Source organism: Lepidochelys kempii, chromosome 9 (genome assembly GCF_965140265.1).
Source record: "Lepidochelys kempii isolate rLepKem1 chromosome 9, rLepKem1.hap2, whole genome shotgun sequence".
NCBI classification, from domain to species: Eukaryota; Metazoa; Chordata; order Testudines; family Cheloniidae; genus Lepidochelys; species Lepidochelys kempii.
In genome coordinates, this window is record NC_133264.1 from 79795752 (window position 1) to 79927010 (window position 131259).

A 131259-nucleotide genomic window follows, 5' to 3' on the forward strand; every position below is an offset into this window, starting at 1 on the left:
TTTTCTGAACAGAGCTTCCCTAGGGCACACCCAGGTGAGAAACAGAAACAACCTTGTTTTCACTTTGTTTCCATCAGCACTACTGAGCGAGAGAGAGAACACAAGGAGCCCAGTTCACAAAGCTATTTAGGCACCTAACAATGTAGATATGCACCTAGTGGGATTCGTAAATGTTCCTGAGTTCAGTGCGTGAATCCCATTGACTTTCAGTTGGGTTTAGGTGCCTAACCTGCTTAGTTACTCTTCTAAAGCCCCGTCTCTCTGCATCTTTAGGTACCTAAATACCTTTGTAAACCTAGCCCTGGTTGTTTAAACAATGAGACCAGAAGAACGTGTGTGTGTGTGTGTGTGTGCACGCACACACTTGCTCGCTCTCTAAGACCCTGAGTCAAAGCCCCTTGAAATCAGTGGAAAGACTTTCATTTGACAGCAGTGGGCTGTGGCTCAGTCCCTCAGTCAGTCAGACAGACACTCCTACATAGTATTGCTCTGTGTATGTATTTCTGCCCACATGGACAATCAAAGAGATCCCTTCTAATGGCTAGGGAAATTAATAATTATCCCTGCGGTTATCCAAATGCTTCCTGTATGGTAGGTCTCTCTTTGTTGACACACATGTGCCCCAGCGGGCAGCTAGCAATACAGATTAATATGCCCATTCCAGCCTTCAGGCCACAGGCTGCCCTAAAGATGCCTGCAGGGTAATCTGGCACAACAAAAAATATTTCTTTTTCTGTTGCACATGTTAGCATCCAGCCCCCCCACCCCCTCATCTCAGTGCAGCTGGTCCAGCAGACTCACCTGAGAAAGATGTTTGTGGAGAAGAGCATTTGGTTCCTCCTGCCACAGAAGTTAATCCCAAATGTCTTCCATACACTAGAATAGTCCAGGGTGTCCCAGGAATCAGAATCTGCACTACTTGGAGGTGTATGTTTGGCCCCAACAACACCTTTACCTGACAGATTGCAGTGAGCAATAACTATCAAAAGAATTGGAATTTCAATCTATCAATATGGGAGAGAGGACATTTCCCAGATAGAGAAATGTCCTGGCTGTGGGACACAGACCCCATACTGTAAGCAGCCAGTGGAGATTCTCCACCAGCTCCCAGGGGAGGGGCTTGTGATTTTAGAGCTGTAGGATGTGAGTCCTTTTCCTGCTGTTGCTGTCAAGTATGAAGAAGCCCCAGTGTGCAGCACAGTGACAGAAATGGAATTGATAAGTCATTGGAGCAATGTCAACTGACACCAGCCAGGGATCTGGCCCAATGTGTTAAAACACAAATACTCTCCAAAAAGTGTCTCTGGCACAGACATACTGTCCCTTTAAGTAATTTAATATGTTCAGCATGTTCCTGTTTATCAAGCAGTGGGTGTATGGGTAGTTTAGTTATTTGTATTTAATGCCTAGGAGCCCGTCATGGACCAGAACCTGATTGTGCTAATCACTGTCCAAAAACAGTTCAATTTCCTCTTTTGGAGTAGGAATTTGGAAAATGTCCTGGCACGACAGGATGTCATCTGCCAGTACATGAATGGGTGTCGGGTTCATGAAAGATCTATGGGTTTTGCGGTTGTTTTTGTATGCAGTGTTTAAAAAAGACAGGGGTGAAGCATTTCCCGGGAATAGCTTTGAGAATCTCTGTAGCCTTCAACTCATTATAAACCACTCCTGCTTCCTTCTGCCCCCATCCCTGTTTCAGGACATAGACAGCGCAAAGAGGTGCTCACTTGCAGGAAGTGACAGTGATGCCATGGTTGTCTATTAAAACTATCTCCAGGCGACAATCAGCTTTGCCATGTGCGTTCTGTTTTCACGGCTTTCATACAGGTTTTGGCAGTTCAAACTTCGGGCCTGATTTTTATTCCATTCCTCCTGCCACTACTGCCACCCCAAAGTTCAGGAAGGAGCCGTAAACAATAGATTGAGGGAAGAGGGTTTCATTCCTTCTCATCTCAGGTGGGTGTTAATCCCCTGCAAAACGTATCAAACAAAACAGACAAAGAGGAGAGGAGGGTGGCAAGGTAAAGACATGTCTCAGTCTTGAGATTATGCTCCTTCTTCAATCCATCTGCACTCTTATACAGTATGCTTCAGGGGAGCAGGTATGAGATTGAGAGTCAGGAGAAGTGAATTCTATCCGCAGTCCTGTCACTGATCTGGTGTGTGATTTTGGGCGAACCACCCCACTTCTGGGTGCTTCTCTTTCCCTCACCACCCTCCTTCCTTGCCAATCTAGTCTGTAAGCTCTTGGGGGCAGGCACAGTCTCTCACTATGTGTTTGTACAGCAGCTAGTGCAATGGGGCCCCATTCTTGGTTGGGGCCTATAGGCACTGCTATCATCTAAATAATGACTTCTTCTGAATTGGCTGTCATTGGGACCAATATGGGGGAAATCAAATAGAACTCAAAGGAAACTAGCAATAGATCTTCTCTAGTTTCCAGGGAAGAGCTGTTTTGACACAACTGCCCTAGAACTGTTCAGAGAAAGTTGTAGTAAACACTGCTGGAAATGTCTTATAGCCACTAGCATCAGAAGCCATGCTTCCTAACAGTTTAGGAAAACAGTATGCACTGTGGGACTTTCTTTTCAGAGAGGAAAGTGAATTTACTTAAGAAAATATGTAGTATCACAATGATCTGAGAGCGTCAAAACGTAGGGATGGTGTGTCCCATCATGTGACCTGAAAGCGTCAGAATGTCAGGGTGATATGTGCTCCATCATAATGATCTGAGAACAACTTTCTGCAAAGTGGCTTTCATCCCAAAGTATATGCTTTTTAAAAGGACATTCTAGGTCAGATCCTCAGTGGTGTACATTGGTGTAGATCTAGTGACCTACATACACCGGCTGAGGATCCAGCCCTTGGTTGCCATTTGGTGGCCTACATGAAATGAGTTGGTGGGCTTGGAGCAGTTTACAGTCACCACAGTCGGTGCTCACTGCCTGCCTTGGACTTTTTGTTGAGAGTGACAAATGTTGTGTGCTCCATGGAGAGTGAACTCCTCACCCTCACAGATGGTCCCTCTAGGTCACAGAGGAGGTCGTTATCAGGGAGTCGTGGGTGACTGGGAGAAGCTTTTCTTGCTGCTGTCTGTGCTATACCTGCTTGGGGATAAAGAGAGAAGGAGTCTACCTTTCAATCTGCAGACCCCTGGCAAGGGAGAGACACCCTACCAACACCTCAATCTCTCACTATGCCATTCTCAGCATGTTTCATTCTCTGGAATGGCAGAAAAGTCCATGGTCCACAGTTGGAAATCAGAAGACTTGTTCTGTAGGGCAATCAATGGGGTGCCTCTCAGCAGGACTACATCCACTCAACATGTCGTCGTAAGAAATGAACGGGAGATGGGTGGGGCTTACAATGATTGTATGGACAATCAAAGGAAATTCCTCTTTCTTTGCATATGCTCCAGAGGGAGGGAGGGGTACATATGTGTGAGAGTAGGAGATGGGTGTGTGTGTCTGTGCGAAAGACAGGGGGGTTGTGTGCAGGAGACACGTATGTGTTTTTGTGAAAGGGGAGGATGGGAGAAGATCATGGGAAAGGGTAAGAGAGGGAGGGGGTAGATATGCTGACTAATGGGATACCCAATCCCCATGTTGTGTCTTCTAGCTGAGAGCTTTTGGGTTACAACATTATTTATCAGTTAACAGTGCATGTGAATTTGGCATCATCCTCTGAAGCAGAAAAATCATTTTGATCCAGGCAAGGGAGGGTGACAGAGTTCAGCCAGTACCGACTTTCCCTTCAAACAAATAAACATTGCATCTTTGGAAAGCTCTCTGCAGACAGCAGAGCTATAGAGCTGCTGTTGTGCCTGATGGTTTGAGGAGTGTTAGAAGAAAATAAAAATATAAATCTGCCAACTGGTATCTCTCTCTTTAATGTAAAAGGTTTTATCAAATTCATTCACAGTTTCCTATTTATCATGGAGAAAACAATGTTTCCTGCATCATCCTAGCATGACACTGGCCATTCTTTTCCATATTACTTTAACCATTTGTGGTTTTGTGCTTCTCTCCCTCTGATTTTCAAAGAAGATGAGTTGAATCAGAAATGAGCCCAAGGTGCACAGTTTGGACTCAGATCTACACTTCCCCAAAGCTTTCAGGGTGTTGAAAACTGGGCTTTTGGACTGGATCCATCTCTAAATCAGGCTCTTTCTCACCATGCTTCAAGTGTGGTATAAAAATGTTAGTAGGCAGAATCTAGAGAGAAACCTCAAGCCTGATGTGAGTTATTCATATCCTGTAGAGGGGAAATCAGTTCCCTGGTGACTTGTTACACTTTGTCCTAATAAAGTATTCCACTGATATTTTTTTCCATAGGGCTCCTCACCAGAATTTAGGTGGGCAACAGTGTCTTCCATTAATTTCAGTGATGTTGTGGGTGTTGAACCCTTCTAGAAATCACACTCCAGTGATATGACACACCAGCTTAGAAGACCCTGAATGTGATTTGTGTGCCCAGCTGTTATGATACTGGTTAGCAGAGGATTTTTTCTTCATTTGATGGAGTCTGATTGGCCTGGAGCAGGATCAAATAAGAGAAAAAATGTTAAAACAACATGTTCAAAGGTCTTGTACATTTTGCCTAAATGGTGATCTAATGGCAAAAGCGGCATCAGAGGTGTGTTGGACTTGGTTCAAACTCACAGAGCTGCCTCCAGCCAAAGATATTTTAAGTGGGCCAAAAATCTGAACATACATAACACACACCACGCATCGCAAATGGGTGCACAAACAGACATCACACACACTCTCCCGATGAAGATTGTGTCCAAATATATATTTGAATATTTTAGCGTTTGGAGCCATTTATTGTACAGTTCAGGAATGCTGACAAGGTGTGGGTTATGAACAACTCGTTCTCTATAAAATAATGTTAACTAGTTGACAAATTTTGGCATCTCAGCCTATAACATGCCATTCAATGCAGCTGCCTTGTGGGTGGGTTTGACCCACGTGGCCAGATCCCCTGCTGGAATACAACAGCATCAGTAGTGTAGTTGAGGGTAAACGCAGATAAACTGAGAGTACCCACTTCTGTGGGGATTATATAGGTTAGTTTATACACCTCTTTTTTTACCACTAAACTGTTGATCAGGGGTAGGCAACCTATGGCCCGCGTGCCAAAGGCGGCATGCGAGCTGATTTTCAGTGGCACTCACACTGCCCGGGTCCTGGCCACTGGTCCCGAGGGCTCCGCCCGCTGCCAGCCCCAGGTCCTGGCCACAGGTCCAGGGGGCTCTGCAGCCGGCCTCAGCTGTGGCCGACTGGCCCCAGCCTGGGGTAGTGAGGGGTGCAGACAGGGGCAAGAGGGGGCACAGCTCAGCACCCCCACCTTAAAAATTGTTCCAGCACCCCTGTGCTGGGATATTTTTAAGTCCTGATTTGCTGCTTACATCACAATCACACCACATGGAACAGCGCTCTGTGTTTGACATTGAGATTAGAAAGTACATGCTAGAACTGGAATCATAATTTTCTGACAGATTTCAAGATTTCCAGTGATTTGGCCCAATGCTTTCTTTTCTAATTAAACCTGAACAATTCAACGAAAGCGACTTGGGTTTGTCTGTATTTCAGTGGATGGGTGTTGAAGATTTCAAAATGCAGCTCATTCAGTGAAAAAGTTCACAATTGTGGGCATCAAAGTTTGGAGATCTGCGCAGTCCACTTGAAGCTACCGAGAGAGATCATGGGGCCTCTATTCTGACCTGCTGGACATCCCTGCCAGTGAAATTTAACTGTTTGTTTGAAGAAAATTGTGTTTGCAATGCTTTCAGCATTTGGATCCAACAGGTATTTTCACACATGAAATCTGTCCTCTGTCCCTCTTGGAGCTGGTTAACAACTGATCACTCAGAAGCCTGTGTGCAGCTTAAAATATCCAAATACGTGTCAGACATAGGAAAACTCAGCAAGGAAAAGCAAGGGCAAGGCTCACACTCAACTGATAAGATCTGCATTTTAATTTAATTTTAAATGAAGCTTCTTAAACATTTTAAAAAACCTTATTTACTTTACAGACAACAATAGTTTAGTTATATATTATAGACTTATAGACAGAGACCCTCTAAAAACGTTAAAATGTATTACTGGTACACGAAACCTTAAATTAGAGTGAATACATGAAGACTCGGCACATCACTTCTGAAGGCTGCCGACCCCTGCTGTTGATCATTACTTTCCACTTCTGTTACTCTGGGTCACATTCACCCTGCTGTAAGAAATCACAACTTCTCTAAACTCTGTAGTGTTACACCTTTGCTCATGGAAGAGCTGAGTTTGTCCCATTTTATTAATTGGAACTGCATCATTCCTTTTACACTAATTTTTCTCCATCTCTTATGGAGTAAATGAATACAATGACTGTGTTGCTTCAGGACCTTTGTAATAGGAGTAATTGCAGGGTTATAAAGGAGGAGTTCTGGGCAGGTGATGGAAAGAAATTTAATTTTTCATCCCTTCCTCTTAACATAAAAAAAAAATATGGGCATCCACAAATATCTTACATGTGGAGCTGCTGGGTTCAGCTCTCATTTATTGAGCATAAAACTAGTACAAGTAACTCCATTGACCCAGTGGAATTATTCCTGATTAAAGTGAGAGGAGAATCAGGATCTGAATTATTTTCTGTTATACCAGTTCACACTAGTAACTCCTTCTGTTCCCTCAGGTATCCAGAGCAACTCCATTTAAATCAATAGTTACACTTGATTTACACTGGTTTCACCAAAAGCAGAACCTGGCCCCAAGTAACTCACATGACGTTAGCCTGGATCCTGTAGCATTTACTATTACACGTGATTTTATTTTATTAAAAAATATCTGGTGTAATAGGATAATGTGTAATCTCAAATAAGAATCCCAGTATATCAGTGAAACCAGGTTTATGGATGCACTACATCACCAAAGCCGCTGAATCTGCCTGTGTCTGAAACAAACATGATTCACATTAAAAGCAGAGGCCCATGTGAAACAGACCTTCTGGTAAGGGTTGTTTATACACATATTGGCCCAAATTCTGACCTCGGTTACTCTATTACTGTCCCATTGATTTCAAAGGAGTTGTATAGAAGTAAATGGGGCTAGGATTTGACTCCCTGACTACAAACATGTAAACAAAACACAGTTTGTTCCCCTATATCATTTCCACTAGCCAAATTCAATCAGGTCAGCTGGGAAGGTTTTTGGGTCCAAGAGCAGCCTCAGCAGAGGGCTATGAGAAACCTGGGCACATGACTGGAGCTGGAACTTTGACTAATAGTGAACGATTTCTCCCACTTTTCAGGGCAGTCCCAGCAAGACTTTTATCTTGGGATGTTTGTGATTCGAGTAGGTGTCCCCAGAAGGAGGAATTATGGAGCTGAAGCTCTTACATTCAGGAAGGAGACTGCTAGGGCTTCCAGGAGGCATCCTGCTTCTCTTGTCCTAGAAGAGGAAGTGACTAGCCAGTCTGGTTAGTTATGTTAGGGCTTGTGTGCACTTGAGTTCTTCGTCTGTGTCACTGCAGAGACTGATTGCAGCTCTGACCTTGGTAACGTGACAGACAGCGCAGGCCTGCACTCATGCACACATCCTCTCCTGCCTGCCCCGCCCTTAGTGCAACAATGAGCTTTTCTTGGTTTGGGAAATAACTGTTTTTGTGCCAGCCAGTCCAGCTTGCAGATTTTCTTTCCCTGGTGGCAGTGGCTAATTCTGCCTGCTGTTCCTGAAGCACTTACCAGGCTGGTCTTGCTAAATGATAGTCAGTCAGCTGTTCACACAGGCAGGCAGCCAGATTGGATTAGAGTGAGCTGGAAGTGAGTGTAGACACTGACATGACAGATGAGTAAGACAGAACATCCCAACCAAGATGACAAGATCCAAAAGGCGAGAAAGCGTGAGTGTTATCTAACAAAATAAATGATACAAGAAAATCACAGCTCCCCTAGAATGCAGGTGTGCTGGGAATGCAAACTTCCTGCTTCCCAGCACAAAAGGTGTCACAAATCAGGGTTATGAATCATGTATTAATCACTCTTGTTTCATTAGAAACATGTCAAAGCCCTCACTGCAGAGTCATGGAAGAAGGAAGCTCTCCTGTGTCACACAGGATCTAGGAAGCCATCACTGCCACCAAATTGAACTGCCTGCCCTGTCTGTGTCAGTTGCTTTCGCATGCTGATGTACTTTTAGGCAAGGCCATTCTGATGCTGTCCACAGGGAAGGCCTGATATAGCATGAGGAAGGGAAGGGAAGTATTATGCTATTTTCAGCTTGTTTCACAACTAGATAAACATTTTCACATACAATTGCACTTTGAGGAGGAAGATGAGGTGGGGCTGGGGTCACAGGCCATCAGTACAACTTGAGACACCAGTTCTACTTTTCAAAGTAGCAGCCGTGTTAGTCTGTATTCGCAAAAAGAAAAGGAGTACTTGTGGCACCTTAGAGACTGAACAATTTATCTGAGCATAAGCTATTGTGAGCTACAGCTCACTTCATCGGATGCATTCTACTTTGTGTCCTGGCTTCTGCTGCTCTCCCATTCTGCTGCCATTTCATGCTTCTGTCTAAGCCACACTCCCTTTCTTTGGCCCACGCTTTGTGGCTCTTGTCCAACGTTCCCAGTATTGTATCCTCCAGACAATGTAGGGAAGCCCACAATAAATTCCTGAAGCTAGATATTTGTGCCCCAAATGGTGACTGCTCTTGAGTTCTGCCCACAGCCAGGTCAGAGACAAATAGACCACGAAATGAAATGGTTATTTTCTCCTTTAAGACATCTCAGACAGAAATGGCCTTTCCTGCTGATATTGTTGTTTAGTATTTATATTAGAGAGGCATCCACAGATCCCATTCAGGATGGGGGCCCTATTATGCCCTGTTGACAGGTTGAGGGGTATACTGTCCCCTCAAGGATACCTGTGGAAGTTGTGATCATAGAAGATGTGGTCCTGACCCCTGCTTTCAAACACCCCCAAACTTTGGGAAGTTGAAATCCAAACTCAGATCTTTATTTCACAGCCAACCCCACTCTCTGTAATGGCTGAACAAAATCCAAATACACCCAAACTTTGAGGTTCAAAATCCAGTAGAGAGTGGACCCATCTCTAACTGAACGTAAATGGGGGTAGATGTAGGAAAGGGTGAACCTAGAAAGATTCAGTGCTCAGCAGAATCCAGCATTGTGGATGATTAATGGAAACCTATTGAGCCTGCAAATTCAACCAGAAATATTGAGAGGCTGTCATGGCATTAGTTCTGGCCTATGCTGGCCAGAATCTGCAATTGCATGAAAATGACCAGCCAGGGGTTGGGGGATGTTCAGAGTCTCAGGAAAGTTTGATCCTAGAAATGGACAAAGGTTTGAAGGAAGAAAGGAATTCATGATTTTTTCTGACCCTTCATTCCTCCGAGCCACCTGCTCTTCAGAGCTGGCTGCTCATAGTCAGTCCCAGCGGGACCTGCCAAGAAAGCAGGTGAATCCCAAAGGCAGCCTTCTAAGCCACACCTGCTTCACATTTCTGGTGCACAATACATGAGCTAACTCATTTTCATGAACCTCGATCAATCCCTCCCAGGGTGCCCAAAGGATGCAGTTGTAACTTTTTCTTTCTCTTTATAAATGCTAAATTATTTATAGGAGGCAGCAGTGGGGAACTGCCAATGGGAACAGCCCTGGGCATATGGGCAGCATCCTGGTGTAGTAAAAGTACTCTCAAAAGCACCTACTTTCCTATCAATGGCCAGTCATTGAGACCCATCTGGAACCAATAAGGGCATGTGGGGGAGCCCTCAGGAGGCAGCAGCTGATAAGATGTTCGAACAGTCAAATAAAAATTGATGTGACTTTTTAGCTGCTGGCATGAGTTGGGGGTGCTCTAGAGGGGCACCTCATTAGCAGCTGGGGCTTGAGACACTCCAGCTGCCTTTGAAATGCCTCTGGTGACACTGGGGGGACAGACACCATTTGCATCCTTTGTTTCTGCCTGTGCCAGGCCCAGCAGTCAGGCCAGCGTGCCAGGAAGTGGAGCCATGGATCCAACCCCCCACCTGCTTCAGGAAGGCTAGAACAGCAGGTGGCATTGTGATTCCTTCCCAGCTGGGCTGTGAGTGCAGAAGGACCAGAATGGTTCCATGCACCCTCTCCCTTCACACTGTGCATCTTTGCAGGGCCAGACAGTATCTACTTATTGTTTGTAAAACCTACCTTCACCTTATCCGTGGGATGACAGCAATGTGGACAGCAAGTGCCCTGGCATTACACATGGTCTGAAGACAAAAGTCTGGGAGTAAGCACACTTTGGGTTCACTCATGTTTAGAAAAGTATGTGCTTGCTCTGGGAAAACATAGCAGTCACACACCTGATTTCCCTCTAATCATTTTGTTTATTAATTTATACGAACATGTTATACACACACAACCTTGGAGCAATTAACGTATGGCAGATAATGGTATAATATAATATAATATATAATATATGGTATAATATATCAGGATATATGTACGGTGGGAATATAGTCTTCCTCCATCCCATCTACCTCTCAGATTTAGGACCTGATTCCCCAGTTCCTTGCATCCTCATTCGCACCTGTGCCAAGTGGGTTGTAAAATGCAAGTATTTTGATCTGATGGCATTTTTACACTCACTTGGCACAGATGTAAATGATGACACAAGCTGGAAGGAACTGGGGAATCAGTCATTTAAGCTTTGGAACCTGGTCCAAATCCTTCTCATTTAATACTAATAACTAGCTCTTGTATAACATTTTTCATCAGTAAATCTCAAAGCACTTCACAAAGAAGATAAACATCATTATCCCCATTTTGCAGATGGGGAAATGTGGTGTTTAGATGTTGCTTGTAATTATTAGAATTGGGAGCACTGGCTGTAGGGAGTCAGAAAGGACAGGAAACAGGAAGCGGGGGAGGAGTTGAGAGGCTGGGAGAAAGCTAGAGAGGGTGCAGCAGCAGCTTGGTAAAGAGGTTTCCACTTTGAAAATAAAGTCCTGTTGAAGCTTGTTAGTACCTTGCCTAGTTGATACAACATTTTGGAGACGAGGATGGATCTTCTGCCTCTGAACCCACCTGCACCCTTTCTGCAAAGCCCAGGTGAGCCTCCAATTTCTTTTTCTACCTGGATCCATATGTTTGAGACTTATCTGCTTGCAACCAGTGCTACAGAGATTTCTGAAGTAAGAAAATGTGCTCTGTTAATCCACTGCCTTGGAGCAGAAGGGCAGCATATGTTTTACACTTTTCCCCTTGCAGATGATAAATATGAGACTGCACTCACTGCATTAAAGAATTTTTTTGTGCCAAAAGTGAATGTAGTAGCTAATCACTACAGATTTCGCCAGCCTGAGCAGAAACTATAATGCAGTATATTGCTTCCCTGAGGAGTCTGATTGTAATTTGGGAATTATGACTTTGGGAATATGGCAGATGAGATGATTAGAGACCAGCTCATTGAGAAAACAACCTGCTTCATGTAAGAGAACGCTTACTTCTAGAACCACAACTTACACTAGAAAAAGCAATAACCATTGCTACTCGGATTGAGTCAGCTACAGCTGAAGCCAAAATAATGAGCATGGATACAGGAGGCACAGTCCAGGCTGTGACTCCTTTGCAGAAAAGTTCACTACCACTGCAAACACACAATTGCAAGAGGAAAATTAATGAAAAACCACCGAATCAGCAAATTCAAAATACAGTAAAAGCATGCTTTTGCTGTGGATCTCCACAACACCTTGCAAGCTACACAGGATGTCTGGAAAAAGTAGCTCAGTGCAGTCATTGCAAAAAGATTGGACATTTTGCTAAAGTATGTCACAGTAGCCAGTTCAATCAACAGGTGCATGCAGTTACAATACCAGATGTTACTGTGCTGAGCGTGGACAAAATCACTACTGCTCATATTCCAGAACAGATAAAGTGCATGGTAAACGTTTCCGCCATACCCTCAGGCAAACCACACTCTATTCAGCTAATGGTGGACACTGCCTCAGCAGTATCTATACTACCTGATTCCATCTATCTGCATTACTTTAAAAACGTGCCTCTTACTGAACCCAAACTTCATTTGGTGTGCTATTTGAAAAAACATATTCCTGCCTGCCAGTAACAGTTACTTTTGGTGATTGCTGTTTAACTGCAGAGTTACACATTGTCCACAAAGGCACTCCTATCCTTGGCAGAGATTTATTGGCTGCTTTAAATCTCAGGGTAGTTAATCGACGAATTGATCTTCCTCAGCAAAACACTCTTGCGGTACACACACCAGTTTCAGTTGGAACCCAACACCAGGTTGAGGAGAAGCTCAGCTGTGCTTATGGGTTTCTGCATAAAGTTAAAATGCAGAATAATGTGATGCCTGTACAACAGAAATTACGGCGCTTACCGTTTTCAGTCAGGGAAGCTGTTTCAGAGGAACTTAGAAAACTTGTTCAAAAGGACATTATTGAAGAGATCGACTCCTTGGAATGGGTTTCACCTATAGTAGTGACGCAGAAGAAGGGTGGAGGCTTTCGCCTTTGTGTGGACTTAATGGAGCCAAATAAAGCTATTGTGATTGACAAGCATCCTCTTCCTCACATAGAAGAAGTATTTGCAGAACTCCATGGAGCAAAGATGTTTTTTACTCTTGATTTGCAGAGTGCATACCACCAGGTTATGTTGCATGAAGATAGCAGAGACCTCTCAGCATTTATTAGATATGAGGGATTATTTCATTTTAAACATGTTCCATACGGACTCGCATCTGCCCCAACTGCCCCTTTCAAAAAATGATGTCACTGATTCTGAAGAATGAACATGGAGTTCAGTGCTATCTGGATGATATTATTGTGTTTGGAAATACTTCTGAGGAGCATGACAATAACCTGCAGTCTGTACTAAACTGCATCAGCACAGCAGGCCTCCAGCTCAATAGGTCCAAATGCAAATTTAGACAAACTGAACTCTCCTTTCGGGGGCATACAATTTTACAGGCTGGACTAAAACCTGATCCAGATCATATCCTGGCAATTTCAAATGCTCCTCCTACAACAGATTTGCAAACCTTATGTTCCTTCTTGGGTCTTACCTCCTGCTATGCAAAATTCATTCCCAATTATGCTTCTGTCATTGAACCGTTACAGGAATTACTATGGAGAAGTTCAACCTTAGTGTGGACAAAGGATGCACAAGCTAGTTTCAAAACGGTGAAAGACTTGATTGTACATAGTTCATTACCTGCACTATTCAGTCCTGCATTGCCCACAATTGTAACTACTGTTGCTTCTGATTATGGACTTGGGGCTGTTCTCACACAACTGCATGAGGACAACACAGAGAGGACTGTTGCATTTGCTTCAAGGACACTAAGTAATGCTGAAAGAAAATATTCTACAGTCAAAAAAGAAGCACTTGTTTGTGTCTGGGCTACTGAAAAATGGATAACTTACCTGTGGGGCCGCACGTTCAAGTTGCGCACAGACCACAGCCCTTTGATGACATTGCTCACCACGAAAGGACTGGGAAGAGCAGGATACCGTATTGCTTGATGGTCTGCAAGACTACTATCTTTCAATTATGAACTGGAATATAAGCCTGGAAACCAAAATGTGGTCGCTGATTGCCTTTCTCGCCTGCCTTTGCCTACACCAGATGGTCCACCGGAGGATGAGGATGTAGTGGTTGTGCTTATTACAAGCACTCTCACTGCAGTTACAAGAGAACAATTTCAAGCTGCTTGTTCAGCGTGTCCAATTCAACAAAAACTATGGGAAATTCTGACAAAGAGATTGCCCAGTCACCCTAAAAACCTTGACCCAGTTTTGCTGCCTTATTTTAGAGTTTGGGCTGAACTTGCTTTGTTTGATGGCTGTGTGCTATGAGGTACACACCGGCTCCTTGTGCCAGAAGAATTACAATCAAAACTCATGCACCTGGCACATGATACTCATCAAGGAATTGTCTGAACCAAACAACGACTACAGGATCTGTATTGGTGGCCAGGATGGACTCTCAAACTGAAGTGCTCATCAAATCCTCTGTCACTTGCCAAATGCATGATAAGACAGCAGTGACATGTACCCCTCCATTACAGCCTGTTCCTCTTCCTGAATCTGCATGGGAAAAAGTGGCGATTGCTACATTGTAGGACCTTTTGGTACTGCTCCAATTGACTGCCATTATGCCATCACTTTAATAGACTATTTCAGCAAATGGCTTGAGGTAGCCTTTACATTGCAAATCTCTTCTGCTACAGTAATTAAGTTCCTCTCTTCAGTTTTTAGCAGGGAAGGTAACCCCAAAGAACTGGTTTCAGATAATGGTATTCAATTTACTTCCCTGGAGGTTGAAACTTTTCTAGCACAGAGGAACATTTTACACAGAAGGTCATCCCTATAGTACCCTCAAGCCAATGGGGAAATTGAACGGTTTAACAGAATTTTGATAGAGCGTTTGCAAACGGCGAAACTAGAAGGGCGATTGTGGATACCCTTCACTACTGATTTCTTGCAAGCATACTGGGCTACACGACGTGCCACAATGCAAAGATCACCCGCAGAGTTACTGCATAGGAAACAGATGAATACTAAACTGAACATTGCTGGATTGTTAAAGGCACGATCTGATGCCCCAAACGAAGATGATGTGAGAAAAACAGTTGAACAGAACCAAGCAAAGTCTAAGACTTTCACAGACAAGAGGCAGGGTACTAAGGAACCAAAGTTTGCATGTGGTTCCTTCGTTAGAATACGAAAACCTGGAATTTTATGCAAAGGGGACCATAAATTCACAGCTCCTCTTAAAATCATAGAGAAGAAGGGACCTTACACCTATCGACTTTCTGATGGGCGAGTATGGAATGCTTTTTATCTTGCACCTGCCTATGCACCAAGAGGAGATTATGCCAACACCCAGTCTGCATTGGATGACATCACCATAGTACCAACACAACAAGACATTGCACTGGAACCGGGGCTTGAGAAATGGCCTGTCAGACCCAGACGACCACCTGTCAGGACTAAAGACTATGTTATGTAGTATCTACAGTGTTTTCAGTGTAATATTTCTGCCAACAGTATAGTGTCTTGTTTCATATTTGTTCCTGTGGTTAGAAAGATGTTTATTTTAATTGGGGGAGTTTCTTAAGAGAGGAGGGAATGTGGTGTTTAGATGTTGCTTGTAATTATTAGAATTGGGAGCATTGGCTGTTGGGAGTCTGAAAGGACAGGAAACAGGAAGGAGGGGGAGGAGTTGAGAGGCTGGGAGAAAGCTAGAGAGGGTGCAGCAGCAGCTTGGTAAAGAGGTTTCCACTTTGAAAATAAAGTCCTGCTGAAGCTTGATAGTACCTTGCCTGGTTGATACAACAGGAAACCATTCACAAGGTTAGTGTCTGGAATACAGTGAACAGGGGCTGGCACATGATTAATCCCTTTGATTTTAGTGGGACAGGAACTACAGACATGCTTAAAGTTAAGCACATGTTTAAGTGCTTTGCTGAACTGGGGCCCAACCCAGCACTGAAGCTGCAGTTAATCACAAAAAGGCTGGAAATGCAAAAGTCAAGTTCCCCAAAGCCACACAAATTTGGCCACATAGTGCCCATGTAGTGTTTTTAATCCTGTTTGCCTGGTCAACAGTGTAGCTTATTATATTGGGGCTTGTCTATATGGGCATGTTAGTGCACAGTAAGCTATGGTCTGAATTTAAAGCACGCTAGCTCCTCCACACACTTAGATTAGTACATTGCCAAAGTGCATTAAGCTACTGTGCACAGAGGCATTTTTAGTGCAGAATAAGAGTGTTCATTTGGGGAGCTAGTGCAGAAAAGCTAGTGCACACCAACTACTGAGGCATATTCTGCCATGGAGACAAGCCCTTACATTGAACAGCATATGCATCTCAGACATAGTAAGGTGGTGGTTTTTGTTTTGCATTCTGATTTTTTTGGCCGTTGTTTGTTTTACATGTACAATTTGAATGCTGTAATCTTTGTTGATGGGTTGTTTGTATGGGGAGGGGGGAATAGGGGTTGCATTTAATACTGAAAATTCCCCCTCCCCACCTCCAGTGATGGCCAGAGACTATATGTGTAACCCTCTATGATGTTCCTTGGTATGATGACCAGAGAAGCAGTGAAGGAGGCTCTTGCTGTTTATGCATTAATTCTTTTTGTGTTTACCAGCCTGTCTGCAACAAGTACTGTGTGTGTTTAGCATCCTTCCCATTGGCTTCTGGAAGATGGGTTGTGCAATACACTCACCTGTCAATCACAGTATTCCAGCCTTCCCAGCTTTATATTATTCCCATACTGTACAGCAGAACAGCAGCCATATCCCCACTATCCTACATTTTGTTAGTTGGATCTGCCAGGATATGTATAAATTTCAAATTGTTTGATTTGTGCTGCACCTTCTTCCTGGCCCCATCATAGAGAGTGAAGCCTTCTGAATATCAACACAAGAACATGATTGCACATGTATGCTCTCAGACACACATATGCACATACCCCCATACACATGGCAAAATGCATGCATACATACATACCTGATGAGCTCACAGAAAACCTCTTCTATGGCAGCATGCTCATCTCTGTGACAATGTGGTTTGAGGTCACAGATCATGACTAAGAAAAATCAGTTACTGAAAACTGCATGGAAAATATGTAACTAGAATGTTGGTTCAGAGATTACAGACTCTGGCAAGAAAAACTGGCACAACACAGGCTCTTTAGAGTGAGGAAGGAAAGCACAGGGAATGTTTGCCATAGGAAAGATACTGCCTTGTGATGACTTTAGTGACCTTAAGAGATTTTAGACTCAGAGAAATCCCTATAGTCTTTGGCCTGAGTGCAGCTCTGCCTCAGAGAACAACCAGGCAAACAGGATGCTAGTATGTTCTGCTGGAGGAAACACGATATAAATCAAGTCGATTATACAATGCATATAGGATGTATTATTTCTGTAGCAGAAACCAACTGGACATTTAGCTAGAGAATCAGATTCAGCCACAATCACCAAGTCACTATATTCTATAAGCAGCATTGACCAGGAAGGATGCAGTGTTGTGAACCTCCAGGTGTCAAAAGATCAGATCCAGTGTATTGGATGAATTTAAGGCACAGGAAGATAGAGAAGTCTATCCCAGCTCAGGTCAATAGTCTGTCTAATCCAGTTTCCTGCCTCTAAGAGTAGCCTATTACTTTGGAGTTCAGGAACAGGCAAAAATCCCACATAGTGGAGCTAGCTAGTTGTGAAAATGAAGCTATCTAGTGGTGAAATCCCATAAATGGAGGGAAACATTGCTGTCTGACCCCTATGTATGCTCAGCTCACACCTGACTGGAACTTCTGGGCAGTAACAACACAATACAAACAGTAAATAATAATAATATTTGGCTCCTATCTTAGCCTGCAAATGGCAAATGCAATTATTAATCTTAAAGCCTTCCCCTACAGTATTTGACTCCTTGGCACAGCAGGGACCTTAGTGAAACTAGTCAAATTATCATTTGCATTGGTAAAATTGATTGAAATACATTCTTCATGCAGGCAAATAATGACTACACAACTTAATGTGTAATTATTTAATTTAATTTAAAAATTTAAATAAAAATTTAATTTTCCTGATATCTGCTGGGAGAGCAATACAGCGGTGCATAGACAATCCAGGAAGTTTTTGGAAAGCATAGGGGACAATTTCCTGGTGCAAGTGCTAGAGGAGCCAACTAGTGGGGGAGCTTTTCTTGACCTGCTGCTCACAAACCGGGTAGAATTAGTGGGGGAAGCAAAAGTGGATGGGAATCTGGGAGGCAGTGACCATGAGTTGGTTGAGTTCAGGATCCTGACGCAGGGAAGAAAGGTAAGCAGCAGGATACGGACCCTGGACTTCAGGAAAGCAGACTTTGACTCCCTCAGGGAACAGATGGCCAGGATCCCCTGGGGGACTAACTTGAAGGGGAAAGGAGTCCAGGAGAGCTGGCTGTATTTCAAGGAATCCCTGTTGAGGTTACAGGGACAAACCATCCCGATGAGTCGAAAGAATAGTAAATATGTCAGGCGACCAGCTTGGCTTAATGGTGAAATCCTAGCGGATCTTAAACATAAAAAAGAAGCTTACAAGAAGTGGAAGGTTGGACATATGACCAGGGAAGAATATAAAAATATTGCTCGGGCATGTAGGAATGAAATCAGGAGGGCCAAATCGCACCTGTAGCTGCAGCTAGCAAGAGATGTCAAGAGTAACAAGAAGGGTTTCTTCAGGTATGTTGGCAACAAGAAGAAAGCCAAGGAAAGTGTGGGCCCCTTACTGAATGAGGGAGGCAACCTAATGACAGAGGATGTGGAAAAAGCTAATGTACTCAATGCTTTTTTTGCCTCTGTCTTCACTAATAAGGTCAGCTCCCAGACTTCTGCGCTGGGCATCACAACATGAGGAAGAGATGGCCAGCCCTCTGTGGAGATAGAGGTGGTTAGGGACTATTTAGAAAAGCTGGACGTGCACAAATCCATGGGGCCGGACGAGTTGCATCCGAGAGTGCTGAAGGAATTGGCGGCTGTGATTGCAGAGCCATTGGCCATTATCTTTGAAAACTCGTGGCGAACGGGGGAAGTCCCGGATGACTGGAAAAAGGCTAATGTAGTGCCAATCTTTAAAAAAGGGAAGAAGGAGGATCCAGGGAACTACAGACCAGTCAGCCTCACCTCAGTCCCTGGAAAAATCATGGAGCAGGTCCTCAAAGAATCAATCCTGAAGCACTTGCATGAGAGGAAAGTGATCAGGAACAGCCAGCATGGATTCACCAAGGGAAGGTCATGCCTGACTAATCTAATCGCCTTTTATGATGAGATAACTGGTTCTGTGGATGAAGGGAAAGCAGTGGATGTATTGTTTCTTGACTTTAGCAAAGCTTTTGACACAGTCTCCCACAGTATTCTTCTCAGCAAGTTAAGGAAGTATGGGCTGGATGAATGCACTATAAGGTGGGAAGAAAGCTGGCTAGATTGTCGGGCTCAACGGGTAGTGATCAATGGCTCCATGTCTAGTTGGCAGCCGGTATCAAGTGGAGTGCCCCAAGGGTCGGTCCTGGGGCCGGTTTTGTTCAATATCTTCATAAATGATCTGGAGGATGGTGTGGATTGCACTCTCAGCAAATTTGCGGATGATACTGAACTGGGAGGAGTGGTAGATATGCTGGAGGGGAGGGATAGGATACAGAAGGACCTAGACAAATTGGAGGATTGGGCCAAAAGAAATCTGATGAGGTTCAATAAGGATAAGTGCAGGGTCCTGCACTTAGGATGGAAGAATCCAATGCACCGCTACAGACTAGGGACCGAATGGCTAGGCAGCAGTTCTGCGGAAAAGGACCTAGGGGTGACAGTGGACGAGAAGCTGGATATGAGTCAGCAGTGTGCCCTTGTTGCCAAGAAGGCCAATGGCATTTTGGGATGTATACGTAGGGGCATAGCGAGCAGATCGAGGGACGTGATCGTTCCCCTCTATTCGACATTGATGAGGCCTCATCTGGAGTACTGTGTCCAGTTTTGGGCCCCACACTACAAGAAGGATGTGGATAAATTGGAGAGAGTCCAGCGAAGGGCAACAAAAATGATTAGGGGTCTGGAACACATGACTTATGAGGAGAGGCTGAGGGAGCTGGGATTGTTTAGCCTTCAGAAGAGAAGAATGAGGGGGAATTTGATAGCTGCTTTCAACTACCTGAAAGGGGGTTCCAAAGAGGATGGCTCTAGACTGTTCTCAATGGTAGCAGATGACAGAACGAGGAGTAATGGTCTCAAGTTGCAGTGGGGGAGGTTTAGATTGGATATTAGGAAAAACTTTTTCACTAAGAGGGTGGTGAAACACTGGAATGCGTTACCTAGGGAGGTGGTAGAATCTCCTTCCTTAGAGGTTTTTAAGGTCAGGCTTGACAAAGCCCTGGCTGGGATGATTTAACTGGGAATTGGTCCTGCTTCGAGCAGGGGGTTGGACTAGATGACCTTCAGGGGTCCCTTCCAACCCTGATATTCTATGATTCTATGATTCTAATACATGTACCTGCCAAGCAACCCTCCTTTGTTCAGCATTAATCAGTCTGCCATTGAGTCACTCGTATCAAATAGAGGGCACGTCTATGCTGCAAACGCAACTGGGTCAAGAAGACCTGGTTACAACAGTGTTGTCACCATATCCCATTACAAAATCATTCTAACCTATAGAGTAAATGGGATCTCAGTTGTGTTCCGTAATCAAGGTAAATGTCCAAGGTTTTACCCTGGCTACAGAACATGGTTAGGTCCAATTTAGGTGACAACTCGCAACAGTGCTGTACCCAGTAGAGCGGAGAACTGTGTTGTAAGTAGGTCCTTTGGCTGACTGTATTTGTAGTATACCAAAGCCCTGAGGGTGGAAGCACATTAATATCAGCTGCCTTCAGTCTGACACTACGCTGTGTGTGTCTTTGGAACAGGCATTGTCGGACAATTTGTTTTAATGTCCTAATGAGAGAGAAAGTTAAACAATTTCTAAGTTATTTTTGTAGGACTCTGTAGAAACTTGTGTGGAGAGAGACAATTTGAATGAATTGGTTTTGAGCTTTCACGAACAGGCAGTTTCAACTGAGCACTGACATTTAATGCCCCTTTGAAAGAAACCAAGGGCCTGGAGACCATAGATGCTGTCAGGTTTCCAAGACTGAAATTCCTCCATGTAGTATCCAGGCTCGAAGCCAATATGGCTGGTCTGCAGCACTCATATCTTTAAAAAAATGTTTTTTAAGTGTTCATATTTCAGGTGAACACAGGATGAAAAAACATTGTGGAGTGATTCAGAAAGACAGGCAGATGATGGACTGCATCAACAAAGTCACGAGCAAAGACAATCCATGCAGAAATAACCTTCTTAAATTCCATGGCACCAGTTCTACTATGAAGCAACAGTGCCCCAGCCTTTGTACTCTAGCCCTTCACATGATTCATCTGTTTCCTTTCTTCATATTTGATTCTAAACACAGCTGCTTTGACACTATAAAAGAAACTTCTCTGAGAAAATGCTGTTCTATTTTTGAACCCTCTATGATGAGTATCATCAACCTGGACATGTAAAACCATCATTTTGTGAGCTTTTCTAGGAGGTGTTGTGTATCTTTGGGTGGATGTTTATGAGAACAAGCAGTCCAGGGAGCTGATACTCTCATTAGTCTGCAAGACAATGGTAAACCTGGTACTCCACCCCACATAAATTAATGTCAGGTAACATAGTAAAGAACTGAACTCCACAGGACTATTGGGGTGTAGTAAATACACTGTACCTTCATCTTTGGGGCCCAGATCCTCAAAGATATTTATGCGCTTAACTCCCATTGATTTCATACCTTTGAGGATCTGGGGCTTGATAATTAATGTAAAGGTTGCTGTCAAACTCTGACAGCTTGAACATAAGAATGGCCCTACTAGGTCAGACGTCCATCTAGCCCAGTATCCTGGCTGCCGACAGTGGCCAATGCCAGATGCCCCAGAGGGAATGAACAGAACAGGTAATCATCAAGTGATCCATCCCCTGTCGCTCATTCCCAGCTTTTGGCAAACAGAGGCTAGGGACACCATTCCTGCCCATCCTGGCTAATAGCCATTGATGGACCTATCCTCCATGAATTTATCTAGTTCTTTTTTGAATCCTGTTTGTGGTCTTGGCCTTTACAACATCATCTGGCAAGGAGTTCCACAGGTTGACTGTGATTGTGTGAAGAAATACTTCCTTTTATTTGTTTTAAATTTGCTGCCTATTAATATTAATCCCCTAATCATTTTTGCTGCCCTTTTCTGAACCTTTTCCAATTCCAATATATCTTTTTTGAGATGGGGCAACCACATCTGCACACAGTATTCAAGATGTGGGTGTGACATGGATTTATATACAGGCAACATGATATTTTCTGTTCTATTACCTATCTCTTTCTTAATTATTCCCAGCATTCTGTTCGCTTTTTTGACTGCCACTGCACATTGAGTGGGTGTTTTTAGAGAACTATCCACAGTGAATCCAAGATCTATTTCTTGAGTGCTAACAGCTAATTTAGACCCCATCATTTTATATGTATAATTGGGATTATGCTTTCCAATGTGCATTACTTTGCATTTATCAACATTAAATTTCATCTGCTATTTTGGTGCCCAGTCACCCAGTTTTGAGAGATCCGTTTGTAGCTCTCTGCAGTCTGCCTGAGTCTTAACTATCTGTAGTAGTTTTGTATCATCTGCAAATTTTGCCACCTCACTGTTTACCCCTTTTTCCAGATCCTTTATGAATATGTAGAACAGGACTGGTCCCAGAACAGACGCCTGGGGGACACCACTATTTACCTCTGTCAGTTCTGAAAACTGATCATTTATACCTACCCTCTGTTTCCTGTCTTCTAACCAATTACCAACCCATGAGAGGACCTTCCCTCTTACCCTGTGGCAGCTTACTTTGTGTAAGAGCCTTTGGTGAGGGACCTTGTCAAAGGCTTTCTGAAAATCTAAGTACACTATGTCCCCTGGATCCCCGTGGTCCACATGCTTGTTTGACCCCCTCAAAGAATTCTAGTAGATTGGTGAGGCATGATTTCCCTTTACTAAAACCATGTTGACTCTTCCTAACACATTATGTTCATCTATATGTCTGACAATATTGTTCTTTATTATAGTTTCAACCAGTTTGCCTGGTACTGAAGTCAGGCTTATAGGCCTGTAATTGCCTAGATCACCTCTGGAGCCTTTTTTAAAAATTGGCGTCACATTAGCTATCCTCCAGTCATCTGGTACAGAAGCTGATTTAAATGATAGCTAACAGACTACAGTTAGTAGTTCTGCAATTTCACATTTGAGTTCCTTCAGAACTCTTGGGTGAATGCCATCTGGTCCTGGTGACTTATTGCTGTTTAATTTATCAATTTGTTCCAAAACCTCCTCTAATGACACCTCAATCTGGGACAGCTCCTCAGAACTGTCAACTAAAAAGAATGGCTCAGGTTTGGGAATCTCCCTCACATCCTCAGCCGTGAAGACTGATGCAAAGAATTCATTTAGTTTCTCCGCAATGGCCTTAATGTCCTTGAGTGCTCCTTTAGCACCTCGATCGTCCAGTTGCCCCACTGATTGTTTATCAGTCTTCCTGCTTCTGATGTACTTAAATTCTTTATTGGTCTTCCTAACTGTATTTTTACTCTTCATTTGCCAGTGTTTATGCTCCTTTCTATTTTCCTCACTAGGATTTAACCCCCACTTTTTAAAGGATGCCTTTTTGCCTCTCACTGCTTTTTTACTTTGTTTAGCCACGGTGGCTCTATTTTGGTTCTCTTACTATGTTTTTTAATTTGGGGTATATATTTAAGTTGAGCCTCTCTTATGGTGTCTTTAAAAAGTTTCCATGCAGCTTGCAGAGATTTCACTTTTGGCACTGTACCCTTTAATTTCTGTTTAACTAACCTCCTCATTTTTGTGTCCTTCACCTTTCTGAAATTAAATGCTACAGTGTTGGGCCACTGTAGTGTTTTTCCTGCCACAGGGATATTAAATTTAATTAAATTATGGTCACTATTACCAAGAGGTCCAGCTATATTCAGATCTTGGACCAGATCCTGTGCTCCACTTAGGACTAAATCAAGAATTGCCTCTCCTCTGGTGGGTTTCAGGACCAGCTTCTCCAAGAAGCCGTCATTTAAGGTGTCAAGAAACTTTATCTCTGCATCCCGTCCTGAGGTGACGTGTACCCTGTCGGTATGTACCCAGCTTGAAGAACTTGATGTTAGAAAAAGAGCATTCTCTGACCATGAGGCTAGGAGATATGTAGCATTTTAGGAAGGAGATTTGAATTTTATCTGGAGAGTTCCTCTGGGAGTTGTAAAGTCACTTTATTCACAAAACTTGTTCCTATTATTAATTATTAATATTGTAGTAGTGCTCAGAGGTTGGACTGGAACCCCCAGGGCAAGAGATGATGAGGTAGGCCAAGGATAATATAGAAATGTACAACAGAAACAGAAGTGAAAGCTGTCAAAGTGACACGGCAGAAACTAAGGCTGCAGCAGGATATCAGCAAAGATGGAAGGCAGTGGTGAAGTCCCTGTGTTCTGCATGGAACAAAGAGGCATAAGAGAGAGAGAGGAGAGTGCCCAGAGGCCCCTATCAGGATTGGGGATCCATTGCACCAGGCACTTGCACAAACACACACAAAACCACAGGATGTCATGTACCTAGGTGTTAATCCATGTCATATCAATCAACTCTGTCATTGTCTTGGAACCTAAATGCATCTGTCCTGTTTTTCCTGTTTGCCTTATTGCAAACACTGCTAAGAACTTAATATTCATAAATATTGTCCAACAAATAACTATTAAAATTAGAGCTGGTTGAAATATGTTGATTGTATGTTGTTTTTTATTTTTAATTTTCCATTATTTTGGGGGGGAATGGGGTAGTTTTGCTTTGTCTGTCATGAAAAATTGAAACCAAAATCTGTGAAAAAATTGTTTTTCTGTTTTCACAAAACACTTGTTTGAAGGGTTTGGAGGATTTGCTGAAAAATTTTCAAGCAAAATGGAGATTTTCCATTAAAATAATTCCTTAAAGAAAAAGGTCCATTTTTGTTTAAAAAAAAAAAAGGTTTTGAACAAAACTGTCACCTAGCTCTAATGAAAACATGTCTTGCCATGAGACAGCCATCTTCATTCTACTATATGCAAAATAAGTAAAACCCCAGACCTGCAAACAGTTACTACTATGTGTAACTTTGCTCCCATGCAGGACTTAATGAGGCTACATATTGCGATACAAATATTTATGGTGATAACCAATGTTGCTAACTCTTGAGATTTTATTGCAAGTCTCATTATATTTGATATTGTTCTTAAGGCCTCAGTTCCCTGGGATAAAAAGGGGAACCTGATAACAGTCTTCAAATATGATAAGGGCTGTTATAAAGAGGACTGTGATCAATTGTTCTCCATGTCCACTGAAGGTAGGACAAGAAGAAATGGGCTTAATCTGCAGCAAGGGAGACAGGTTAGATTTCTAACTACAAGGGTAGTTAAGCTCTGGAATAGGCTTCCAAGGGAGGTTGTGGAATCCCCATCACTGGAGGTTTTTAAGAACAGGTTGGACAAACACCTGTCAGGGACGGTCTAGGTTTACTCGGTCCTGTCTCGGTGCAGGGTGCTGGACTAAATGAGGTCTTGCAGTTCCTTGCAGCCCTACAGTTTTATGATACTATGTTTATGTCTTTGCAGGTCAGCTTCCCGTTGGGAGCAGAAACAGGAGAGCATCAGAACCTCATTGTACCGCAAGTCTCAAAGAAAAAAAATTTTTTCGAAAAGGTGTCAGGAACAGGGCAGCCTTGAACCAGCCAGCCCTGTTCAACTAGCCCTGTCCTGCTACATTGTGCTGGGTGTTAAAAGGAAGGAAGTCCAGCAGTGGAGGTTGGCTGGAAGGGTGAGCTGAAGACTATGATGGACCAGAGGAGACCACACTGCCGGTGGAAGACTCTAGGTTTGTGAAGGTTCTGAGATTTTACAAGAGCCACCTCTACCGACTGCCAGTAACACACCTATCAACTTGAAACCTTCATGCCAACCTAGACTCAGCATCAGGAGCCATAATGAGATCAGAGATACAAATTACAGCAAAATATGTTTATGTGAGACTCTCAACTTCCATTTAAAAAGTAAGTTTCTAATTCCCATGGTTAGGAAGAAAAGCTTGAAAAACATGACCAGGGTGTACCAGAAGACAAATAAAAAGAACCCAAAATGTACTATGATTGAGTGGGGGGGAGGACCTGACCCATGATTTTTGAATGCTTGAGGTTGGCAAGGATTAAGGTTTTCATTTGGAAGATATCTGAGTATATTATAGTCCAGGTTCTAGTCTATTTTCAAACACAGGTTACTTTCAGTCTAGATCTAGAGGGTGTTTTATAGTATTGAAATCCCGCAAAGTGATGGAAGTGTGAAAGTATCCCAGGCTTGTTATTTGTTAACTTTGTAAGGTATTTTCTCAAGTGGCATCTTTAATCACTCAGAAGTGGACTTCCACACACAGGTGAGGTTTCCCTATAGTGCAAATGAAAGACTTTCTAAAGGAAACTTTGTATGAGATACAAACTTTTCAAAGTAAATAAATTTGGATCCAATTAGTTTTCATATCCGTTTCATAAAGAATTATTTGGGATAAATTCAATGGCCAGTGCTATACAGAAGGTCAGGCTAGATGATCACAATGGTCCCTTCTGTCCTTAGAATCTATGAAACTACTCTGCCTTGTCAGACAGGAGCTATAGACCTTAGAGACCACTTTAGAGAGCATTGGTGAAGGAGGTATGCAAGGAGTTTGGGCCAGTCTCAGATGGAACTGACATAACAACCTACATCCCCATGTTCATCCTTATAAAATGATTGTGTGGTATCCGATGCAAAGTTTGTTGTGCCGGGTGTCTTTGTAAGGCTCATGATGCACTGAGCATTGTTATTGTAGTAACGTAATGTTATAGGTTGTAATTTCATGTGTATAGCCATGAGGCTGAAAATGTGTCCTCATGGCTTAAAACAAGCCCAGGCAAAAACTCTCCAAGAGCAGAGGGGCAGTTCATACCTCATCAGGGCATGTATGGGACAAACCCAGCCCAGCCTCACAGGAACAAAGGACACTGGCCTAGGCTGCCACAAAGGATCTGTTGGACTCTCAAGTGAGTCATTCCCCTTCCTTTGGTCAGTTTGGGACTGTGATGAGGTAATGCTCACCTGACTCTGAAGGGGGGACAAAGCCAAGAGGGAAGAAAGAACATGATGATAAAAGGGAGAGACGTTTGCCATGCTCTTCCTCTCCCTTCCATCTCCATCTACAGACATCACCATCAAGCAACTGAAACTCTGATCATAGGGGAGAGCCTGGCTGAAGGGCAACCAGCCAGCCTGTGGTGAAAAGCATCTAAGTTTGTAAGGGCACTGAAAGTGTTAAGATCACCTTGGAGTGCTTTTTGCTTTTATTTCATTTGACCAAATCTGACTTGTTGTGCTTTGATTTTATAATAATTTAAAATCTATCTTTGTAGTTAATAATTCTGTTTGTTTATTCTGCCTGAAGCAGTGTGTTTGGTTTGAAGCATGTCAGAGACTCCCCTTGGGATAACAAGCCTGGTACATATCCATTTCTTTGTTAAACTGATGAACTCATATAAGTTTGCAGTGTCCAGCGGGCATAATGGGACATTGCAAGATGGAGGTTCCTAGGGTTGTGCCTGGGACCAGAGATATTGGCTAGTGTCATTCGGTTGCACAATCCAAGCAGTTTTCATGCCAGAAAAGCTATGTGTGAACAGCCCAGGAGTGGGGGCTCTCACAGCAGAGCAGGGTAAGGCTGGCTCCCAGTGTCAAGGATTGGAGTGACCTAGCGGATCACCGGTCCAGATAACACCAGGGGAACGTTACACCTTAGCTACATCTATGGGGCCAAGAAACTGTGTTGATGGGGGGACATTAGAAAACAAGGCTGGGATTTGAAAGTAGTGCCTAAGGATTCTAGCCTGCTACTGACTTTCAATGGGATTTGGGCACCTACCTCCCTTTGGGTCTTTTGACTAATAAATAATCAGTTCACGACAATGCCCATGAACACAATTGGTATTAACGGGCTTGCTTGTTGGCAGACTCCAAAAGAGGCCAAGGACTGAATAAACCAAGGTAACTGACTGACCCTCTCACATACAGAGATGGTCCTTCCACTCCAGGGTTCAGTCTCCAAGACTGTCTAGCTGGCACCTTTCACCAATGCAGAGTTTACTGGGCTTTTTAAAGAAAGGTGGGGAAAAGTGGTGAGTTACTCAAGTGACACAATGTTCCTGTCAAATATCCAATTGCAGAAAAGAGTAGATACCCAAAGGGAACAATACTGGCTTTGCCAGTGTGTCTTGGCATCCAAACAGGCTGGAAAGACATTGCTCTGGCAAAGACCAGGGCCGAGCCATAGCTTCCCAAAAATGTTTGCCTAATAAAAACAAGGAACAAAGCAATAGACGCCCATAGAGATCTGTCCAAAAGCAAGGATTTGCATTATTAAATGCCTCACCTTCCCATTAATCTGCTCTTTAAGATCCACTGTGTTTATCATTCATTGATTCTATCACTACGTGTTACAAACAAGACACATACCTATGCTTAGCCTCAAGGAGAGGGTCAGTGGATTGTAAATTCTCCATGAAAGGAACAGAAGAGTGGAAATTGGGTGTCTGCCATGGCAGGTTGCTTCAGATCCATGCAATGTGCTGCAATTATGGCTTTTATTGACATGGGGGAAGGAATTATGGAAATAGTCCCAGGGAGGAATGTATGTCATCACTGCATGGATTTATGCTCTCAAAAGAATTTCTGTAGCGCTCTCACCACAGAGTGTTTTATGGAATAAATGTGTGACCAACATGTGCGTCCATGCATATCTATTTATTTATTTATTTGCACAGTATAGTGGTAGAACCTAGAGGTTGCAATCAGGATTGAGGTTACATTGTGCTAGGTGCTGCACAAACTTAGAGGAAGATAGGGTACCTTCTCTCAAAATAGATTGCAAACTCTTTTTGGAGAACATTCAACAAACACATGTGATAAGCAGGGGTGGCTAGTTGTATGGGCCCGTGGTGCCTGGGCTCCAGCAATATTCAGGGTCCGGGAGCCCAGCTCCATCAATGTTTGGGACCAGGTCTCTCCCCCGGCCCCCCTAGTGCCCCCACACACCTCCCCCGAGTGTCCCCTGGCCCTCACTTGCTGCCCCTGTGCATCTCCCCCAGATCGTCCCTGCAACACCATGCTGCCTCCGCTCTGCTGGCTCCCAGCATCAACTGCCGACGCAGGGTCCTAGTGCTCCCCATCCACTAGTGCCAGGGCAGGCTGCCCTTACCCTGCCCTTCTGCCTCGGACCCTTCCCTTTTCCGGCGGGACCCTCCACCAGCACAGGGCCCCCCTGCCTGCAGTCACCGGTCCTGCCCCACGCTGGGCAAGGGGCAGCACCATCCCTCACCCCCAGTGAGGCTACAGTGAGGGGCAGCAGCAGGGGAGGAGGCGCACATGTGATGGCAGCCCCCCATCTCCAGTACCCACCACAGGGGAGGCAAGGGGGCTTCCTGGACCTGAGAGGGGCCCTAGAAGCACATGCAATGACAATGTTGCGGGGTGAGTGTGCTGCCGGGGGGGAAGAGGGGGGCCCCTCCCCCAGAGCTCACTGCTGCCGGTGGGGAGAGGGCTGGGGGGAGTCCTCCTCTCTGGCCCCAGCCCTGGGGCAGCCTGCTTTCACCCCAAACTCATCCCCAGCCCTGCCCCACCCCAGAGCCTGCACCCCCAGCCAGAGCCCTCACCCCCCTCACCTCAACCCTCTGCCATAGCCCTGAGCCCCCTTCTGCATCATGAACCCCTCATCCTCAGCCCCACCCCACAGCCCTCACCCCACACTGCAACCCTCTGCCCTAGCTCTGAGGCCCCTCCCACACCCCAAATCCCTCATCCCCAGCCACACCCCAAACCCCTCACCCCTGCACCCTCTTCCTCAGCACCCCCTCCCACCCCCAAACTCTCTCCCAGAGCCTGCACCCCTCACCCCCTCCTACATCCCCCCAGCCCAGAGCCTGCACCCAAACTCCCTCCCAGAGCCTGCACCCCTCACCCCCTCCTGCACCGCCACCCCCTGCCCCAGCCTGGAGTCTGCACCCCTGACCCAAACTCCCTCCCAGAGCCTGCACTCTGCACCCCTCCTGCACCCCAAACCCCTGTCCCAGCCCAGGGCTTGCACCCAGACCTCTTCCCCCCACCCAAACTCCCTCCCAGATCCTTAGGCAGGTGTGGGGCAGAGTTTGGGGGAGCAGGTTCTGGGCATCACCAAAATTTCTACAAACCTGCCACCCCTGCATGTGACAAGGTAAAGTGAACATAGTATTGGTGGTGAAGGGTACCAGGATAACAGCCCCAGAGACTGGAGTCTTCTACCCCAGAATGGCAACAGCATGGGCAGTAGCAGAGCAAGCTTCCCCCATGCCACCATGCTTCACCCCTGACCTGGAGGGGACACTTCTCAGAGTGGGGACATTGTTCATTGTCCTTGGCTCATTCAGTCCCTGGCCTCACAGTTGAGTCTGCTCAAAAAAGGTACCCGTTATTGCCTGTAGCGAGGCAGTTACCCCACTCTGGTGGAAAATGGTAGGCTGATTGGGGAAGCAGTCAAAGCTTGGGGCCATGTTCCAATCAGGCCACACCTGGCCCTGTTATAAGGGCTCAGGGAGGAGCTGCATCAATCTCTCTCTAGCCTTGGAGGGAGGAGGACCCAGCTGCCTAGGAGAAAAGGGTATCTGAGGCAGGGGCTCCAGCTCGGCAACTCCCCAGGCCTTGTTAAAGGCCCAAGGCAGGTACTGGGGCTAAAGAGGTATAGCCCAGGGATAGGCAGAGGCAGCTGGTCCAACCTCCTTGCCAATGATGAGGGCCTTTACAGACTGTGGTTTGCCCAAGTGAATGGGGGACTAGATGACAACTGGCAGGAGCCACAGAGGCAAGGTGGGTGTTGGGGGTTCCCCTGGGAGGGGAGACCCAGAGTGTGGGGTACTGCTGGGGGCAGATCCCCAGGGAAAGGGGTACTGGGTCTGGGAGGGACATGGAGGCCTGAGGCATGTGAGACACCGGCCAGCTGAGGGTGCTCTGAAACTGGAAAAGAGCTAATTCCCAGATGACCAGCAGGAGGTGCCGCACCAGTGAGTCTGCGGTCTGCTACATTGCTAACTCTGGGGTGATGCAGATAGCTGTCAGCTGGCTGCTAGACCAATTCCCAGATGCCCATTATCACAAATGGTACCCATTCTGGCTTTGTGAATTTTTATTTGGCAAAAACAGAGATTCTGCACTATGGGGCAAGAATTCGGTCAACAGCACAGTTTTGCCACTAATGTTTTAAAATGTGGGGTTTTGTCAAAGCAAGATATGTGCAGCTTCTGCTCTGGAACAATGGCAGATTTTACCCTGTGTGGAAATCTCCATATTCAATAGAGATTCTGCCTTTTCCCCAGTGAACTACCTTCCTGTTTTATTATTTATTTTTTATTTCCTTTGCCACATAGAGGAAAAATGTGAGGTGAAAACATGAAGGTTTGTTTGTCTCACGCGCTCAACCTTGAAACGTGACATTCCTCCTGGTTTCGTCAGTGGTGTGAATTTTTCCACTCTGCTTTCACATCTTGAGATTATCTGGAAAGAATACAGAATGGGAAATGCCTGGCTTATTTGCTAGGGGAAGGGTTTGCTGTTCTAATAAAGACCAGGTTGTTTCCTAATATCTGGAATGTGCAGAAGGATTCAGCAGGCGAAAAAGAAGCATTGCTTGAGCCTTCCCAAACCTCCTCAACTTTTGAGGGGTTTGCAAATCTTTCTGAGTTCATACAGGCCTGATCTGAAGCCAGGAGGAGTTTTTTCCATTTTCTTTGGTAGGCTTTGGATTAGGCCCTAAATAAAACAGAGGGCATAATTCAAACCATTGATTTTTCAAGGAAGATGGAATAACGAGCATGTATTTTTAAGTCACTGGAAGCCTGTGCTGTGTAATCAAGGAAACTTTCTGTGATCAAGGCAGTGCAGCATTTTGTTGTTGTTTTTTTTTAAAAAAAGCACGAAGCAGCCCAGAACTGCATTGTCAGAACCAGAATCTGACGTGTTGTGAATCAATAGCATTGAGTCCTCAAGGGGTTCTGTATTTAGCAAAGCAAGGACTCCTGTCCTTTATTTCAAGAATGAAGAATCCCCTTGTGATCTCAGACTCTGAGTTCAGGTTCCCTTTCTATGCTCACTTTGTGCAGCATTTTAGTTAAAGAGCAAGATTGCTGTTAGCAGTAAGTGCTTTCAGAAAGGAGCACTGTGTAGCGACTGTGAGTCAATGTCCTTATTTAGGCAGTGCAAGTAGGAGGAACTTAGCTGGATCCCCCTCAGCTGATCAGGAAAAGCAAGCAGGCAATGTTACTTGCTCCAGTCACTCGCTCCTGTGCTCTGGAGCTGGAAGCACCTAACGGAATTGAAGGATTATCTGACTGATACTCCAACAATTGGGACTTCTGAAATAGACCCAGTAACAACTTTTTTCCCCCTCCCCTTGGGATTTTTCCCTCTGAATGTGTCAATAGACCAACATGTGAGGTTGGGGAATAAGTCATGTACTCGGAAGAAGGACCAACACCCAGCCAGGAGGATGACTCCTCAACAGAAGGCTAATCTGCCCAAGGGACAGAGCGAAGAAGACCCAAGAGTGTGGCTGCAGGAGTGGGGGAAGGCAAGTACATGGCTGGCATGTTAAAGGGGAGATGAAAGCGCAGCTGAGATGTGTTAGGGGTTCCAGCATGTGCTTCGATTTGTCTGCAGAAACTGTGTTTCCATGCTAGGAACCAGTACGCAAACCCTTGGTCTTTTTCACATTCCTTTGACTCACTTCACTTTTTTTCTTTATTTGCTTAACTTTCCACCACTTCTGTTTACTAAGCCCATGTTTATTCCCACTTAGAATCTGTCTGAAAACTCTTGTCTTTTTTCCTGAGTGTCCACAAGTTGCAGTGCCTCCATCTAAGGTGTTGGGTATTATTTTGTCTCGCATGGTAGGTTTAACTTCTCACGCCATTCAGCTGGCCTGTAACCTGCCTGTCCTTCTATCCATTAGAAAGCTGCAATAGGAGGTCATACAAATATCTCCATACTCCATCTCACTGTTTACTAATAGTCAACAATGACTCTCCATCAGCCCCTGGGCTATATTGTAGCTAAAAATAAAAGATGTGAGGAGCAGGAAAGGAGCAGGTGCCGTTTCTGTTGGTGTCACATTGATCTAAGTAGTTTATTTCTATGCAAATGATGGCATGATATCATTTAATCTGTGCTATGTAATATAAATGATCCAGTATTTGGAGTCAGAGAGAAGTGTAGATCAACACTCTTTGAAATGCTTAACTCACCACTCTATGCTTTTCACTTGGGATTTTTGGTAAAGGTATTAGCCCTGGTCTCCTGATAACCCAAGGCAGATTTTTGGCTATTACAAACCCAAATCCTCACTGCAGGTTCACTTGGCTACAAATTTCTTCTTCTTTTCTGAAACTGTTCTGTGGTATCACCGTTTATTGTGAAACCACTGATGTATTCCACTCCAGAGGTGGTTGCATTTCAGTGGTGGGTGAAGTGTTTCCCATGTAAGTAATGTTTGGGATGTAAAGTACTAGATAAAATATCACATGACAATGTTTCAAATGCTGGTCAATTCAGCTCTCAACCTGCTATTTATGGATGAAGCTTCACGCCTATTGTGCTAAGCAGGACAGCTGCAGTGGGCCAAGGGGAGCTATTTGTGCTAGCAACTAGGAGTGGAGGGGACTGTTCTCTGCCATATCTCTTAACATTGGAAAAATAACAAATGTTTTTTGGGGTGGGTGGGAGAAATTTCAGCACAAAAAAAGTGGCTATTCCTAATTTAAACCTATTATGAACTCTGAGCTAAGAGAGGTATGTCGGAGCTCTGCAGCTGCCTGTTTGCAATGCAATCCTAGTGATAGCAATGTTTTCAATGGCCTGAGACTCGACAGCTTTGCAGAACTAAAAATGTTGTTGATCATTGCTGCACTGCCTCAGTATCCACACAGCATTGATGAGACCTCCAAAGTCCTGTTCCACTATGCACTAGGCTCTGGGCACAGAGAACCTACTGTCTCGTCTACACTTGTTATAAAGTGCTGGCGAGCAATCTGGAGGGGATATCGTCAGAACCAAAGTTCAACTTCTGGTCTCCTTTTCTCTGTGTCCAGGCCAGAACTGATCTTTTCTCCTACCCTTTCATATTGGGGCATCGCTACCTTTTCATCCTCCGTAGCAGCACCTTTCCTCTATTTTTCTGACCGCAAAGCCAACCAGCAGAGGCAAGTAGCAATGAATATTAATGGCTGTCTCCTTGCCCCTGGAATTTCAGGATTAGGGATGGGCAAATTGATTCAAACAAAATAACCTTCCAGAACTTTTGTTCAAAACTTGATCATTTTCTAAGATTGAAAGAACAGCTGGGTAAATTCTATAATGTCTTTATTCGTTTTAAAATAATGCATCCACATAATCTGGAATGTGGACAAGAAAAGTAATTAAACTATATTAAAAAAAAAAAAATAAAAGGCTTGGTCTGATACATCACCTCACAACACTGTGTCATGTAATGTTGGCCCCACATAATGTTTTTGTTGGCTTGCCTGGGTATATATTGCAGGCAGTGGCCCTGCAGATAATAAAAGATTCACTCAGCAAGACACTAAAGCAGTAAGGCATTTCACTAGAGATATGCACAGCTTCTCAAAAGAAGTATATCCTAACTAACAATACACATTTCTCCAAGATCTAATTGTCTATACAGTCAGTCAAATGGAACTTGAAAGAGTAATTGTAATAGCATCTTTTAGCGACTCCCAATAATTTACACACACTCCTTATAGAAGAAAAGAGAATCTATCACATTTGCTCTTAAAAAAGATTTTTAATTTGCTGAAATCAAGTTTTTCAGGGTATTACTATTTATCTTTGAGCTATGTTATTCAAATATTAATTACATAGCAAACATTTAGAAACAAAATCTGTTTGTAGAACATGGCCAGCATGGGCTGTATAATGACTGGCAGTGTCTTCTGGCTCCTCTGTGGATTCTAGCAACTAAATACAAGGGGTTGTCAAAGGCTTTGTAAAGTTCTTCTGGTGAACAAAATTGTACATGGCTTATCTTTTTCTTAGTTATTTTTGAGCATCTCTCTGTCGTCTGAGTTCCAGCTGGGACCACAACCAGAATAAGTATAGAAAACACCAGGTTCTCCTGAAATTTCCAATTCCATGAGGCTGGGGTCAATGTTTGAATGTGGAGTGCTTCTCCTATCTGCCCCTCTTCATTGATCCTTAGCTGCACAAGCTTTGGAAATGAGAGAGTTCTGGGAGTACCCTTGAACTGCGCACACATCTCCTGTGTGGTAACATGTTACACGGCTACCAGAACTTCAATGGATGTGATCCAAGAGCTTCTATTCTAAACAAACACTAGTCAGGCTATGTCTTCTGCTTAGGTATATCAGATGATGAACACATCAGCTTTCTTTTTTGGCTTTTTTTCTTTCTTTTTTTTAGCCACCAACCTGAAGACCTAGTGGACATTCACTCTAATTACCCAAGAGATGCTGAGTCCCCTTGTTCCTAATCTATGTAGGATTCTGCCTTATTTTTTAAAATGTGCTTTTTTTTTTTTTTTAAATTCACAGTAGCAAACTAGACCTGTTCCACCCCAGGCCCCTTAGGGGAAGCATTGGGTCTAGCCGCTGATTGTTGTGCTGTGTGTAGAATTGTTTGTTTCTATACAAACTGCATCCTTGGTATGAGAAATAAGGAAGGAAACTGTTTAGCTGATTTGCTGTTCTCAGACAACTATGCATGTTACAGCCACTCACACCTAGACAGCCACGAGACTGACATCAGAACACCTATATGACCTCCGCCTAGATTTCATCTGTACTGTCCTCTTCAGACACCTACATGATTCCAATTCACATGTACACTCCTAAACGTCTATGTCATCTGCACACACTCCTACATTCCACCAGTGAACTTACCCAGGCCAATATTACGCATTCCTTCATGGATACCTATGCTACCATTCCAGAAACCCACATGCTGATATTACACTACTAGATCTACATACACATTCAAATCTGTACACTTCAGTAGTTCAGTCAGAAACATCCACTCCTATTTACACCCATATTGTACTAGCACACACATTCACTCACTCCCGTGCTACCCTCACTTGCGATCATCACACCCACTGTGCACCAGTACTTATTCCAGAAGTACCATCTCCAAATGGCAATAGGATTGTGCCAGCCAGCCAGTGTTTGTCAGCTGGTATCATTCGCGTGGTTGGCAACTAAAATGTAGGCGTGGTCTTCCAGAGATGGTCCCTAAAGAATGGCCTGATCTGCACAACATTCATTGCCCAGGGACGAAAGTTGGAGTGTTATTCCTTGACTTTAGCAAAGCTTTTGACACTGTCTCCCACAGTATTCTTGCCAGCAAGTTAAAGTATGGGCTGGATGAATGGACTATAAGGTGGATAGAAAGCTGGCTAGATTGTCGGGCTCAACGGGTAGTGATCAATGGCTCCATGTCTAGTTGGCAGCCGGTATCAAGTGGAGTGCCCCAAGGGTCGGTCCTGGGGCTGGTTTTGTTCAATATCTTCATAAATGATCTGGAGGATGGTGTGGATTGCACCCTCAGTAAGTTTGCAGATGACACTAAACTGGGAGGAGAGGTAGATATGCTGGAGGGACGGGATAGGATACAGAGGGACCTAGATAAATTGGAGGATTGGGCCAAAAGAAATCTGAGGTTCAACAAGGACAAGTGCAGAGTGCTGCACTTAAGACGGAAGAACCCCATGCACCGCTACAGACTAGGGGCCGAATGGCTCGGCAGCAGTTCTGCAGAAAAGGACCTAGGGGTTACAGTGGATGAGAAGCTGGATATGAGTCAACAGTGTGCCCTTGTTGCCAAGAAGGCCAATGGCATTTTGGGATGTATAAGTAGGGGCATTGCCAGCAGATCGAGGGACGTGATCATTCCCCTCTATTCGATACTGGTGAGGCCTCCTCTGGAGTACTGTGTCCAGTTTTGGGCCCCACACTACAAGAAGGATGTGGAAAAATTGGAAAGAGTCCAGTGGAGGGCAACAAAAATGATTAGGGGACTGGAACACATGAGTTATGAGGAGAGGCTGAGGGAACTGGGGATGTTTAGTCTACGGACGAGAAGAATGAGGGGGAATTTGATAGCTGCTTTCAACTACCTGAAAGGGGGTTCCAAAGAAGATGGCTCTAGACTGTTCTCAGTGGTAGCAGCTGACAGAACAAGGAGTAATGGTCTCAAGTTGCAGTGGGGGAGATTTAGGTTGGATATTAGGAAAAACTTTTTCACTAGGAGGGTGGTGAAACACTGGAATGAGTTACCTAGGGAGGTGGTGGAATCTCCTTCGTTTAGAAGTTTTTTAAGGTCAGGCTTGACAAAGCCCTGGCTGGGATGATTTAATTGGGGATCGGTCCTGCTTTGAGCAGGGGGTTGGACTAGATGACCTCCTGAGGTCCCTTCCAACCGTGATGTTCTATGGTTTGCAGGTTGCCAAATCCCCCTCCTTCTGTGGGTGCCCTTGGTTAGATCTCTAACGTATACACGTTCTCAGGGGTACCCTCTTGTGCCATGGTGATCATCAACCCCATTTCACAGGCCCTGGCCTGTCATGTGTGTTTTAGCAGGAATATATATATGATCTTCCCCATCACTGCCAGGGGCCCAAATTTACCAGTAAATGTTTCAATCACTGGGATCAGAAAATGATGCTGTTGTTAATTTTAATGTTTCCCCTCTCACTGAGGTTGTCAGAGACTATATATGAAAGCGTTGAAGGAGGGGGAGCCACTCTCTCTCACCTCATTCTCTTCCCTTCTACACCTCCCATCCCCCACCCCATAGTAAACAAACAGGCTGTTCAGATAAGAAATGGAAAAGTGACTGAGAGAGTTTCCAAAACCCAGTGCCCATAATCCATCCCTCTGAAAACAGGCAGGGTGGGGTGTAGCCTATGGTGAGAGAGAATCTAAAGGAAAACAGGATGTTTTTGTGATAACTTATTTTTCATAATTCTCATTGAAATGTTTGCTTTGTTCTGTTTTTGGAGTTGCCTGTAGCCTTTATTGGAGACGTGACAAGCCAAAGAACTTTGTGGGGGGAGGGTGGTTATGTTGTGGGGAGATATGAGTAATTTAATGATTGCTAGGGTATCCCAGAATAATAGTCCCTCTCTATATGTCTGGTGCAAATGCACCTGGGATATTGTATTGAGGTTCTCAGTACTGAATACCAGACTGATTTTGACGAATTGCAAAGAATTCAGAGAAATGCAACAAAAACACTCGACGCTGGAGGGATTAATGTAAGTGTAGAGCTGTGTTGAACTCTGGGAGTAGTCAGTAAACTTCTTTGGGGTTTGTTCCCATCATTCTGGGGCCTTCTGCACCCGATAATGTGCCTAGCACTGTTCTCAGTTTCACCTGACTGTTTTCACAAGAATGCCCCTAGTGATTCAACAAAACAAACAGGAAAAGCAGAAGACAGAAAATAACATATGAAAAAAAGCAGAATCCTCTTCAAATAAAACATTTCTCAAAGTTTTCCATTGTCCGTTGGCAGTTCTTTAATGCTGCACAAGAAATAGAGACATAAGAATTGACAATAGCTTGCAGTCTGGTATCTCGAGCTGCTAACCTGAGTTGCTGAGTCTTCAATGCTATTTTAACTTGATTTAGATAACCTTAGTTAAGAACACACCTTTTTGTTGTAGCATAGACACACTTTGAGAGTGGCCAGTTGTGGGTGCTCTAGATTGGAAGAAGGTGTTACCTCCCGCTTCACAATGGCACTCTTTTACGCAAGTCCATCTTTTGGAACAAAATGTCTTCCTGACCTGAGCCTATTGAGAATTGGCCATACTTCTAGTACTTATCCTGCTGTAGTTTGTGTAATGGAAGGTGTTATTCCCATTCATCTAAATATGTAGGGAGTTTTGCCATTGACTTTGGGGCAAGATTTCATCCCTAATCTTTTCTTCGCCTTTACTAAAAGATGAGCTTCTGTAATAGCCTGCAGCAGTCACTTCCACAGGTTAGTTATTACAGTTTCTTGTAAGGTCTTTATCAAAAATCCATTGACATTCAAAATGGTCAATATCCCTTGGTGGTCCTTCGCCCCTTATTCTGTTATGTCTTTCGAAGAATTGTAATAGGGTAAGTAAGCAAAATTCACCCTTACGTTAGTTTGTAATGGAAGTTCCTTGGCATAAGGAATATCCATCCTCCATGAGTCAGGCACTGTATTTTCTTTTCTTGCTGACCTAAATGGGCCTCTGTTCCTTCCTTTGACTTCTGAGCTATATACGCTCTAATCTTTTTGTCCCTCTCTAATCTCTCCTTCTCCACCTCCGTGGGCAACTCCTCCTTCCCCTCATATGTTAGCTTTTCCCATTGTCTGTTCTCAGCCCTCTCACTGCTCTTTTATTCCCTGTTCCTTGCATGAATTAAAATAATACCTTTATGCTGATCACTCCCAAACTTCTGTCTCCACCCTGATCTTTTACCACTTGTTCAGTGATTTGTCTCCAACTGCCTCTCTTACAGTTCCACCCATCTCTTGGTGCCCTCTCAAAAATTAGCCCCCCAAAAAGGCACTTCTTTGGCCAAATCCTCTTGCTATTTACAATGGTGGTGTAAAATCCAAAGTATCTCCCCTGAAGATTATGGAGTTCAGATCCAGGTTTTGATTCTGGAATGTTGCTTTCAAAGTCTGGGGGTGCTTGAATGTTTCGTGAGCCTATCTCAAATTTTAAGAAGGTGTTGGAAGGTGGGTTTTACTTGGAAGTATTCAAGCTGTCCCCATTCCAGTTGGCAGGTGGGTGACTGATGCAAGAAGGGGACTTCTTTTCATGCTGCGTGCTTTGTACGGGTCACTGCTGATTAGCCTGTTTTTTCCACCAGCCAGTTCTGAGAGTGCCATTTAGCAAATCCAAAACTGTATAACACTAACGTGATGCTTACAAGGCATAAAGGGATTAATGTTCAACTCTAATGAAATCCAGATGCACACAGCTGCCTCTTCTCAAGCTCTCTTCCATTGCCAAGTTGCAAATGAAATGATTTAATTTAATGTAAATACACGGGACGCACCAGACTCAGAATAGTGATAATATCTACTACATACTTAAACCCACAAGGTACCAAGGCCATTGGGTTTCTTTTGACAGCTCATGCAGTAGGGAAGACTTAGTTGTCCACAAACCAACTCCATTTGCAAATAATTCATGTGTGAGATAAACCTCATGACCTTTTGCAAAGGGCCCTGATGCAATAGAGCTGGGGAAACCTAGCAGAGGAATAAAGTTGCTTTTATTAATCAAAGAAAGCTAATGTCTGTGTAATGAATTGGTGGGTCTCAGCCCAGTTCCTAATGGATAGTGGTCTACATCACTAAAACCACCAGTGCAAATAGCAGCAGATGGCCTCTTCGATGGTAGTCTCATCTGAGGATATGTCTACACTGCAATTAAAAACCCACGGCTGGCCCGTGCCAGCTGACTCACGCTTGCAGAGCTCAGGCTAAGGTACCTCTTAATTGCGGTGTAGACATTCAGGCTTGGGCTGGACCCCAGGTTCTAGGACCCTGTGAAATGTAAGAATCCCAGGGCTCAGGCTACAGCCCAAGCCCGAACATCTACACTGCAGTTAAACAGTCCCTTAGCCTCAGCAAGCCCAAGTCAGCTGACAAGGGCCAGTCACAGGTGACTCAGTGCAGTGTAGACATACCCTAAGAGACCAAAAATGCAATAGCTCATGCAGACAGAACTTCCTTCTCACCCCTAGGGGCTGAGCAAGGGAAGGCTGGTGCTGCAGCATTCTATCCCAGAGGTGGATGTATATTAGTGGAGGGGAATGAGATATCTGAAACCTTTGGGAAATGGGGATGGAGTTGAGGTATCATATCCTATTCCCAATGGAGCTGAAGTATTACTGCCTCACACAAAGTGTTTATTGTTGGCCTTTTCTCTCCCTTGCATGGTTAGAGTTTCCTTTTTCTCACCCCGCTCATGATGTACTGTAAAGTCTCAGCCCCTGCCCACCAGAGGAGAAAGGAATAAGCCTGACTCTCAAACTCAGATCATAGGCTCATAGAAAATTAGGGTTGGAAGATACCTCAGGAGGTCATCTAGTCCAACCCCCTGCTCAAAGCAGGACCAATTCCCAACTAAATCATCCCAGCCAGGGCTCCATCAAGCCTGACCTTAAAAACCTCTAAGGATGGAGATTCCATTACCTCCCTAGGTAACGCATTCCAGTGCTTCACCACCCTCCTAGTGAAATAGTTTTTACTAATATCCAACCTAGACCTCCCCCACTGCAACTTGAGACCATTACTCCTTGTTCTGTCCTCTGCCACCACTGAGAACAGCCAAGTTCCATCCTCTTTGGAACCCCCCTTCAGGTAGTTGAAGGCTGCTATCAAATCCCCCCCCCCCCACTCATCTCTTCTGCAGACTAAATAAGCCCAGTTCCCTCAGTCTCTCCTCAAAAATCAGGTGCCCTAGCCCCCTGACCATTTTTGTTGCCTTCTGCTGGACTCGCTCCAATTTGTCCACATACTTTCTGTAGTGGGGAACCCAAAACTAGACACAATACTCCAGATGGGGCCTCACCAGTGCTGAATAGAGGGGAATAATCACTTCCCTTGATCTGCTGGCAGTGCTCCTACTAATACAGCCCAGTATGCCATTAGTCTTCTTGGCAACAAGGGCACGCCGTTGACTCATATCCAGCTTCTCTTCCACTGTAATCCCCCAAGTCCTTTTCTGCAGAACTGCCACTTAGCCAATCAGTCCACAGCCTGTAGCAGAGCCTGGGATTCTTCCATCCTAAGTGCCCGACTCTTGGATGCATTGCATCCGGCCCCATGGACTTGTGCATGTCTAGCTTTTCTGAATAGTCCTTAACCTGTTCTTTCACCACTGAGGGCTGCTCACCTCTTCCCCACACTGTGCTGCCCAGTGCATCAGTCTGGGAGCTGACCTTGTCTGTGAAGACCAAGGCAAAAAAACATTGAGTACTTCAGCTTTTTCCACATCAATTGTCACTAGGTTGCCTCCCCCATTCAATAAGGGTCCCACACTTTCCCTGACCACCTTCTCGTTGCTATCATTCCTGCAGAAACCCTTCTTTTTACCCTTTATATCCCTTGCTAGCTGCAACTCCAATGGTGCTTTGGCCTTCCTGATTTCATCCCTGCATGCTCAAGCAATATTTTTATACTCCTCCCTCGTCAGCTATCCAAGTTTCCACTTCTTGTAAACTTTCTTTTTGTGTTTAAGCTCACCGAAGATTTCTCTGTTAAGCTAAGCTGGTCACCAACCATATTTGCTATTCTTTCTGCACATCGGGATGGTTTGTTCCTGCCCCCTCAATAAGGCTTCTTTAAAATACAGCCAGCTCTCCTGGATTCCTTTCCCCCCCCCCCCCATATTAGCCTCCCAGGGGATCCTGCCCATCAGCTCCTTGATCCTGCCCATCAGCTCAAAGTCTGCTTTTCTGAAGTCCAGAGTCCGTATTCTGTTGCTCTCCTTTCTTTCTTTTGTCAGGATCCTGAATTCAACCATCTCATCGTCACTACTGCCCAGGTTGCCACCCACTTCTAGTACCCCTACCAGTTCTTCCCTGTTTGTGAGCAGCAGGTCCAAGGAGCACAGCCCCTAGCTGGTTCCTCTACCACTTGCACCAGGAAGTTGTTCCCAACACTTTCCAAAAACTTCCTGGATTGTCTATATGGTATTGCTGTATTGCTCTCCCAGCAGATGTCAGGATGATTGAAGTCCTCCATGAGAAACAGGGCCTGTGATCTGGAAACTTCTGTTAGCTGTCCAAAGAAAGCCTTGTCTACCTCATCCTCCTGGTCTGGTGGCTTATAGCGGACGCCCACCACGACATCACCCTTGTTACACTCGCCTCTAAACTTAATCCAAAGACTCTCAACAGGCTTTTCTCCAGTTTCATACTGGAGCTCTGAGCAATCATACTGCTCAGTGGTCCCCTGTGTATAGAAGCATGAAACAATCCCACTTGCCCACCCAACTGTCCATACATTTGTATTTTTAATATGGAAGCAGTGGAGAGAATTGTGCTAGAAGAAAAAACAGTGTGTGGTGGTGGTGGTTGTTTTTTTATTTATTTTTTTTTAAAGGCACAAAGGCATGTGTTGCATTTTTCCATTCCTTGGGTTTGGTGGCTTCGCAACTCTTTCATTTGGCTAAATCTTGGTTCAGTGAAGAATTTATTTGCACTTTAGGAAAAAAAACTCTGTTCATAATTGACATTGGACTCATTGAATTTTTATGCATAGAAATCCAATAAGTTCCCTCCCATTATATATACATCTGACTTCACAGTAGGGGCTTCTATTCCAAAGTCCCAGCCTTCATTAAAAGGTTTAAAAGGCATTTTAAAGTCTGTATGCATTGGTTTCTCATGCAGGACTTCTTGGTTGTTGCTTTGGAATTGTTTAAGGGCATGTTCATTACTGGAAATCATCTAGGCCTGATGGTAAAAATAATATGTAAAAAATGAGACTTTCACAACTGGAGAAGCAAGAAACCGTATACGAAGAAAGAACATTCCCAAGTAACTGACACATGCCTCCAACCCTGAGGGAGGGAATGAGGAGATGAGAGTGGAGACACTGTACTGTCAAGAGAGTCTGTCCTAGTCTTTCTTGGGAAGACAAGTGACAAGGGAAAATAATGTTTAAAAAAAAAAAAAAAGACAGACTACCTGGAATCTTTTAAAAGAATATCTCCATATGAGGCACTCAGATACTCTAGTGATAGATGTGGCAGTAGAACCTCAGAAGACCAGAACAGAACCTTCCTTTGTAGCAGGAATGTAGCAAATATTAATATCTATAGATCAGAGATGAGCCTCCGTTTGGATAGGCTAAGAATTGCTCAAGGCTTGAACAAAAGCCTGTGGGAGCTTTATGCATGTTAGCTAAATATTATTTGAGTTCAAAAACGAATGTTTCACTTTTTTGGCTGTTTGTGGCCTTCTTAATTAGTGCTTGAGGAGAAACCAATGAACTCCCATTCCAGAGGCTTCTTTTGCTGTATACTGACCTGGCCAGAAACAGGAAGAATTGGGCTCTTCTAAGATGGTCTTTACTTATTGATTTCTTTGGTGCCTGCCAACTTGTGATTTGATTGTTTTGATGCACACTGGAAAGATGTGAAAAGCTTGGTCTTGTGCATCTCTTAGCCCAGTTACTCATGCAGACAGGGATGAGAAAAGCTTCTGAATTTCTGGGTGCTTCTTTGAACTGAAACTCAAACATTCTTGACCTGATCCTGTTGAAGTAAATGGCAAGACCCTGAAGGAGCAAGCACTAAGAGGGTCATTTGCCACCAGTATAAATATTCTAGAATGTATGCCACTGAATAAATTATACATACAAGAAAAACAAAAAATATGATCAAGTACTCAAGCTGCCTCTTCTTAGGAAAAGAGCTCCTTATTTTGTGCTTGTACAATGCTCTGATCCTAACTGGGGTCTCAAGGTTCTATCACAATCCACATAATAACAATTCAGTGTGCACAGCAATACATTGCCCTGATCAGTGCAAGGAAACTTTAGATACTTCCAGGTGCACTATAAACTGGTTGGTTCATGAGGGGTAAATGCATACAACAGAATGAAATATCCCAGTTAGATAGAAACATACAAACAAGGCTCTAAAAACAGGATCTAAAACCATTAAAGCTTAGGAATAAGGCTGCACTTGGCTACTTGTTAAAGAAAATAAACCGTTCTAAAACTTCACTTTATCTGTTAAGAGTCACCATGTCCAAAACTGGCCATTGTATCTTCCAGTCTGATCTTTTATTTTCTGTACAGGATGGTATTATATTCTGATGGGATGTCCCCAAGAATACAGACACACACCCAAGTGCTGAACTTTTAAATCTATAGAGAAAAGAGGAGGCTTGGATGTTTGCAGTGACAGAGGCTCCCCTAAATGATCACAGATTATTTCCATCACTACAGTGTCAATGGGCTGAGGCCTGAAAATATCATGAGTTTTGCTTCCCTTGTATGTCAGTTCTCTATTCCATCTGTTTCTGTTTGTGATGCCAGGTAATGAAGTGACTGCTATCTAGTACCATGGGGTCCTGGACCATGACAGGGACTCCTAAGCACTACTGCAATATAAATAATAATAATCTGTTCTTATTCTTCTGCTCAGACTATGGGATTCCATTCTAAAGAACTTCAACCTGTTTAGGTGCTGTTGCCAGTCACTAAGCTTGCAGGTCATTTACAATACTCATAGGACTATCCTGCAGCCTGCAGGGCAATTAAGGCTCCTGAATTTGTTTTAGGATCCTAATGTCAACAGTGCAACTCTGCAGCCTCATGATACAAATAGCACTACATCCTGATGCACCGTGAGGATGCTTGTATAGCAATGTTGCATTGCGAAGAACTAGCCTTGCAGCACGGAGTCTTCTGGGAGAAACCAGAGTTGTTTCTTAGGCTTCCAAAGCTTTCATACAATGAAGCTGTGTTTAGTAGCCACCAGCCCAGAACCAAACTTAGCCAAGTTTGAGGCAGTTTCGAACCATGACATTTGGATCAGGATCTGACCCTTCCCAAAGTTGCCCTGGGTGGAGTTCTCTCCAGAAGAAGGTCTGTTTGCTTGAGCTTTGCTTACATCAGCAACAGCTTTTGTCCTTTTGAGGGCATCATTTTTGCCATACTTTTTTGTGTTGTTCCAGGGATCCTGAGCATAACCCTTCAGGTATAAATAATTCATGGGACCTGAAGAGATGAAATGGAACAGAATAGTGTGGGTCAAACTATTCCCCAGTCACATCTCCTGGAAAACCCACTTGGCTGTTAGCAGATGAGTTTTGCCCCTCCCTGACCCACTGATATGGCACATTTTAAAATAAATTGGTAGGGTTCCATTTCTTGGAAGGAAATGAAGCTATTTTCAAAGCATGTCCTTCAGATGTGATTTAGCACCATCAGGCTCTGCTTATTTTAAGAAATGTTTGGATTTGGATTTTTTTCTTTTGGAGGAAAAAAAGTAAAGAAAAGCTATTAGTAAAATGCCAAGTGAAAAAGAGCTTGTGTAAAACAGCTCAAATAAATATATACAACCAACCTTCTTAGCTCTCAGTTCACCCTAAGCTGGCTCTTTCTCTGACGGGCCTTTTGTCCCCAAATAACATGCTGTGGCCACCCAGTGTTATTTATGCTTCCTCCTTTGACTAATTGGTCTAATTGTGACTCCAAGAAGAGGCTGAAGGGCTAAAGAAGCCTGATTGTTGTTCATAGGGAAAAGTGAATGCTTTACCATATGCCTCTGCTGGCAAAATCCATCCCAAGAACTAATAAAACGGCTGCTTTCCACTGGCACCTCCCTTCTGAGTATGGAATAGTTTTCCCTTTCAAAGTGAAATAACATGAAATACTAAAATGTCCTTACCTGACATGAAGTAATATGGCACAGCTAGGCTGGTCAGTTTTTAACTTGTGATATTAGCCAGTAAAGCACTCAAAATGTGATGGTGTTGTGACTGGAAGATTTTCAGAGCAACAATATGGGCGATAGTTACAGGATAGTCACATGAATTGGCTAGTATGGATATGAACCACAGCATTCTACTGGATGATTCAGAACTCTTAACTCTACGTCATAAGCCCTATACTGTTTGTTGTTAATGGAGATTCTCCTTCAGCTCAGGTGGCAAGGGTCTGTACTTTTGGAGCAGGATAATCTGAGTTCAATCCCTGATGCCAGGAATTTCTGAGTGGCCAAAGATTAGTTACAATATTGTATAAGATTAATCTTCTCTGACTGTCTGCGCCTATTCTCCCACTCACTCCTTACATTATTAGTGTGGTGTCTGTCTAGATTAGAATGTAAAGTCCTGGGGCAGGGACTGGGTCTCACTTGTGGTTGTTTACAATTAATAAGTTGTAATAATAATTATGGGGAATGTTTCTAGTGATTAGAGGAGCGGACTGGAGTGAGGAGACCTGTTTCTAGCTCTGTTACTGCTTCTTTGTGCTATCTTGTGTTAGTTACTTAAGACTTTTTGAGCCTTAGTTTCCCCATGTTTAAAGTGGGCACTCTAATGCCTGTCTACTGTATGTAACAAGGATGCTGTGAGACTTAGTTGATTCATGTTTGTAAAGTGCTTTAAGATCCTCAGATGGAAGATACTATAGAAAAGCAAAGCATTAATAAAAAGAAAAGGAGTACTTGTGGCACCTTAGAGACTAACAAATTTATTTGAACATAAGCTTTTGTGAGCTACAGCATGCATCCGATGAAGTGAGCTGTAGCTCACGAAAGCTTATGCTCAAATAAATTGGTTAGTCTCTAAAGTGCCACAAGTCCTCCTTTTCTTTTTGTGAATAGACTAACATGGCTGCTACTCTGAAACTTGTCAAAGCATTAGCGTATGTCTAGAGAAGATATAAAAAAAAAAAACCAATGGAATCTTTTCTGAGACTGGGCAGCATCCAACTTCTTGCAATGGTGGAAACTCAATCATGATCATATAGAGTTGTTGTTTGGGTGCTGGCCTACAAGTAGGCTAAGTACTAAAAGGGAACTCTAAAAACAAGTCATCTTTTTTCCAAGACGGCGTTTGCTTGTCTATTATAAAGCTGTCCTGTCCCTACTTACATACACACACACACACACACACACACATGCCCCTGGAACAGAGGTTATGGCCTTGTATAATACAAACACCCCAATGTGGCATTCATTCCTGGGACTGGAGTAGCTGAAGAAAGAAGAGAATCACAGTTGAATGCAAGTGGCAAGTCCTCCAGACAGTAAAATGTTGTTGTCCCTGAAATGAAAACCTGGCAGAGTAACACCACAAGTTTAGCCCATTTCATTTTCTCCTGGGTATTCTGAAAATTAGGATGAGGCCCACCCCGTGCTGTGGCATGGAATATCTGACATGGGGTCATGTTTGCCAGCAAAGTCCAGCACAGCACAGAAGCAGAGAGAGGAGAGTAGCAGAGGTTGCAGATAATAGAACCAGAGTTCTGGGCACCCAAAAAGGAAGAAGGAAACCGTTTTTCCCTCTTAGTTCATGAGTGAAAGTAGAGCACGACAAAGGTGCAGCCTGTGGCCAGACGTGCCCTATTGTCCCATGATTTCAGCTTCTGGTGTCAACAGCTTACAAGAGTTCAGAGTCAACAAGTCTGAACCTGAAATTTTCCCAGACTTATCCCTGAACCCAGGATCTCAATGTGATTCACAGCATTTAATTATCTGTGCCTCAGAGACCCTTATGAGTCAGGGAAGTACATTATTGGCCCCATTTTACAGATGGGGAAAGTGAGGCGATGTAAGTTGTCCATAGTCAGTAAAGGCTAGATTGTGCCATACAGGCAGACAGGGATAAATGGCAGTGCCACAGAGGGAGTACCAGAGATGTGGTGCCTGCACAGAGCAGAGTACTTTCCAGGGTGCTCCTGTGTGCAGGGGAGCACACAAATTCTACAGTTCTTTGAAGGATGCAGCATACCCTCCTCCACCAATGCATGGCGGGGGTGCTGCCTACTTTACAAGCTTTCAGGGGGCTGTGCTCCCAGTGAGAACATCACACGTCCCTGAGAGCAAGGGCTACAGTTTGGCTGATCCTGCCGCTAGCTTCTCAAAGAGAGGATTCTCTTTTTCCCTCCCCCCTCACTTGGCAGCCACATACGGTCTAGGTAGCGTAGAGGGGGGAGTAGAACCCAGGATCCTGATTCCCATCATCTGCCCTAACCAACAGAGGAGTCTGCCCCTTGGCCATCCTGCATGGAGGGGCAGACAGCCTCAGGGATGTGTGCATGGGAATGTAACACTCCAAAATATAAAGCATCCCCCGGCTACCTGGTTCCTTTGCTTTAGCACATGGAGGGCTGTATTGCATGAGCCTTACTCTTCTTCGCTTCAGTGGCATTACTTATGTGAGCCAGGACTCCTCAATGTATGGTCCTCCTGAGTATTACTGCTCAGGTACGTGAAGGAATTTCCCTGAGCTATTCACTGGCCTTAGTGAGGGTATATGTTTGGTCATAATAATGATTTCTAGATGCACAAACACCAAGTAACCACACCATCAAGCAGCAAAATCTGTCTGAAAAATAGAGGCACAGGCATGCACTGGCAGAAGAATGGAACTGAGCCACTCAAGTGCGACACTGGGAAGCATTGTGCCTCTGGGAGAGATGGTGCCTTCTGAAGGACCTCCCTGAGCAGGGGGTTTGCCTCCTGCCCCTCAACTCAGGAAGAGACAGTGTATGCTCCCTGTCTCTGTCTGTGCAAAAGGTGGGATGAGGTCAGGGTTCCACTTGCTCTTTGTCTCTACTTAACCCTTTTGGGAGGTGCTAGCCAGGACTGCAGTTGTGGCAGTCCCCCACTGGGTGGGGGGCAGAGGCTTGCAAGAGTAATCCCTTGTTTAAATTTCAAAATTCTAGGGGCCTGACTCTCCCCTGCCTTGTACCTTGTTCTGTCACCTCCACCTTTTCAGAGAGGAGGTAGAGCTGCATGTTGGCATTTTGCAAGCACTTCAGACATGTGCAAATGAAAGTTCAAGGTTCAAGATGGGAGAATCGGGCCCTGTTGATCTGCACCTGCAAGTGATTGTTGTCCCCAAAATGCACTCTCAGATATGTTCAGGAGCAATTTTGGAGGCTTTTTTGCCACTTTAACCTATGCTGCCTATACAAGCAAGGAACTGAAATGTCCTGGCAAAAGGGGCAACAGCTTTTGGCCATTGCTTGTTACTGAAGATCAACTTCACTTTCCTATCTGAGCATAAGTATCCTAGTAACTGCCAAAGCAGCAGTGTAATTCCAAACCCCTCTCTCTTTTATTGCCTTTACTTATCCTTACAAACCAGAAGAAGAATGTTCTGAGCTCTGGGGAAATTAAAGTTTCCCCTGAGAATCCACTCATTTCAGGTTGGCTCCTCAGCAGATGTAAATGGCCAAGGGCAATTGACTTCAATGGAGCTACATACCAGTTGACCTCAGCTCAGGATCTGGTCCCGTGTCCTTTGTTTTGTTTTGTGGAGTAGACCAGCCTGGGATTTAACTGCGAGGTGTGTTTTGAAATTTGTCACCTTTTACCTCCATTTTGACCCCTACCCAACTGTCAGTCACTCGCTTGGGAGCAAATATAGAAAGTTCGGGGGAGTTTTTCAGCCCCTCCACTTTGACCCAACATCTCCCCGCCCTGGGCACTGGGACCTCAGTGCAGCCTTCTCCATGATCAGTGGCATTTAGTGAGAGAATCCTGGAAGGATGTGAGCTGCATGCAAGCAGGCTGGTACAGGAAGCAGCTGTTGGTGTCAGGAACTGGTTCATACAAAACACATTTTCCCAGAGAGGCTGTTTCATTAAAATCTGCTCCTGGCTGGGCTCTGTCACCATACGGGTTACATTGACCTGTCTGTTGCTGACAAATGCAAGGAAATCAACTAACAATGCATCATAATGATCATCATCATCATGCTTGTGCTGAATATTGCTTCTTTCACCCGATAGGAGCCCAGGCAGGCATAGGGGAACTGATTTGGAGAAAACAGACACTCCTTTGTCCTGCTCCAGACCCAAACTCAAAACAAATCTATTTGAAGGATCACATTTGGATGAGAATTTGGGAGTCTTTTCTTCTTCTAATAGCAGCTCAGTAAGGAGAGCAAGACTGTGAAAACACTCCTCTTACACCACCAGAGGGACTCCTGGGGAACAGGAGTGAGGCATGTGGCAGTGTGTGTAGTTTGCGCTGCACTGCAGAAGCAGCTTTTCATTTGAATATCTGAGGGCTTGGAAAGGTGCTGGAACTGCTACCCCCATTTTACAGATAGGTGAGATGCCTTCCCAAAGGTCATGCAGTGAACCGTGGTAGTCAGGACTAGAATCAAGATTTCCTGGCTCCCATTCCCCCATGCTAACTATTATTCCATATACCCTATATTCCACACTGCACATAAATAGCAGGACTTCATTCTCCATGGTATTTAAGCCAGCACCTTTCCCCAGCCCTAAAGTCACTTTAAAAGGAAACTGATTAGACATAAGTCATCATAAAATGACCAGTCATTGTTTTCAAGGTGGTCTAATTCCAGATTTCCATTCACACAAAGCTTTCATCTCTTTCACTCTTTCTGTCTCTTGATTCTCTAAATAAAAGGCAAATGGAACATCTAAAAGCACTTTGCGAGACTGTCTGCCATTCACATAAACAGAAGAGAAGAGATCATGGAACAGATGGCAAAAGAGTCTCACGTCAAGAGACTTTTGTTGGAATGCTGCTGGTAACACAAAGTCGTCATTAACTGGAAGGGAAGCAGCAATTGATTTCATATGGATGGATCTGAGCCCAAGTTTTTGGTTTATTCTTCTTCTACTTTTACTTGATTCTTGAATAAAGCCCCTTCAGACATTTCATAATGATGTTATATCTGCACGGTGACTTTACAGTGTATAAATTAATCACGGAATCCATCAAAGTGATACAGCCACCTCTGGGGTGACAGTCATGAGTTAATTAACATTATTCCTCAGGTCTGGACAGAAAACACGCTCCAAGTGAAACTGCAGGGAACATTTTGGTAGGCAGAAAGCACTCAAGAAAAGGCCATTTGTGATACTAACATCATCCTTACTCTAATCCAAAGTGCTTTGTAATGTAATGTAATGATACGGAACCACCAGGACTTTGGTTTTGTGTTTCATCTGAAAGACAGCACCTCTGGCAGCAGGGTGCCTCCTAACTGGAGAGGCTGTAATATTTGTAATGGAATGCAAAACTACTCAGAGTTTACATTTCTTCACAAACTTAAAACTCAGAAAAACCTGCTTCGGTACATGAATTCTTTTGAGCAAAGTGGACCTATTTTCCTATTGAAAAATAGACCAGTTCAAACTGGCTTTGGCTTTGCTTCAGAGACATGGGGGAGAGTGAGCTTTGGCAGGTTTTCTTTGTAAACTGACTCACATCGCCTAAAATTTGGCAAAAAGTGAAATTTGAGGGGTGTGATATTCATGTGAAATATAAACTGTGAATTTGCACACCTCCACTGCTACCGTCTTGCTGTGACACTGGTTCTCTCTCTCTAGATATTTTGTATATATATCTATATACAATAAGCTTCTCCTCTCCAGAGTATCTGAGAACTGACTCAGAGAGAAGAGTGCCCCTTTCTCTAAAACCATTTATTGATTAACCAACACTGCTTCCTGTAGCACCTGGATTCACAAGTAGTGCCCAGGCCTGACTCTCCTTGGCTTGTTAGGCCTGGTGAGATCCCTTTGCAGTGAAGATGTGCAGGAAACCCCCAGATCCAAACATCCATGAACTCTAGAGAAGCTCAGGTCTGGAATCACATCTGAACTCTGAAGTTTGTATCATCTCTAGAAGTTGAGTAACATGTGGCAACTCCATGATGTCAGCACACAGTGCTTCTTTCCTGAAGGGCAGATGGAGAAAGTCCATGACCCAACCAGGAATGCGTTAATAAAGGCGCAGGCACATTGAGTGTGTCTTGCTTGACGTCCGTTCTGTCCATACAATGTCAGAAGGAAAATCAACCCTGCACTCAGCAGGTGTATTTTTCTTCTGCTCCATCCCAAGTTAGTGGTCTGGATAATAACACTTGAGCACAGAGGTCAATGGGATGGGGGGTAAAAAAAAAAAACACTCAGTTTGCACTGGCAGGCTGACTTGATATTGTAGGCCATACATGGGTTTGGAATGAGGGATATTCGACTCACAACTCTTGCCAGTGCCAAGAAATACACAGCTAAAATTGGCAGCTCTGGGATAAGTAATGTACAAACACAGCCCAGAGTGTTGCAAGTGTACAAGCACTTTGGAAGTATGTTGAGTAAACGTGAATCAGTTGCTATGGCAACAAAACAGCGGGAAGATCGTGCTGCCTCTCTGTGACAGCTTTCAAATTCAAGTGCTTGGTTAATTTGAACTGTGCTCACTTCAGTCTAGAACCGCTGCTCAGCATAACGTCAGATGATGCAGGAGAGAGTTTCCCTCCACCTCTTCAAATAATGATTGTGGAACAGAGCCAGAGATCTCACTGAGCCGGTTGGAACTCAATGGTGACAGTGGAGGTAGAACTTCAGAAGCATAGGCCTCTGCCAGTTGAGGTAAAGGAGAATGGCTGTTAGTTGTTAGCAGCATGGGGTCTGTGATATAACAATGCTGGTTCTATCCAGTAGAAGGCAATGATACACATGCACTTTAGCCCGTTCAGAACTAGCACTTCTGTTGTCACAGGAGTGCACTGTACATGAGAAGTCAGCAGATATGCAAATAGTTAATAGACAAGGTGCCAGTAGATGACACTGAAGGATACACAGCTTTGTTGCTGGCTTTTATAGAATCAATAAATATTCTTACTATTATGCATGCAGATGTCTTCTTGAGCCCAGCTCTTAACATCCATAGCACATCACCCAAGAAACTCAAAGTACACCTTTAACTAATGAATCCTCATCACATCTGTGTGAGGCCCCTGTCTGTTACTAAAGAAGGAAAGTGGCTTGACCAAAGCCACTCAGAATCAGAACCAGGATAAGGGCCCAGCAGTTCAGACTCATAGCCCTGCACTCTGCTGGGCCACAATGAAATAGCATACATGAGAACTAACCTCTGGAGAGGCAGTTGGGATAAAATAACTGACTTGTACCTTCACCCAAACGGATTCTGATGTGATAAAAGTGAGATTAACTTGTTTTGACTGGGCTAGATTTTAATTTATATGTTGCCTCTCAACTCTTCATTTCAACAGAAAGGCAGTAGCTCTGAGGTACCATGGGAGAGGCTGTTCTGTGGCGTTTCCAGCCCTGTTGCAGGCAGAGAATACTCGGAACTCTCCTTTATTCATCCAGAGATTTTAAAAAGGCCTGGGATTGTTCCAGGAGTTTCTTGTGAACTAGACACAAGTCTAAACCAAGATACTGGAGCTTTGACTGTTTCCTTAAATTTTAATTTAATTTGGAACACAGTGAAGGGAGGTTTCAGAGTAACAGCCGTTTTAGTCTGTCTTTGCAAAAAGAAAAGGAGTACTTGTGGCACCTTAGAGACTAACCAATTTATTTGAGCATGAGCTTTCGTGAGCTACAGCTCACTTCATCGGATGCATACCGTGGAAACTGCAGTAGACATTATATACACACATTATATACACATGGTCTCTGTGTGTATATAATGTCTACTGCAGTTTCCACGGTATGCATCCAATGAAGTGAGCTGTAGCTCACGAAAGCTCATGCTCAAATAAATTGGTTAGTCTCTAAGGTGCCATAAGTACTCCTTTTCTTTTAGTGAAGGGAGGGTAACTTTCCAGAGAGAAACTAGTCCATGTGCTGTATGAGGACTTTGGAACAACCAAAGCATAGACAGCCTCCTGAAGAGTCCAGCTCAGGTTTTATGTGACACCCAGTACATACAGGCACAGGACACTGTGGGAGTGGTTAGTCAGTTCTCTATAGCAGTGCTGTAGCCAAGTTGCATGCATTGAATAAAGCTGCTTGTCCTACACCTTATTACTGAAGCTTAGCATGCTTATGAGTTAGAACATGCCAAAGAGCCTTCATGTGTGCTGTATAATATCCTTGTTGTATAAGTAACACAAGTTATATAATAGCATTCTTGGGAAATAAAATGTTCACAGGGAAATGGCACTGCTGAGAGATCTGGGACTTGCTATTTTAAACCCTGAACCAGTGCCAAAATATCACTCCTGGTCTGAGTGAGCAATGAGTGGTTAATGATCCATGTCTGTACCACAAAAGGACTAGAAGTGAATGTTAGACACTACAGCTAATTGGAAAAGAGCAAGTACTTTTCAGATTTTTTTTTTCAGGTTTTTCAATGAAAAAACAATAACCAAACATTTTTCACAGATACCTCCGTAAAACAAACAAAAAATCTTTTTAATCCTCAAAATTTTATTGAAAATCAATTTTTTAATTTTTTTCACAATAAAAGGAAAATTTCATAGGAAATGAAATTTTTCATTTACAATACTAATATGAATTTTCATTGGGAAAAGAGTTTCAGCTGAACATCACAGGAAAGACCCTGGCAGCTCCCTGCAGCAGGGAAATGTGCTGGCACAGAGGAGGCAGGGGGCAGTCCTTTTGGGGTTTTGGGAGCTGGCGTTGGGTCAAGTCTCTGCCACTCAGAACTCTGGTCTCTATGGGCCTAGAACTGCTGCCTGACCCATGCACTAGCTCCCACAGCATTTCAAAGCCACCCTTAACCTTTGTGGGGAGGGGAGTTTATCAGCGATTCCCTGAGCTGCCCTGCTTGCCTCTCAGCTCCCAATTACTCGAAGCTTAAAACTGAAACTAAACTGAGTCTCTTTGTCTCCGAGTCAGGCTGTCCCCTCACACTGAGGCGCTGAGCAGCCCTGGCTCATCACTGGCCCAGCAAACTGCCTGCTATATCACCCCATGTAGAAGCCTCCGAATGGCCTCAGCAGGAGTTTCTAGTCCATTCTGCTCCTACTTGGACTCCAAGCATGCTGGTAAATGGGGTCAGAGGGCTCTGGTAGCCATTATGTTGTAGTCCATAGGGTAGGACCTCCTAGAAGTTCAGTCCAGAATTCCAGGAGTTAACAAACTCCGGATGAGGATTGCATAATGATCTCCAGAAACAAGCAGTGTCCAGAGCACTTTTTGTACATGGCAGTGCATCACTGGAAGAATATCCAAGGAGTTATGAGACTTATTTCCATGTCTGAAAGCCTCTTGAGGATTGCATTAGCAAAGCTGTCTTATAAACCACCGATGGTCAAAACATTACCCTAGGTATAGCCTGATGCACCTTAAAATGGGAAGCACAGCCTGGTGCTCTCTGGAAGGAGAGGAAAAGCTGAACAATTGTAGGTTTGTAGTATATTGCTCCTGAACAGTAATTTCTTTCCATCTACCAAGAAAGATAAGAGTCAAAGCATAAATATTTCTAAAGTTATGCCAGTTAGGTCCATGCCCTATGCCCCTGGCAAATTGCCCATTGTACTATCTTATTGCGACATTTGGGTAATGCTACTAGAAGCTGAACAGGTGATTGGCTAGGGCAGCAAAATAATTGGCTAGGGCAGCAAAACTCTGGTACAGGGTTGGGAGAGAGATTTTTCTAGTTTGCCAAGAGCCAGCTCTGTATCTCAAATGGATTTCCAACCCAGGCTACCTTTTCTTTATTGAATTAGAGCCTGACCCAAATAAAACAACCTCAATACAGCAAAAGGCTTTTGGCTGGAATCAGTGAGTGAGAGGCATGCCCTCTTGTAGCCATAACACCTCAGATTAAGCCTGGTCACATGGATTTGAGACCTCCACCTACTTGCTGCTGGGCGTGGTGTCAATGAATTGGTCAGTTAGGTTCTTCCTGCTAAGTCAATATGGATCCAGTGCTTCTGAGACTGCTGTGCGGCAGGTGTTCAGATAAGATATGAAACCATTTATGGTTATCCAAAAACCCACAATGCTATTCCCAAGAATTCTGGCCACACTCCACTTTGGGTAATTACATTCAGACTGCCTGAACTTTAATTGAGATAAGACATTCTTCCACACTGTCTATCCTTTGTGGTGTTGATATGTACTGCTAAACAGCTGCCACATTATGCCACAGAGGAGACTGCACACCGGTAAGTGATTCCTTTACATACCAGTGGCTTGTAATGTGCTTTGAGATTTTGGGGGGCTGAAAGGGGCCAGGTGCATATAATATTATTAAAACAGTTTTAGGTGACACATTAGTCTCCCTGCCCCAAAGTGTTGGGCTATATGTATCAACTCTTCGCAGATGTTCTACTGCATTAACACTAGTCACATCTCTAACTGAAGACTGCTGAGCCCACCCCCAACCCTGGTCTCCCCTCCCTAAGATATTGCATGATTGCTGCTTTACTGTATCATGTTTTGTAAGAACATTTTATCCCACTTGGGTACCTCTGAAAGCCAGATGTTCCCTCTCAGCATGGCCTCTTCTTTTTTTAAACAAACATTTTTGAGATGATGTTATTTTTATTCAGTTCCCTCTGTGAAACCTTAAGGACAGAAATGGCTCTTTGCTTAGCAGAGTCACATCAGGGGAAAGGGAGAGGTGTATATATATATATATATATATATATATATATATATACTTTCAAGTGCTTGACTTTGCAACCTTAATAGTGATACACATACACACTTGAAAGTTAGGAAATACCTGAATTAAGTTTGTCTGGGCAACTTAATTCAGCCCCCTTGTGCATATGCATTATGATCCAGTCTTTAGTTACATGATCACACACTGTTTTTTCCACAGGACCTCTGCTTTAGACAGTGCACAGGATGGACCTGCTCTGGGGGTGTGAATCAGGGTTATGAAGTAAAGGAGACTTTCATCTGCAGGACTTCCCACCTCATTTGTTGTAGATGATGAAAGGTGTGTGGTGAATGAAGCAGGGGATTATAGGAAGAGGAAAGGAGTTCAGTTACCATGGTGATGAGCATAGTTTAGACACTAGACAGATAATAAAAGGTGCCTTCTTGAGGAAGACCATGCAGTGTATTCAGATTGTATTTAAATTGCTACCTCTTTTGGGGCAGGAACCTTGTCTTCCTACATGACTACAAAACAGCTAACAAGCTTTTGGCTCTATACAAATAAATATGCTTTTATTATGTAATTAATTAATTAATTACATAAAACAAGGAGGGTAGAAACTTACTTTCCCCTGCATTCTCAAAAAGAGTGTTATCAAGAAAAGAGAGCAAGTGTTTCAATGAGCTTAGAGGTGTCTTTCCCTGATAGCCAGTTTTATCCCTGGCTGACCTCATGGGTGGTGGGGACATGAGTGGTCCTTCTGGTGGAATGTTCCCTTAGAGAAGGAACACTCCCTCTCTAATCGAACTTCCCACCCATGCCGATGTACCATGATTTATAATTCTTAACATACTCTCTGCTAATGGGTTCTTAAAGCTGGAAATAGAGGTGCTGAGCTGTTTAGGGTAACTTTTTCTGCCACCCTTACTCTCAGTTAGTAGTGCTTTACTCTGCAAGTAGTATTAGTGATTCCAAGATTTGTCACCAGGCTGGAAATTTGGCATCTTTCCCCAGCACAAAATTTACTGAAAAAATAAAAGAGCTCTCCCCAACACACACACATATTCACTGGAGGCCTTATCCTTCAAACTGACAAGGATCATTGTAATAGTCACTTCATTCACATGGCAGATAAGATTTCTCTGGTTCAGACAATTACAAATGATGAGTGGTTCTGAAGAGAGACACGATCTTAGGGGTGTTAATAATAGGCTGTATACTGAATCCATGAATCATAGTAATTAGAGATAGAGGAGCCCTATTAGGTAATCTCATCCAACCCTCCAGCCAATAAATGATTGCTCCCTATATATGGCTTTGTCCAATCCAGTTTCAAATGGGGTTTCCATTATTTCTCTTACTGTTCCACTGTCTACTAGACATGAATGTTAGGTCGTTTTTCCTGATATTCAGCCTAAATTCTCCTCTGCTCTATTTCAGCCCATTACTCTTACTCACTTTGATTTTTGGCTGTGAAAGCTGGATATTTTTCCAGTTAGGAAAATCTTGAATCTCTTGAGTAAATGTGAAAACTTATGAGTGTTTGAATAGCAAGGAAAGGAAGTGAAACTTCAGTGGAAGCACAATTCGTGTTGCTTTCTATATCTAGGGTCAGTGAGTGGTAACTAGAGAAAAAGAAATTGCATATAAAAAAACAGAAGGCAATAAACAGAGCCGCAGTGGTAAACTGAGTGCAGAGTGGGTTCTGGTACACTAACTGGAATATGTCTTTCTCCCACAGAACATGAAGCCCATAGTCCAAAGGAGACGCTCCACCCCTTCTGCCATTAGCAAAGCTCTCAACAAGTCCAAATCCCATTCCAGGTAAGGAATCATCTCCTCAATATCCCCACCAAAGCTTTAGCCCACTTTTACAAATAAAAAAAAAATCAAATCAAATAGATTTGCTAACCCATGTTTTAATTCAGCTGTCGATACCAGGGGCCAGTAGTGTCTGGACAGACCTCCCATCTGGAGGGGTTCCCGTTTCCTTTTTGGAACATGCTTTAAAAATGTGATGCTGAAAACATGTAGTGCCAGACTGTGATCTCACCTACACAGATGTAAATCCAGAATAACTCAATTGCCCTCAGTGGAGTCACTCCGGGCTTACACTGGTGTAACGCAGGTCAGAATCTAGACTTTACTGCATGGAAAAGCAGCCAACGTTAAGGTGAAGTTTGTATGTGAATAGCCAAGCCACACATATAATAAATATTTAGTTAGTCATAGCAGCCTGACTGTGTTCTCTCTGGAAGCCAAACAACAGATGGCCAGTGAGTCCCTTAAAAGAAATCAGGAATTTTTACTTTTAAAAAAAAATGTCAAAAACCAACAAGGAACAAAAATTCCAATCCTCCATTTCACTTTCTCGCCCTGCTCTAAATGAGATAAACCTTCTCTCAGCTTCTTTGTGTAATTCCAACTGGGAAGTCAATGGATGTTTGCCTGATGGATTCATTGCTGTTTAGTCTGCCATCTAACCAGCAACGGGAAATAGTATGAGAAGCTGAAACAGAGATGCCCTAAGAAACGAAGTTACTGATGTAATGGAAGAATGAGACAGAAGCAAACTTTGGAAATACAAGCTTCCCAGAGCAGACCTTCACTTGAAGGACTCCTCTGTCCTTGGTTATTGGTGCCAGTGATCTGCAGCCATTGGTGAAAAACAGCATTGACAAGTGTCAAAACAGAGTCTCTTGGTACAGAGAAGCCCTTTAGGGGCTGGGCTTGCTCCTGCTGGAGTCAGTGGCCAACTTGCTTAGGGGAGATCAGGGTCAGGGCACACATGGGACTTTCACTACAATCACAGGCAATGGTTTGAGTCTGGAAACTCTTAATCAAATCTAGAAAATGGGAAGAATTAAAATGGCACCCAGATGAGAGGAACAGACAGAGACAATTATTCAGTCGCCCAACAAGAGGGGTAAGGATGGGCAGCGATACCAAAGGCGTAAGTGTTGGAAGTGAATGCAGAGATGGTGGGTTGGCAGCCCTGGTTAGTTATCCTCAGAGCAGGTGCAGTGAGGAGCAGGGCAGCGTGAGTTCTCTGTATCATTCCACCAATGTGCTTCCATGCCCAGCTCACTTCAGGGGAGAGACGGGAATTCACTGTTTGTGACCCATTCTGTCCTCGCCTTCTCTGCTAAAACTGTCAATATGATGGTTGGTTTTGAGCTATGGGCACATTTCCACGAGGAACTGGACAGACTCGTCTAGACTCATTTCATACAGGTCACTTTTCAGATGGTAACAGCTTTCATTTGCTACCAACCTGGGCGATTGTATTAACTGGTGACCTAATGTGAAAAGCTCCTTTTCCCACTTGTATGGTCTGGAGCCATCCAGTGCCCCCACTTGACTTTAATTTCTTCAGATATAAAGCACCCAGACTTCTAGTGTTTATTGTCGTCAAGTATAACACACTGACCTTCCAACTCTTGTGCTGAAATATCAAGTGCTATACAGTAGCCAAGCCTCTCAGCCCTTTGATGGGAGAATAACCATCTTAGGGTTCAGGCAGTTTCTCCCCACCCTGCACAGTGTAACAATTAGACAACAGATAAAGGAATGTCAGGCTCTTTCTCTGTTTGGTTCTGATAACATCCTCATAAATAACATTGCTGCAGGGATTTGCTTAGTTAAAATAAATATTTGTTTAAAAGATAAAAACTTAAGTGATTTACATTTTGCACCAGGCAACCCTATCCAAGAGCAGCAGTTTCCTTTCACCCTGTATTTAACTGCTTGGGAGTAAGTCCTGCTTTTGTGAAATGTTAAGACAGAAGCCAATCTTTTAGGGTGGTTTAAAATAAATTGCAGAAATACCATCATCTACATCTCTAGCCCAAGTAATGTGGTCTCAGAAATGCTTTTGCTTCCCTCCCTCAACTCCCCCCCCCCTCCCGCCAATATCACACTGACTCAAAAAGAGAAACAAATTCTTGACTTTATTTGGCTGGAGAACATCTTTGCAAGGGGAGGGAAGCTCTAAACATTTCTCATGATGTATTGCCTCAGAGGGAGCTGGTACAATGCCGTCTTTACTTGGGCCACCAGAGCATTGGTGAATTTTTGTTGTAGTCGTTGCTACTCTTCTGTTGTGTTTACCAAACCTTGTAACTTCTCCAGCATTAAGAAATCACTGCTGAGATTGCTTGGTGTTCCTGTCTCTACTGCTCCACTGACACACAGGGGAAGCTTTCATGGGCATGTTTTAAAGTGAACTTATCTTTTTACTTGGAGAGGCAACAGGCTTATGTGCTTGTCTGTGAGCATAAGAGTGCCAGGCTGGGACAAGCCAGAGACTCCAGCCTGCAAGAATGCAGCTGTTCAGGGACTCTGCAGGTGGGATTTTCAAAAGCTGTTTGTGTTGGCTTAGCCCTGCTCCCTTTAAAGCCAGTGAGCAGCTTTAGTCTTGAGTACTGGCAGCAGAGTTAGGCCAATAATATGAAAATCTCAGCCTATAAGTATAGAGCTTTGTTCAGTATTGTTGATTTTAATGGGATCACTCAGACTAAGGTACTACTCTACAGGAGTAAAGGTGGCAGAGTCTGGCCTGTTGTGTCCATCTCGCTGAAAACTTTACATTTACAGCCATTTCTATGAGACTAATAAATCCAACTAGGACTGATTGTGTATTCACACCACCAATGGTGCTTTGATCTTGCAGACAGTCTGGGGAGAGCACCTGTGCATATTCAGTAGAGGCAATCCCACATACTACAGCTAGGGTAGCAGTAGAGATGAAGATCTGTCCCACCTCTCTTACTGATGATTCTGTGACATTTTTCACAGTGTGCCATTGCTGCATTTATTGCTAAATTAATAGAGTAGGAGAGAGCATATGCAATTCATACTTGAGAATTTTGAGATGGGAAGGGAAAAGAATAATAAAATGGTGGAGTTATTACATTTTGCTAGTTTGCATGAGTAAGTTTAATTCCAGCAACTGCTTATTGAGTTCAATAGAGATATAGGAGCCATTCTTTCTTTGGCAAAATATTGCACCAAAATCAGCCTAAAGTAGCAACAAAAATAGTTGGATTACAATAATACCTAGCTCTTATATAGCTTTTTTAATCAGTAGATGTCAAAGTGTTTTTATAAAATCATAGCCAGATCCCTGAATCAGGTGAATGGAACTAGACTAGTATACACAGTAAATATTCATCATGCTACAGCCCAGACACGGACAAGCAATTTGGTGTGGAGGGAACTAGCATTGATAAAAACAGAACTGATCAACTACACTGCAAATTTGCCTGCACTCCCTGCTGATGAATGATCTCATGCATGCATCTCAGCCCCCTTTCCACTCATAGGATCACAATCTGAGATCTTTACTCAGATAACAGTATTCTTGCCAGAGTAAAGTGAAAACTGAGTAAGGACCTCAGGATTTCCTCCATATTCAGTATAAAATATATAGACAGCTTTCATTAAGCTGAGTCTGAGCCTATGTGAGAAGAAATGAAATAGCCATCAGTCTATTGGGTTATTAACAAAGTCTATGGGAGTTGCAATAATTGCACAATTCATATGATGATTTTTTTCCAGGGAAATTACTCTTTCCTCATCGCACCCAGACAATGGGCTACCAACCGGGGCTTTCAGTAACCCAAATTCTGTTTTCATCTTGGATGAGAGGGTACAGCTTACCATGGGACTGCAGACCCAGGAGAGACATTTGTTCCTCTTCAGTGACATGCTGGTCATTGCCAAGTCCAAGTAAGAGAATGTGGGCAAGCTACACAAGGGTTATGTCTCACATCTAGTAGCCAGTGTAAACCAGGATCAAGGGCATTTGTGGATCAGGGTACCAGGACAGCCACATTTTTAAAGGAGCTTCTAAAATTTTGCAAGTTCCCCATTCCACCCCAAGAAATGTGTTAGCCACTGCTTGGAATGTCTACCCTTAATTTATCACTGCATTTTCATAAAGCAACATGATCTGAACTAAGTAAGTTTGCCCTTTGCTTCATGAGACTCCTTGAAGAAGTGACATGGCATTCTTGCCGGTGCTGAGGAAATGGAGTGAAAGGGGCTCCATGCAGAAGACAGAAAATTAATTCATCTTTTGGCTAGTTCTCTTCAGTTCCTATTTAGCTCATAGGTAAATAGCTTAGCTGATCTCAACAATGCTTACTTGTCTGTGGGTAGTAATTTGTCTGAATCACAAAACCACTATGGTATGGCACATAGTTTGGTAAGACTAAGGCTTGGGATACTTGAGATGTCAGTTCAGAGGCATCAATGGATATGGACAAGGAAGTCTGTATGTGTGCTATGCCTCTTTCTAGCCAGTCCCATTAGCCTAATCAATCTCTGGTTTGAATTCCAGGTCCTCCTCCAGCTTGAAGCTGAAGAAGCAGGTGCGCCTGAGTGAAGTATGGACTGGATCCTGTCTCAACGAAGTGTCCGAGAAAAAGATGAGCCCTGAGAATTCGTTTGTCATTGGCTGGCCTACCACCAATTTTGTTGTCTCCTTCAGGTATCACTGCACAGTAACAAACCCACTGCATTGCAGGCTTGCAGCTACCACGATGCTGCACGTTTAGAACTAAATGATGACAGAGAGTCTAGAACTCTGAGCCCCTGTTCCAGAAATACAGACCCTCATTAAATGAGCTAAAGAAGAATGTCTGTTAACTATTAGCAACACAGCGAAAGTGAAGAAGGATAGTTCAGGGGCGATGTGCAAGACCTAGCTTCAGGTCCTGGTTCTACGACAAGCTTCCTCTGTGACCTTAAGGAAGTTACTTAGGGTTGTGTACACAGCCCACAGCAATGAACCTCCCAGCCTGGGTCGACAGATTTGGGTTATGCCCTAAAATAGCTGGGTCGACAGTGCTTTGAAGTTGTGTCTCAGGCTGGAGCTGAGGCTCTGAAGCCTAGGGGTGGGGGACTGGGTTCAGAGCCTGAGCTTCAGCCCCAGCTACAACTTCAACGCCCTGTCTACACAACTACTTTCACAGTGCTAGCAGAGGCCCCACTAGTCCAAGTCTGTCATCTCAGGCTGGGAGCTCCCTGCCACTGGCTGTGTAGACACACCTGTAGAGTCTCTGGGCCTCAGTTACTCCTAATTGTACATCTGTACCTCACAGGAACGTTGTGAGGATAAATGCACTAAAGATTGTGAGCTGCTCAGATATTATGGTAATGGCAGCTGTGTAAGTACCTTAGATGGAGTGGGGTTATGGCACACAATTGAGCGGCTCTGATTCCACTCAGGATAGGCCTCTGGTGCATATGCACACTAGCCAGATCAGTGCAGTTTTCTGGACCCTAAAGAGTGCAACGAATTCTTCCCATGTCCCTCCTTATCTCTCCTTCCCTGTGAGGAGTTCTTTCAACCAACCCCTGTTTTCCTGTTGCATTAAAGACATCCAATCCATTTTAAAATAAAACATTTGCAGGTAAATACTCACTGGGTAAATATTCACATATTAAGATCATCTTGACTAACCTCACAGCATACGGGAACAGGGCACATATGGCACTTTCTGAAAAGAACTCCAGGCTGTTCAGTGAAAATGGCGTTTTCATCTTTAGTTATGCCCCTGCAGGCTGTTTTTCTGCCCACATTTTATTATTAGGGAGAGGTGAATTATGCTGGTGAAAGATGCCAGAATGACAGCCCTGGAGAACCACATATCTGGTACCCTGTGGGAAGCTACAATGCAAGCTTCCTTCACACACTTTTGTCCACCAGTGTGTCCCAATCATGCAGGGATAGGAGGGTATTTCAGTCTCCATGGATCATTCAATCCTTGTCCTTTTGGCTGATAGCCAGCAAGGAGTGCTAGTCAGTGCTAAGGCACTGCTGATGTTTGTGCTTTGGACAATTGGCTTGGCAGCAAAGGAACTGGGATCCACCAACTCATTTCACACTTGTTGTTCCATCCCTTCTGAACAGTGAGGATGCTGCTTTTCACTTTATTATGCCATGTGCACACAATTCCTGCACTGGAGGCCTCAGGCGTATGTCGCCTGGATAGATCTCTTATTTTTCTTTTTTTATCCAAACCATAGCAATGGAGATATTAGTGACCAATACTGCCAGCGAAGGCTTCTAGGAATTGTAAGCATAGGAAAGGAAATGATAGTAGAAACAAAATATCAATTAAAGGTCATTACAAAAAAATAAAGACACACATGACTTGCTAACTCCGTCACAGAAAGATATTTGTTCCTTATCTGAACACCCCTCAGGTTGGCCAGGAAATCTAGTTCAGCTCGGCTGCTCTTGGGGTTTTATTATTATTATTTCCTTTTGTTAAAATAGAACAGAACCAGGAAAGGACTGCACTTTTGTTCTAGGGCTTCCAGGAAGGAACTGAGACTGACGGCTAAATATAAGCAAAGCCTGGTAGAGTCTCCAAACGCTATTAGTCATTTAGCCATTATTTAATATTTTGCCTCTCTTTTTCTTCTCAGCTCCTCTGAAGAGAAGGAGCAATGGCTCTCAACGTTACTGTGGTAAGAGTCACATACGTCTCCTCTTGCTGTGCTGTCCCTTGATAATCCTTTATAAACCGATGGGGGAGGGTTTAGATGCTAGACATCCCACTCCCATTGCCTTTCAGTGGGTTCCTCATTGCTTTTTAGGCATTTGAAAATCCCTTGTCAGCAGCCTCTGCCTTCATGTGATTTGTGAAGGGAAAAGGGGGCCAATAAGAGAATCTGGGTTACAGTGTGAGCCTTTGGCTATTACACGAGACTCAAAGGGGCAGGTGACAAAAGCCCACAGGTAAGCATAAAAAAAGGTAACCTTAACAGAGAACTAGATGTTGGGGGCGGGGAGGGGGACATGACAAATTACAGTAGGGTTATAGGAACAACAAGAGAGAAATCCATGGGGGAATCTGCTCAACATCTTAGATGTCTATATACAAATGCAAGGAATATGGGGAATAAACTGAAAGAGCTAGAAGGATTAGTACATAAGCTAAATTATAACTTCACTGGCATCACAGAGACTTGGCGAGATAAATCTCATGATTGGAATATTGGTCTAGAGGAATATAGCTTGTACAGATAGAACAGGCAGGGGAAAAGGGAGAAGGTGTTGCCTTAGACATCCAGAATATATACACTTGTTCAGAGATCTAGAAAGAAGTGAGAGGCAGACCAGTCAAATGTCTCTGAATAAAGATTAAAGGGGGAAAAATAGGGGTGATATCATGGTAGGAGTCTACTATAAATCACCAAATAAGGAAGAGGAGGTTAATGAGGTATTTACAGAACAAACAACACAAATATCCAAAACACATGACCTGGTAATAATGGGGGACATCCTTTGGAAAAGTAATATGGCAAAACACAAAATTTCTAATAAATGTAGTGGGACAACTTTTTTGTTTCAGAAAGTGGCAAAACATAACCTGGAGGCCAGCCATTTTAGACTTGATTCTGAACAACAGGGAGGAATTGGTTACAAATCTGAATATAGAAGGCAATTGGGGTGAAAGTGATCATGAAATGATAAATTTTGTAATTCAGAAGAAAGGAAGGAGTGAGAGCATCATGATAAAGACAACTGGACTTCAAAAAAGGAGACTTTAACACATTCAGAGAACTGGTATAAGGTCCGATGGGAAGAAAATCTAAGGTATTAAGAGTTTAAGAGATGTGGCAGTTTCTCAAAGAGACAATATTAAACACACAACTGCCAACTATTCCAATGTAAAAAAAAGGAAGAATAATAAGAGGCCTATATGGTTCCATCAGAAGCTCTTTAATGATCTGAAAATTCAAAAGAAATCCAACAAAGAGCGGAAACATGGACAAATTGCTAAAGAGAATACAAAAGAATAGCACAATCTTATAGGGACAAAATCAGAAAGGCTAAGGCACAGAATGAATTACATCTAGCAAGGAACATAGAAGACATAAGAATATAAGAATTGCCCTACTGGGTCAGACCAAAGGTCTATCTGCCCAGTATCCTGTCTTCCAACAGTGGCTAGTGTCAGGTGCCCCAGAGGGAATGAACAGAACAGGTAATCATCAAGTGGTCCATCTCCTTTCACTCATTCCCAGCTTCTGGCAAACAGAGGCAAGGGACACCATTCCTACCCACCCTGGCTAATAGCCATTGATGGACCTATCCTCCATGAATTTACCAGGAATTTATCTAGTTCTTGGCCTTTACAACATCCTCTGGCAAGGAGTTCCACAGGTTGACTGTGCATTGTGTGAAGAAATGCTTCCTTTTATTTGTTTTAAACCTGCTGCCTATTAGTTTCATTTTGTGACCGCCTAGTTCTTGTGTTATGAGAAGTAAGGCTTATCTACACTTCCTTACCTACTTTTTCTACACCAGTCATGATTTTATAGACCTCAATGATATCTCCCCTCAGCCATCTCTTTTCCAAACTGAAAAGTCCCAGTCTTATTAATCTCTCCTCATACAGAAGCCGTTCCATACCCCTAATCATTTTTGTTGCCTTTTTCTGAACCTTTTCCAACTCCAAAATATCTTTTTTGAGATGGGGCGACCACATCTGCGCACAGTATTCAAGATGTGGGTGTACCATGGATTTATATTGATGCATTTTCTGTCCTATTATCTATCCCTTTTGTAATTATTCCCAGCATTCTGTTCACTTTTTTTTGACTGCCGCAGCACGTTGAGTGGATGTTTTCAGAGAACTATCCACAATGACTGCAAGATCTCTTTCTTGAGTTGAAACAGCTAATTTAGACCCCATCATTTTATATAAAAGACAATAAGAAGGGGTTATTTAAATACATTAGGAGAAAGAGAAAGACAAAGGAAAGGGTAGGTCCTCTGCTTAGTAGGGAAGAAGAGCTAATAACTGATGACATCAAGAGGGCAGAGTTGTTTAATGCCTATTTTGCTTCAGACTTCACTAAAAAAATTTATAGTGACCAAATACTCAACATAATTAATATTATCAACAAGGGGGAAGAAAGGCAAGCCAAAATAGGGAAAGAACATGTTAAGAATATTTAGATATGTTAGATATATTCCAGTTGGCAGGGCCGGATGAAATTCATCCTACAGTTCTTAAGGAACTGGCTGAAGCAACCTTGAAACCATTAGCAAATTTCTTCGAGAACCCATGTAAGATGGGTGAGGTCCCAGACAAATGGAGAGGGCAGACATGGTGTGGGGAGGGGCAAAGGGCCACCTGCCTCTCCCCAATTGCCTGGCCGGGGAGGGGAAGGGCCCAGCAGGACCCAGGAGTCAGAGTTTGAGTGTGAAATGTGATGAGTTCTGTGCTGTTAACACCCTCTGCCCTTGGAGCAGGGAGTTTGTTTATAAACAGAGACAGGGTAATTAAGATAACAAAAGGCTTGTCATTAAGTTTAATTAAGGATCATTAGATGATCCTGAAAGCATTCCCAGGCACTCCATTTAAAAGACAGGAAACAAAGGATAGGAATAAATGATCCATTTTTAGAATGAAGAGAAATAAATAGAGGTGTCCACAGGGGTCTGTACTGGGACCAGTGCTGTTCAACATATTCATAAATGGTCTGCAAAACAGGGTAAACAGTGAGGTGGCAAAGTTTGCAGATGATACAAAATTACTCAAGATAGTGAAGTCCAAAACAGACTGCAAAGAGTTACAAAGGGATCACATAAAACTGGGTGACTTGGCAACAAAATGGCAGATGAAATTAATGTTAAATGCAAAGTAATGCACATGGCAAATTATAATCCCAACAATACATACAAAATGGTGGTGCCTAAATTAGCTGTTACCCATCAAGAAAGAGATCTTGGAGTCATTTTCAGTACTCTGAAAGTTTCCACGGTAAACATCTGATGAAGTGAGCTGTAGCTCACGAAAGCTCATGCTCAAATAAATTGGTTAGTCTCTAAGGTGCCACAAGTACTCCTTTTCTTTTTGCGAATACAGACTAACACGGCTGTTCCTCTGAAACCTATGTTTCCAGAGTACTGCAAATGTATAAGAATCCTTCTCACTGTGCCTGTATCATCCTGAACTCATTCTCCAGCTTCAGCAGACTTAAAAATTATCACCAGTCATTAGTGGGACAGACACAACAGAATACTATAGCTGTCCTTAACGTGCAGGTCGCATGGGAGGTCACGTACCCCCCTTTAGCTGGTGTCCCTCTTTGTATCCCTCCAACCTGTCACCTAGAAAACAACTTTGGTACTAGAAGATATTGGAACAAATCAAACAATTAATTTGTAAGCACCTAAGGGACAATGGGGTTATAAGGACTAGCCAGCAAGGATTTGTCAAGAACAAATCATGCCAAACCAACCTAATTTCCTTTTTTGACAGGGTGACTGACCTAGCGGATAGTGGAATAGCAATAGACATGATATATCTTGATTTTACTAAGGCTTTGACACAGTTTCACATGACATTCTTATAAGCCAACTAGGGAAATGTGGTCTAGATGAAATTACTATAAAGTGGGTGCACAACTGGTTGAAAGACCAGACTCAAAGAGTAGTTATCAAACTGGGAGGGTGTATCAAGTGGAGTACCACAGGGATCAGTCCTGGTATTAGTCAATATTTTCATTAATGACCTGGGTAATGGAGTGGAGAGTGTGCTTATAAAATTTGCAGATGACACCAACCTGGGAGCAGTTGCAAACACTTTGGAGGGCAGGTTTAGCATTAAAAACAAGCTTGACAAATTAGAGAATTGGTCTGAAATCAACAAAATGATATTCAGGAAAGACAAGTGAAAAGTACTTCACTTAGGAAGGAAAAATCAAACGAAAAACTTCAAAATGGGAAATAACTGGCTGGGTGATAGTACTGCTGAAAAGGATCTGGGGGGATAGTGGATCACACTGAATATGAGTCAACAATGTGATGCAGCTGTGAAAAAAGCTATCATTCTGGGGTATATTACAGTAATGTTGTATGTAAGACACAAGATAATTGTCCCACTCTAGTTGGCAGTGCTGAGGCCTCAGCTGAGGTACTATGTCCAATTCTGGGCACCACACTTTAGGAAAGATGCGGAAAAATTGGAGCAAGTCCAGAGGAGAGCAACAAAAATGATAAAGGGTTTAGAAAACCTGACCTATGAGGAAAGGTTAAAAAACTGGTCATGTTTAGTTTTGAAAAAAAAGACTATGTAAGAGACCTGATAACAGTCTTCAAATATGTTAATGGTTGTTATCAAGAAGACAGAAATCAATTGTTTTCCTTGTCCGCTGAAGGTAGAACAAGAAGTAGTGGGCTTAATTTGCAGCAAGGAAGCTTCAGGTTAGATATTAGGGAAAACTTTCAAACTATAAGCGTACTTTAAACTCTGAAATAGGCTTCCAAGGGAAGTTGTGGAATCCCTATCACTGGAGGTTTTTAAGAACAGGTTGGACAAACACAGGTCAAGGGTGGTCTAGGTTTACTTGGTTCTACCTCAGCACAGGGGGCTGGACTTGTTGACTTCTTGAGATCCCTTTCAGCCCATCACTTCTATGAATCCATGATTATATAGAACACAGATGGGCAGGTGGATGGGTGAATATAATGGGTCTTCTAGGATTGAACAAATCTTCTAAACCAATTTGTCTCAATAGGCAAACAACAGGCCTTGTTTCCTCTCAATTCCTTGCTCATAGGCACTGACTTTCCAAGAAGAAGGCTGTGATCTCCTCTCCAGTAGCACGGTCACTTATGCTCCTTCTGTTGAGAGCAGAGTTTGGCCCAGATAGTCCAAACAATCTCCCCAACTGTCCTAGAGGCAGCTGACACTCTTAGGTCACCTCTATTCTCCAAATAATTCCACAATACATTCTGATTTTTGTCATATCCAATCTATTCTCTATGAGGTTAGCATCCATCAGGGTCTCCTGTTGTGGGACTAACCAACACCCTCAACTTGAATCATAGAATCAATCATAGAATCATAGAATATCAGGGTTGGAAGGGACCTCAGGAGGTCATCTAGTCCAACCCCCTGCTCAAAAGCAGGACCCATACCCAATTAAATCATCCCAGCCAGGGCTTTGTCAAGCCTGACCTTAAAAACTTCTAAGGAAGGAGATTCCACCACCTCCCTAGGCAACGCATTCCAGTGTTTCACCACCCTCCTAGTGAAAAAGTTTGTCCTAATATCCAACCTAAACCTCCCCCACTGCAACTTGAGACCATTACTCCTTGTCCTGTCCTCTTCCACCACTGAGAATAGTCTAGAACCATCCTCTCTGGAACCACCTCTCAGGTAGTTGAAAGCAGCTATCAAATCCCCCCTCATTCTTCTCTTCTGCAGACTAAACAATCCCAGTTCCTTCAGCCTCTCCTCATAACTCATGTGTTCCAGACCCCTAATCATTTATGTTGCCCTTCGCTGGACTCTCTCCAATTTATCCACATCCTTCTTGTAGTGTGGGGCCCAAAACTGGACACAGTACTCCAGATGAGGCCTCACCAATGTCGAATAGAGGGGGACGATCACGTCCCTCGATCTGCTCGCTATGCCCCTACGTATACATCCCAAAATGCCATTGGCCTTCTTGGCAACAAGGGCACACTGCTGGCTCATATCCAGCTTCTCGTCCACTGTCACCCCTAGGTCCTTTTCCGCAGAACTGCTGCCTAGCCATTCGGTCCCTAGCCTGTAGCTGTGCATTGGGTTCTTCCGTCCTAAGTGCAGGACCCTGCACTTATCCTTATTGAACCTCATCAGATTTCTTTTGGCCCAATCCTCCAATTTGTCTAGGTCCCTCTGTATCCTATCCCTGCCCTCCAGCATATCTACCACTCCTCCCAGTTTAGTATCATCTGCAAATTTGCTGAGAGTGCAATCCACACCATCCTCCAGATCATTTATGAAGATATTGGGGCACTCCACTTGACACCGGCTGCCAACTAGACATGGAGCCATTGATCACTACCCGTTGAGCCCGACAATCTAGCCAACTTTCTACCCACCTTATAGTGCATTCATCCAGCCCATACTTCCTTAACTTGCTGACAAGAATAGTGTGGGAGACCGTGTCAAAAGCTTTGCTAAAGTCAAGATACAATGTATCCACTGCTTTCCCTTCATCCACAGAACCAGTAATCTCATCATAGAAGGTAATTAGATTAGTCAGGCATGACTTTCCCTTGGTGAATCCATGCTGACTGTTCCTGATCACTTTCCTCTCATGTAAGTGCTTCAGGATTGATTCTTTGAGGACCTGCTCCATGATTTTTCCAGGGACTGAAGTGAGGCTGACTGGCCTGTAGTTCCCAGGATCCTCCTTCTTCCCTTTTTTAAAGATTGGCACTACATTAGCCTTTTTCCAGTCATCCGGGACTTCCCCCGTTCGCCACGAGTTTTCAAGAGGTCACTTTATGATCGTTGCCTCATGGGGTGTTAAGATGCATTTGCTATAGTTATTTTCTCAAACTCTGTTATGATGTGATTGCTTCTGTTTTTTACACCCCCTGATTTTCAGGCAAATCAATGAGATGAAACAGAATGAATATCCCAAAAACCTAACAGTCCAAATCCTCCTTCTGGATGCTGACAGCTGTACTTCTGTGAGTAATACTGAGAACCCACTCATCAGACCAACACTGCATGGAGATCTGGAGTGGGTATGGGGTGGCTATTATGCTGATAATGTATCCAGCATCCTTGCTAAAGTAGCTAGGCCCTACTTGAGAGGGTGATGAAAGAGGACAATCTAAAGTTCTGGGGTTCATGCCTGGCTCACTGGTTGATTCCCACCTTCTGATGGTCCTTCCCTCAGGAAAGGACTACAAAATCCCATTGCATTGCTCGAGTTCTGAACTGTGCTTCACTCCTCTGCTAACAGTGGAGGTACCAGTCTGGGTTTCATCTCTGGCAGCATGATGTTTGAGTCCCACTGGGATTCTGTGGTTTGCATTTCCATTGTGTTACTTTTGTGCCGTATTAGAAAAGTGATAGAAAGAAGGTGGTGAGCATTGTTGTTCCATTGTAATATCATTGTGTTTAGGAATGATCCTACTGTATTCCCAGGTTGGTCCAAATCTCCCATGGCCAGTAAAATTACCAGTGTATTATCAAACTAATAAATTAGTGGTAAAACCCTACCTTCATGGTGTTATCGTTTCTTCATGTTTGGCAATGTCAGACACTACCCTGCCTAAACAGGTGACAAGACAGTAGCATCTTGCCTTGATTTTCAAGCCATGTGACAATGTTACCAAACCTCAACCCTCACCATTTCCAGCCCATTAACTTTCTAAGCACATCTTTGTCTTCCTTGCCTAGACCACTACAGTAAATGTGTCCAACACAGAAACAGCAGACAATGTGATCAAGAAGACAGCTAATCAGCTTGGACTTCCTGTAAGTAGCCACTGCACATCCTGCCAGATATTCTGTTGGGAAGGTGGCAACATCTGTTTTACAGTACGGTACAGGTACAGATATGGTGGAGTCTGGTAAAAATTGACAATGACTGGCTCTAGTTAGCCATTAGAATACTAGTATTCTCCAGACTACAGAGAATATGTTTGTCCAGATATAAAGATTTATAAAAACACACATCCACGTAATGGACCAAATTCAGGTTTTGTGTAAGTAAATGCAACTCCATTGATTTCCAGAGACTTACATCCACTTCTACCAGGGCTGATCTTGGCTCGGAATCTCATTATGCAAGCTGATGGAAGATAGGAAATATTTGTGCCTGTGTAAACTTGAATAGCAATATTTGTAACCTTACATGTCAGTCAAGGCAAAACACAGAAACCTTCTGAACTTGAAGCTTGTACTGAGTGTTGCACTCATCCCTTTGTAGCCAGTAAATACCACCATTCCTGAGGGGTTCTGGAATTGAGTGATGATGTCTGATCAATATGTCAAGAGACTTCCTGAATCTGAGCCTTCTATGTGGATGTTGGGGAAACCCTAGTTTGTTTTCATCCTTCTGGTTACCTTTCTCTCCCTCTCCTGAACCTTTCACCTTCCTCTGCATGTCAGACAAACAGATTCTGAGAGCTTGTCACTCCTAACCAGGCTGTTTTCCCAGATGTTTACAGCTATTCATTTTCTGACCCTTGGCCTGTTCCACTGTTACCTCTTCCAGTTGTTTTGTGTGCTGTGTCCAGCTTCTCCAGTCCCTCTTTTCAGTCCTTGGCTCCCTTTTATATGTTTTCCCTTCTCTTTCTCAATCCACAGGGTAGACCAAGTGACTACCACCTCTGGGTGATATCAGGAAAGGATGACCCGGCTTATCCCCTTATTGGTAAGAGCTCTTCCATTTTTCCTTTAGGTATGCCAGCATGTAGGTGCTGATGTAGCAGGTCAGTGATGATGATGATAATAATAATAATAATAATAATAATAATGTTGGTCACTGAATAAGGGAAGCATCTCTGTCTCTTTGCAAAATCCATCTCAACCTGCATGCTGGCTCTTTAAAGATCTGATGTTGCACTCACAATCCATTGTTAAAAAATGCTGTGCACCCCTGGGTGTGAGCTCTTGGCATCTATAACCTTCAGTCGGTTGTTCCACACACACAAAGGACTTGCCAGATTGGACTCTATCAATCAGGGCTGAGCATCTCCCACTAGGTCTTGAGTGCCTTCAGCTATTATTGACTTCTTGGGGAGCAAATCCCACCCTAACACCTAAAGCATAACAAGGACTGCATGCAGCATGTTTCGTTAGATGGTAGCAATGGCTTCCAATCTTGTAGGGGAAGCAGGTCTTGGCAGGTAGGTAAGTGAAGGAAGACCTGTTTTAAAACGTATTTGTTGGTGACGTTTAAGCCCTCTATCAAAAGCCCAAAGTATTAATCTTTTTTGTTTGGTATTTATTTTTCAAAGCAGTCCAGCTCAGATTTAAAGAAACTGTTTTTCAGGCAAGAGGTCATAGCCCATTAAGTAGATGGTTTATTTAACAAGACTTTTTGTGTTGCTTTAGTCTGAATACCCACTCTAATCTGAAACCAATCTCACAAGGAGACACAGGGCATTTGGAGAAATGTGCTTTGCAAGTTGTTTATTTGAAAAGTTCCTTTTTTTTTTTTTTTCAATTTCTGTTTAGATTATAAAAACTTTGGGAGGTTGGAAGGAAAATAAATGTACATATTGGGGTTTCAGAGCCAGGCCACTATCAGGGCTTTACATGAGATGATTTCAGAAGCACACAACTACCAAACAAAATAAAACACAGTGTTTTGTCTTATTAATTCCAGGCATTAATCTTAGAAAGTACCAAAGCTGAAGTTTGCAAAAAAAAAATGTTTTTCATATTTGCATGATTGGCAAAAACAAGACAGCGAAGTATGATTAAATGTACAATTAAAATTAGACGGGGTATTTCCTTTGGCAAAGTGTATGAAGCCAGTCTCTCCAATCTTTCCCATAGCAATTTATAACAAATTCTATTATTATGTATGACGCTGTGATAGAATCATATTTAGGGAAGGGCCATTTGGATAAAATAAGAATCAAACCCAACCTGACCTTTTTCTGGAGTTCAAAAAACTTGTAAGTATTTGTTTTAAGTTTTATTTTAATATATTTTCAAATCTTTGCAATTCCTATCAGAGGCCAGAATCCCCCACATACCAAAAGGTACAGTGTCCTCCTGGTACTTTTAACATGACCAGAGCTATGAAGGTCTGATCCTTTTGAAAGAGACAGGCTTCCCTTGTGCTGCTCTCGTAAGCACAATCAGAATTCTATATGTAGTCTAGCAATGGGGAGGGAACAAAGAATCAGTCTGTGTTATACAATGTCCAGATCAAAGGTGCTCTGAAGCATCTAAACTGTGGGTTGCATATCTGAACAGAACTTTTTAAGGTCCAAGCATCACTCCCACTATTTTGACCAATACCCTGAGGGCCGAACTGATGATTAGCTACCTAAACTAAATCTTTTGGGGTTCAACAATAACATGTAATGGCTTGAGTGATACCCCAACGGACAAGTTTTGTACTTGGATACAGCTTCCAGTGACGCCTGTCAAAACATATTTCTTATGCAGCGTAGCTGTAGACGTATTGGTCCCAGGATATTAGAGACAAGGTGGGTGAGGTAATATTGTTTATTGGACCAACTTCTGTTGGTGAGAGAGATGAACTTTCAAGCTACACCGAGCTCTTCTTCATTTCCCAGACCTGAAGAAGAGCTTTGTGTAGCTTGAAAGCTTGTCTCTCTCACCAACAAAAGCTGGTCCAATAAAATATATTACCTCCCCCACCTTGCCTCTCTAATGTGTATTTGGTCATTTTAAAAAGTAGTTACTTTCCCGTTGTTGTTGAAATTGGGATGTGGTTTCCTTTCTGGATTGATTCTCCCATCAGGTTTGAGCACACTGGTTTGTTATTGTAGGCTTGCTCTGAAGAGCTTGTTGTCATCATAAGATTGTTATTGTAGGGTTGTTTATGGGCACTTAGCGGCACACATTGGTTTGTGATTGTTGGTGTTTCTCGCCACGTGCTTGCTGAGCATGCTTATTTGTTATGGTCATAAGTGAAGGGAAGCACCTGCTGGATTTTTATTGTGGGGTAGCGTGTGAGCACAGGGTAGTGAACACTAGTATAGGATGTGTACACCAGTTGGTTAATTGTAGAATACCTCATGAGCACAGGAATTCACACACTGGATTGTTATTGTAGGGTAGCTTGTGAGTAGAGGGACACGCATGCTGGTTTGTTACATAGAGGTGTGCACATGGAGTGTTATCTAGGGTGGCTAATGAAGATTGGGCTGATGGCTTTTGATTGATTGATTTTAAAAACAGTCGTGACATATTTATAGAGTGGAGGAGGGAATGTAAATAGTGACACCCCCATAAAAACACAGATGTGTGCCCTAAGGTAGACGGATCAAGCTTGATGCATGTCCCTTTGGTGTCTGTTTAAAGTAAATAAAATTATATTGTCTTTCCAAACGAGATTGTATTCACATCTGATAATGTGAAGCTATTAAGGAAACAATTCTCCCCACCCTTCAGTGCTCGCACACGCAACGGGAGCTCAGACTCCATTCTTCAGGAACCTTTTTCATATCTCCAATAGCCAGTATTATAATGGGTTACCAAACTCAGGAAGTTATTAAAGTAAACTTTCCACTTTCCACTGCCACTACAAATAAATGAGCTCAGAATGTGTGCCTCAGAGAGGGGTGCATGGTTAGTAGATAGTGCACTGGACTGGGAGTCAGGAGAGAAGGAGGTCTGTCATAAATATAAAGGGAAGGGTAACAACCTTTATGTATGCAGTAACATAAAATCCCTCCTGGCCAGAGGTACAGAATCACTTTATCTGTAAGGGGTTAAGAAGTTCAAATAACCTGGTTGGCACCTGACCAAAAGGACAATAAGGAAAGAAGATACTTTCAAATCTTGCAGGGGGGAGAGGTTTTGTTTGTGCTTTCTTTGATGTTTCCTCTCTGGATGGAGAGAGAGACCAAGAAGGTAAAACATATCCTGAAAACATACCTGAAATCATACATTTACAATTACAGAAATTGTAAGTAAAGGCAAGGAAATGTGTTAGATTATCTTTTGTTTTAGCTTGTGATTTTTCCCTATGCTGAGAGGGAGTTTTATTCCTGTTTTTTTGTAACTTTGAAGCTGAGCCTAAAGGGGAGTCCTCTGTGTTTAAATCTTTTTATTACCCTGTAAAGTTACCTTCCATCCTGATTTTGCAGGTGTGAGTCTTTTACTTTTTCTTTAAATAAAGTTCTTCCTTTAAGAACCTGTTTGATTTTCAGTGTCCTAGGGACAAAGGGTCTGGTCGGTACTCACATTATTCTCAAGCCTCCCCAGGAAAGGGGGTGAAAGGGCTTGGGGGAATATTTTGGGGAACAAGGGACTCTAAGTGACCCTTTTCCTGAATTTTTGTCTAAATCACTTGGTGGTGGTGGCAGTACTGTTCAAGGACAAGGAAAGGATTTGTGCCTTGGGGAAGTTTTTAACCTAAGCTGGTAGAAATAAGCTTAGAGGGTCTTTCATGCGGGTCCCCACATCTGTACCCCAGAGTTCAGAGTGGGGAGGGAACCCTGACAGGGTCTATTCCCTGCTCTGCCACTGGCCAGCTGTGTGACCTTGGACAAGTCACTTTGCCTCTCTGTTTTCCCTCCCACCCTTGTCTGTCTTGTCTGTTCATGTAACACCAACAGACCCCGGTCATCAGCAGGCAGGATCAAACCTGGGGCCTCTGGAGCTAAATGCATGAACCTCAGGCCATATGGCTCTTAGCTAAGGCTGTAGAGTAGACTCATTAATCTCTCTCTAAGTGGTCTCATGCCACTTGATGGGACAGAACACCACACCCAGGAGGTTTGTGGGTTACATTTGGACTGTAAACTCTTCACAGCAGGGATTATTTCTCACTATGCATTTTGTACAGTGCCTAGCACAATGGGGCCTAATCCTAGTTGGGGCCTCTAAGCACTACTATAATTCAAATCTTAATAATGATGTGTTCCTCTGCATTCAGATTTGGGAAGGCTGAGGCATGAATGCCTAGTGAGGCCATCCAGCATACCCTTCCAAAATATCATTTTAAATCTAAGAGTTGCTGCATTGATCTTTACACTCCTGTCTGTGTTCTTAAAGGCAACGTCTCACATCCGAAAAAGCAACTGAACCTTCACTTTTATCCTTCTCCTTTTTCCTTGGATTTCTTTTCCCCTCGTGAGTGTAGAGCTCGTCTAAGTTCCCTCTAAGCTGCGAGGCCACGCAGCAGCCTATTAAGCCCCGCGCAGGTACTCAGGGCTGTGGTGAGGAGAGATGCCTCTCCCCCAGCCCCGGACCTGCTGCAGCGGGGAGAGGTGCCCCTCCCACAGCCCCAACCCAACCCAGCCCCGCCCCAGAGCTCCTGGGGGAGAGGCACCTCTCCACCCCAACACAGGTGCTGCTGTGGGGAGAAAGTGCTTGGGGGAGTCCTCTCTCCCTGCTATACTCCCAGAGCAGCCAGCACCCCAAACCCCTCATCCCTGGCCCCACCCCAGAGCCTGCACCCCCAGCCGGAGCCCTCACCTCCCCGTACCTCAGCCCTCTGCTCCAGCTCTGAGCCCTCTCCACACTCCGAACCCCTCGGCCCCACCCCCACCACATGAATTTTGTTATGTGCACCAATATGAAGATGATGTGTGACACATCACCTCCATATTGGTGCACATAACAAAATTCATTCTCCACATGCGTGGGAAAAATTAGAGAGAACACTGGTGCTCGTGCAAGGTTCTAGGCTGAAACCCTCTTCAGTCAAAGTTTTCTCTTTAGCCCAGAGCATATGCAGCATTGGCACAGCAGAGCAGGCTTCCCCAAATCTTTGCCACTGAGCAGTGCACCTCACCTCTGACCTAGAGGAAAGCATATCAGGGAGTAATAGGAGGGCTCTGTCTCCATGGCCCATTCAGTCCTTGGGCTCTCTGATGGGATTGCCACCAACTCACTGCTGTGGAAGTTGTGAGATGTGGATGTCTGACCACTACAAACCAAACCGGGTTCCCTAATTGCTTTCACAGCGTGAAAATCATGAGTTCTGCATCCTCACCTGGTCTTTCTGTGGCTCTTGTCTCAACAGGTCATGAGCATCCTTTCAGCATCATACTGAGCTGCCTCCGAGAGACTGTTGACCAGCACCATGGAACCAACAACAACACACTCCTAGCTGATGGGACAGAGGCTTCCCTCCTGGATCAGCTTCCCAAGGACAAGCAGTGTCAGTTCATCCTGAAACCCAGGCCCCAAGCTCCAAGGCAGCTGAGGAGAGGTGAGAGTCCAGATGATACCGTCTGTCCCTTCAAAGAACTTGGGAGCTCTCCCTGTGACAGTTGCTGACTTTCTGTTGCATTGTGTTTTTATTTTAGATAGACACACTCAGCTTGAATACATCCGCAGTGAAAGGAGGGTTGATTTTGTCCCTTTATAAATCAGAGTCTGTTCCTGCTCCCACTGAACATACATTGACTTCAGGGGTAGCAGGACTTCACCCTTAACCGTTACTTTGGCTCTCATTACCAAATTTTAGGTGTTTGATTAGCATTCAACAGAAAGTTACGATCCCCTTGGATGAATTGCTATGCGCCACACACAGCATCACCAAAAAGACCATATTTAGCTCTCTGACCGGGTCTTCCCAAGAAGCATAGGAGACATGTTGTTTCTGAGGTCTTTGTTTCTTGACTGGCTAATGGTTTACTGATGCCTTGAACTCACCATGTAATAACATCCATGCTAGAGCCATTCAAATGATACAAGAATTATCCATGACAAATGTATTTGCCAATTGATGAAAAATGCGCCATTAGTTTCTCTGATGAATATTATTTGACCCTCTGTAGAGCTGCACACATAATAAAAAAGATGATTCACAGATAACTTATTCACGAAGAGATAGAAGAAGTTCATCACTCAGGGCTGAATGCACAAAAGAAGTTATGTGCCGAAGTCCGTGTTTTAGGCACCTAAGTCCCAGTTTCAGGTTCACTGTGATGAACAAAACTCCTGCTGAACCCTGAAAGTGCCTAAACTCACTTAGCACCTAAGTTTTTGCACTAAAGTTCCCGAGGTGCCTATATTTCTCACTCTGGGCACGTGCATGGCTGCCTGCCTGTGGGCATTCAGGGGCCTATCTCCCAACTAAGTCCTGGAGTGGTTCCCAAAACAAGGGAAGAAAGGCACTTGCCAGCCTAACTCGCCTGATCTGACAGGTGTGCTCAGAAGCTGCCTACCGGATCCGTCCCCTGTAGGTGAGCTTACATGAAGCAGCAGCCCCTCCCCACCCCGTAACATTATTAACCCTCAGTGCAACAGCTTCAACTTGAGAGACTGGGGGACTCCCTATAACTGTAAAATATCCGACAGCCCAGTGGGTAGGGCACTCACCTGAGAGGTGGCAGATCCCTCTTCAAAGAGGGGAACTTGGAACTGTTGGTCTCCCGCATCCCAGGGGAGTACCCTAACCACTGGGCTCCTTCTCCCCCCCACCCACTTGTTGCTAAGATAGTGCAGGCTTCCTAAATCAAAAGGGGGTTCCCAGCTAAGACTCACAAACAGAGTTAGGTGCCCCCCTGCAGCTTGGACTTAAGCACCTATCTCTTAGAAAGGGGTGGAGATTAGCACCCACCCACCCCCACCATTGGCTCCCCACCTAGCCTACTGGCTTTTGTGACTTGCATTCTAAGGGGGCGAGCTCTCCCCATTCATTGTATAGGAGCCTACACACCTAACTCGGGCTTTGTGAATAGTAGTGATTTTTTTCCAGGCCCCTAAAAGTGACGCGTTGTGGCACACAGAATCACAGCGCCTAACTCCTAACTTCAGCCCTCAAAGTGCTAGGGAATATGCCCATCCAACTCTAAGCCACTCGCTGCACTGCAGTAAGGAGACGCATGACTGAATGGTGTCCCCAGCATTAAGGCTGCCCAGCCCTTCTTCACAGCAGATAAATGACTTTTATTATTGTTGTTGTTATTATTATTATTTTATTATGACTAACATTTATTACGGTAGTGCCGAAGGGCCAGCCAAGAATGGGCCCCCAGCGTGCTAGACGCTGTACAAACACTTTGTGCGATGGCATGTTTGTGAACTATTTGCTCCTGTGGCTTTTCACTAGGAGACTGACCTTACTCTGCAGACTGGATTTAAGAGACTTCTCCCAGTCAAGACTCCCATATATTTCCAGTCCATGACATAGGAATTTTGACATTCTATTTCACTGTAATAGATATAAACCCATCTGCATAACTTTGACCCCCCACCCCATGGCTAATGCACAGTCCTTGCACAATGAGCACACTGTAACGCAAGGGGCTTTTGGCTATTTCAGAATCCTTGCAGAAACATACCAAGAGGAAGAAATCCTTGATTGACTGGGCTTTGCGACGGACTTCCAGCACCCCCACGGGCAGCCCAACATCACATTCTCCACCCACCCCACGGAAACTCTTTGGCCTGTCTTTGTCCTCTGTGTGTCCCGACGGAATCCTCCCCAAGCCGATTATGGTAAGATGGGGTTTATGTCATGAATCCCAGCATAAGTTTGAATAGATCATCTATCCATTCACCTCTGTATTAGTCCCCTGTGGTATCTCTGAGGCTCCTGTCACCCAGGTGTGTATGGGCAGGAGAAAGAGTAGTACTCTCCTGTGCTATAACATTGATTCAGTACTCATTCAAAATCATGAACGAAAGCATCCCCTACAGAGTCACCCATATGACTTCCTGTACCATCTAGGTTTCCTCGAGAATCTCCTATCTAATGCTGACCAGCCTTAGCCCTGGTTCAGATGATAAACCCTTCTAAATCTATCTCGGGGCTGGGCTTTCTCCTAGGATATGCTGCTTCTGCTGTACCATGAAGGTCCCTCCACAAGAGGCATTTTCAGGCGCTCAGCCAATGCCAAGATATGCAAGGAACTGAAAGAGAAATTGAACTCTGGAGATGATGTCCAGATGGATGGCGAGTCAGTCTTTGTGGCTGCAGCAGTCATCACTGTAAGTTACTCCAAGCAATACTGCCCTCTGGGCTAAAATCTACCCTAACACAGCACTTTGCATTCAGTGAGGGGAGTAACATGATCCCACCAGCCAGGGGAAAGCATTTTTAATTGGGCACATTCTTCATACCCTGCCCCTATCTCATGGCTGGGTACATGTAAGAGAGGAGACATGTCCCTGCATGCGTGGAGATTTTCTGCTTTAACTGTCTTTAACATGCAGAAAGGAATATTGGCCCTCAGGCCAGTATCCCTTTTTGTACCTTCTAATGCAAAACTACAACAGAACCTCAGGCAGCAAGGGGTTAAACAGATTAGGGCTGTGTCTGCACTGCAGAGTTAACTTGAATTACCTGCATTCAAGTTATTCCCACCAAGTTAGCTTAGCTCAAGTGCTAGCAGCCACACTGCAGTATAACATTCGAGCTGCTGTGTCCACACTGGCACGGCATTCATTGGTGTATTCGCTAGGACTTTGGGGAGTTCTTTGTGCTACAGCAAGTGGAGCTGCTCTGTGAATTATTTCCCAGTGAATTGTGGAAGAACTTGTGGGAAGGCACTGGAGGACTAGTAGCACTTGAGTGAAGCTTACCTGTGTCCACACTACACAGTGGTTGTGTTAGCAGCTGATGAGTTGTGCTAATTCAAGCTTTACACTCTACTTTCTGATGGGCCAGCCAGCTCGCATGAAAAGCACCACTGCACTTGAGTTAAGGCTGGTTGAGTGTGGATGGGACTTGAGCTGGGGCAACACTCAAGTTATAACTTAACTTAAATGAGATGAGAACAGTTCACGTCTGCACTTGAAATGTGTTCCCAGTTCTCCACTTGTTGGCCAGCCTACAGGGTAGAAATCTCCCCAGGTCACTGTTTGCTTGAATGGGGATTCAGACTGATTCCAATTCAAGCCATATATTGAGCTGTGGAATAGTATCCCAAGGGAAGTGGTAGAAACCCCATTGTTTGGACATTTAAATCTGGACTAGGCAAAGCCCTGGCAAATGTACAGTACTATGGGGAATAATCCAGCTCTAGCCAATGGATGGATTAGACGGTCCTTTTCCTTCTAAGACACACAGACCAAGTCTGTTTGCAGTGCTACATGCCATGGGGAGCAGGGAGGCCTTGTGGGAATTGATTTGTGTCACGTTTCATTTTATCTTATGTTTAATTTAAATGAACATTTATGCGTCATGAAACAAATGATTCAAAACTGACCAGAATGCTCTGCATATATATATTTAATTCAGGATTTTCTACGAAATATACCTGATAGTGTTCTATCCTCAGACATGCACGGGCTGTGGATGGAAGCTGTGGACACAGTAAATCGAGGGCATAAGACTGAAGCCATCAAAAGGTATGTAAATGTCCCACTGTGTCTCTCTTGAGGAGGCATGTATCATTTCCACCTGCACAGCATAGTTACCGTGTTCTAAAAGACTCCTCATATTGCTGTAGGCCAGCTCACTGCTCTTGAGCCACTGGCTGCTGATGGGTATGCATGCCAGTTGCTAGCAGAGTTGGTCAGAACTTTTTCATCAAAACAATTTTTTAGTGAAAGATGTTGACATTTTTGACAAAATTGTTCATGAGACTTTTTTTTTCTTTACCAAACCTCCGCCCTGGCCCCTACCAAAAAAAGTCTTTTCTGATTACCAGCTGTAATTACTAGAATTCAAGCAAAGAAAGGACAGTGATTTGGATTTCAGTGGTACTATTGGATATAAATGGAATTAGATGCTTAACTTTGGTGGTTCTTTCTCGCATGAACAAAGTTAAAACGATAGCCACATCAGTGTGATAGTCAGGAAGGAGCAGTCTGCCAGACATAGTATCAGGGACCTGATGAGGTCATTTACCTGCCTCAGACTGGCACATTGAGCAGGACTTGTCCATTAGCATCACATGGGCATAACCCATATGACAAATCTCTTCCTGTACCTAGCTCAGTACAGGGTTTTTTTAAAACGGTAAGAGTTTGGCTGGTCCTCCTTCCCCTCAGATCTTTGTACCGTAGGTCCTAGCAAAGTGCATCACTGACCGTGCTGCTGGCATTGGTCTGTATGTGTGTCCTCCAGGCATTCTAGCATCTGCTGAGGCACTATGGACTAAAGTCCAAATTTTCCCAGAATGCATTAGGCAGCATGGTAGGTGTGAATGCACAAACATGATAGGGACATAACTGTGTGGTGAACATAACTCAAACCTATTTGTTGTAGAGGGGTCAGATGAGAGTGTCAAAAACAGGTTACAAAAACGCCATTGTACCTGTAATATAGGCAGGGCTTTTGAAAGTCAATTGTCATTTTTGGGGACCAGGTTTTACAAGCTCCTTGTTTTGCTTTGTTTCTTTTCCCTGGGCAGTTTGGTGAAGCAGCTCCCAGAAGCCAACCTCATTTTACTCAGACACCTGTTTGGAGTCCTGCATCATATTGAGCAGAATTCAGAGGAGAATCAGATGAATGCATTTAACCTGGCTCTTTGCATAGCTCCCAACATGCTATGGCTTCCTAGCCCCACTGGGCCTGAAGAGGAAAGCAGGTCTACAAAGAAGGTAAATACTCTTGGTGGGATTCTGCCCGTGATTTTCTTCCCCTCTTCCCATCTCCTATGTCATGTTCCTCTGCAGCCTACAAAGGAAATATAAAGTGTTAAACTACTTTAGGTAAGTAGCCTTTTTTGCTTCAACACCACCACCCTGTGCATATTGCTGTGGGGTGACTTGGCCACCGAGGTTCTCCAGGGATGGAGGCACCAAAAGAAGTCATGATCTGCTCTAACAAATGGACTTCCCTGCTGGACATCTTGTGCTGGGAGTGGCTAGGAGGGCATTTAGCATTCCATTAGAAGGGAGGAAACTGCCTCTCCATCTGAAATATCTAATAATGGTGGCACCATCCTGCAGAGAGGAACAAATCTAACATCATGACACATCTCCCCAGAGGCAGAATATTGCCTGTGATATGATGACAATAATAATTAGGACCACAGGATTTGCTGTATCAGCTCACACTATTGGTCCATTTACTCCAGCTTCTTGCCTCCGGCTATGGCTAATACACAAGCATCAAAGCTAGAAAGCTTTCTAGCTTTCTGAGCCAAAGAGACGCTTCAGAATTAAGTGTTGCATTTGTCCAGAGAAAGGCATCATCACATTGTCTCCCTGGGCTATTTTGTCTTGGAGGATAATAAAGGTGGATATATTTTCCCCAAACTGACCCCAGTGTTTCCTCTCCTTCGGCAGGTGGCCATGTTAGTGCAGTTCCTGATTGAAAACTCAGCGGAAATTTTTGGAGGTGACATCACTTCGCTGTTTCAAAGACCAGACAAACAAAAATCCAAAAGCTCTGAGGATTTCCTGGGTAAGGCTGTGGAACCTCCCCAGAGATGTCTGGTCACTCACAACCGCTGTCAAATGCCTCTTACAAAGAAAATTACAATTCCCACACTCCTCGTCCAGGGGAAACTAGAAGAGAGGACTCGATCGTAGCCAGTTCTTTCCCCTTACTTCCTGCATATGTTTTGATGAGGGCATTGAAAGATGCAGGCACAGCACCCACAGATACGCATCCCTATTTGGCTGGTTTCAGAGTAACAGCCGTGTTAGTCTGTATTCGCAAAAAGAAAAGGAGTACTTGTGGCACCTTAGAGACTAACCAATTTATTTGAGCATGAGCTTTCGTGAGCTACAGCTCACTTCATCGGATGCATACCGTGGAAACTGCTGGCTTTCCCCTTCTCCATTACCCCACTATCGTTTCCAGCTGCTCCAAGTTTGACAGACAGACAATTTGCCTCAGAATTCGTGGAGCAAGCACCATTTCCCAATGGCCTTTTTTTTTTTAAGTGGAACAGTTTAAACCAATTTTCTAAAATTAGACTTGGTAGGTCGGAATTTAAAGGGATCCACGTGCCTCTACTGAATACACACAGACTGTGGTCTAATGATGAGAGCCTGAGTCTCGTGAGCCAGGACTTTGGGGTTCCATTTCCACTTCTGCCACAGACTTGCTGTGTAGCCTTGAGAAAGTCATTTCCCCCACTCCATGCCTCAGTTTCCCCAACTGTAAAACACGGTGGATAATTCTCCTTCTGCCTCGCAGAAGTCTGGTGAGAATTAATTAATTAACATTCATAAAGCACTTGAAGATCTGCAAAGGGAAGGTACTCTGTTGTTTCAGTTATAGAATATGACTGCACTTTGAGCTGGAAGGGGGTGAGAATCTGAGATGCTGGACACACACTCAGGACAGCTAGCCTTTCCTTCCACTTGCACCACCACAGCTACCCTCTATTTTTAGCGCACTAGCTTGATCAGAGCTAGCATGGGTTTGTCTCCTCAAGCTGGGTATCGCCTCCATCTCAAAGTGCAAACATACCCTTTGGTACCTAGTTGATAGGCACTTTGGCAGGTAGATAGGAACACAGATAATTATGTGCATTTCTGTAGAATTGCAGAGTTAATTTGCATTCTCTCTGAATGTCTTCCCCAGGTATTGGCATGGCTCAGCACAACGATTCCTCTGATGAGATGGAGTTTGCTGCCTGTGACCAGGAAAGACCAAAGCATCATCACGTGCCTCAAGCCGTCTCCATGTTTGACTCGTCCTGTGGTTTGTTACTTGAAGAGGAGCAGGAAGACTGGGATCTGTTTAGTGAGATCACTGCCTGCTACCAAAGCAAAACCAAGAAGAACGCCAGCGCAGACAGTTATGACCTCCTAGAGGAAGAGGGCTCCTTCTGCTCCATTGACTCCATATGTTCACTGAGTCCTGCAAGGGATCGGTGCTCTTCTGAGCCCAGTGTCTGCCTCAGCTCTCAGCTCCCCACCCAGTGCCATGAGCCGGTGGCCCGCCAGTCCAGCTGTGATGCCACCATCATGCATAGTCACACTGATTACATCCAGAGGCTCAAGCAGCTGCAGCTGGAGAGCCAGAAGCTGATTGATGAAGGCCTGAGCCCTGGGCTGAATAAGACCAGGCAGAATTTCTGGCAATCACCTCAGACCAGCTCTAGGGTGAAGAAACTCAGCTTTCAGAAAACCAGCCTGTCCAACAGGTCCAGCTTCTCCAGTCTTTCCTCGACCACCACTTCCCCTTCAGCCTCCTCACTAAGCTCCTTAGACAGCGCTTTCTCCTACTGCTCTGAGTCCTCAGCCTTCAGCCCCACAGATGTCTCCTCCCTGCCTTTCATGTTTGGCACCTCCACCCGACTCCATGCCTTGTCTCCAAAGACAGCAAAGAGGTCCCTGAAAGAATGGAAAAAGCCCTTGACATCTCCCTTGCCCTTGAACCCTGGTGACTTGGACTCATGGAGCAAGTATGAGCAGAGGGACATGGGGAGCAGTCATAGCATTGGGGAAGTGAAGGGCTTTGCGCCCATCAATGGGGCAGCCATGGGAAGCCTGTTAAATGAGAGTGACTGGGAGGAAGAGGAAAAACAAGCGAGATGTGCCAGGAGCTCTGGACAAGCTCTTGGAAACCAATGTTATTTCAAGGAGTCTGAATGTAAAACAGACTCCCCCACTTATATCCCAGCCCATGAGAGCTCGTCAGCGATTGGCCAGCAAGGGCCCAGGGAGAAATCAGTTAAACACATTGAGATAAAAGGCCCAGAGGTTTCCCTTCCCAGGCAGGAAAGCCTGAAGTGCACCAAGATAACCTTTTACATGGCTCCAAATAAAGGAAACCCACAGAGGTCTCCAGTGGAACAGGAGGATGAGGGTTTCTCAGTGAGCGTCCATAGCACCAAATCGAACAGCAGCAGTGACCAAAACACGTCCAAGAGCCAACAAACAGTAAGAGTCCATATACCCCAGACAGTGTTCTATGGGCAGAACACCCCTTTGGTGCTGCAGTCTGTCTCCAGGAGATACCATCACGAAGCAACGCGCCAGCAGCTGCAGGTGGAGTACAAAGAGACTGCCCAAAGCATTCCCCCTGCAGAGGGGCTGACGGACGATGCTCAGCAAGTGGCATCTGCCAAAAGCCACAGGAAGAGCATCAACGCCTTCAGCCACACCATCCGTATCATCCTCCCAGCCTCCATCCGCAACACCGTCAGGGAATACTTCAAGCACGACGAGGCTAAGAACTGCCATGCAGCGGATGCAGAAGCTGTGGAGAGCGAACTCATCCGGGGCAGAGTGGAGTGGCTCAAAAGCCAACCACACACAGATGCATCTCCAGAGGAGTGCAAAACAGTGGCATTTGCAGAAGAGACATTTGTCTAGGAGAGGAGAGAGAGGGAACTGTGATTGTTTTTTATCCAGCGTGCTGGGAAAATGTCTGTAAGATACGAGTGAGGTGTGAAGAATCTAACAGTCTGTGTGGGTCAATAAGTGTGACGTGATGCTAATGTGTAATTAATATTTGGGTTTGGGGGTTTTTAATTCTTTGCTACCTTTTTTCTACAAAAGGTACTTAACTGACCAGTGCCCAGTGGGCTGAATCCTCCCCTAGAGTTTTAAATTAGCTGAATTGTACAGAGACCTTCATCTGAATTTCAAGTTCTCCTGATTGTTTTGCCTCAAGTCATAGGTGTGGGTGGGTGAGTGAGGGGCTTGGACAGCAAACCTATCTTACATTTCATAAAAAACTCATGGTGGATCCTTAACAGTGGAGCAAAGCTTTGAGTCACCCTGCAAATTTTTAAAGTTTGCACAAAACTCCACAATGTTGTTAATTTTTTGTCACCGGTTTTTATTGAAATCCAAAATATGCTGCTTCACCCCTAACTCAAAATGCACAGCTAGTTCTTCTTTCTCTAACCTCCTTGCCCCCCCCCCCATAGTTTGGCTTAGAATTGAAGGGTTTTCTTTGTTGACTGAGGCTGGGATTTCAAAGACACCTAAGGGAGTCAGTTGCCCAATTCCCATTGAGTTAAAGGATTAGGTACCTTGAAAATTGCAATGTCGATCTGTTGTAGTGGATCCACTTTCTCTTCTTCTGGCTTCCCCCAACAAGTATTTAGTGCAGATCCTCAGCTTGTGTAAATGGTTGTGGCCCCACTGTCTTCAATGGAACTACAGTAAAACCTCAGAGTTACGAACCCCTGGGGAATGGAGGTTGTTTGTAACTCTGAAATGTTTGTAACTCTGAACAAAATGTTATGGTTGTTCTTTCAAAAACTTGCAACTGAACATTGACTTAATACAGTTTTGAAACTTTACTACGCAGAAGAAAAATGCTGCTTTTAACCATCTTAATTTAAATGAAACAAGCACAGAAACAGTTTCTGTACTTTCTCAAATCTTTTTAAACTTTCCCTTTATTTGTTTAGTAGTTTATGTTTAATACAGTACAGTACTGTATTTGCCTTTTTTTTTTTTCTTTGCTGCTGCTTGATTGCGTACTTTTGGTTCCAAATGAGATGTGTGGTTGACTGGTCAGTTTGTAACTCTGATGTTCGTAATTCTGAGGTTCTACTGTATGACAATTTACATTTGGGGGGGGTCTTATCCTTGGTTCGTCTCAGTGAGTGGCTGGGCCTATATAAGTCTCTTGGAGGAAATAATTATTTCCTGGGGACTTTAACTGATGGTGAAATTTCGAGAACTCCCTTCTCAGGTATAGAGGCAGTGAATGTGGGGATCCTCATTAAATCCTTGACCATTCTTATGAGGAATTGAGTACGGTTTGGTTTTGGCATGATGTCCAAGGAGTTGTGGAAGTAGTTGAGAAGTGTTGCCGAGTGGATACTGAAGTAAGGTCCTCTCTGGCCAGAAAGCTGTCATGCAGTCCAATTACTGCACTACATATGGCTGAGAGAACAGCAGCTGTTACACAGATACAGCTTCCCCCGAGTAGTGATTAAGTCCCACTCAGTGAAGTGCATCCACCAATGTGTCGACTGACTGCAGCATGTCTGGATCTGGGGAGAAGTACAAATGATGTGAGTTTTAGAGAGGATTTAATAATGAAGCTGCCAGTGATTCACCAGGACAGGAAACTTGAAAACATAGCCTCAGAGCATCTGAACCACGGCATTCAATGAGCCTGTCCTGAAATCCTCAGCTAGGTCAGACCCACTCAAACTTGTTTAGAAGTTAATGATGCTGATGCCTTAGTTTGATAGGGGGTAGGAATTGCAGGTTTCTATAGATGGGAAAAGTCACAAAGGTTAAAGGTTTTTGGATGTTTGGTTTGAATGTTTTGCAGGAGTTTCCAAAGCTGGTCCCCACACTGCCACACCCATCTTGTTAAAGTGAAAGTAGAGAGGACAGAGAAGAGAATAGCAGAGCCCAAGGAATTTGTGCATTTCTATTCACTGCTTTAGGGCCTGATCCTTCACAGTGCTAAGTGGTTCCTACAAGCTGCTGAGCACTTTCCTTTTCCACTGCTGGAGCTGCTCAGCACCTCCCAGGACTGGACCCTAATGCAGAGGGAGGTAATGTCTAACCAGTACAAATCACCATCACTGCTCCCATCAATGCCCCTGGAAATCACCAGGGAAGAAGCTTGTCCCGTGCTCTTTGGCTTTTCCTGGTAAATTACATGTCATCAGAGGAGAAGAGAGCACAATAGCCCATTTTCAGGGTGTACTGAGCTCAGTTGGGTACGTGCAGCTTTTGACAGAATCTGTGGCTCCTTTTATTCCTGGTTCACCTTGATGGCCTTTGCCTGATGAAAGATGTATATAATTGTACTACAAAACACCCACGATCGTTTCCCTCACACATGCTCACTGGAGAGTTGTTCACCTTCTTTTCCCACGCTATGGTTGTAATTATTTCAATAAAAGAAACACAGCTTTGTTTGTCCTTTAATGCCTGGCACATGCCTCGTGTTTCCTTGTTTCTAGTTCTACAGTAGTTACTGCTGAGTAGTGGTGCTGGATCGACAGCCCTGGGGTTGATGTCTTCTCTTGCTCCAGAGTCCATATATGGTCTGCGCAGCAGCAATAAAAACTTCACAGACACACAAACACCGAGCCCAGCCCAGCGAGCTGGAAGGCTCCTCCTCCAGGAGTTATGTTGCATCCGTTGTATGCCCATTCTAGCTATCTAGTTACTTCTATAGCGTTTAGCACTCTTACTACCTTAATTCCAATCCGAGGAATGGACAGACTGGAAAAAGGGCCAAGCATCATGCCAACTCTTCAGTTGGAGCCTACACTTGGCTATGTGACATCTGTTTGTGGCCTTGCTCCTCGCAGCTCTGACTATCTCGCCACAAGAGAAGAGACAAAATGTTGCGATGTCATTGTTGGTTATGACAGGCAGCCATACAATCTGAGCTCCTTCCCAACATTAATGCATTTATCCTCACACTATACCTGGGACATAGGGAGGCTCGTTTTACAGATGGGAAATAGAGAGTCAGTGACTTGCCCAAGGTCACTGACTCTCCTTCCTTCCTTCCAGCCCTTGGCCTCTCCGTTGAGAAAGGTATCAGTTGTGTGTTTGTGCTGTGGATATTTGGTCACTAGTATCTGGACTAAGACCTATCATTTCATTTCAAAGCGCTCATTGAATCACTATGAGATGACTGCAGCTTTAGGTCACTTCGGCTCTAGCGTAGATTTCAGTCAGGCCGCTAAAGCTCTGAAGCCCAATTGTCTGAGCCATCCAGTATGCTTCAGTTTTATTTTGTAACTGTCACAATTGGGCCAGATTCAGCCCTGATAACGAGGCCGTTACACCAGGGAAGAAGTTGGCCATTTTGATTGCTGTGAAGCTGTCATGACCCCTCTCACAAAATTACTTTTCACTGACTTGTGAAAGCAATCAGAACTATTCAGCTAGTCTGACTTTAGCACTTGACTTTAATCATCATAGACACTCTGTTTGTTATTCTTTGTGAAGGCTGCACTTTAAGCCCAAGAGCTATTGATATTTGTGTAGAATGGCACAATTTTGGCAGCAGTTGTTCATTTCCACTGCTGATGATTGAGGAAAACAGTTCCTCTTGGCACTTACCCTGGAAGGAATTGGGAATAGCTAACTTGCTGAAAAAAGTTTAGCAGAACAAGTGTATTATTGCAATGCAATAAAAGTATTGCTATAAGATGAACTGCATTTCTGCGGTGGCTATAGAGAAACTTGCAGAAGCTACAGTGAAATGAGTCAGCCCTTGTTGAAGTGTCCTAAGTTCCCCTTTCACAGCAGGTGTAAAAATTGAGAGCAAAGTTAATCTTTATTTGGAGGATCAGAAGTTAATCTGTACTCCAAACAGTTTAATGAATAGTAAATGGGTCTAGTGGCTGAGCTGTTCGCAGTCCAAACAAGGAGTTTTGGCAGAATCTCTCAATCCAGGGCCTTGGCCAAATGCAGAGCAAAAGCTTTCAATCACATAAAGACACTAAGAATAATTCTTGCTGGCACTTCAGCAAGTTTAAAGAGCTAGCGTCAAGCTCAGGAGGCGCAAAATAGGCCCTTTGCTCTCCTGACCTAGGAATGTCAGGTCTGGGTGTTTCTCCCTGTATATTTTTTCCAAACAAAGACTTAGGGGGAGGGCAGGCGGGGGGGAATGGGGGGTGAGATAGGAGAAAAACTTTCAATAGCTCAGTCCTGTGAAGCAACCCTATAATAACAACCCAGTATGCACCAACCCGGTTTGCACATGTAATCCTACCAGAGACCACCATATGCAGCCCTACGCTGTGAACATCTCTCTATGCTGCCCTGCTCATGTAAGAACTGTATAATGACAACCATGCATGTGCAGGCCCATAAGTAACAAGATCGTGTGTGTATGCTCTTCACATTAGTGGATATCTCTGGTTGCAGGAAGAGAGGCATTCAGCACAATGGGAGGGGACTGACGGTGGGAAAGGATTTGCCTCCTTATCTCTGGTGTCTTAACCCTGAAGTTTTTAATATTTTCTCCTTCATAGTAGTGGAGAGCGCAGCTGTTTGTGGTCTGGGGACCCAACGGCCCCTGAACCATGGCCAGGACATGTTGTGGGGGGAGGAGTGGGAGTGTGTGGCGCGGGCCAAGTGGCCTTTATTCTCCCGAGCCATGGCTGTGGGGATTGCAGTGGGGTGTGATGCCTCCTCTCTCCCAATCCTGATCCCTTTATGACTGTGACTTTTGAACTCGTGTGACCTGTTCGCTATTTTGAGGTCCCTCATTTCTCCTCACTGAGCTGCTGTCAAGGAAACAAACTCTTTTAGTGTAAACACCCCTGAGGGCCTACAGCCTTTTCCTTTTCCAGCCTACATAAACAATTTTGTACTTGCTGCTTAGCCAGAAATTACCCATGCTGAGTTAAGGCAACCAACCCTCTCTCCTCCCCTCTCTTCCACCCCAGCCCCGCCACCCATTAGCCTCTGCCAGTTTCACAAGGTTCAACAAAGTCAGAGGCAGCTCGGAGGTCAAGCGTCCACTAAAGCTCCCCTTTAGGGTGGATCACACAGCCCCCATCTTATCCTGTGTTAGAGTTTTAGTGGATTTCCCTCTTGCTGAGGGAAAAACGGTTTGTGGTCACCACAAAGCTTCTGAGAGGCATGCTTGAAAGGCGGGAACATGCTGACCCACAGAGATGACTCATATTTGCACTAACTCTGTCCTTGGCTAACATAAACAGGGTGATACCATCAGCCCCCTCCACATCCACCCTTCCGCCACTAGTCAGCAGCGCGCATTTGTGGTCACTTTGTAAAGCTCCTACTTTGACAGGCCACAGCAGACCAAGAGATATTATGGCCATGCTTGCAACATTTGCATTTCTTTTAGGGTTGCCAGTTGTCCAGTTTTCAACTGGACCTTCCAGTCAAAAAGGGACCCTGGCAGCTCTGGTCAGCACAGCTGACTGGGCCACTGAAAGTCCAATTGGCTGCAGCAGCGCTAAGGCAGGCTCCATGCGGCTCCTGAGAAGTGGCGGCATGGCCGGCTCCTAGGCAGAAGGGCAGCCTGGGGAGGGAGTCTCTGTGCCCTGCCCCCACCCGCCGGCACCACCCTAAGCAGGCTCTGCAGCACCCATTGGCCTGGAAACCATGGTGGGTGCAAATCTGGGGCACCACGGCTAATGGGAGCTGCGGAGATGGCACCCCTCTGCCTAGGAGCCAGACAGGCTGCTGCTTTCTCTGTCCCCAGGAAATGCTGGGCAGCGCTGGTGCAGCTGCTATTTAAGGGGCCTCCTGAGGTCAGCGCCTCCTGGAGCGCCCGTGAACTGCACCAGCCAGAGCCACCCAGAGCCCACACCCCAACCCCCTGGCCCAGCCCTGAGCCCCGCTCGCACTCCCAACCCCCTGCCCCAGCCCTGCACCCCCCCACACACTCCAAACCCCTTGGCCCCAGCCCAGAGCCCCGTCCTGAACCCCAAACCCCTCACCTCCAACCCCTGCAGCCCGAAGCCCTTACTCCCATCCCCAACCCTCTCACCCAGCTCCTGCACTCACCCAGCACTGGGGTCCAGCCAGGAGACTGAGAGGAGCACGGGCTGGGGCCAGGGGGTGGCAAGGAGCCCGCGGCCAGCCGGTGGGCAGGCTGAGAGGAGCAAGTGGTGGGCAGAGGGAGCCAGCGGGGTCTTGGGATCAGTGCAAGCAGAGCAGGCCAGGGACCCTTCTGAGCATGGGCCTGGCTCCATGGAGCCATTGTAATCCCAGCACTGCCCAGGAGATCCAGGCTCTGAGACTTGCTGCTATCGAGTCTTTCTTTTATTCTGCAGTGTAAACATACAGCCATGAGTACCACCAGCACCGTAGGCAAAAGTCCTTTGTACTTGGACCTTTCCAGGAGCAAAGAGCCCTCACCACCAAATCTGTTCAGGGAGCATGGGCACCAAAGGCTTCTGATTAAACTGAAGCAAAGTCATTCATGAGCTGATTCAGGGTTCCCTGGGACCACAAGCCAGCAAATGGAGACTGGTGTCCCCTCTTCATTTGTCCTCTTTGGCAATAGCCTCCATCTCTTCATCCTACATCAGGGTGAGCAAACTTTTTGGCCTGCAGGCTACAGCTGGGTGGGGAAATTGCATGCAGGGCCATGAATGTAGGGCTCAGGCAGGGGGTTGGGGGTGTGGGGTGTGGGATGGGGTGCGGTGTGCAGGAAGGGGCTCAGGGCAAGGGGTTAGGGCAGAGGAGGGGTGCGGCATGTACAAGGGGGCTCAGGGAAGGGGGTTGGGGTGCAGGGTACAGGAGGGGTGCAGGGTGCGGGCGCCGGACCGGCGCTGCTTACCTGGAGCGGCTCCGGGATGGCAGCAGGGCTAAGGCAGGCTCCCTGTCTGCCTGCCCTGGCCCTGTGTCACTCCCAGACGCAGCCAGCACCACGTCCTTGCAGCCCCTTGGGTGGGAGGGGGAAGCAGAGGGTTCCGCGTGCTGCCCTCACCTGCGGGTACCTCCCCCAAAGCTCCCATTGGCCATGGGTCCCCATTCCCAGCCAATTGGCGCTGCGGGGGGGGGGGTTCATGCAGGCGAGGGCACTGCGCAGAGGCCTCTGCCCTCCCTACCAACCCCCGGAGCTGCAGGGACGTGGTGCCGGCCGCTTCCAGGAGCGGTGCAGGGCCCACGGTGCCACGGGGGGGCAATCCCGTGGGCTAGATCCAAAGCCCTGCTGGGCTGGATCCGGCCCATGAGCCGTAGTTTTCCCACCCCTGTCCTAGGTGAGTCAGGAGCCTTGCTGAGTAAAATACTAAATAATCCAGCTGTGCAAGACCATGTGCAAAAACCACGAGTTTGTCTTCAGCTGCCCTTTGCAGAGCGCCACTTGTGGGCTAAAGGCACCTGCACCGGAAGTGTCTGTTGAGCAATGTCCACTGGCCTCGCCCTCCCTGCATGGAGGGTTCTGAGGGTATGAAAAGGGAAGTGGCCGCCACATCATCATTCTAACCACCACAGGTGCAGCAAGCTCTGATTGCATGCAGCATGCTCTCTGCTTTTCTCCTCCGTTTTTCTTTTTCTGCCCTTTCGGGGGTTAGTTTTGTTTGTAGTTATTAAGATCTTCAGTGAATTAGATGCAGATTTCCATGAATCGCAAATGCTGGTTATTTACCCCCAAATTTACATTGATGTCATGGGAGCGTTGTACGCAATCCCACCATTTATTAATTTAAACTGAGCCCTTGGCTTTTATAGAATCATAGGACTAGAAGGGACATTGAGCGGTCATCTCGTCCAGTCCCCTCCACTCATGGCAGGAGTAAGTATGATTCTGTGATATTCCAACCCTTCCCTCAGCCAAAACAGTTTTCATCACCAGCGGGAACCAAATGCAGTGTGAAACTGCTTTCTGGTCTGATGGGAAGTGGAAAACATACCACAAGATTTTGCCTTTTGTGAATCCAGCAAATCACATGTGTTGGGGGATGGGGGTAACCGGCAATGTCACTGCCTGAGGAGAAAGAAAAGGAGGACTTGTGGCACCTTAGAGACTAACAAATTTATTTGCGCATAAGCTTTTGTGAGCTACAGCTCACTTCATCAGATGCATGCAGTGGAGAATACAGTGGGGAGATTTATATACATAGAGAACATGAAACAATGGGTGTTACCATACACACTGTAAGAGAGTGATCAGGTAAGGTGAGCTATTACCAGCAGGAGAGCGAGGGGGGAAAAAAACCTTTTGTAGTGATAATCAAGGTGGGTCATTTCCAGCAGTTGACAAGAATGTGTGAGGAACAGTAGCAGGGAGTTTCTTCACAGCTGTTTAGCTGCAAATGCTCACATGGGGCCAAATCCAATGCCCATTGAAGTTCGTGGCAGTCTTTCCATTGGCTTCAATGGGAGTTGGAGCAAGCCCATGCCAAACACAGGTAGCAAATTTGTAATTTTTGTAAGTCACCACATGGTCAAGACACCAATATTAACTGGCTTCCCTGCTACCACTTGGCTGATACTCCAAAACGGCCACTTCTAATCTTGGGCATTTTGAGACAGCCAATAGGAATTGACAGTTGAAGGGCCCAAAATATTATTTCTAACTTAATTATTGTGAGACCAATTCTCATCTGTCAGTCCCATATAAGGCTGCTTTAGGCAGTAGGCTACCATGCCATCCAGTGCCTTGATTCAGCCAGCATGCCACACAATTCACATGGTAGAGATAGTATTAGCTCCTATCGGTGCAAAAATAGTGGCTGGAGGGGGATGGAATTGCATGGCAGCTGACAAGTCGAGATTAGGATAAAGGAAAGGCTTGCTGAAGCCAAAATATTATTATAACCTACATTTTTGTCTGGGAGAATGACTTCCTCACTGAAGATTTAGTAAGTTTGTTGTCTGCAGTAGTTGACCCAGCTTTGATATCTTCCAGCAGAGCTAAATTTAATAACACAGCACTTATAGAAGGCTTTTCATCTTCTGAGTCCTTTACAGGCATTAACTAATTAATCCTTGGGGAAAGTATCACTGTTACTAATATCTCCATATTTACAGCTGGGGAAACCAAGGCAGAGAGGTGAAATGAGTTGCTCAAGGCCACAGAAGAAGTGATTGTCAGAGTTGAGATTAGAACTCAGGAGCGCCACGCAACCAGGCCTGCCCAACTCATTAGCGCAAACCATGTAGAATAGTTCTTGTAGGCTCAGCAAGAGCGTGGTCCCTCTTTTACTCTCTCATTGGAGTGGAGCAATATGTTCTCTGGTGTTCAGTCTAGGCAGCTGTGGCCCCATGACTTTAAATTGACACTGCCGGACAGCCCAGTGGCAGATGGACCACTACCCACAGCCCTTACTGTCATTGTCTGGCTCGCTCTAGCTCTAGGGATGCTAGGATGGGCTGTTTTTCTCTGCTATCACATCTTTCTGGGTGTGTCAGAACTATTTAATTCGTGTTCCATCTATCACATAGTGGTAGTTATAGCCCCTGTTTTCCATAGACCGCCCAGAAATAAACAAAACCCCCTCAAATATGGGGCCATATCCCCAACTGGTGTAAATCATCCTCACTCTGGTGAAGTCAGTGGAGCAATGCTGATTTACACTAGCTGAGGCTCTGGCCCATGACATTTTAGGAGGGTGTTTTTTTTTTTTTTTTTAAATAAGAATTGTACTGCTTGGGTGCAAAAGAACCAGAAAATGCTGAAAACATTGATAGTGCTCAGAGATGCCATGACCTGGTGTGCCAGGGAACTACTTACAGGGGTAACTCAGTCAACCTCTGCAGCACTCCTCAGCTTATGGACCGCTCAGTGAGAGAGGATGCAAATACATAGAGGCCTGACTTCTCACATGAGAAAAGGCCATAACTTCCTTCAACATGTAGCCCTGGTATTTGTATATAGATGGATTTCTCCTCTGGGTATGTCTACACTGGAGCTGGAAGGTGTAGATATACCCACTGATGGAGCTAGTGAGCAGTGTAACCACACTAACATGAGCAGCAGGACGGGCTAGCTGCCCCAAGTATTATCCCATCAGAGACCTCCAGATACAAGCTTGGGTGGTTAGCTCCTCCCACTGCTCATGCCACCATGGCTGCACTTCGATTTTTAGCATGCTGGCTTGATTAATGCAGGTGTGGGTATGGCTACTTCAGCTGGAAATTACATTTGCTGGCTCCTGTGTAGACATTTCCCCTGGGGCTACCTTCTGAAATCAGAACAGGGGATGGCTATTGGTCAAAGCGGGACTGACCCATATTGAAAGGCTGTATGCTAAGCCATGAAGGGACACCAGTGACAGTCACTCAGGAAGGGGAGTTGTGTAGCTGTCAGCCATGAACCAACAATGCTCTGCGCCTGACCAGAACTATAGAGCAGGGACAGAGCAGACCATTTCAGTTGCCTCAGAGAGGCAGTGACTCATGTACCTCAGGCCCATTTTGTTCGAGTGCACATTTTGCTCCCTCATCCTCCAGACTTACTGGAACCTTTCTAGTGCAAGGTTCAGCTATAGCTGTTCCTCCCAGAATCCCTGCTGCCACCTCTGACCTATCAACAAACCCAGGAGAACAGCTCTCCCAGGATGTCTCTATAGTGGATTTTCTCCCAGCAGCCCTTGTCTCCCAGGCAGCCTTTTGGGTGGTGGGCCCATCTCTGTGCCACCAGCCAGGGAGTACATGTGCTAATGGGGACCGTGGGTTATTTTTACTATGTACACATCAAAGGAAACAGTCTTCTCATCCTAAGACCCTTTTCCTGGAAAGGCAGCCATATTCTGAATGGGAATGTGACAGTCCTCGATCCTGTCAGCCAGCAGCTAATCACTCAATTGTCACCTGCTGGCTATGTGGCCTCGAACATGGACTCAGGGAAGGGGTACTGACAGCTTTCAGCAGCAGCTTGTGGCCCAGCTTTGAAGTATAAGTAAGAGAGCACGGAGGGTGAAGCTGCAATGAGCCAGACCTGTTGGCTCTCACATGGGAAAGTCACAGCATGGAGGGAAAAAATTGGGGGGGGCGTTTATGGTGGAAATAACCAGAGCATTCGTGCATCGCCAGTGACTAAGGTGATGTTGGTTATTTTATTTACCCCTTCTGAGGTGTGGCACTATGGCAAAAAGCATATTCCAACTTCCCTAATGCACTCAGAGGACTCACGGGGCAGGAGGGCAATTTCAGAGTAATGCCCGAGACTCCTTCTCATGTGCTTGCAGCCACCACAGCACTTGCAGCTCCAAGAGCAGGAAGCCAAGGCAAGGAATCAAATGTGAATCACTTCCAAGTGACAGCACAGAATAGAGGCTAATGCTGGATTGTATTTGCCATGTGGAACTGAAGCCTTGTTCTAGTGTCAGGACCCACTACCACAAGTATGAGGTGGAGATACTCGGCTACTCAATTTAGAGCTAGATTTCATAGTCACCAGCCACTGTTCAAGTTGCTTGCATCCAGGCCCTTCTCTAATGCTGAAGTACTTCACCACACAACACAGCAACATCCTTGCTCTGTAGTGACCCGGCCCTCTGCCAGTGAGTTGTGCTATACATACACCACTACTCACTGCTAGGGGAAAGGAGCAGGAGTTGGGAGAAAGGACAGAAGATGATCAGGGCAAGGTGTTGTCTCTCTTTCATTTCCAGGAGGGCCCTGTCAAGAACTGTATTTCTTCACAAAATGCCTCCCACTGCTTTGTCCTTTGCCTATTTCTGCCTGCCTCAGTGCAGCAATGAGACAAAGAAACACGACTGGGAAAAGGTTGTCATGTAGGACACTGTGTGAGGGGCTGTATCGCATAGGGTGCTAAATCTGCAGTGGCAAACTAGACACTCATCAAAGTGACTCTGAAGCCCTGATGCTGCATCACGCTCTTGTAATGCTGAAATAAACTTGGGAACTTCCAATCGTCCTGCTGGGAAATTGAATCTGACCTACTGGTGTTGGGCTGAATGGGTAGGAAAGACCTGTGCAGGGCAATGTTTCCATAAACCCAACCCTACCCTACCCCTAGTCTCTGCTAGCTGTACTTTTTCAGTGATGCTGTCCTAAGGGAAAAGCAGCAGAAATCAAAAGCCTATTGTGGATTTTTGGAGGGTGTCAATCTTTTATCCTCTGTTCCACATTACCTAAAGGACCTGGGGTGATCTTCCAGCAGCCAAAAAGGGCTGGATGGGACTCACTTCAGCACTCCTCCAAGTGCATCCACAGGCGTTGCTGCTCTGTGAAAGCCTTCTGACATGGGTAGGTGTTTTGAGTCATGGGATGCGAATTCAGTGCCCAAACTGGAGAGGAGATTATAAGAAGCGGAAGAAGATCAAGGGTGCAGAGTGGGGAGGGTGTCCTAAAAGGAACTAAGGTTACATTCCCTGCCTTGTTTTATTATCTTTGTTGAAGGAGCTGGTGATGCTGCTGTACAGAGAGTGCTGCCTTGTGTCCAGTTGAAACCTAGAAGAATGACTCCTCGGACTGTAGCCGGCAGCCTAAGTCTCTCTCTTCAAGTAACCGCATGGAGCTGTTTTTAGCAATGTTGTTCTGGCAAGTCAAGCTTTATGTTTAATGACCCTGACTAAAGGTCTGTGATCAAGGGGGTAATTTTGCTCTGGTTTTACTAAACTTCATCAGTAAGGGCTTGGTGTGGCAAAGCAAAACACAAAACCAAGGCTGAGAATCCAGATTCTCACTCTAGCCAAAACTCAGAGTTTGGAGGTGCAGATAAATAATTTGGTTTGGACCCATCTTAGTTCAGAAACAGATTCCACATAATCAGATTATCTATTCTACCTTAAACTCCTTACACTTGAATAGTTGAAGTCCTGGTGTTCTAATTAATCTAAATCTATGTATCTTTCTGTTGTGCTAAGTATCATTATTAAAAATATTAATGCTGTGCACCTGGATGTGATTGGTAGGAACATGGATTAAAAATATGGAATACTGAAAAGGTCAGAATTCTAGAATGTTAGTCACCAGGGTTCTAGAATGATAATTTTCTTATTCCCATTACACTAAGGGTCTGACATAAAATGCATGATAAAAGCAAGAAAATTCAACCGACAAGCAGAAATTCCCTCCTTAACTCACCCTACTGCATTTACTGTAGCACACCATACAATAGCATTGATGTACAAACTCACTTTCAGAGACCCCTGCAAATCAATTCTATCTACTTGGCTGAGGTGAGGGGTGTATATGTGCGATGTGTTATGCTGCCTGAATTTTCGGGATGGTTTGGGTTGCTGAAGAACCTACGTAACAGTAGCGATATGGAAGACACAGATTCATTTTTCTGAGGGATGCTTTGTGAGGGAAGGAAAGACTTTTGTTATTATTAAACCTTTATTAGTAGTACATTTGTGCCAACCACCAAAAGAATCCACTGAAGCAAAAGAACATAGGCCCATAACATGCAAATACTTGAACATGTCTCTGGTTAATGCATGTTGGGGAATAAGGAACTGGACCCCAACAGCCTCTGCTGTTGCTGCTATCACTCCCCAGCTCCTTAATAGTGGTGACACAATCCAAAGGTGTGGTTTCCTCAGGCAAATACGGGAAGAACCAAGTGCAGAGGGAGGGGCCAGTCTCTTGCTTCTCAGAAGGCCCCCATTCTGCACAGTCCCAGGACTGCTGCTAGAACACAGCCTAACTGCTTTCAGCTATCAGGTCGTTCCTGCTCTGCTCCGAGCGGTTCCTCAGAGCAGCTCACTTTTGGATTATTAGCTCAGTCGCAGCCATTCCCTTTTACTTGCTTGCTTCTGGGGACTATCCAGGATGGAACTTTTCAAAACCAAGCAAACTGTGAATGACGGGTATAATCCCATCTGGACTGAAGGTGACCACATTAGGCACTAGGCCCAGTAGACACTTAGTAAGACAACACTAACTACCTTTGCCTCATTCTTGGGACATCACCAGGAGCCCCAGCAGCTCTGAAAATCAGTCTGCTTCTCTTTAGGTGCCTAACTCTTGGGTCCAAGCAAAGGATTAGTGGTTTTGGGTGCCTGAGCTGATTTTCAGAGAGTGCTGAGCACCCATGCTCTGAAAATGAGGGCCCTTTAGCTGGTCTCTAGCTGGGTACTCAGAAACCCAAAATGGATTAGTCACTGCTGAAAACCCTGGCCCAAGCCAGAAAAATGTGGCTTTAAAAAGAAAAAACAAACAAAATACCCCTCTGCGTGCTTCAGGTTCCCCTTCTGTACAATAGGGATGATACCACTTCCCTAGTGCTCTGGGAGTATATTGTGAGGCAACGTGCATTGAGCAAGCTGGATGGAGCCCTATTATTATAGTGGGGTTTAACTTGCTTCAGAGTCTAAAGAAGTCATGAGCATGAGAGTCATTCTGGTGAAGCATGTTGTGCTGTCATTACCCTACATACACAATTCATGCTACAACCCAGTGCAGTATTTTTGCCTCTGGAGGAATAGCTCAGTTTGTTTGAGCATTGGCCTGCTAAACCCAGGGTTGTGAGTTCAATCCTCAAGGGGGCCATTTGGGGCAAAAATTGGGGCTTGGTCCTGCTTTGAGCAGGGGGCTGGACTACATGACCTCCTGAGGTCCCTTCCAACCCTATGATTCTAAGTTCTCTCTCTTTTTGTATCACCTTCTCGGTATCAAAGCAGCAGCTCAAAACACCCTGCAGGCCACCCAGGCAATGCAGGGCAGAGCATATTTCTAAGAACAATGGAATCCGTATAGAAATAACAGAGGGAGCATAAAAACAAAAATGCCATAAGATGCAGGTGACAATGAGACTGGATTATTTTACCATTGACAGTATGGTTGGAAACATCAGGTCAACTACAATAAGATCTGTCTAGAATCTTTGCTATTTGAAGGAGTTTGGCTAACTTTTTTGTTCCATTTTCTCATGTAAGTGCTGCTGGTTTCCAGCCTGGGCTGTGCCAAATCACTGAGAGAAAGGCTTTTTTCATTTTCTTGACAGCTCATTCAGGAGCAGGAGGCACTGGAAATCTCACCAGAGAGCCTGTTCTCACATGCTTTCCAGTTTCAAATGGTTCACATCAGCATCTAGCAATCTGCAATCTAGCAATCCCAGCCAAACCAGGCTAGGTGTTTGAAATCAGCCACGTGGGATTGCACATGCGAAGAAGCAGATTTATGGCAGATGTCAGGCACCAGACAATTTGAAGGAAGATGCAAGAAACCCCTTAGTAAACAGATGTGGAAAAATCTGCCCCTGAAGAAGGTTTTATCCTAATCTCTGAAAGATTATCTTAAACCCTGAAACATGACATTTTATCTCCCTTGCAGTACTCTTTTATTAGCATCAACTATAACAACTCTGGACATTCTTGTTATTCATATAAATGTCTAGCCCCTCTTTGAATCTTGCTAAATTCTTGGCCTCAATATTATCTTGTGGCAATTAGTTCCACTGTCTAATAATGCATTGTGTGAAAAAGTACTCCCTTTCATCACTAAAACATATCGCAAGCATATGGAAGTGTCTGTGATGCTGATAAACAGTTTCCCATTAGGTCATTGTTTTTTGATTGCCTGCTAAATGCATTGTGAATTTGAAACCAAATCCTTACTTCTGAGAGAAAGATTTCTGAATGGAAAACCTGAATATAGACTTCAAATGTCCATGTGGCTTCAGTGGCAAGTTTAGAAATTTCACTCAAACATATAGGGTACAGCTACACTGTAATCAGAAAGGCGACTACAGCATGTGTCTATATACCAGAGCTGGCTTTGGTCTAGACAGCTGGAATACTAATATCAGTGAAGCCAAAGCAGTGGCCTAGCTGCTTGAGTACACACGGGACATTTCTACACTGCCTCTGGGAGTGAGTGTCTCAGCCCAGGTCTACAGACTTGTGCTAGTGCATTAAAAAGAGCTGAGTAGATGTTGCAGCTTGGGCTTTCAAGTCTAAGGGAGAGTGAGGGTTATTCAGGCAGTGTTATTCACCCTAGGCTGCTGTGGCTTCACAGCTATTGTTATTTGAGACAGATCCAAGTGATCTTGGGTATGACTACACAGGCTGCAGTCACACCTCTGACTGCATCTTAGACATGCCCATCAAGAGAGAATCCAGGAGGTAAAATATATCTTTTAAAACAGCAACTGCATGTTCATGCCCCAGATCTCCATTTCTTTCATTGTACTATCAACCACATCAGGAAAACAAATTTAATTGGTCTAGAAACCCAGTGATTAGCCTTTTATTTTTGAGTTAGAATGTGATACAATAGTGGAGAAAGGAGCAAATATTTGGAGAAATTAGCACAGTTAGTGCACATTGGCACAAGAAGTTCATATTTATGGGAAAAAATCCATTTCTATGTAAAATGGCAGAATCCTGAAGGTTACCCATCCATTGCTATTTATCAAACTAACAGACTATTTAATCAAGCTGATCCATGCAGTTATGATTTTATGGCACTAGCGTTCCCCCAACTATGTCAGAATGGGAAGTCTCTCTACAGTTAAGTAGCCAGATCCAGCAAAATTCGCCATTCACAGTAACTGTTGGGATGTCCTTAACTTCAAGGAAGGGAGAGAATCACCTGTGTTTACTATGGCCCTACTTCAGCAGAGCATTTAAGCAAAACATTGAGGTGTCTTGTTGAACTTCAGCGGACTTAAGCAGGTTCTTAACTCTAAGCATGTGCTTAAGTCCTTCAAGTTTAGCACATGTGTAAGGAAGAGCTTTGCTGAATAGGGATGGATTCTGAATCAGGGCCTATGTGACCTAATGCAAACTGGTCACAAGGCTCAATGGAGACAACAAAATATAATATACTTAAAAAAACACACATAAATCTAAGGGAAGGCTTTGTGCAGGTGCCAATGCCAGTTACTAATATTATTATTTGCTTTGCTTTCCCACTTCCAGCTCTCTCCTCATGTCAGCAACCTCCATGGGGACCTGGACAGTCAGACCATCCATCGCCTTTTTAACACACACCTGGCAGCCTAGACGTGATCTGAAAAGCAGACAACAGAGTGAGTTTCATACATTTTTGTGGCAAAGGAAAGAGCCCACTAGCTCCCACCGCCAATGCCCATACCATTTCGTTTGTCTCCAGATTCATTCAACAGCTCAGCTATCAAAGGACGGAGCTAGGACTACCCTCCCACTCCCCCAGAAGAAGGAGATTCTTAAGACACGTTCGTAATAGAAAATAAATTACACCCTCTGAGTTACTGGTGCCTTATAAACACTAAGAGTCTAGACTACGAGGAGCGAGACAGAACATTCCCAGTCCAGAAAGTGGTACATTTCTGTGTGCCAACTCCAACAGGCAAAAATGCTTACGTATCAGTGAGTCCATAGGCCAAATCCAGCATGTCCAGCTCCTCGTCTGTAATGGCATCCAACTTTTGAAAGACGTCCTCCTCAAAGATGAGGTGACACGTGGAGCAGGCCAATGTACCTTCACAGGCACCTGCAGGAAGTGGGAAGGGTCAGCACAGTGCATCAGAGAACAGCAAGGAGGGAGAGTAGACACTCTTGAGGAACTGTGAAAAGAGGTGGCCCTGCCTATACCCAGGCCGAAAGTACATCAGGAGTGGTTTCAGAGGGAAATCAAGGAGCCAGTCTTGCTACTAACACATTTACTGGCGGCCCCGCACCTCTTAACCAGAAGGATCCCAAAGCCAAATGAATACATAGTTGAAATATGAACATAATTGATACATCCAGATAAATAAATAACTTCATTAATACAGTCCAGGGGGTGCCAGCTAGGATGGGAGTTGCACAGATATTGCCACTCTGGCCCTTTAAATGAGACAGGGATGTGAAAGCCCTGCACCCTGGACACATACATACTCACTAACGACTGTGTGGCAGAGAGAGAGAGGAGCTGGCCCCCAGTTCAGCGATCCGAGTTTGACCCAACTGCAGAACTGATGATAACCAGAACAGTGAGTGACGTTGCCAGACCATTGCAAGCGCGTCTTCAGTCTCGCAATTCCCTGCATTGTTTATTTCACATTTTGTGTTTGACCCTTGGGAGCTTTATTATTGCACCTACCAAAGCCATCGATGCCCAGGTTTTGATTAACCACCACTTCCAGCAAACTCTCCCCTTCTTTGGCTGTGGCCGTGAGTCTCTCTCCATCCCGGTTTATAAAATGCACCGTCACTCTGTCCGCAGAGCTGTCAAACAAGTTACAGGAGGTCAGTGGAAGCTGGGCCACTGCTACCTATGAAACAGCTGCCGGCTGAGCAGGAGAACGAGGCAGTGATCACATGAGGAATTTACATAAGCACCCAGCTTCTTGAAAGGCTACAATGCAGTTGCATGAAAGTACTTACACTACGTATATTGTGTGTCAGTCCTTGCCATTCACTGCACAGGGAAGGGCAAACTACAGCCATTCAAATCTGAATGGACACAAACTTTACCCCTTCCTCAAATGTTTCTAAGAATAGACATGTGGTTAAGGGTGAATGAGCGTACCTGTGTATGGGCAAGGGGTGGGAGACTGTTGATTTAAACCCAAAGAGCTTGCTAGACATTTGCTATTGCTAGGGGTGGGGGGGCCTCTCTGGGCTAATCCTATATGGAGTGAAGTGAGGATACTGTATGGTAAAGCTGCTCAGGATTAGATTTAAATTATGCAACAGGGGCTCGCTCTTTTTTTCCCCCAGGAGGATTATTTGCTAAATGCTCCATTTCTACTCTTTGTTAGTTCAACCCCGAAAGGGTCACCGAGAGCCTTGATAATACACTAAAAGGAAAATTCATCCTCAACATAAGGGGGATACAGCTTTTAGTGTATGAATGGAAATCGCCCCCATTTTCACTAGGCTAGATTTGGCCCTAAAACTCTATGTGAAGGTGAAGGTCCAGGGACTTTTCTGAATATGCCCATTCTGGCTGGAAGTCTGCATAAAACTCACAACCCATTTCTGCAGGGATGCCTACAACAAATCAGCCTAGGTACATTGCCTGTAATATAACTATTGCATTATAGCAATAACAATAGATCAGACCCAGCAAGCACTGTGTAAAACCTGAGATGGGTTCTTTCTGCCTTTGCTTAGGATATTCTGAATTGCTGGTCAAAAGATGGAGAGGGATCTTCTCTGGATATTAAATCACCCAGCCCATATGCCCTTCTTTGCATGAATGCAACCTAATCAGATTTCTGTTGGCTGGAGAAAAGAGACAGGGAACTATGGAGAATGTAGTATAGAAAGGGGGATCACAACAGAGGGCTATCAATTAAACACAGCTGGTCCCCGAGCCTGCTCTAAAACATACACTTGTGACTTTACTTGGGTTCCCCAAGGTATGCCATGGCAGGAAACATTCACAGTCTTTGTGATCTATAAACTGCAAGCACAAAAGCTTCATCATATGGAGGTCCTAAAAGTCATATGGGTCCCATTAGCATTTCTGTGGCTCGTGTATTTCTGTTACACATCTCCTGTGCAAGAACAGAGGCAGGATTTTGGTAACCCAACTGTGCTTCCCACACAGTGCTACCTCCACAATACCTAAGGGGTGGCCAAACAAGTCAGATAAAAAAAGACTTTTTTTGCCCCAGGCTTAAACAGAATGTCGCTAACAATTGCATCGCTGAGGGTTTTCACAGCTGCCTGCGCTGCTCTGGGCTCCTCCTGGAAGCAAAGCTGTCGAGACACCCCAAGAGAAGCTGGCTGCATGCTGGCTCTGGAAATCTCATGAAACAACCTGTTCTGGCCTGGTTTGGCAGATCAATTACATCTGAATTACAGATGCTGAACTTCACCATCTGCTGAATGCTTTGAGGTTCAAAAATCACTACAGTAAAACGTCATAAACCTCACACCCCAAGGTTACAAAATCAGGACCGACAGTGCGAACGTGACAGGTGAGGGGCTCCGAAAACAACATCCAAGAGAGAAGTGGAAATCTCAGATGAGGTGGAAATCATTCTTGCAGAAGGGAATTTGCAATTTAAATTGACAGCCCAAGAAACCTAAGTCCTATAGTTATCCTGCCAACACTGACCTAGAAGAACCACCTCCAGGGAGGAGAGGAAAAGATCAGCCTCTGTATCTCATTCAGTCCTTAAGAACATAAGGATAGCCATCCTGGGTCAGACCCATGGTCCATCTAGCCCAGTATCCTGTCTTCTGACAGTGGCCAGTGCCAGATGCTTCAGAGGGAATGAACAGGGCAGGGCAATTAGTGAGAGATCCATCCCCGTCATCCAGTCCCAGCTTCAGACAATAAGAGGTTTAGGGATACCCAGAGCATGGGGTTGTGTCCCTGACCATCTTGGTTAATAGCTATTGATGGACCTACCCTCCATGAACTTAGCTATTCTTTTTGAACCCAGTTACACTTTTGGCCTTCACAACATCCCATGGCAACAAATTCCACAGGTTGACTGTGCCTTGTGTTCCTTATGTTTGTTTTAAACCTGCTACCTATTAATTTAATGGGGTGACCCCTGGTTATAGTGTTATGTGAAGGGATAAATAACACTTCCTTATTCACTTTCTCTACACCATTCATGATTTTATAGAGCTCTCTTATACCCCACCCCCCGCCCCAGTCATCTCTTTTCTAAGCTTTTGCCCTCTACACCAACTTTGACAAGAAGATGGCCAATTCATGCCACCCATGTGGGGACATCTGTCCCATAGGAGCTAGACTGAGACCCTCCCCCAACTCATTTCCCATCAACCACTGAACAGCCAAATAGTAAACAATATTGGCCTAGTAGCATATCACACCACCAGCTCTCTGAGCCGTTCAGAACTTGATGGACTGACAGAGTGGCACACTGAATACAATGGCATCGTTCTGCATAGCACCTCTGAACGGGGACCTGCCCATACTCCTGTGAATTCAAAAGGCAGGAATTGTCTCCAAAGCCAACAGAACTTCAGAGCAGCTCAGTCTCCCTGGTTGACTTTGCAGGTTGCTCTCTCAGCCCTCTAGAAAGGGATGTCACCCATCTAGCAGCTTCTGATACATTCCTGAGCAACAGAAGTGTTGCTGCAGCCAGGTGGCCTTGCTTTTGTCGTTGCTGGCATCAGAAGAAGGTTTTTCAGCCTTGAGAATGATGTGTTTGTTTAGTAGAGAGAATTGGCCAAGCCTGCAATCCTCTGGTTTGCCCCTTATACAAGGCTGACTGAAACAGCACCCAGTTTCTCACAGTCAGAGTAAGATTTAAAGTGAGCAAAACTCAGCAAGGTCACATTCCTGGAAACCCAAGGGACAAAGAAACAAGCAGTGACGCTCAGATGTGCTGGGAAATTATAACACAGTCTACCGATTTCTTAGCAATATGTCCATAGAGTGCAAGCACACAAAATCAAATGACCTAAGCGTATACCAGACACTCTGAAGTTTCCAGTGTAGCTGCCCCGAAGGATGTGCTATATTGTATTTAGGGTCAGTTGCATCAGGCTCACTTGCTCAGAAAGCCCAAGAAGTAAGCAGAGGGAAAACTCGTTTATTAGGGATATCCCAGAGATAGCTGAAGCAACACCTGGGAATGCTTATGCAATGTGTTCATCCCCAGCTGTGCTGTGCGGCAGGCAGAAATCAATTATTTCCGGTATAGGGAGTCCTCCACTGATTTATTTCTATCAGTGACTGCAGAAACAGATGAGAAGGACCTAGCATAGGTGCCGACTCCATGGGTGCTCCAGGGCTGGAGCACCCACAGGGAAAAAATGGTGGGTGCTGAGCACCCATCAGAAGCCCCCCTATCAGCTTATCCCCACCCCCTAGCACCTCCTGCCCGTGGGCCCCACGCATCAACGCCTCTCCCTCCCTCCCTGCACCTCCCGCCTGCAGAGAACAGCTGTTTCGCAGTGTGCAGGAGGCTGGGAGGGAGGGGGGAGGAGCGAGGACACGGTGTGCTCAGGGAAGGGGGTGGAACCGGATGGGAAGAAGTGGGGTGGGGTAAGAAGAGACAAGGGTGGGGCCTTGGAGGAGTCGGGGCAGAGCCAGGGGTCAAGCACCCCCTGGAACTTTGGAAAGTCAGCACCTGTGAACCTAGGTCAGACAGTTTTCATTCCCCTCTACCATTCCCAAATGTATTGGATAGAACATGTAGCATATACCTACCTGATTGTAATGAATGGTCCCTGATCAATCCTTCAGAAGCAGGTGAAAAAAATTACCTGTGAAAATTCCACTGTGGGGAAGAGAGTTGAAATTCCTTCCTTCTACCAAGCTTACTGGTCAGATTAACTCTGCACCAGTGATCCAGAATCACCATGATTGTGTCTAGCGCCATCTATACTCTTAGATAATAGTTGATCACTAGCATTAATCGTCACGATTATGCCCTTGTTACAGTATCTCGCTAAATAATTGTTCTCTTGAATCCTAGTAATATGGATTCCATCAGTAGTCTCCAGTGGTAGAAAATTTGAAACACTGATGATTATCTCTTGAAAAAGCCTCTGCCTAGATTTAATCTAAACTGGCAGTAGAAGGGAGCAGAAGGGTTGTCTTATTTCCTTGTCATTTTCAGGAGCCCCCTCTGTGTTTTCCCAATGCCACATAATTCAGATAGGTAAGGTATAATTCAGAGAATCATGTACCTTAAAATTAGGGGGTCTGCCTATTGCTTTTCAGGGAGTTTCAATCATAAAGCAATATCTAGAACATTTTTCAGCACAGGACCCCCTGGAGATGAAAACAGGGAGAGAAGTCAAGCAGGAAACCTGTACTACAGGAGGAATGGGTTCTTATATACACACTCATATCACATGAGTAACAAAAATGGCCTATTGCAGCCAGAGGCAAGCAGCACAGTCCCGTTTTACTAGGCAGAGAAAATATTCAGAGCCATTTCAAGCCCCACAACAGTGAGACTGACTGAGACTCTCTCTCTCTCTCAACAGAACAAGCCATTTAACTGTCTGTGGAACTTCTTCTCAGATGTCTGAAGCCTGTGCCTCCTGGAATCTTTCCTATTTGTCCGAGAAACTGAATAAAAGGATTGGATCCTTCAAAATAGGGAAAGGCAAAGTGTTGGGATTGCACTTAGAGATGGGCAAAATGCTTTGGAAGAAGCAAAAGCAAACTCCAACCTTCACCTACCTTCTGTGAGCTTTAGCGCTTCAACCATCACTAAGGCACCAGTGCTACGACCACCCAGGCATGGAACTTCCATTGACTTCAAAGGGAATTCAGCATAAGAAATTAATGTGGGATCATGCCCGAAGTCATGTACTTGATTAAGTGGGTACTGTTGCAGCTGAGTGACAGCATGGTGCCGCAGACAGAGCACTGGACTGAGAATAAGGCACCCCGAGTCCTGTTGCCACTGACTCCTTGTATAATGGCAGCGATGATAACCCGCTTTGTAAGGCACTTTTAGATCAACAACTGCCAAACCCATTATCATTGCTAGGTATTTATCAATCTTTTATTTTTAAAAATCATTACACCTTTACTAATCTAAGGCAGTGATGTTAAGCTGAATGAATAATTTAGGCTGTTTACTTTGATAATCTCATACATCCTGAAGTGTGAATCTCACTGTTTAGAGGACTGAAATGATTTGGAAGATTTCTCTGGCTTGACAACTGGCTTGTCAAACAGGACTCTACAGCTTGCCTCCGTATGGTTACAACATGCTGTCTTATTATGCATGTGGTGGATGGGTGCATGGATGTAAGCAACCATTCCTTCTATGGATCTCCTGCCTTACTAGACTAGTCAGTTTCACACTCAGGTCTTCACAGACTATTATTCCCACCCTGCAGGGGAATATTTAAACATAAGATTCAAAACCCTTGTTGATCTGTCATGATGTAAAAATGACAAATTCCTATTCATATTACATTTTGCAAAACTCTTGTTGCTCCTTAACAAAATCTTGGACCAAGATTTTTCAAGAGAGACTAGTGATTTTGGGTATCCAATTTGAGACACTTTAAATGTGTCTCATTTTCAGAGGCAGGTGCTCAGCATTTTCTGAAGATTTCTCCAAGATGTTTCAATTTGGGCATCTCAAAACCTGAAGCACCCACAGTCACTAGTCCCCTCAGGCTCTACATGATACAGAAAATTAGTAGAGGAGTGAGTGGCCCTTTAAATGTTTGTTTATTTTTTCAAAGATTTTATAAGGCCACATGAAAAAGCATGGTGTCAAAAAGTATTGCTGGAAAGAATTTAGTAAGCAACAAACTAATTAAAAAGGAAAACAGTTGATAGTGGCTGTTCATAAGTCCCATTAAACAGGTTTATCGCTACAACTCCTTTCTCTAAGGTCAGATAAAGTGGCATATTGTGTTTTCCATTTTGCTGGCTGGGCCCTTTTTCTAGATTTTTCTTAATCTTTGCTAGCAGATTAAAGCCTACTCAGATCACATTTGTTTGGAAGAACTACAAGTTCCCTTTCTTTTCCACAGAGAAATTAACACATTACCCTTCCACATTACCCTTAACACAAGTGGAGCTCCTTCAGAACCAGTTAGAGAAGATACCATCAGAACTGGTGAGAGACTTGAGGTAAAACTCAGACCCACCCAGAAACTCTGCATTTGATTCTGCATCCCTTACTCTCACAGAATAGCACCATTTACCTCAGGAGCCTCCCTTGTCAAGCCTGCCCCCACAAACACCCTGCTTTGCCTATATTCCCCAGCCTTGTTCCCCATTGGTCAGCTTCTCACACAACCTCCTCCATATCTATTCCTGTGTTGCCCCCCACATATGGCACAACCTCCTTGAGTAAATCTGCAAGGCTTCTACCCTGCCCACACTTAAGTCCTTAAAACGCCACTACTGCTGTGCTGCTTACTGTGAGCGAAGTTGCCTTGTATCTAAATTGCCTTTGGTCCTCTTTCCTTCACTAGTTGTCCTTAGACAGTGAGCTCCTTGGAGCAGGAACCATCCTTCTCAAGTATTTGGAAAGTGCCTGCACATCACGGGCAATACGGGTAATAACAAACCACACTAAATTAGAGGCAGGCTTGCAGCACTGGGCTCTATGCTTTCAATTGATATTCTGCTTTTAAAGCCACCCAAGGATTTGGTGCCAGTGAAATACCCCTTCCCTAATCCAAGCCTATTGGCTCTTTGCTTTTGCATCAAATATAAATGCTTTGATCTGATTGTAGAGGGTTAACCTGTTGCTTGTTTGGGCCCAAGGAGGCATACTCTGATTCCTGGGGGACTTTCTTTCAAAAGTGCAGAAAGCAGCTGTAAGGCAGTATACCTGACCTGCCAGATGCTGCAGTGCTCAGTTTATGCCTGATTTAAGACATTTTTAACAGCTAATCCAAGGATGGATTTGCTGACACCCACAATTTCCAAACTGCTTCTGGGATCTGGCCCTGGGCTGGAATTCTGCAAAAGGAGAAGGAAGTGATTTTTACCTTGTGAATTTAAGAAGAGCTGGGTTGATAGGAATGGGCCTTCTCCCAGTCCTTATTCCTCAATAGTCTCCACCATCCTTTAGCTGGCAGACTCATCATTAAAAGACAGTCCTATCAAAGAACAGGAGCCTCTCTAGAATGTGCTATCCTGATGGGATCTTAAAGTCCTTCTACACAAAGAGCTCACATGCTCGAGAACCGCCATTGGTTACTGTTTGGTGTAGTACCATGACCGAGAAGTGGGTTTGCAACTTGGTCCCTGCCCTACGGTGGGTGCATCCCTGAGTGGAAAGTGAGGAACCCATGTTGCTCAACAGTGCCCCCTGTGGCCGATTAAATAGAAGCTCTTATTGGGATCCATCCACTAGGAAGGCAGACGGCTCCAGCATGTTTACCCAAGAACTGTGGAGGGATGTAAAGATTGGGAGATCCTTAGGGACAAGGGGAAAATGTAAATAAATGGTGGAATCCATCCAAGAGAAAACAGGGAGAATTTAAAAAAAAAAACCAAAACACTCAACTTGTGTTCCTGTTTGTATGTTCATAGTGTAACAAACCCTACAGTAATTGTAGAGTCAGCTGTATTGCCCCCAAGAAGGAGTTCCTGAGAACCTCCTGCTCCCAGCTGCGAGGGTGACAGTCAGTGCAGTGCTATGTGAGGTGCTGGCTTCCGGCTAAGAAGTGCACGGTCTGCTGCCTGCAGATGCTGTCAGCCTTACCAGCTGGGGAGTGAAGGACAAGGTCGGAATCCAAACTCACGTGGCTGTAGCTAGAAGCCTTGGCCAGCCACAGGCCATGTGTTGAATACATCCTTCAAAAACCCACACCACACTACACTAATAAAACCCTGAGGGGATATCTGTAATTCCTTAAACCCCACTGGCCTTTTTGGAGAAAAAATGGTTACTGAGGTGAAGTATTTGACATCTTTAGGACACATAACATGACCTCACCTTTCCCTCAGGTGCTGAAATATAAACCATCCTGTGGCATTAGAGTATGTACAGCTACTATATTGGAAAATGGGTCCTGGAAGCTGTCGTCGCACACTGGGAATCCAGCCCTACTGGCAGTGACGGAGTGTATTTATTCTCTGATGGGTTGTCATAAATATAAAGGGAAGGCACCAGGTGCCAGCGAGGTTACCTTAGCTTCTTATCCCTTTACAGGTGAAAGGATTTTGCCTCTGGCCAGGAGGGATTTTATAGCACTGTATACAGAAAGGTGGTTACCCTTCCCTTTATATTTATGACATGGGTGCTTGGACGCAAAGGGAAAATGATGCAAGTCTCAGACCAATTTCTACCAAACAGGGGTCCACATCACAAAAAACACAGTCATGGTTTGCATTAATTGGCCCCCTTTTTGGCTGTCTGAGCAGAGAGGCTGAGGAAGTGCGGTTCAGCTGGACTCAGGAACCTGGCTTTTCCACTGACCTGCTGTGTGACCTTGTCAAAGCCACTGCATATCTCTGGGCCTCTGTCTCTCCCTCCACCCCCAAGGTACATAAATGTTGCCACAGTCAGAGAAATACTAGAACCCAGCTAGTCCCCAGCATTTGCTGGAACTCACTCAGATCTAAATACATGAGGTATGCACAACACAAGCTGAACTTGCTCTAAGTGGCTACTCACGCCCCACTAAATATTACCTACTGTCCCAATTCAACCCCCTGTCGACGTCTCTCCCTTTAGGACACCATGTACAATAAGCTAGTGAGAACACAGGGCAAGAACCATGCACAGATTCAGCATAACATCCACCCCAATTGTCCCTCAGGTGGCCTTGCCTCTTTCATTCTAGATACAGGTGAAGCCCTACCTCCCACAGACTGGGCTATTCACGGTGCCATTCTCACCTAGCTAGGGGATTGATTGCTATTTATTTTAAACATCCTCTTTTAAACTAATTTGTCTGTCCCACCCCTGCACCTCAGCAGGCTGAGATAGAGGCACGTGGCCCCAGGTAGATGGGGTCAGACTGTCTTTCCTGAAAGATCCTGGAAGAAATGAGGTAGAGTTGAGTCTTTTGCTTACCCTGTGTCCCTTGGGACATCATGGAGCCTGTGTGTGGAGCCGAAGCTTCTCTTTGGCTGCAGGCTGACAGGTGCCTGATTGTGCTCCGCTACTCTGAGGCATTGAAAAGACTGAACTTTGCCCAAATTAAGTCCGTTTAGCAAGGTGCGGATAAGCTGTGGAGCGCACCGGGCCATCATGCTAGCTGAGTCTTGCTTTGTGTTTCTTCGTTCTTTTTTTGTTGCAGGGCTTCTAGCTTCTGAGGTATAAGTACAGCTGAGAGAGGGGGAAAAAAAAAATCTAGGACAGCCTCCCTGTGGAGGAGGAAAGAGGGTGTATCCTGGACCTTACTACAGCCCAACCCACTGGTGGAGTTTTGTAAGCAGCTGTAATGTGCAACCCCTGAGCAGATTAGGACCCCAGCTGATCACACTTCACTATTCTTCCCAATTCTGTTTCATTCTAGCAATCAAACAAAGCCATTTTCAGACGCTATCTTGAGTACAATGCCCACCTACAATATGTATGTCTGTCCTATGGTTTGAAACAGTGGACTGAGACTTGAAATTCTTGAGCTCTACTGCTGTCTCACCAAGTGTGTCCCCTCGAGCACTTAGACTAGTGAGCTAGGATTCCTGGATTCTATTCCTGATTCAGATGCTGTATCACTATGAGCAAATCACTTCATCCCTCTGTGCCACCGCTTCCATTCTGTAAAATGGGCACCTTTACCGACTTCACAAGGGAGAGGAGAGGCTCAATTAGTGAATGGTTTTGAAATCCTCAGCTGCGAAGTGCTACGCAAGTGCAGATTATTATCCTGGTCATTTCAATGCACAGGGAATTTAGTACTGGTGATAACCCTAAAGCCTCAATTTATTCCCAAAGCAAGTATCGTCATGGCAGCAATAGTGTCCTCTACCCCATAACAACGCACCTCACCCCTGACCTGAAAGAGACCCGCCACAATAGAGGAGAGACAAATCCAGTCCTGGGCTGATCATTTCAAAAGACTGAATTATCCCTAAACAAATCTGAATAATTTGACAGTTAATAGAAATATTTGTTTTAATTAGGTTTATCTATATCATAATATGTACATTACTATAGAGGCATTATTAGTTACCATTATTACAGATAACCTTTTAAACTGGAACTGTCTAGGGCTCCCACATAGGTTTCAGAAGAGGATAGCAGCAAACCACCCATCTATCCCAAAAGGAAGAGACATTAGGGGGTTTAGTCTAGATCTGGACAGAAAATGGGGGCTGGGGACAAAAATTTAGAAGCAAAAATTATTTTGTTTGTTTTCAGTGGAAAAAATTGACTCTCTGTCAAAGAAGTGAACATTTTCAACCAGAAACGTCTTGGTTTTGGGGTTTTCAGTTTTTCCAAACATCAACACATGTTAACAAGTCTAGTCAGTCAAAAACTGCAATAATCTGTTGGGGAGAAAAAATTAAGGGACCATTTCCAAGCAGCCAGAATTAAAACACACCATTTAAATCATTTTATTGTATTGCTCTCAAGATTAAATTGAAGGTGGGGAGAAGCTTTCAGGGAATGACCTGAGGTTCAAAAGAAAGAAGGTCCCCTCCCTGAGGTCTCAGAGAACCCATGATCTCTTGAGGTATCTGCCCTCCCCGTGATGTGCCTGTCCCATCAGTGAGATTCTCAAACATTCAGGGTTATTTGATTCCCATTCAGTGCTTTGGATCCTGTTCCTGCTCCTACTGATTTTAATGAGAGAGGATCAGCACCATTCTCTATGGGTATGTCTATACTGCCATCACAGGGTGATGCACCCGAGCTAGCTTTAATCTTGCTAGCTCGGGTGGTGGAGCAGCGAAACTGTGGCAGCATGAACTTCAGCATATGCTGTACAAGCGCAGCCAACTACTCCCAGATAACTACGCCTGGGGCTAGCGCTGAAGCATGAGCTGCCATGTGACTCTCCTTTGGGACCCAAACTAGCTACCTTAAAGCCAGCTGGGGTAGGTCTACTTGAGCTGCAATATCACCCTGTGATTGTACTCTAGAAGACATCCCCATATATGGGGGAAGGTGGGAGGGAGAGAGAGAAAGAAACAAAGTGCTCTGTATTTGATTGACAAATGATCAACAAATGCTTGAACTCAACAAACTCAAGCAGCATAGGATCCTCCACTGCAAGTGCTCTGTTGGATTCATCTGGTGTCAACAATCCCCAAATCCTCTCTCCACCTTTCCCCTCTCACTATCTAATGCACACATCAGCCAGTAGAGGCCCCCATAGACCATACAGGAACAGATCCATGACAAAGAATACACTGACCACATCCATGAAGTGAGCTATAGCTCACGAAAGCTTATGCTCAAATAAATTGGTTAGTCTCTAAGGTGCCACAAGTCCTCCTTTTCTTTTTGAGAATACAGACTAACACGGCTGCTACTCTGAAACCTGATGACTGAACATGGTTCTCTTCTCACCCCACTGACCCAGATCAGGAGTTACTCCCTTGAAGTCAGTGGCAGAAAACCAGTGTGAGTGAAAGGGGAATCAGGCCCTTCCCTGTAAAACTTAAGAGGGGGAGGTGGCAAGTCAGTGCTCAGTCCTGTATTGATAAGCATTCTCTACCAACACACAGCAAGTCTTAATGCCTTGCCACAATGGGGACACAGCTCAGAAGGGCAACACCACGTCATCCATAGGCAGCGGGTATAATAGGCCAGGGGAGGCTAAGCCTCCCCAAACCCAGACTGTGGCCCCACTCATGCTCTGCCCCGAGGTCCCACCTTCACTCCTGCTCTTCCCCAAAGCCGGCGGAGGCTCAGCTCAGGCCTATGGAGCTCGGGGCTTGGCCAGCCACTGCACTATGTGGCTGGCTGGCATTGCGGGAAAAGGGGAGGCCAGCATGGCTGGGGCGAGTGGGCGGGCTGATGATTGGGTTGGCTGGGGCGGTTAAATGCGCCTGCAGGTGGTCCAGGCAGCTGGGGCAGGCAGGCTAGTGCTTGGGACAGCTTGGCCAGGACTCCTCTGGCCACGGTGTGGGGGAGCTTGGCATTCCAGCAGGCAAGGGGGTGTGGAAGGGGCAAAGCCGGGGGCTAGCCTCCTTAGAGTAGGGGTTCACATCCTGCCCATGACAGCATGTTAAAAGGCTGCGCACTGAATGACGGACATGCTCTCCCACACAAAGAGGCTGTGTGTGGAGTTTAGTAGGAAGGGTGGTCTTCAGTAAGCAGCTAGATCTCTTCAGCAACCCCCACAAGTGCATTTGGGCCTGGTCTACCTTAAAGGTTAGATTGACCTAGCTATAGCAGTCACAGGTGTGAAAAATGCACCCCCCCCCCCCCCAAGAGACATCATTAAGCCAACCTAACCCCGTTCTAGTCAATGGAAGAACTCTGTCAATCTAGTTACTGCTGCTCAGAGAAGTGGCTTAACTACAGCGATGGAAAACCCCCTCCATCACCCTAAAGAGCACCTCCAGCATGGCATTACAGCAGCACAGCTGTGCCTTCATAACACCCACAGCATAGGTATTACATTTACTCTGCTGTAAGGCCCACGTAGCATTATGGAGCCTATCAGCGTTTGCTCAGCCCAGTACATTTTCCCATAATGGAGGGGGGTGGAGGGTGAACTGAAGTATTATTATGGTTTTAATCTAATGAATATTATTACCCTCTCAGTCCAGATGATATCTGTGCCTCCCACACTGAGACAATTTCTGTATGTCCCATGCTTCACAGGGTACAGATGTTAAAGGAAGGAAATAAACCCTGACAAGGGCCCTGCCCAGTAAACTTGGTTTTTAATAGTCTGTACACACACATATGTTAGAGATGGAAAAGACTTCCATTGTTAGGGTTTCTCACCCATTGCACAGACCGCGACCCCCAGTCAATATAGCACTGGCCCCTACAGTAAATCTCCAGTTTTAAATTATTTGTGCAATAGGGCAGGAAAACCAACCTCATCAACCCTGTCCCAAGTCATGCAGGAGTTCAGATGGAGCTGTTCTCAAGAGTGCCCTCATTCACACAGCGACTTCACTGTGGTAAGGGAACCTTTTCACTGGAGATGGGGATCAGACTAAATGCCTGAGCTGAGACCCCTAAAATGTTGAGGAAATTCAGCCCCAGATTAACATGTAACAGCTGGTTTGATCTCTATCACATGCTGAACTAAAATGTTGGGCCTGAATCACAAAGGCATGAAGTTCAGATCCAAACCCAAATTTTGTGGCTCAGGCCCACCTCTAACTTTAACTAGCAAACACTGCGCATGGTTATTAAAAGTCTCCTCCAATCCCACTCTCTGCTCATGAGTCTGGGTTTGTAGGTGCATCTCAGCACCTTGGTCCCTTTCTGTTCTCTCCCCTCTGCCCCCCATCCCTGTGTTAAATGAGAACTGGATTCACCATGAACAATATGGAAAAAGGACCAACAGCACATCCAAACAAACAGCTGAGCAGCTAATCTCACCAGCAAACCTTGAACCGAGAGATAAGCAAGACATAGGAGCAGCAGCTCTCCTGCAAGGACGCTGGCATGTTTGCTTAGCACTGACCTCCTTCACTACCAAGAATTCTAAAACTGCACAGTGAATGGCAGGTCAATGGCACAACAAGGGATAGCCCAGCTGAGGATTGACGCTGAGCTCATTACCCCCATCCCTCAAGGGAGCACTGCAGAGGCTGTGGAATCGGTGGATGGGGAGTAACTCCCCTCCAGCTAAACCACTGCCAGGGCTTGGAGAGAGAGAGAGTGAGTGTACTCAGGGATCAGCTGACAGCAGGGCATCACCTAATTTTGGACCTCTGAGGATAATATAAGAGAGGCAGTGTGTGGACACCTCCATCTGCAAAACTAGGACCAATCCCAAAAGTAAAATGTAGCGTTTGCAAAGTGACAGAGCTCACTCCCTAAACCTGGAAGACAGCGAAAGAGCTAGGGATAAAAACACAGCGTACTGCACAGAGAATGGCTCTTAGCAGCATTGATTTGCCTGTCCAGCAGTTAGTGCCCTGTCTTGCCCAATCAGATTCAAGTCCTGGTAGGGTGACCAGACAGCAAATGTGAAAAATCAGGACGGGGTGGGAGGTAATAGAAGCCTATATAAGAAAAAGACCCAAAAAATCAGGACTGTCCCTATAAAATCAGGACATCTGGTAACCCTAAGTCCTGGCCCCAGCCTCTGCTCTGCTGAGTAGGCAGGAGCTGAGAGGGAAGCAGGCTTTCCACCACCGCACACGCCTTGAGCAGTGTCACGTTCTTCTGCTGCAGCACTTGCCCAGACAGTGCATGCAGCCCTCACAGTACCTCTGCGCATGCTGCGAAGGGCGGGTTGTTCCCTCCCCCCCCAGCCTGCAATAAATCATGGCTACTTTAGATTCCTCAAGCACAGGGCAAGGGACAAACCCACCCAATTTAGGGACTGCCCTACAAACGTTTGGGAGAGGTGGCAAGGTGACGTGGATTTCCTGACAGCAAAATTCAAAGCAGTGAGTAATCAAAGTGAAATCAGCACAAGGCTGAACGGACAAGTAATTACTTAATGATTGCAGCAGCTCTGAGCAGGAAGCACACTCAGCAGCATTTCCTGAATACCAAACCCAGGTACTTTGACCACCATTACAGCAGCCTGGGTCAGTTTCGCTCCTTCTATGGGCATGTTCCTTAGGGCTCTGCTCCAGTGCTCACAAGTACACATCAGAAAGAGGCAAGAACCCAACACAAACCCAAACACTATCTATGCTTCCCTTAGGCACAGGGTTTTCCTGCAAACAGAAGTCTAATCAGAAAGCATTAACCCCAATGCTGCCAACTTAAGAGACCCTGTCAAGGGCTGGTAGGCCTCAAATGAGGCCTACACTCTATTAGTTCGTAGCCTCCCAAAAAGCAGGATTCTCATCTAGTTTAAAGAAAAGGAGTACTTGTGGCACCTTAGAGACTAACCAATTTATTTGAGTATGAGCTTTCATGAGCTACAGCTCACTTCATCCTTTTCTTTTTGCGAATACAGACTAACACGGCTGTTACTCTGAAACTCATCTAGTTTAATGCCATGTGCAGCATCCCAAACACACCTGCAATTGCAGATACACTCATGTTCATGTCTTGGAACTAGGGGTTGGGGAGGGAACGATTGGGAGATTTTAAAAAAATTCCCTCCCCCTTTTAACTATCAGTAGCTAAAATCCCATGTGACTACATACTGTGTCCCTCCCAGCCTTGTAATTGGGTTGTTACACAATTGTGTAATTGTGTTGGGTTATAAATATTAAAAGGAGACCTGTGTATGGAACAATCATCTGTCCGTGGGGTTACGGAATTGAAGAGAGAGTGGTCTCCATCCTACTGGACATGGAACTGGCCCCTTTATCTGCAGTGAGTCCCAGCGGGAGAGATTGGGTCTGGGAGCTAGATTCTACCATTCTACTGTCATGCTGATGGGAATAGGGCAGGTGTTCTGTGCCCTCACGGCTCGCAAGCAGTGAGGGATTCTGAAATAGTAATGTCTTGAGAGAGGAGGGAGCTAGTGGGCTGAGCTGGGAACCAGGAGCTGCTGAGTTCTAGTTCCAGCTCTTTTAGGGTGTGTCTACACAGCCTACAGCAGCAAGCCTCCAAACCCAGGTCAACAGACTCAGGTTCACACTGCCATGCTAAAAATAGCTGGAGAGAGACTGCAGCTCAAGTCACAATTTAAAAGCACTATCTACACAGTTATTGTTAATGCGGTAGCATGAGCCAGAGCCTGTCAACCCAGGCTTGGAGGCTCACTGCACCACCTTGCCACAGGCCCTGCAGACAGAGCCCCAGTAGTCAAGTCTCTTCTCTAGCCTCAATTTACCAATGTGGAAGAAGGGGACTGCTGACACTTACCTGCCTGCCGCAAGACGGTAAGGGTGAATTAGCTAATACTGGTAAAGCAACATGAATGTTAGTTAAGCATTGCTTTTCCTCAGAAGGGTGTGCGCAGACAGCATGGGCCAGGTACTGCCAATGAGGCAGCCACACATAGGCCTGTCTTATCCTTACCAGTGAAGGATGAGTAGAACAAATCCCACCAAGGTGGAGTGCCTTTGGCTAAGATACCATCCCAGAGAGAAACATGTCCAAATCCAGGGACAAGGGAGGGGTGGGGAGAGTTTGGTCTTCACTTGCAATCGATGTAGGAAAACCAGACCACCCATGACATCTCAGCACAGCATTCCTCATGTATGAAAACCACAGCAGACACTCCCAGTGGCAGAGCACAGATAAGAGGGTCCCATGTCCACAGGTTCAAAGTCACCTTCCAAAATTCACCCTCCCTAACTCCAGATGAAAACTGCTTAGTCCACCTGCCCCATTCTGACTATTTCTATTACAGGGAAAGTGTTGCATTGGCGCAGCCTGAATCCATCTGTGTACTGCTCATGATCACCCAGCTCCAAACACACAAGTCTGTCCCATACCGAACAAGTTGAACCTGAATAGAGCAAATGGAAATAATGTGCTACGGTGGTTAGGACAGACCTCTAGGAGTCACAATATTTTGGTTGTGTATGGCCAGATACTTGGGAATTGTGGGTGCTCAGCTTCCCTATAGGCACAGTTCTGACAGTGGTCAGCACCTCCACAAATCAGGCCATTAAATTCTATGCATTCGTTTTCCCACTTGTAAAATGGGAATAGCCTTTATCTGTCTCATTGGTGTTCAAGGGTTTGAGATCTCCTGAGAAATGGTCCAAACAAAGGGGGAGCAGCACACTTTTCCAACACTAGTGAAGAGACAACCACCAATGATTTATCACGATGCAAAGCCAGAAACAGACAGCACTGGTATTCTGCCCCATGTGACAAATCAACCTGTCATTAATCCACCTAACCACCTTCGAAAGCACCCAGGTGAAGGTCTCCCCAGTGGTTCAAGTGGCCCAGCCAAGTCTCTAGTTTACAGCAGCAAATGCTTTTCAGTCACTCAAGGATTCTGCTGGCATGAGCGAAGAGGGCAATGCCACTGCACTTGGGATACAAACAGCCTTTGCTGGAACCTGCTGACTCCAGCTCCATATATTCCAAGCCCCTTGCTGCCCTGTTCAATCTTTCTGTCAGCGCAACCCTGGTTTGTTTTCCTTAAAGCTTCAGAATTGAAGGCAGCAGGAATGATGGAGATTTGTAATTTTCCAACTTGCTCTTGTGACCAGGGGCTGTGCCAAATAGGTCTAGGGATTTGCTTTGGACAGACTTAGGGTCCCATCCAGCAGCTCCCCCTCATTCCTCTTTCCCCCTCACTTCTCCTGGAGCCCCTTCTTCCTTTCCCCACTGCCCCCTACTGCCCTCTTCCCCCTAATGCCTCCATTTCTCTTTTTCTTCCTCTTCGTTTTTGTCATTTCTCCTCTCATTCCTTGTTTAAATACTTACTTTCCCATTCCTCTGCTGCTACGTAGACTCACCCTCATAATCAACCACCACCTTAGGTCACTCATTCAGCTGCCTCAAGTTCTGTGACAATCTCTAACACTGCAACAGAAAGTCATAGCCTTGTCCATGAGCTGTTCCTGAGCTGGGGCTAAACACACCTGCCAGCAGAAGCTAGCCCTCTGCTTTAATGACAGTTGCACTGGTGAGACTTTTCTGAGTTGAGCCCCGTGTCCGTCCTGTACACATCTTGCAGAACAGCTTAAACTGAGGTTTTCTTAGAAAGGAGGGAAACAGAATTATAATTCCCATGTGAAGTCAACAGACAGAGATTGGGTTATATAGCAATTCTGGGCCTAGGTCACCCTTGTGCCAGTGCAGAGCAACTAAGGGAAAGCAGTGAGTAAATCTGCGGTGTACCATGGGTGAGATCAGAATCAAACTCTTCACACAAAGATCACATTGCCTCCCATGAAGAAAAGTGACAGCTGGTTAACACCACATTTCACAACAACTACAAACTGCAGATGGGTTTATCCTCTACTTCTCCTTAGGGAGAAATTTTGCTCTCAGATACTTACAAGGTACTCCTGGCAAAGGCTAGGATGAATGTAACTTCCTCTCTCATTTACGGTGCCCTCCACTTTTACAAGACATTAAGTACCAACTAGCAGCAGAGGCAGGTGTCATTTTGTGAGGCAAAGTCAATGCAGCTTGATACAGGGAGACAGTACTCTTGTGACCACCACGACCATGGGGGAATTGAGCATTGATACTTGAGCTAAAGTAACTCCTGTAGCCTTAATAGACTTTCATCCTCTGTTGGCCAGTGTCAAGTGGAGGACAAATCATGAACACTGGACAATTGGTTGCACTCTCTCATAGAGAGTTTATGCTTATTTTTGTTTTTCCACATAGCCTAAAATAAAGGGATTCAAAATTAAAGTATATAATTAGTGGGAGAAAAGTTAAGAGTCCTACATACATATGAGAGCAGGACTTGGCCCCAATTGCCTTTCAAGAGTCTAGCAAGAGAGCCTGAATTACATTTGTTATTGCAAGTCATCCATATATTTAAATGGCATTTGGCAGCTTGGCACCAATGGGCATTTATATCCAATTGTTAATTGTGGAAATAAGGAAGTGACTGGAAGAATACAGAAGAAACCGATCTCATCTGCTCGGGGGGGGGGGGGGGGGGCTAAGATTTTCTGGGGTTAGCAGAGGTGAATTACTTCCACCTGCTTACAGAGTGAGACAGCCTTGTCGGTGTCCACTCTGGAATATCCTCTTAACGCGGCTGTTGGCTTGCAGCACAAGAGCTGTACTTTAGGCTCCATGAGCCCCTTCCCCGCCCCTTCCTAGGTTATAAATTAAGACACACACACACACCCCTGACATTGTTACAGTCAAGTGCCCAATCCCTTATTTTCTGTGCACTTGCAATGTGCACTGATCCAGTGCCTCCATGGAAGCAGTATACCTGCATTTATGGGCATCACCTCAGTTCAGAGTCTTTCCTTGAGGTTCTTTTATCTTTGTCCATGCTCAAGCCTGCATCTGCTCCACACTGTAAATGCAGGGCTGATGGATGTCAATTGTTCTGCGTTGACTGAGTCAGCTAAGACCCACCCCACTTCTGGTGACATGTGTCACCTCCAACTGTTTGGGAACCAAATATGCTACATGATACATAACGCTGGAAGTGTGGACTGTTTGTATGGGAAACAATAACCATCTTTACCAGCTAGTTCTCAGCTTTCGGTAGAGACCCCCCACCACATTGGGAGGATGATCGGACATAGACATAACATGCTTGCCTGGGGATGACTGTCCCAGGGGCCTGACCCTGGATCACTTAAATGTCTGTGCTTTCACCCCTGCCAGCACATTAATCAGAACCTTGTACTTTGTAATCCATAGGTTTGCCCAACTGACTGAAGAGAAACCTCTCTCTCTGAGCAGGCTGGGGGACAGGAGTTTCTTTACATTGGACCAGATAAAAAACATCTTTCAGATGTTTTGTTTCTTCTCACATCCCAACAGACAGGGGGTTATAACAAAGGGACAAATCCCAGGAAGGGTAAGCAGAGAGCTGCAGCAAAAGGAGAAGGGGGGAACTAAGACTTCAGTGGTCTCTCAGCACATGTGGGTAGAGGGACAGGAAGAGAGCATGCATGTGAGCACAGACCAGCCAGGAGGTTAGAGCTCAGCAGAGAAAAGCTGATATTACAGAGTTAATTAGTTAATACGAAAACTTAGCCACTGTACAGTCCTTAAGTACCAAATGCTGTCCAATAAAACTGCACACATCAAAACACGTGCACATGGAATGTTTAAAGTATTTGCTGTAACTTTTAGAAGCACAAGTTATAATTTAAATTACACAGAAAGGATCCCAGCCCTTCTGTAACTCAGAAATGGATGGGGGGCGGGAGGTGTTGAGCCCCTGACACTTTCAGAGACCAAGCATGGAAGAAGTAAGCCCTTGTCCTTGGATTATTAGGAGCATATGAAACAGGGTGCTGTAATTAAAGCTATTTTGCAGCCTTAACTCTCTAGTGCTTCAATTCTTCCACACCTGCTTGCAGGTGTATTACTTCCCCAATGGGCAGAGTTTTCAGAAGGTGGAAGGATAGGGCCATTGGTAAAAAGGTTAAAAGGGAACGGAACTACATATTGCTTGAAGTCAAGTAACGATTGTCAGGGTTAGTCTCCCATTCCAGGCCAGTGAAAGTGTTCACTTCTTCCATAGGCTTAGCAACACGTCTCCAGTGAAGGTAAGTGATTCATAACTCACACCAGTGTGCGTAACTCCACTTAAGTCACTGCACTTACACAACTAAGTGGAGTATCGGATGTCAAAATACATCCACACCCCCATTCTTGAATCCCACACTTGTGCTGATGCTTGTGTCTAATCAGCTACACTTGACACTGTTTAATACAAGGTTGCCTCTTACACCCTTGTGGTTCAGACAGCCTTAATCCAGATGTTTGATAATGATTTGGTACTTGTTTAGGAGGAAAAAGTCAATAGTGTGTTGTTCCTGCAACCATATAGTGGTATGTTTGGTTGGACAAGAGGCATCTAAGTCTACCACTGTGGACAAGGCATATTTATAGCGATTTAAAACAAGAAAGTGAAGACACAAGACACCAATGTAGTCTCAGACCAGTTTTCTTCACTGACTCCAATAATCTAGTCATAAATTGGGAGCACTCCTAGAAAACCAGTACACTGAGCAAACTGTAGGCTACGAATTCCATCCTTACTTGGCAGCCCCACCTACCATGATCCTTTATGACCCAATTATGCCTTAGGGGAAGAGGGCTGTTTTAGAGACAGGCTTGCAACCCACCAGAAGGGATAGAAAGTGTCACTGACCCCCCCCCCCCCAAATCACCACCAGTGTTCCTTATGAAGTACAACAGACAGGCAACAGTAAATTCTTCTATAATGATTTTTCACCAGTAGATCTCAAAGCACCATCAAAAATAAGGATTTTTACCCTCCTCATTTTGCAGATGGGGAGATTAAAGTGCCCACATTCACCTAGGATAGAGAGAGCAAATGTAACACCCCCCCTCTTCCTTCAACATTCTCATCCTCTCTCCATTTTAAAAAAAAGCCAAAAACACACTTTGAAATTTGGGAGGAGAGCGAGGAAAAGCAACTGTAGCTTGGAAAAACAATATCTAAAGTTCAAGTCCCACTACATAGGAACATCAGCTCATAGCAAATTTAAGCTACAAAACCAAAAGCAGACTAATATATGCTGCCCTCTTGTGGCTTACTGATGCAAAGCAGCAGCTGTCTGCACACCAGAAACAAGGTTTAGTGAAAAATGTAACTCAAAATCCAACCATTTTAGGTTCTTCCCTGAACCGGAAGCAGTTTTAGATTGGAAAAAAAAAAAGTTTCCTTGGTCATTCTCAGTTGCAGGTGTTAAGGACAGTACAAACCTGTGACTTGGTTTTGACTTCCACTTCTGGAGACCTGGCCTCCAACCCTAGCTTAAGTCAAGAGTTTTGGTGGGTTCCATCCTAGCCTCTACTTGTGTGCATCAAGAAGGAACTACAGAATTTGTTAATGCTGAGGGGTTGGAGTTCCATGGTAACAGACTGTTGCAGGTGAGCATGGAGGTGCAGTGGTAGAACATGGAAGGGGGGAGGAATGGGGGTGAAACAGAAACCGCAGCAATCCAGATACACCAAGGATTTAATTTCTCTAAACTTTATTGGCACTGAAGGAAGAACAGGACATGGACTTTAACAAATTCCTCCAAATGAAAGTGTTTTGATACCAAGGTTCTTTTTGTGGTTAGTCACATGGGCCAATGAGTTACCTCACAAGCCCCAAAGGACTGCTGTTTTAATATAACCAAAAATAAAAAAAAGTTTGGTCAAAAATGTGTAGACATAATTTACAGCAACAAAAAACAAAGGCAGGCAAACACTTCATAGGATAACCCCCTGAAGAGGATACTATATATCCAAGTAGTAAACAAACTGGGGGAGGGGGACAAGAAAAAAAACTCAATGTATTGTAACAAATAAAAAAATGTGTCTAGAAATCTCACCATAATACTGAAAGCTTCTTACATTAATTTCCTTGCAAAATATCATCTCTTTACAATACAGTATACATTTTCAAAGGACGAGGGGACTATAAACATCTCCTCCTCCCACGATTAATATTTTCTAATTGTGCATAGCTAGAAAGACTGAAATCAAATATCATTAGATACCACTGGAATATATAATACTGGTAGGAAAGGGCACAGCTGAAACAACTACATGAGGAGTTAGGTGGACTCACTGGTATGAACTGTTCTATTCCTATATTGGACCATTTGAAATTAGAACGTGACAAAAAACAGAAGTCACGTCAACATAACAGGAGTTCAGCAGTGTTCCGTGACCAATCACAACAGAAAGGTTTAATGGTTTATTATTTGAACAAACATACTCCAGGCACTGTGCATTCTCTCATTAAGGAAACTGTTAAAGATGCAATAAAAGGCTTTTTAAAAAAGCCAGTAGTTGTCACAGAGCAGAACCGCTGAGAACCAGGTTTAAAGCACCAGAAGTGAAGTTTAATTGTTGTTTGTTCTCCCAGTAATGACTCAAATAGAATCAATGCCAATAACTCTTCAGTAAAGAAATATGCAAATAAGTTCTGACAAGTTTAACTACAATCTTATTTGTAACTTTCAAAGCACTGGGGTGTTTTGTGAGTTTTTTTGGTTGATGGAAAGTTTCCCCTCTCCCTCCCCTCCTAAAGGCACATCGTGTCTGGGGACAAAAAAAGTGCTTCAAAAATGCATGTACTGGACATTTGGAAGGATCTAAGTTAGGTTATGCCACCAACAGAGGTCCATTTGGTCACGGTTTGCACGGACCTCCGTGCAAACAAACTGATATTGTGTCTAAAATCACTTTCCGATGAGGTGGTTTCAAGCAGCACAAGGGATTCCTGGAGGAAATATTGCAGGCCTGTATTAACACTGACTTTTTTGGCACTCTTCTCTCCACACCACTAACATTCCACTGTGCCGCTTCTACTTCGCCTTAGTAGAAGGAGTTCGAGTTTTGAGGAGTTCTAGTGTAAGTTTTCAGGTATTTTCTTTATACCACAAATAACAGTGGCACTATATGGATGAGAAGGGGGTGGGAAGCTCCCACAGGGCTGAAGTTGCATAGATTTTGGAACATGCTAAGCAAGAATACATTACCAGCCAGGCTGAAGGCTGCAAATTTAACTAGCAACAGGCTAAGCGATGATGGGAAGAGCAGGGGAGAGGAGGAGTCCATTTAGGTGGATGCAAATTTTAAAAGGGCTTTTCTAAAACTGGAGAATTTTCCCTCATTTTCTTCTACAAAGAATCAAGGCCATGTCCAAGTCAACCCTGACCATACATGGTCATTTCCTGCCAAGTGGTACACAGAATCCTCTCTAACATGGACAGGAATGCATAACAAGTCCGTTTGGATGACAGGACTTGTTGGAAAGTACAAGTAACAGTAAAACAGTAACAGCTAGCTCAGGACCACGTCACCTCATCACTAGGGACAGAAACGTCTGTTCTCAGGGCCACAAAAGACACAATATCATCATTTCAAGGGGAGGACAGAGGTTTGAGTTAGGAATGAAGTGTGCTGCTATCATTTGATAATTAAGATTGCAGTAGAAGAAGAGGATTCCATTTAGGACAGACAGCTAGCAAGGTGTAACTCCACCACAAGAGATGGCAGGGAGGGATGGAGGGAAGAAGATGCTGACCTGTAACAGATGAACCAGATGTGAAATGAAAAGCCTTAGGTCACTGATTATTTTCCTAGTTTAAACTAATTAACTATGAAGACACCTTATTAAAACCCTAAACTACAGTATATATCTGTGCACAAGTCATAAGGCACCAATGATTTAGGATAAAAAGGCCTTTTCTGGAAGTTACCTGCAGGAGAGGAATAAATGTATCATAATCAGACAGAGTCATGATTTTTGGTGGCTACATTTTCATTTGGTTAGAGCTACTTAATTTTTACATTTCTCCTCCCACTCTTGCATATTAGCCTATTCATTTAGAATTCTAGTTGGGGTCACTAGTGGAAGTGAAAGCCCCTCCAACAGTCTTTGCTACTGCTTGCCATTGGCACAAAAAATGGCAATGAACAAGAATTATTGTGGAGGAGGAACCCCTCTCCTCACTGACTAGGGAATTTACTGCTCCAAAACAAGTTGCTTTAATGGAAATGCCCAGATCACTCCAAAGGACTCAGGAATAGGAAACTGAAAGCTTCATAACTAAAAAGAAGTCTGATGGATCCACAAGAAGTTTTAACACTGACAGTTCAGATGATCTGTTTGGCTTGCTCAAATTCAGGGAGCAGAAAAAGCTTTGGTCTTTTACAAATAACATTTATACTTTACTTCCAACCCTTCTTCACTCAAACCCTCTTCCCCTATACCCCACCCCGCAACTCAATTAAAATCAAACCCTTGCATTAAAGCAGCA

At 44.7% G+C, this 131259-nt stretch overlaps 2 protein-coding genes across 4 annotated transcripts; one reads left to right on the forward strand and one right to left on the reverse strand.

Moving 5' to 3' along the window:
* Positions 1–32159: 32159 nt before the first annotated feature.
* On the forward strand, positions 32160–89582 carry LOC140917696 (uncharacterized). Of its 3 annotated transcripts, XM_073361009.1 has the most exons (16): positions 56278–56387; positions 57050–57169; positions 58572–58654; positions 62390–62560; positions 63174–63323; positions 65270–65311; positions 72245–72329; positions 73048–73125; positions 73960–74026; positions 79331–79519; positions 81581–81756; positions 82087–82248; positions 83501–83610; positions 84618–84807; positions 85498–85615; positions 86747–89582. In XM_073361009.1, the coding sequence occupies exons 3-16, from the start codon at positions 58575–58577 to the stop codon at positions 88483–88485; spliced, it is 3357 nt and encodes a 1118-aa protein (XP_073217110.1). In that variant the 5' UTR covers positions 56278–56387; positions 57050–57169; positions 58572–58574; the 3' UTR covers positions 88486–89582. The 3 variants fall into 3 exon arrangements, with proteins under 3 accessions (XP_073217107.1, XP_073217110.1, XP_073217108.1); XM_073361006.1 differs by lacking the exons at positions 56278–56387; positions 57050–57169 and adding an exon at positions 32160–32317; XM_073361007.1 differs by lacking the exon at positions 57050–57169.
* Positions 89583–104687: 15105 nt separating this feature from the next.
* LOC140916950 (adrenodoxin-like) lies at positions 104688–116184 on the reverse strand. Its single transcript, XM_073358845.1, has 4 exons — positions 115871–116184; positions 106522–106646; positions 105801–105930; positions 104688–105468 (listed from the first exon to the last, which is right to left on the reverse strand). Exons 1-4 carry the CDS (start codon positions 116047–116049, stop codon positions 105351–105353), a joined length of 552 nt encoding a protein of 183 aa, XP_073214946.1. The 5' UTR covers positions 116050–116184; the 3' UTR covers positions 104688–105350.
* Between the last annotated feature and the right edge of the window lie 15075 nt (positions 116185–131259).

Coding starts and splice junctions, on each gene's coding strand:
- LOC140917696 (XM_073361006.1), top strand. CDS start 32,237: ATGACTCCTCAACAGAAGGCTAATCTGCCCAAGGGACAGAGCGAAGAA. Junction 79,520..81,580: donor TCCAAGGCAGCTGAGGAGAG/GTGAGAGTCCAG, acceptor TGGCTATTTCAG/AATCCTTGCAGAAACATACC. Junction 83,611..84,617: donor AAGACTGAAGCCATCAAAAG/GTATGTAAATGT, acceptor TTCCCTGGGCAG/TTTGGTGAAGCAGCTCCCAG.
- LOC140916950 (XM_073358845.1), bottom strand. CDS start 116,049: ATGATGGCCCGGTGCGCTCCACAGCTTATCCGCACCTTGCTAAACGGA. Junction 106,647..115,870: donor GATGTCCCAAGGGACACAGG/GTAAGCAAAAGA, acceptor CTTGTTTGACAG/CTCTGCGGACAGAGTGACGG. Junction 105,469..105,800: donor GCCTATGGACTCACTGATAC/GTAAGCATTTTT, acceptor TCTGCTTTTCAG/ATCACGTCTAGGCTGCCAGG.